The 119,230-nt window shown below is 41.7% G+C and overlaps 1 protein-coding gene across 2 annotated transcripts; it reads left to right on the forward strand.

Moving 5' to 3' along the window:
* The first annotated feature begins 39,967 nt into the window (after positions 1-39,967).
* LOC138851545 (zinc finger protein 271-like) lies at positions 39,968-111,114 on the forward strand. Of its 2 annotated transcripts, none has more exons than XM_070080774.1 (2): positions 39,968-40,096; positions 107,985-111,114. In XM_070080774.1, exon 2 carries the CDS (start codon positions 109,651-109,653, stop codon positions 110,836-110,838), a length of 1,188 nt encoding a protein of 395 aa, XP_069936875.1. In that variant the 5' UTR covers positions 39,968-40,096; positions 107,985-109,650; the 3' UTR covers positions 110,839-111,114. The 2 variants fall into 2 exon arrangements, with proteins under 2 accessions (XP_069936875.1, XP_069936874.1); XM_070080773.1 differs by having other exon boundaries at positions 39,975-40,166.
* Positions 111,115-119,230: the final 8,116 nt, after the last annotated feature.

Genomic DNA, 119,230 nt, shown 5'->3' on the forward strand with positions numbered 1-119,230 from the left:
TTATCATGATCTATCGCCTCAGATACCTTAGTGAAAAAAAATAATAAATTTATTAGGAAAGAATGCCGAATTTCTTCTGAAATAATTGGGCCCATCAGTTTTCCCAGAGTGGAAGTTAGGCTAGGTGATCAATATTCCAAGCTAACGACCTATTTCCACTTTGTAGGAGACAGGTTACAGTGGCCCGTGACCCGGTGGCAAAAGCTCTCGCTTCACACAGTGAGTGTCCGGGTTCGATTCTCGGCATAGGGTGAAAATATTGGGCGTGTTTTCTTACACTGGTTGTCTATGTTCATCCATCGGTAAATGAGTACCTGGGCGCTAGTTAACTGGTGTGGGTCGCATCCTGGGACAAAATTTACCTAATTTGCCCGAAATACTTTCTGTATAGTAGTGTGTCATTGATGTCAGCTAGAACTTTATACCTTGTACATGTACTTTTAGAAATAAAGATATTATATATTATTATTATTATTATTATTATTATTATTATTATTAGTAGTAGTAGTAGTAGTAGTAGTAGTAGTAGTAGTAGTAGTAGTAGTAGTAGTAGTAGTATTGTTGTAAATAGGTTTAACAATTGCATTTTTCCACACATCCGTTACGATGCCATTGGTTTTCTAAGTTCCTCCTTACATTCCTTTACACACGTAAAACCAGTTCGTTAAGCCTGGTGATTATCTTTGGCTCTGCTCTATCTAATTGTCTGATAATCATGCCACTCACAACTTACATAATTTATTTTCGTCCTAGCCTGAATAATTATTGAATTTTGAAATTCGGTTAGTATTCTTGCATAAAAAAAACAAAGTTAAAATAAGTTTTAAAGGATGTTACTGACAATAAACTAACCTTAGTAACTTTCAAGTTGGCCTATTTTTATCTCTGTTTAAATATATGTTGATTCTATAGTTGCTTTTTCTCGTTTGATTTGCCTATAATGCCTATTTAGATATGAGATGTTTCAATTTAGAGAAATTTTTGTTTGATCGACTTACCCTATTTTGAACATATGTTTCCTGTGCAGCTTGTACAATACTTTGAAAAATGTTATGTGGAAGCATTTTCACCTTATCCAAGTGATAGTCATTTATTAGGTCACCTCAATTGACTCTACCCAGATAATCTCTTAGCACCATATAATTGGTTGCACAGAAATAATGAAACTGAGTAATTTGTGATCGTTTTCTCCAGTTTCATCATTACCCTCAACATTATTACTTATGGATTATTGTTGGCAAGAACCAAGTCAAGCAGATTATTTCTTCTAGCTGGCACTGTCCTAAACTGTTTTAAAAAATAATCCATCAGTTACACAACCCAGGGCAACATGGGTTTAGAACAGGTCGCTCCTGTCTGTCTCAACTATTGGATCACTACGACAAGATCCTAAATGCACTAGAAGACAAAAAGAATGCAGATGTAATATATACAGACTTTGCAAAAGCCTTCGACAAGTGTGACCATGGCGTAATAGCGCACAAAATGCGTGCTAAAGGAATAACAGGAAAAGTCGGTCGATGGATCTATAATTTCCTCACTAACAGAACACAGAGAGTAGTCGTCAACAGAGTAAAGTCCGAGGCAGCTACGGTGAAAAGCTCTGTTCCACAAGGCACAGTACTCGCTCCCATCTTGTTCCTCATCCTCATATCCGACATAGACAAGGATGTCAGCCACAGCACCGTGTCTTCCTTTGCAGATGACACCCGAATCTGCATGACTGTCTTCCATTGCAGACACTGCAAAGCTCCAGGCGGACATCAACCAAATCTTTCAGTGGGCTGCAGAAAACAATATGAAGTTCAACGATGAGAAATTTCAATTACTCAGATATGGTAAACATGAGGAAATTAAATCTTCATCAGAGTACAAAACAAATTCTGGCCACAAAATAGAGCGAAACACGAACGTCAAAGACCTGGGAGTGATCATGTCGGAGGATCTCACCTTCAAGGACCATAACATTGTATCAATCGTATCTGCTAGAAAAATGACATGATGGATAATGAGAACCTTCAAAACTAGGGAGGCCAAGCCCATGATGACACTCTTCAGGTCACTTGTTCTATCTAGGCTGGAATATTGCTGCACACTAACAGCACCTTTCAAGGCAAGGATGGACCAAGGAAGTCGACCAGAGTAATTTATCTCATTGTCATTGTAACATTACCTAGTTTTTTTTTTTTTTTTTTTTTTTTTTTTTTTTTTTTTTTTTTTTTAATAATTCTGTTTACAATCTATGGTTGGGGTAAGAGGTTGTCTTCACCATTCATTGTGATGTCTGCTATATTATTATTTCAGTGAGGTACATTAGGTGGCAGTAGCCTGAACTAACTCAAGTGGAAGTTATCATTGAATTTGAACCTCATGTTTAATGTGATGTATGTCAGAATTCTAATTTTATGCTCAATATTACCTACTTTGTCTCTCTCTCTCTCTCTCTCTCTCTCTCTCTCTCTCTCTCTCTCTCTCTCTCTCTCTCTCTCTTTTCATCTTTGTAATTTGTGATAAGGTGTAAGACCTCGCCTGTTTACCTGGAGTTTACCTGGAGAGAGTTCCGGGGGTCGGCGCCCCCGCGGCCCGGTCTGTGACCAGGCCTCCTGTACCATCCATTATATCATTATATGTACCATATTATTACCACACATACAAGAGGTCTCTGAGTGTGTTTTTGGTGGGGTGTGTGTCGTATTGAGTGGTGGTGGTCTGGGTTGAGTATGGTTGGAGGTGTTCATTGAACTTGAGCACTTGTGTCTTGTGATCTATCTTGGACTTCTGACTTTGTAGTGAATATTTGCTCTTGCATAAGCTATAAGGGAAAGATAAGCGAGGAATTCTTGTGTTGTGAGTCTTACACCAGATATCATCACTGGCAAACATGGCAACTGTCATAGAGGAACCTATTTCTGCAGGTGATGGAAATGAAGATAGCTTCCAGACCTTTAAAAGTAAACAAAAGAGAAAAAGTGAGAAAGGGCTAGAGCGTCGACGTAGTCAGACTCACTTGACTCGTACACAATGTGATACTAAACGTCCTTGGTGCACAGAGGCTGCAAGAAGTCTTTCTTCAAAGGAAGAATGTGTTAAGCTGAACTTCCCTGACAACACCCCGCTGCCTGCTAAGTGTGCATGGCTAATGGAAGCTGTAAACAAGCATCCTAACTCAAGGATGCAATTTAGGAAAAACACACACAACTTTGTGTTTGTGGAACAGAATAAAGAGCTGATTAATGATCTACTTAGTACACCTTATGGAGATATTAAGCTGCTCCGACCTCCAATCAGACACTCACCACTTTAAAAAATGGGTCAGTATCATAATCTTTGGATACCCTCTCTGCATGGACCCATCCCATCTGACTCTAAGTGAGCATATCATCAAGCCTAAAAGACTTAAAGGAAAATCCCAAATTATTGCCAGTTGGGTAGGTCCTGTGCCCCTCCCCCGGAATATCTGGGTGCATGGTTTACGTTTCCTAAACATCGAAGTGTACCTAGAAACGTTTCGCCACACAGTGGCTTCATCAGTCCAATACAAAGAGGAAGGCGTAAGGAGAGGAGGAGTATGAGGTAATCAGTCCCTCAGCCTGGAGTCGATGTGTTCAGTCCATCAATCTTGTAGAATGTACAGCATAGGGCCGTAGACGTGGCTTATATACTGTAGTGAGGTGACTTGAAGCAGACGGAGGCGGGATCATAGTGGTACCATCCACTAGTCGAAGTAGGTCTTTGTCCAAAGGTTGAACAAGCGTTGAAGAATTCTTTGTAAGAAGATCCCATGATGCTGCAGTGTCTGACAGTTGTGATGAATGGTTTGAAAAACCGACAAGTTGAAGATTGAGACACTTATGCAGCATATGGGAATCTTTATTCAGGAAACGTTTCGCCACACAGTGGCTTCATCAGTCCAATACAAAGAGGAAGGCGTAAGGAGAGGAGGAGTATGAGGTAATCAGTCCCTCAGCCTGGAGTCGATGTGTTCAGTCCATCAATCTTGTAGAATGTACAGCATAGGGCCGTAGACGTGGCTTATATACTGTAGTGAGGTGACTTGAAGCAGACGGAGGCGGGATCATAGTGGTACCATCCACTAGTCGAAGTAGGTCTTTGTCCAAAGGTTGAACAAGCGTTGAAGAATTCTTTGTAAGAAGATCCCATGATGCTGCAGTGTCTGACAGTTGTGATGAATGGTTTGAAAAACCGACAAGTTGAAGATTGAGACACTTATGCAGCATATGGGAATCTTTATTCAGGAAACGTTTCGCCACACAGTGGCTTCATCAGTCCAATACAAAGAGGAAGGCGTAAGGAGAGGAGGAGTATGAGGTAATCAGTCCCTCAGCCTGGAGTCGATGTGTTCAGTCCATCAATCTTGTAGAATGTACAGCATAGGGCCGTAGACGTGGCTTATATACTGTAGTGAGGTGACTTGAAGCAGACGGAGGCGGGATCATAGTGGTACCATCCACTAGTCGAAGTAGGTCTTTGTCCAAAGGTTGAACAAGCGTTGAAGAATTCTTTGTAAGAAGATCCCATGATGCTGCAGTGTCTGACAGTTGTGATGAATGGTTTGAAAAACCGACAAGTTGAAGATTGAGACACTTATGCAGCATATGGGAATCTTTATTCAGGAAACGTTTCGCCACACAGTGGCTTCATCAGTCCAATACAAAGAGGAAGGCGTAAGGAGAGGAGGAGTATGAGGTAATCAGTCCCTCAGCCTGGAGTCGATGTGTTCAGTCCATCAATCTTGTAGAATGTACAGCATAGGGCCGTAGACGTGGCTTATATACTGTAGTGAGGTGACTTGAAGCAGACGGAGGCGGGATCATAGTGGTACCATCCACTAGTCGAAGTAGGTCTTTGTCCAAAGGTTGAACAAGCGTTGAAGAATTCTTTGTAAGAAGATCCCATGATGCTGCAGTGTCTGACAGTTGTGATGAATGGTTTGAAAAACCGACAAGTTGAAGATTGAGACACTTATGCAGCATATGGGAATCTTTATTCAGGAAACGTTTCGCCACACAGTGGCTTCATCAGTCCAATACAAAGAGGAAGGCGTAAGGAGAGGAGGAGTATGAGGTAATCAGTCCCTCAGCCTGGAGTCGATGTGTTCAGTCCATCAATCTTGTAGAATGTACAGCATAGGGCCGTAGACGTGGCTTATATACTGTAGTGAGGTGACTTGAAGCAGACGGAGGCGGGATCATAGTGGTACCATCCACTAGTCGAAGTAGGTCTTTGTCCAAAGGTTGAACAAGCGTTGAAGAATTCTTTGTAAGAAGATCCCATGATGCTGCAGTGTCTGACAGTTGTGATGAATGGTTTGAAAAACCGACAAGTTGAAGATTGAGACACTTATGCAGCATATGGGAATCTTTATTCAGGAAACGTTTCGCCACACAGTGGCTTCATCAGTCCAATACAAAGAGGAAGGCGTAAGGAGAGGAGGAGTATGAGGTAATCAGTCCCTCAGCCTGGAGTCGATGTGTTCAGTCCATCAATCTTGTAGAATGTACAGCATAGGGCCGTAGACGTGGCTTATATACTGTAGTGAGGTGACTTGAAGCAGACGGAGGCGGGATCATAGTGGTACCATCCACTAGTCGAAGTAGGTCTTTGTCCAAAGGTTGAACAAGCGTTGAAGAATTCTTTGTAAGAAGATCCCATGATGCTGCAGTGTCTGACAGTTGTGATGAATGGTTTGAAAAACCGACAAGTTGAAGATTGAGACACTTATGCAGCATATGGGAATCTTTATTCAGGAAACGTTTCGCCACACAGTGGCTTCATCAGTCCAATACAAAGAGGAAGGCGTAAGGAGAGGAGGAGTATGAGGTAATCAGTCCCTCAGCCTGGAGTCGATGTGTTCAGTCCATCAATCTTGTAGAATGTACAGCATAGGGCCGTAGACGTGGCTTATATACTGTAGTGAGGTGACTTGAAGCAGACGGAGGCGGGATCATAGTGGTACCATCCACTAGTCGAAGTAGGTCTTTGTCCAAAGGTTGAACAAGCGTTGAAGAATTCTTTGTAAGAAGATCCCATGATGCTGCAGTGTCTGACAGTTGTGATGAATGGTTTGAAAAACCGACAAGTTGAAGATTGAGACACTTATGCAGCATATGGGAATCTTTATTCAGGAAACGTTTCGCCACACAGTGGCTTCATCAGTCCAATACAAAGAGGAAGGCGTAAGGAGAGGAGGAGTATGAGGTAATCAGTCCCTCAGCCTGGAGTCGATGTGTTCAGTCCATCAATCTTGTAGAATGTACAGCATAGGGCCGTAGACGTGGCTTATATACTGTAGTGAGGTGACTTGAAGCAGACGGAGGCGGGATCATAGTGGTACCATCCACTAGTCGAAGTAGGTCTTTGTCCAAAGGTTGAACAAGCGTTGAAGAATTCTTTGTAAGAAGATCCCATGATGCTGCAGTGTCTGACAGTTGTGATGAATGGTTTGAAAAACCGACAAGTTGAAGATTGAGACACTTATGCAGCATATGGGAATCTTTATTCAGGAAACGTTTCGCCACACAGTGGCTTCATCAGTCCAATACAAAGAGGAAGGCGTAAGGAGAGGAGGAGTATGAGGTAATCAGTCCCTCAGCCTGGAGTCGATGTGTTCAGTCCATCAATCTTGTAGAATGTACAGCATAGGGCCGTAGACGTGGCTTATATACTGTAGTGAGGTGACTTGAAGCAGACGGAGGCGGGATCATAGTGGTACCATCCACTAGTCGAAGTAGGTCTTTGTCCAAAGGTTGAACAAGCGTTGAAGAATTCTTTGTAAGAAGATCCCATGATGCTGCAGTGTCTGACAGTTGTGATGAATGGTTTGAAAAACCGACAAGTTGAAGATTGAGACACTTATGCAGCATATGGGAATCTTTATTCAGGAAACGTTTCGCCACACAGTGGCTTCATCAGTCCAATACAAAGAGGAAGGCGTAAGGAGAGGAGGAGTATGAGGTAATCAGTCCCTCAGCCTGGAGTCGATGTGTTCAGTCCATCAATCTTGTAGAATGTACAGCATAGGGCCGTAGACGTGGCTTATATACTGTAGTGAGGTGACTTGAAGCAGACGGAGGCGGGATCATAGTGGTACCATCCACTAGTCGAAGTAGGTCTTTGTCCAAAGGTTGAACAAGCGTTGAAGAATTCTTTGTAAGAAGATCCCATGATGCTGCAGTGTCTGACAGTTGTGATGAATGGTTTGAAAAACCGACAAGTTGAAGATTGAGACACTTATGCAGCATATGGGAATCTTTATTCAGGAAACGTTTCGCCACACAGTGGCTTCATCAGTCCAATACAAAGAGGAAGGCGTAAGGAGAGGAGGAGTATGAGGTAATCAGTCCCTCAGCCTGGAGTCGATGTGTTCAGTCCATCAATCTTGTAGAATGTACAGCATAGGGCCGTAGACGTGGCTTATATACTGTAGTGAGGTGACTTGAAGCAGACGGAGGCGGGATCATAGTGGTACCATCCACTAGTCGAAGTAGGTCTTTGTCCAAAGGTTGAACAAGCGTTGAAGAATTCTTTGTAAGAAGATCCCATGATGCTGCAGTGTCTGACAGTTGTGATGAATGGTTTGAAAAACCGACAAGTTGAAGATTGAGACACTTATGCAGCATATGGGAATCTTTATTCAGGAAACGTTTCGCCACACAGTGGCTTCATCAGTCCAATACAAAGAGGAAGGCGTAAGGAGAGGAGGAGTATGAGGTAATCAGTCCCTCAGCCTGGAGTCGATGTGTTCAGTCCATCAATCTTGTAGAATGTACAGCATAGGGCCGTAGACGTGGCTTATATACTGTAGTGAGGTGACTTGAAGCAGACGGAGGCGGGATCATAGTGGTACCATCCACTAGTCGAAGTAGGTCTTTGTCCAAAGGTTGAACAAGCGTTGAAGAATTCTTTGTAAGAAGATCCCATGATGCTGCAGTGTCTGACAGTTGTGATGAATGGTTTGAAAAACCGACAAGTTGAAGATTGAGACACTTATGCAGCATATGGGAATCTTTATTCAGGAAACGTTTCGCCACACAGTGGCTTCATCAGTCCAATACAAAGAGGAAGGCGTAAGGAGAGGAGGAGTATGAGGTAATCAGTCCCTCAGCCTGGAGTCGATGTGTTCAGTCCATCAATCTTGTAGAATGTACAGCATAGGGCCGTAGACGTGGCTTATATACTGTAGTGAGGTGACTTGAAGCAGACGGAGGCGGGATCATAGTGGTACCATCCACTAGTCGAAGTAGGTCTTTGTCCAAAGGTTGAACAAGCGTTGAAGAATTCTTTGTAAGAAGATCCCATGATGCTGCAGTGTCTTGCCGCAGCGCCGTCCCGGCTTGCTGCTGCATTCTGCAAGACATTGGACTGTACATCGACTTTCAGGGCTGAGGATCCTGCTCTCGCCTTCTCTTGTTGGACTGATGGCTGACAGTGACAGCCTTTCTGTGGAGCTACATATGCTGCGTAAGTGTCTCGATCTTTCAGCTGATCGGTTTTTCAAGCCGTCGTATCACGGCTTTGTCGTTGCTACGCATCATGGATTCTTTGGAATTCTTCAACGCTTTGTTCAACCTTTGAACACGAACCTACTTCGACTGGTGAATGAGAGCACCACTATGATCGCCTCCGTCGTCACTTCACGTATATGGCTTGCGTCTACGGCTTGCATTCTACGGGTGGACTGTACATCGACTCAGGCTGGTGACTGTTGCCTCATACTCTCCTCTTCCCCGCGCTCTCTGTGACGGACTGATGGCTTACATTGATGACGGCGCATTTCTGAATAAGATTCCCCGCTGTCTCAATCTTCAACGTGAATATGCTGCATAAGTGTATTAACTGTAAAGAAGTTGGGGTTACAGTCTCCCACAAGGACTGCAGTCAGAACCCAAACAACCTTCGATGTAAACCTGATAACAGTCCTTTAATGGTAACTGAGGATGGGGCCATCCAGTCTACCACAGCCAGATCTGAGACTGAACCTCTGCAAAGTGTGCAAGAACCCCACCTCACTGCAAAGGATTCTGGTGATACCAGAATGCCATCACGCACACCAGCTGTGGAGGAGCTAGCCATCCCTGCTAGCACATATGGATCTACTGGTCTGCCACTACAGATATCTATGGCTACACCTGAATATGGGGATGAGTTTGTCATTTCTCCCAATACACACAACTACAACAGTGAGACGGACACCACACAGGTAACCTCCCTGGAAATTGGAGATGGGTCAGATGCACAGGACCTACCTGCAATGAATGATGAAACAGAGAACACTAATGTAGCCATGGTACCTGTTAAGGTGATAGGTGTTAAAGAAAGCACTAACCCAGAAGTGCCATCCTCCGGAGAGGCATTGGATTCGTTAGACCTTCCTCATATTATAACAACTTTCCAGAAAAAAATTGAGCATCTTGAACAGATCCTGACAAGTTTAATAAATATATGTAATCAGGATGATGCTCTTGAGAATGGTGATGATGTCCAAAGTGCAGCAATCTCCGTTCAGCTTCCAGCAATTTGTGAGAAAGAAGCCCATAACTCTTGCCTTCAAGACTTGCCTTATCACTGGCTGCCAAAATGCCGAAAAATGCTTAAAAATAAAGGTCCTGAAGATAAAGACGTACAAACTATGCTATTTGCTCTTAAGTATCTGCACACTGTAGTCAAAGCATAATAGTTTTACCATCTTATGAGCAAGAGATTGTAATAACTCACTACAATGGATACATTACAAATCTTTTCATGGAACATTGCTTCCATCAGGAAGCGGTTGCCTGACTTACATCATATTAGTGCAACCAAGAATATTGATGTCATCTGTTTGCAGGAATGTAGATTGAAAGATGGAGCACCTCCACCAAACTTGCCTGGATATGCAGCGTATAACCTAAGGTCAACCAACTGTTGTGTGATGTATGTCAGGAAGAGCTTGCCACATTCACTCCTTTCCTTGCAGAGTCGAGTTAACATGCAGTATCATGGTGTCAAAGTATATGCAGGCGATTTTTCCATAAACATTTTTAATCTCTATGCCCCAGCGAACCAGCTTCGACCTGATGCTTTACCAGATCGCATCAATAGTGAACCTACCATCATTCTTGGAGATTTTAATGCCAGACATAAGAATATTGGTGGGTCTATAACAAACACCAATGGAACTAAACTAGTGAGATTGCTAAATGAGCATGATAATGTTCGAATTGTGGGCACTACTGAGCCTACTCACATATATGGTGGCATACTAGATCTGTGTCTTGGATTTAATACATCATATACGATGCATGACTCTGTCATAGTTGATGATCTTCTATCTGATCACTTCCCAAGACTAACAACTGTCAATCTTGATCACATCTCCGGCAATCAAGGAGCTAAATACAGAAGGAGGAAACTTATTCTCAAACCAGAACACAGAGACAACTTTATTAACCACTTGGATCAATGGTATAAGAATTACGAGCCCATTGGCACACAAAAATTTAATGATGATTTAATTACCACTATTGAGAGTGTTCTCACAGATCAAGTGGGCAGGAATAGGAAACAAAAACCCTCCACTATAAATAACAATAAAAACCAATGTAAATACTATAATGATCCACAGCTACACAATCTAACACATGCAGCTAGGAGGATTGGTAAAGCATACCGTGAATGTAGAACCCCAGACCTGCTCAGAACGTTCCAAGCTGCACTAACAAATGCAAGGAATAGAAAGGAAGAACTTAGGCAACAGGAATGGGAACAGTTTGTTAGTGGATTAAATAGGTCCACCCCTTTGAGTTTGGCTTGGAAAGGTATAAATAAAATAACCAGGAAAAAGACTGGCAATGTTGCTCATCCCTTTCCTCTTGAAAAAGCAAATGACCTCATAAATGACTGGTCCAAAACATCCAGGCATGAAAGCCTTCCATCTCATATTAGAAAAAATTTAGAGAGTACTTCTGAAGAAATGTTGAAACTGATTAATTTTATGAGCCAAAATATTGATGAGAGTGATTGCCTCTTTACCGAGTATGAATTAGATAATGCATTAACCAAAGGTCGATCAACTGCTCCTGGAGAGGATGGTATAACCTATGATATTCTCAGAACTCTAAGGCACGTGCCTGATAACCCTTTGTTGGCACTGTATAATCTCAGTTACATTGAGGGCGTTCTTCCTACTTCCTGGACCAATAGTCTCATTGTGCCTATCCCTAAGCCCCAACAGCCTGATACATTTAGGCCGATCTCCTTAACTAGTTGTCTTTGTAAAACTTTTGAAAGAATGATGCTTAACAGACTGTACTACAGAATCAGACATCAACTTTCCCCCTACCTCTATGGGTTCATGAAAGGTAAAAGTGTGCAGAACTGTATTTCCACCTTTCTCACTGCACACACCTCTACTAGTTTTACCACTTTTCTTGATCTAAAATCTGCATTTGATATTGCGAACAGAACCGTTATACTACATGAACTAGCCAAAATGAATATTGGTGGTAGCTTACTCTGCTGGATAATAGGATACCTGTCAAATAGAGTATCCTCTGTCCTTTACCAAGGCTTCAGAAGTGATTCTAAAGAAATGTCTTTAGGTACACCGCAGGGAGGAGTTCTTAGTCCCATGCTATTTAATATTCTGATTAATGCTCTCCTAAATGCTCTACCTGCCTCACCTAAACATATAGCTATAAGCTATGCTGATGATATCATGATCCATACAACAGGGCATAAGAAGATGAATACCATTCTTAATGAAGTTCAAGCAATTTGTAATCGACTAGGCCTCATAATATCTTCCTCTAAAACTAAGATATTAACAAGCAAACGACATCCCCCACCCATCTATTTGCAGGGTGAAATCATTAGCTACGTTAAAACTTACAGATATCTTGGTGTAGATGTACCCTTTAACAAATCCACTATACCACAACTAGACAAGAAATGTAAAGCTAGGCTAAATGCTCTCAAAGCTGTTGCTGGCTACAATCCCAACTATGGTGCAAATGTGAGAATCGTGAGAATGATGTACATAGCCTATGTTAGGTCCTTAATTGATTATGCTGCTCCCATGTTGATATTAGCTAGAGAAAGTTCTCTCCGACCCTTGGAGTTAATGCAAAATGAAGCTCTCAGGATTATTCTTGGCTGTCCCAGATCTACAAAAGTTCTTAACATGAGGAAGGAGCTTGGTATTTCTAGTATCAGTGATAGGATTGTTGAAATTAACACTGTACTCGGTATTAGAATGTTGAGAAACGAACCAGACACTGTCACAGTGAATCTTACCAAGTGTCTAGAGGTAAATACACACAGATCTAAATGGATTGTGAAAACGTGCAATTGCATTAAGTTTTATAACCTGCATGAACTGTATCACTGTAGGCAACAAGAGCATTTCACCCCTCCATGGAAGATGTGTTCATTTAATATCACATACCTACAAGTTCCTCCCAAGAAGCTCATTGCTAGTAATCCCTTCCTTAAATCTCTTGTTAGAGCAACTGCTCAAGAAGAAATTTCTCACCTAGCTGGTAGTAACAAGTTATCACAAGTTATATACACTGATGGATCTAAACAGGAGTCTTCTGGCAGGGCTGCATCTGCTCTTGTTGCCACCTCCCTAGTTAAGAACGATAATAAATTTGTTGAGTTAGGCATAAGAATTAACAACTGGGCGTCTACACTGCAAACTAAATTGTTTGCAATCCTAATGGCGCTAAAGCTAACCTATGACACTGAGCTTGACTCTATCATCATTACTGATTCTATGTCATCATTGAAGGCTCTTGGCTCATATAATGACTCCAACAACATGCTCATTGGGGAAGCCAGGTATAGATACTCAAAAATTAGGGAAAAAGGAATTAATGTACAATTGCTATGGATCCCATCACACATTGGATTACTCCTTCATGATAAAGTTGATATGTTAGCCAAGAAGAGTATCGAGAAGGAGAATGTAGAATATAACTTTGGTATAACTGTGTCTAGCATTAGGAATAATATTAGGAGAGAAGTAAATAATGAAAATGATTGTTATAGGAATGCAGTTAGAAGCCTGAGTAGATCTATAACCCGCTATGATAACATGAACGTAGATAAGTATGTTTATGGAGCAACTTGCAATGTGAACAGACTGACTGATGTTGTAGTGGCCAGGCTTAGGCTTGGTTATAAGTACTTCTGGCAGTTTGGGAGACACACAGATGATGATCAAACTAAATGTAAATTATGTGATCAGGCATATGGTCATTCTCTTGAACACTATGTGCTTAATTGTCCACTTATTGAGGAATACAGAGACAGACAGTATAATAACCTATGTGACATGTCAAGATATCTTATTAATGAAAATAAGATACCAGATATACTAAGCAAATTTCCTAAATTTGCTTGTAACAGATAAGTGAACTATAGATATGTAGATATAAATCCATATGTATTCCTGTTAACCCTTTGGGGCCTAGTTCCTAGGCCTTTTGTGTATCCATATGCTCTCGCGCTACCGTCCACAGGATGGATATGGGGTGCACAATAAACTAGCCACTTCGGTGGCAAAATCTAATCTGTCATTTTTTTTCTTTTTCGTAATGTATCCAGGCAATTTTGCTTCTTTCATGCCTAGTGCTGCAACCCGTTTGTTCCTTACACACTCTCATACCTCTATCTTGTGTCAGTTTAAAGTTGGCTAACTCTACTACCACTGCTCAGAGAGAGACACACCATATCCCTTGCATATTTACTATGTTTGCCTTAAAGGTCATCGCGGTTGACAATAAAAGGGATTCAAGTTTTTCTTATAGTGTTGTCTGACCAACAATTTACCACTCACTCCCCATTCCTCTTGTAGGCAAAATGCTACATATGATCAGGATCTCTCCCTTGAACTAACTACAGCCATAGCTGGGTTATGCTAAACCAGCAGCTTCTCTTTCCTGCCCTTCCAAATATCCTTTACCCTAACACTGAGGTATAGAAGGGCTTGTTTACATTACCTGACATGATACTAACCAACCTGTTGACTCTCACCAGCACCACGGAAACACACCCTCTCACTCTCTTATTCTATTTCCTTTATTAGTAGAAGATTTAGCACATTTATCCTCGTTTTGGCCACTTAGGTACCTTCGTCCTGGAAAAAAAAAGATTTCCTTTCTTGAAAACTGCTGTTTTAGCCGTCCTCAAGTTGATGTTTCTCACTTTACCGGATACTCCTTCACATCTGTTACTGGTGCCAGCCTCCTCCTAGTTGTTACTGGTGTCAGCCTCCTCCTAGTTGTTACTGGTGTCAGCCTCCTCCTAGTTGTTACTGGTGCCAGCCTCCTCCTAGTTGTTACTGGTGCCAGCCTCCTCCTAGTTGTTACTGGTGTCAGCCTCCTCCTAGTTGTTACTGGTGCCAGCCTCCTCCTAGTTGTTACTGGTGCCAGCCTCCTCCTAGTTGTTACTGGTGCCAGCCTCCTCCTAGTTGTTACTGGTGTCAGCCTCCTCCTAGTTGTTACTGGTGCCAGCCTCCTCCTAGTTGTTACTGGTGCCAGCCTCCTCCTAGTTGTTACTGGTATCAGCCTCCTCCTAGTTGTTACTGGTGCCAGCCTCCTCCTAGTTGTTACTGGTGCCAGCCTCCTCCTAGTTGTTACTGGTGTCAGCCTCCTCCTAGTTGTTACTGGTGCCAGCCTCCTCCTAGTTGTTACTGGTGCCAGCCTCCTCCTAGTTGTTACTGGTGCCAGCCTCCTTCTAGTTGTTACTGGTGCCAGCCTCCTCCTAGTTGTTACTGGTGTCAGCCTCCTCCTAGTTGTTACTGGTGCCAGCCTCCTCCTAGTTGTTACTGGTGCCAGCCTCCTTCTAGTTGTTACTGGTGCCAGCCTCCTTCTAGTTGTTACTGGTGCCAGCCTCCTCCTAGTTGTTACTGGTGCCAGCCTCCTCCTAGTTGTTACTGGTGCCAGCCTCCCCCTAGTTGTTACTGGTGCCAGCCTCCTCCTAGTTGTTACTGGTGCCAGTCTCCTCCTAGTTGTTACTGGTGCCAGCCTCCTTCTAGTTGTTACTGGTGCCAGCCTCCTCCTAGTTGTTACTGGTGTCAGCCTCCTCCTAGTTGTTACTGGTGCCAGCCTCCTCCTAGTTGTTACTGGTGCCAGCCTCCTTCTAGTTGTTACTGGTGCCAGCCTCCTTCTAGTTGTTACTGGTGCCAGCCTCCTCCTAGTTGTTACTGGTGCCAGCCTCCTCCTAGTTGTTACTGGTGCCAGCCTCCTCCTAGTTGTTACTGGTGCCAGCCTCCTCCTAGTTGTTACTGGTGCCAGCCTCCTCCTAGTTGTTACTGGTGCCAGCCTCCTCCTAGTTGTTACTGGTGCCAGCCTCCTCCTAGTTGTTACTGGAGCCAGCCTCCTCCTAGTTGTTACTGGTGCCAGCCTCCTTCTAGTTGTTACTGGTGCCAGCCTCCTCCTAGTTGTTACTGGTGCCAGCCTCCTTCTAGTTGTTACTGGTGCCAGCCTCCTCCTAGTTGTTACTGGTGCCAGCCTCCTCCTAGTTGTTACTGGTGCCAGCCTCCTTCTAGTTGTTACTGGTGCCAGCCTCCTCCTAGTTGTTACTGGTGCCAGCCTCCTCCTAGTTGTTACTGGTGCCAGCCTTCTCCTAGTTGTTACTGGTGCCAGCCTCCTCCTAGTTGTTACTGGTGCCAGCCTTCTCCTAGTTGTTACTGGTGCCAGCCTCCTCCTAGTTGTTACTGATGCCAGCCTCCTCCTAGTTGTTACTGGTGCCAGCCTCCTTCTAGTTGTTACTGGTGCCAGCCTCCTCCTAGTTGTTACTGGTGCCAGCCTCCTCCTAGTTGTTACTGGTGCCAGCCTCCTTCTAGTTGTTACTGGTGCCAGCCTCCTCCTGGTTGTTACTGGTGCCAGCCTCCTAGTTGTTACTGGTGCCAGCCTCCTCCTAGTTGTTACTGGTGCCAGCCTCCTCCTAGTTGTTACTGGTGCCAGCTAGTTGTTACTGGTGCCAGCCTCCTCCTAGTTGTTACTGGTGCCAGCCTCCTCCTAGTTGGTACTGGTGCCAGCCTCCTCCTAGTTGTTACTGGTGCCAGCCTCCTCCTAGTTGTTACTGGTGCCAGCCTCCTCCTAGTTGTTACTGGTGCCAGCCTCCTCCTCGTTGTTACTGGTGCCAGCCTCCTAGTTGTTACTGGTGCCAGCCTCCTCCTAGTTGTTACTGGTGCCAGCCTCCTCCTAGTTGTTACTGGTGCCAGCCTCCTCCTAGTTGTTACTGGTGCCAGCCTCCTCCTAGTTGTTACTGGTGCCAGCCTCCTCCTAGTTGTTACTGGTGCCAGCCTCCTCCTAGTTGTTACTGGTGCCAGCCTCCTCCTAGTTGTTACTGGTGCCAGCCTCCTCCTAGTTGTTACTGGTGCCAGCCTCCTCCTAGTTGTTACTGGTGCCAGCCTCCTTCTAGTTGTTACTGGTGCCAGCCTCCTCCTAGTTCTTACTGGTGCCAGCCTCCTCCTAGTTGTTACTGGTGCCAGCCTTCTCATTGTTGTTACTGGTGCCAGCCTTCTCTTAGTTGTTACTGGTGCCAGCCTCCTCCTAGTTGTTACTGGTGCCAGCCTTCTCATAGTTGTTACTGGTGCCAGCCTCCTCCTAGTTGTTACTGGTGCCAGCCTCCTCCTAGTTGTTACTGGTGCCAGCCTTCTCCTAGTTGTTACTGGTGCCAGCCTCCTCCTAGTTGTTACTGGTGCCAGCCTCCTCCTAGTTGTTACTGGTGCCAGCCTCCTCCTAGTTGTTACTGGTGCCAGCCTCCTCCTAGTTGTTACTGGTGCCAGCCTCCTCCTAGTTGTTACTGGTGCCAGCCTCCTCCTAGTTGTTACTGGTGCCAGCCTCCTCCTAGTTGTTACTGGTGCCAGCCTCCTCCTAGTTGTTACTGGTGCCAGCCTCCTCCTAGTTGTTACTGGTGCCAGCCTCCTTCTAGTTGTTACTGGTGCCAGCCTCCTCCTAGTTGTTACTGGTGCCAGCCTCCTCCTAGTTGTTACTTACTACTGGTGCCAGCCTCCTCCTAGTTGTTACTGGTGCCAGCCTCCTCCTAGTTGTTACTGGTGCCAGCCTCCTCCTAGTTGTTACTGGTGCCAGCTAGTTGTTACTGGTCCTCTCCTAGTTGTTACTGGTGCCAGCCTCCTCCTAGTTGTTACTGGTGCCAGCCTCCTCCTAGTTGTTACTGGTGCCAGCCTCCTCCTAGTTGTTACTGGTGCCAGCCTCCTCCTAGTTGTTACTGGTGCCAGCCTCCTCCTAGTTGTTACTGGTGCCAGCCTCCTCCTAGTTGTTACTGGTGCCAGCCTCCTCCTAGTTGTTACTGGTGCCAGCCTCCTCCTAGTTGTTACTGGTGCCAGCCTCCTCCTAGTTGTTACTGGTGCCAGCCTCCTCCTAGTTGTTACTGGTGCCAGCCTCCTCCTAGTTGTTACTGGTGCCAGCCTCCTCCTAGTTGTTACTGGTGCCAGCCTCCTCCTAGTTGTTACTGGTGCCAGCCTCCTCCTAGTTGTTACTGGTGCCAGCCTCCTCCTAGTTGTTACTGGTGCCAGCCTCCTCCTAGTTGTTACTGGTGCCAGCCTCCTCCTAGTTGTTACTGGTGCCAGCCTCCTCCTAGTTGTACTGTTACTAGTTGTTACTGGTGCCAGCCTCCTCCTAGTTGTTACTGGTGCCAGCCTCCTCCTAGTTGTTACTGGTGCCAGCCTCCTCCTAGTTGTTACTGGTACCAGCCTCCTCCTAGTTGTTACTGGTGCCAGCCTCCTCCTAGTTGTTACTGGTGCCAGCTAGTTGTTACTGGTGCCAGCCTCCCTAGTTGTTACTGGTGCCAGCCTCCTCCTAGTTGTTACTGGTGCCAGCCTCCTCCTAGTTGTTACTGGTGCCAGCCTCCTCCTAGTTGTTACTGGTGCCAGCCTCCTCCTAGCCTAGTTGTTACTGGTGCCAGCCTCCTCCTAGTTGTTACTGGTGCCAGCCTCCTCCTAGTTGTTACTGGTGCCAGCCTCCTCCTAGTTGTTACTGGTAGCCTCCTCCTTGTTACTGGTGCCAGCCTCCTCCTAGTTGTTACTGGTGCCAGCCTCCTTCTAGTTGTTACTGGTGCCAGCCTCCTCCTAGTTCTTACTGGTGCCAGCCTCCTCCTAGTTGTTACTGGTGCCAGCCTTCTCATTGTTGTTACTGGTGCCAGCCTACTCTGTGTTGTTACTGGTAGCCTCCTCCTAGTTGTTACTGGTGCCAGCCTGGTGCCAGCCTCCTAGTTGTTACTGGTGCCTCCTCCAGCCTCCTCCTAGTTGTTACTGGTGCCAGCCTCCTCCTAGTTGTTACTGGTGCCAGCCTCCTCCTAGTTGTTACTGGTGCCAGCCTCCTCCTAGTTGTTACTGGTGCCAGCCTCCTCCTAGTTGTTACTGGTGCCAGCCTCCTCCTAGTTGTTACTGGTGCCAGCCTCCTCCTAGTTGTTACTGGTGCCAGCCTCCTCCTAGTTGTTACTGGTGCCAGCCTCCTCCTAGTTGTTACTGGTGCCAGCCTCCTCCTAGTTGTTACTGGTGCCAGCCTCCTCCTAGTTGTTACTGGTGCCAGCCTCCTCCTAGTTGTTACTGGTGCCAGCCTCCTCCTAGATGTTACTGGTGCCTCCTCCTAGTTGTTACTGGTGAAAGCCTCCTCCTAGTTGTTACTGGTGCCAGCCTCCTTCTAGTTGTTACTGGTGCCAGCCTCCTCCTAGTTGTTACTGGTGCCAGCCTCCTCCTAGTTGTTACTGGTGAAAGCCTCCTCCTAGTTGTTACTGGTGCCAGCCTCCTCCTAGTTGTTACTGGTGAAAGCCTCCTCCTAGTTGTTACTGGTGAAAGCCTCCTCCTAGTTGTTACTGGTGCCAGCCTCCTTCTAGTTGTTACTGGTGCCAGCCTCCTCCTAGTTGTTACTGGTGCCAGCCTCCTCCTAGATGTTACTGGTGCCAGCCTCCTCCTAGTTGTTACTGGTGAAAGCCTCCTCCTAGTTGTTACTGGTGCCAGCCTCCTCCTAGTTGTTACTGGTGAAAGCCTCCTCCTAGTTGTTACTGGTGCCACCCTCCTCCTAGTTGTTACTGGTGCCAGCCTCCTCCTACTTGTTACTAGTGCCAGCCTCTTCCTATTTGTTACTGGTGCCAGCCTCCTCCTAGTTGTTACTGGTGCCAGCCTCCTCCTAGTTGTTACTGGTGCCAGCCTCCTCCTAGTTGTTACTGGTGCCAGCCTCCTCCTAGTTGTTACTGGTGCCAGCCTTCTCCTAGTTGTTACTGGTGCCAGCCTCCTCCTAGTTGTTACTGGTGCCAGACTCCTCCTAGTTGTTACTGGTGCCAGCCTCCTCCTAGTTGTTACTGGTGCCAGCCTCCTCCTAGATGTTACTGGTGCCAGCCTCCTCCTAGTTGTTACTGGTGAAAGCCTCCTCCTAGTTGTTACTGGTGCCAGCCTCCTTCTAGTTGTTACTGGTGCCAGCCTCCTCCTAGTTGTTACTGGTGCCAGCCTCCTCCTAGTTGTTACTGGTGAAAGCCTCCTCCTAGTTGTTACTGGTGCCAGCCTCCTCCTAGTTGTTACTGGTGAAAGCCTCCTCCTAGTTGTTACTGGTGAAAGCCTCCTCCTAGTTGTTACTGGTGCCAGCCTCCTTCTAGTTGTTACTGGTGCCAGCCTCCTCCTAGTTGTTACTGGTGCCAGCCTCCTCCTAGTTGTTACTGGTGCCAGCCTCCTCCTAGATGTTACTGGTGCCAGCCTCCTCCTAGTTGTTACTGGTGAAAGCCTCCTCCTAGTTGTTACTGGTGCCAGCCTCCTCCTAGTTGTTACTGGTGAAAGCCTCCTCCTAGTTGTTACTGGTGCCACCCTCCTCCTAGTTGTTACTGGTGCCAGGCTCCTCCTACTTGTTACTAGTGCCAGCCTCCTCCTATTTGTTACTGGTGCCAGCCTCCTCCTAGTTGTTACTGGTGCCAGCCTCCTCCTAGTTGTTACTGGTGCCAGCCTCCTCCTAGTTGTTACTGGTGCCAGCCTCCTCCTAGTTGTTACTGGTGCCAGCCTTCTCCTAGTTGTTACTGGTGCCAGCCTCCTCCTAGTTGTTACTGGGGCCAGCCTCCTCATAGTTGTTACTGGTGCCAGCCTCCTCCTAGTTGTTACTGGTGCCAGCCTCCTCCTACTTGTTACTGGTGTCAGCCTCCTCCTGGTTGTTACTGGTGCCAGCCTCCTCATAGTTGTTACTGGTGCCAGCCTCCTCCTAGTTGTTACTGGTGTCAGCCTCCTCCTAGTTGTTACTGGTGCCAGCCTTCTCATAGTTGTTACTGGTGCCAGCCTCCTCCTAGTTGTTACTGGTGCCAGCCTCCTCCTAGTTGTTACTGGTGCCAGCCTCCTCCTAGTTGTTACTGGTGCCAGCCTCCTCCTAGTTGTTACTGGAGCCAGCCTCCTCCTAGTTGTTACTGGTGTCAGCCTCCTCCTAGTTGTTACTGGTGCCAGCCTCCTCCTAGTTGTTACTGGTGCCAGGCTCCTCCTAGTTGTTACTGGTGCCAGCCTCCTCCTAGTTGTTACTGGTGCCAGCCTCCTCCTAGTTGTTACTGGTGCCAGCCTCCTCCTAGTTGTTACTGGTGCCAGCCTCCTCCTAGTTGTTTCTGGTGCCAGCCTTCTCCTAGTTGTTACTGGTGCCAGCCTCCTCCTAGTTGTTACTGGTGCCAGCCTCCTCCTAGTTGTTACTGGTGCCAGCCTCCTCCTAGTTGTTATTGGTGCCAGCCTCCTCCTAGTTGTTACTGGTGCCAGCCTTCTCCTAGTTGTTACTGGTGCCAGCCTCCTCCTAGTTGTTACTGGTGCCAGCCTCCTCCTAGTTCTTACTGGTGCCAGCCTTCTCCTAGTTGTTACTGGTGCCAGCCTCCTCCTAGTTGTTACTGGTGCCAGCCTCCTCCTAGTTGTTACTGGTGCCAGCCTTCTCATAGTTGTTACTGGTGCCAGCCTCCTCCTAGTTGTTACTGGTGCCAGCCTCCTCCTAGTTGTTACTGGTGCCAGCCTCCTCCTAGTTGTTACTGGTGCCAGCCTCCTCCTAGTTGTTACTGGTGCCAGCCTCCTCCTAGTTGTTACTGGTGCCAGCCTCCTCCTAGTTGTTACTGGTGCCAGCCTTCTCCTAGTTGTTACTATATATATATATATATATATATATATATATATATATATATATATATATATATATATATATATATATATATATATATATATCAACAACATGTCTGATGAAAAAGCCTTGATCAAATTTGACTTTCTCAACGCTTTCAACTTAGAAGGGATGCTGCTCTCCAAGCAGTTTCTAGAAACTTCCTTTCCCTCTATCCCTTCATAGAATCGTGTTACAGTGTGACTTCCAACCTATTGTTTGGGGACCATGAAATTGACTCATGTGAGGGTGTGCAACAGGGGGACCATCTCGCCCCTTTTCTATTCTCTTTGGTCATCAAGGAAGTCACAGAAGCACTCTCCAGCGACCTCAATATCTGGTTCTTGGATGATGGTACCTTAGCTGGCACAACAGAATCTCTCCTAGAGGACATCAGTAAAATTAAAGACATGGGAGAAAGCCTGGTCCTTTCTTTAAACCCCCCCAAATGTGAAACAGCTTCTGCCAATCAACAGATGATCCAGAATATTAGCACCGTTTTACCAGGAGCACGAGCCATTGATCCAGCCAATAGCACTCTCCTTGGTGCTCCTCTTGGGTCCAATGCCATCGATCTGATCCTAGAAAAAAAAGTCTCAGACCTCCGGACGATGGAAAGCAGGATGAAAGACATTGACACACACGATGCCTTCTACCTACTCACCAGGTGCCTGTCAATCCCAAAACTTACCTACTTTCTGAGATGCTCCCCAGCCTTCAGCAGTCCAAAACTCAAGGAATATGACTCTCTCCTTAAGACCATGCTAGAGAGTGTAATGAATCTTTCCCTTGAAGATGGACAGTGGTTGCAAGCTTCACTTCCGGTAAGGCTTGAGGGGCTAGGAGTACGCAGATCGTCCCAGATTGCTCTACCAGCTTTCCTATACTCTTCCATAGCATCAAACGAGTTGATAAGAAAAATTCTTCCTGATAACCTCAGTGACTCAGCAGGAATACAGGACCCTAGCTATGCCAATGCCATCACTGAATGGGAGATTCTTGCTGCTCCAGCACCAAACCCTAGTGCAGCACTGGCTTACAAACAGTCAAGTTGGGATGGCTCAATCACCGAAAAGGTGCTTGCCAACATGCTTAGGGCTGCAACATCAGATAGGGAGATTGCCCGTCTCCAGTCTGTGAGCGCACCTCACTCCCGGGACTTCCTCCAAACAGTTTCTGTATTGGCAATGGGAACGCGACTCGACCCTAAGACCCTCCGTATTGCAGTGGCTCTGCGCCTTGCTGCCCCAATTCACACAGAATATACGTGTATTTGCGGCGAAGTGCAAGCAGACCAATATGGTCTACATGGTCTTAACTGTTCCAAAACCAAGGGCTGGCATGCAAGACACAATGAGGTCAACGACATCATTAAGAGAACCCTTGCTACAGCTGGATGCCCAGCCGAGAGGGAGCCCCGATCACTAGCAGCCAACAATACCCACAACCCAGCAAACCGCCCCGACGGGATCACCATCTATCCTTGGAAGAATGGCAAGCTCTTAGCATGGGACTATACCTGTGTGTCCACACTGGCTGACACCTATATCCATCACAGTGTCGGGCGACAGGGAGGAGCTGCTGACCACAGGGAGGAGTACAAGATCAGCAAGTACAGGGACATAAGCCAACAGTATCAATTTGTCCCAGTGGGATCAGAGACCTTGGGATCATGGGGAAAAAATGCCACACGTTTCCTTAAAGAATTGGGTTCCAGACTCATCGACACCACCAGGGACCCAAGGGCAGCCACTTTCATGTTCCAGCGCCTCAGCGTGGCCATCCAGAGGGGAAATGCTTGCTGCATACTTGGCTCGCGTCCAGCTTCGGAGGACCTGGAGGAAATTCATGATCTTTAATACATTGCACCATTGTATTCATGTTTGTGTTTTTCTGTAAATGTATTCTGTTTATTAATAAATGTTCACATAGAATAAAAAAATATAGGGGGTGGTAGGAGAAGAAAATATTCAAACAGCTCCGGGGAGAACCTTGAGTTTTCCCTGAGGTACGTTTATTGTCTTCTCTGAGGATGAGGGGCTATAGAGGTGGTACTTCCCTATATATATATATATATATATATATATATATATATATATATATATATATATATATATATATATATATATATATATATATATATATGTAAGGTTTTCCCATGAGGGTATACTGGAGTTGTCCCTATCTTCTTCTTCTGAAGTGGCCTGGTCACAGACCGGGCCGCGGGGGCGTTGACCCCTGGAACTCTCTCCAGGTAAACTCCAGGTAAACACTGGTGTTAGCAGGTGACTGAGGGTCGACAGGAGCAGTGGAGAGATGTAATAGTGGTGTAACAGCAGGTTGGTAGGCGTGAAAGACGGTGGTTGAGGCAGCATGAGCATCGTTGTCGGCGGTGGAAGTGGTTATAGAAGGTACAGGAGCACTTGCTTGGGCAGGAGACAGGTCTGCAGGTGCAGTAAAGTTCACGACGTTGGGAAGGATCTTGAGGATGTCGGCTGAAGGTGTGGAGTCCCGGAAATTGAAGGCAGGCATGTAGTTCAGACGGAATAGTTCGTTAATAATGGTGTTGACAGTGCCGGGGTATGCTGTGCTTGAAAGGTGTGCATACACCATGCAGTACAGCACCTTGGAGGGAGCACCGTCGGGGAGTGGAGAGAGGGAGTTGTTGGACGAAGGTGTCTGTAGAGTGGCGTGTAGAATCTTGGTGATGTTAGCTTGTAGTTTGGTTATTGCTGTGTATGTCAGTGAATTGGAGGTGTTCTTCTTTAGATCTTCTTTAGTTTTCTTTGATGTGATTTCATTCCTGGGTGGGCACTTAGCTGCAAGGGCATGATGATTACCCTTGCAGTTAAGACATGTTGGTGCTGTAGTAATGGTGCAGGATCTGAAATCATGTCCATCATTCCCACATTCTAAACAAAACTTCTTATCCTTGATGGGGTAGTCCTTGGTGGTGTGATTATAGGAGTAGCAGGTCCAGCAGTGGGAGATGTGCGTGAAACGTTTTGGTTCTATATGATTTGGGTGAATGTCGTGATATGAGATGGCCAGACCATCAAAGAGAGCTTGGGCAGCCATGGAGATTTCTGAGAATATGATCTTTAGCATAGATGAGGCGTTAGGGATCTTGGAGATGCTATCTACCGAGGCCCAGGAGTTTTATTCCTCAATAGATGTCTTCAGTGCTTCAGTTGAGAGAAAGGTGACGATCTTGTTCAGTCTTTTCACAAAGACCGAACGTTACCGACCTGTACGTTACCGACCTGTACGTTACCGACCTCCGTTGTTCAACGGACAAATCAAGTACAGTATCCATGCGTTGCGTTGATGTAAGTGATATTACAACTATTTGACTTTCTCTAGAAATTATGTCATCTATGTCTTGCAGCTCCTGCAGAATGGACGGTGTAATTTTCTGTGTTGAAACATTTCGCACTATCATCAACCAAGGGTCTTCAGTGCCGCTACGTTTCTCTGTTTACCTGGAGTTTACCTGGAGAGAGTTCTGTCGGTGATCTTTGCCCAGGGATTAAAACGCCTTTACTAGAATTAAAATTACAAATGATCCTGGTTCAAAATTTCCATTTCCACTGTATATTTTTCTTTTTCCTGCCGAGCCACACCACGGTTAACAATCCTTATCAGTAACAAGTCCAGCCATTGTATCTTCTCACTCCTTTGTCCACAGCACAGGACCATTATTGTGCCCTGTAGAAAACTTCGTCAAACTTTCCACACACTGAATTGTCTGATCACCATCGCTATTTTCTGGTCGGTGTTGTTGTGCTTGTATTTCGCCCACAATGGGGACGCTAGTAGTGTCTTGACCCCACGGATTATCTCATGAATGACGTCCAAGTGTAGTTTGCAAGTTACATTTAGGGAACTCGTTAGAAAAATGCTTCACGCTAGCACATATACCACAACATATGAAGGTATTGGATGTCGTAAAACCATCTTAATCACACCTGATCAGTACGCTGAGGTCAGTGGTCAAGAGAGGTCATTCTGTCCTAAGCTGTCTGGGGGGATTAGTGTGGAGGGTTATAGAGCACTAGGGCTTGCTCCAGCAGTGTTTTAGAATCTTAGGTGAAAGTGTTGAAGAAGGTTCTACTTCTCCATGAGGAAAATGGAAGGGTGAAAATTCACCTAGATGGATTTGGGAGTGAGTGTGAGATGGGTGGAGTTGGTGCGGGGGAAAAAGGTTACCAGCAGTGAGTTGTTAGGTAAGACACATATGCAACAGTTAGGTATCTTTATTTCGAAACGTTTCGCCTACACAGTAGGCTTCTTCAGTCGAGTACAGAAAAGTTGATAGAAGCAGAAGAGACTTGAAGACGATGTAATCAGTCCATCACCCTTAAAGTTTTGAGGTGGTCAGTCCCTCAGTCTGGAGAAGAGCATTGTTCCATAGTCTGCTTCTATCAACTTTTCTGTACTCGACTGAAGAAGCCTACTGTGTAGGCGAAACGTTTCGAAATAAAGATACCTAACTGTTGCATATGTGTCTTACCTAACAACCTGTCGGTATTTTATACCATTTTAATGTTCAGCAGTGAGTTGGAGAGTGGCAGCCGCTTCAAGTGGAAAGTGGTTCTTACTACAGGTAGAAGCATCAAGATAAGGAAGGTTAATAGAGAAGATCTGAAGGTTGGAAACCGATTCTCTGTTTTCCAGAATGAGTGTACCTTAGTACACTCGTCCTGGAGTGAGGTTAGTGAGAGTGAAGATACCACTAACTCCTCTGCTAATCAAAGTAAGAACATTCTGGTTGTGGGAGACTCACATGTGGTCCATGCTTTCTGTAATAGAGATAGAAAGGTGAGACAGAGGGTGTTTTTTCTAGGAGCTGTTGCTGATGACATAGTCAACAGGATGGATAATATCATGTCAAGCTGGTGTCAGTGCTGGTGGAAATGATATTGGGAAGGGTTTACCTGGAGTTTACCTGGAGAGGGTTTCGGGGGTCAACGCCCCCGCGGCCCGGTCTGAAACCAGGCCTCATGGTGGATCAGGGTCTGATCAACCAAGCTGCTACTGCTGGCCGCACGCAAGCTGACGTACGAACCACAGCCCTGTTGGTCAGGTACTGACTTTAGGTGTAGGAGAGAGGAGCTGCTAGATAAGTACAGGTCAGCTATAGATTTAATTAGGTCTAAGAGAGGGGCCCCAATCATATGTAGCATCCTGCCTAGAAGGGGAGTGGACAATGAATGGACGTCTAGGACAATTGGTGTAAATTGCTGGCTAGACAGGTACTAGAAGGAACTTGCAATCCCATTCATTTATATCTGGGACAAATTCTATGGCAAACATGATATGTATGCAAGGGATGGGGTACACTTCTCTGGGGTAGAGGTGGTAGCATTAGCCAACTCGATCGACTGGGCCATTGCTGACTTGTCCAGAACTTTAAACTGATAGAATATAGAGGTATGGGTGTTTGTGGGAAAGGGAAACAGGTTGCAGCATTAGGATTGAAAACAGCAGATATTACCAGGATACCTCAGGGATGTGTGTAAAAGATATTATTCATAATAAAGTTGCTAGTAAAGGCAAAGCAATTGACCAACACACAAAGAGAGACAGTAGAGAGCAGCGAGTGACCAGCTCTCTACAATATACCAATATATTGTAGGAGAGTAAGAAATAAGATAGATTATCTAAGATTGGTCACATGTGCAGGTAGCATATATATTATTGCTATAGCAGAGACCTGGTTCAACCTGAAAGATAGAGAAATGCCATCGGAATGTAACATACAAGGATACAATCTATTCCACACTGATAGGGTCAACAGAAAGGGTGGTGGAGTCGCGATGTATGTCAGAGATAATTTGAGTTGTTGTGTTAGACAAGATATAAAATTAGAAACATTGAACACAGAATCCGTTTAGCTACAATTTCTTGAGGGTTGTGAAAAATTAATTTTGGGTGTGATTTATATTATTAGTATTATTATTATAATCAAGGGGAAGCGCTAAACCCGATGGATTATACAGTGCCTGGGGGGATGTGGAAGGCATTCAGGCTTAATTCGGGGAACTGGAGCACAGATCCAATTCCCTAAATCAAGAGCCCCTCACCAACATCAAGGAACCTTCCCTGAGGGGTGTGTGATTTATAGCCTCCCAAACTTTGATAGGGAGCGCAATAAGCGTCTATGGGACGAAGTTCATAAGGTATGCAAACATGAAAATGTTGCATTAATAAGAGATATTAAGTTTAGGCAAATTGATTGGTGCAATGTGGCTGAAAATCATATCATTTTTCATGATATGATTACCTGGACAGGGTTTCGAAGGTCAACACCCCCGCGGCTCGTTCTGAGACCAGGCCTCGTGGTGGATCAGGGTCTGATCGATGAGGCTGTTACTGCTAGCCGCATGCAAACTGACGTACGAACCACAGCCCGGTTGGTCAGGTACTGACTTTAGGTGCCCATCCAGTGCCTTCTTGAAGACAGCCAGGTATCTTTTGGTAATTCCCCTAATGTATGCTGGGAGGCAGTTGAACAGTCTTGGTCCCCAGACACTTATTGTGTTGTCTCTCAGTGTACTTGTGGTGCCCCTGTTTTTCATTAGGGTAATGTTGCATCTCCTGCCTAGGGTTTTGCTTTCATAGGGAGTGATTTTCATGTGCAAGTTTTGTACTAATCCCTTTTTTATTTTCCAAATGTATATTTATCATGTACCTCTCTCGCCTGCGCTCCAAGGAATACAGATCAAGGGCTTTTAGCCGTTCCCAGTAATTTAGGTACCTTACTGTACTTATGTGTACTGTGAAAGTTCTTTGTACACTCTCCAGGTCAGCAATTTCGCCTGCCGTGAAGAGGGAAATTAGTGTACAGCAGTATTCCAGCCTAGAGAGAACAAGAAATTTGAAGAGAATCATCATGGGTTAGCATCCCTAGTTTTGAAGGTTCTCATTATCCATCCTATCATTTTCTTAGCAGATGCGGTAGATACAGTGTTGTGATCTTTGAAGGCGAGATCCTCTGACATTATCTCTCCCAGGACCTTCACATTACTTTATCGCTCTATTGTATGATTAGAATTTGTTATATACCGATGCAGTTTTAATTTCCTCAAGTTTTCCATATCTGAGTAGTTGAAATTTCTCTTCACTGAACTTCATATTATTTTGACTGGCCCATTTGAAGATTTGGTTTAAGTCCGCTTGGAGTCTCGCAGTGTCTTCGATGGAGGTCACTGCCATGGTAATCCGGGTGTCATCTGCAAAGGAAGACACTGAGCTATGGCTTACATCTCTGTCTATGTCATATATGAGGATGAGGAATAGAATGCGAGCGAGTACTGTGCCTTGTGGAACAGAGTTTTTCACCGTAGCTGTCTCAGACTTTATTCTGTTTGCTATTACTCTTTGTGTTCTATTTGTCAGGAAGTTATAGATCCATCTACCAACTTTTCCTATTATTCTTTTATCACGCATTTTGTGTGCTGTTACACCATGGTCACACTTGTCGAAAGTCTGTATTTTGTTTATCCTCTACAGCATCCAGGGCCTTGTCATAGTGGTCCAGTAGCTGGGACAGGCAGGAGCGACCAGCTCTAAACCCGTGTTGCCCCTGGTTGTGTAACTGATGGGTATCTAGGTGGTTGGCGATTGTGCTTCTTAGAATCCTTTCAAATATTTTTATCATATTGGATGTAAGTGCTATTGGTCTGTTGTTCTTAGCAATTAATTACTGCCACCTTTGTAGAGTGGGGCTATGTCTGTTGTTTTTAATGAGTGTGGGATGACCCCTGTCTCCATGCACTCTCTTCACAGGATGCTGAAGGCATGCGACAGGGGCTTCTTGTAGTTCTAGATGAACACGGAGTTCCATGAGTCTGGGCCTGGCGCAGTGTGAATGGGCATGTCATTTATTGCCTTTTCAAAGTCTTGTGGTGTTAGGATAATATCAGTGATTTTTGAGATGACCAAATTGAGATGACATTTAGATTGTCGACCTAAGTCTGGTTAACAGCTTGCAGAAAGCTGAGTCATGTTGGTATTTCATTTCTTTGCTGTCATCTGTGCAAGTCCAATCTCACCTAAGCAGGGGCTCAATACTGGATGTTGTTCTTCCCTTAGATTTGTCATATCTGACATAGACACAGATGTAAACCATAGCTCCGTGTCTTCCTTTGTGGATGACACCCGAATTGCCATGACAGTGACCTCCATCGAAGACACCGCAAGAGTCCAAGCGGACATCAACCAAATCTTCAAATGAGCCGCTGAAAACAATGTGAAGTTCATTGAAGAGAAATTTGAACCTTTCAGATAAGGAAATATTGGGGAAATTAAGAGTACATCCGGGTGTACAACAAATTCTAACCACACAACCGAGCGAAAAACTAATGTGAAGGACCTGGGAGTGATAATGTCAGAGGATTTCACCTTCAAAGACCACAACAATGTATCTACCTCATCTGATAAAAAAATGATAGGATGGATAATGAGAACCTTTGCTTGTTCTCTCTAGGCTGGAATACTGCTGTACACTAACTGCCCCCTTCAAGGCAGGCGAAATTACTGATCTGGAGAGTGTTCAGAGAACTTTCATGGCACACGTATGAATGATCAAGAGCCTAAATTACTGGGAACGGTTGAAGTCACTTGATTTGTATTTCCTGGAATGCAGGCGAGAAAAATACATGATAACATACACTTGGAAAATCCTGTTGGGATTAGTACCAAACTTGCACGCGAAAATCACTCCCTACGAAAACAAAAGACTCTTGAGGAGATGCAACATCCCCCCTTTGAAAAGTAGGGGCGCCATATGTACACTAAGAGACGATACAGTAAGTGTCAGGGGCCCAAGATTGTTCAACTGCCTCCTACACACCACACACATCGTGAATTATCCGTACAAGCAATGCTTCTGAACTGTGTTGCATGAGAGATCCTTGACTTAGATCCAATGCCACAGTCAGAATTTTTCTATTATAATTACCTTCCATTGTGGAACAAGGAGCTCTTCGATCCAAACAACGATGACATCACACCACCTTACTACTGGAGGTGTTGATGACGCGGCTGCCATGTAAGTTATCTGTGTATTGTTCCACTCACGGCATCGTGCCTTTTTGTTATTTAAGCAGTGAGTCACATGATATAGTGAAGTAACATGAATTATTACATGATATAGTGAAGTAACATGAATTATTACATGATATAGTGAAGTAACATGAATTATTACATGATATAGTGAAGTAACATGAATTATTAAATGATATAGTGAAGTAACATGAATTATTAAATGATATACCCAGAGTATACCAGGAGAGGGTTTTGGGGATCAATGCCCCCGCGGCCCAGTCTGTGACTAGGCCTCGTGGCGAATCAGGGCCTGATCAACCAGGCTGTTACTGCTGGCCACACGTACACTGGTGTACACACCACAGCCTGGCTGGTCAGGTACTGGCTTTAGGTGCCTGTCCAGTGCCTTCTTGAAGACAGCCAGGGGTCTATTGGGAATCCCCCTTATGCATACTGGGAGGCAGTTGAACAGTCTTGGGCCCCTGACCCTTATTGTTTTGTCTCTTATCCTACTCGTGGCGCATCTGCTTTTCATTGGGGGAATGTTTCACCGTCTGCCGAGTCTTTTGCTTTCGTATGGAGTGATTTTTGTGTGCGAATTTGCTACTAATTCCTCTAGGATTTTCCAGGTGTATATTATCATTTATTTTTCCTGCCTGCATTTCAGGAAGTACAAGTCGAGGAACTTCAACTGTTCCCAGTAATTTAGGTGTTTTATCATACTTATGTGTATCGTGAAGCTTCTCTGTACATTCTCCAGGTCAGCAATTTCACCTGCCTTGAAAGGCACTGTTAGTGTACAGCAATATTCCAGCCTAGAGAGAATAAGCAATTTGAAGAGAATCATATGGGACTTGGCATCTTTAGTTTTGATGGTTCTCATTATCCATCTTATCATTTTACTAGCAGATAAGGTTGATACATTGTTGTGGTCTTTGAAAGTGAGATCCTCCGACATTATCACTCTCAGGTCCTTCACATTAGTTTTCCGCTGTATTATGTGGTTGGAATTTGTTTTATACTCCTATATAGTTTTAATTTCCTATAGTTTTCCATAACGGAGTAATTGAAATTTCCCTTCAGTGAACTTCGTATTATTTTCAGCGGTCAATTTAAAGATTTTTTTTTGATGTCCACTTGGAGTCTTGCAGTGTCTTTGATGGAGGTCACTGTCAGGCAAACTCGGGTGTCATCCTCAGTGGAAGACACAGTGCTGTGGCTTACATCCCTGTCTATGTCGCGAGTGCTGTGCCTTGTCGAACACAACTTTTTACTGTAGCCTCCTCAGACTTTACTCTGTTTACTATTATAGTGAAGTATCGTGAATTATTGCATGATATAGTGAGGTAACAGGAATTATTACATGATATAGTGAGGTAACAGGAATTATTACATGATATAGTGAGGTAACAGGAATTATTACATGATATAGTGAGGTAACAGGAATTATTACATGATATAGTGAGGTAACAGGAATTATTACATGATATAGTGAGGTAACAGGAATTATTACATGATATAGTGAAGTAACAGGAATTATTACATGATATAGTGAAGTAACATGAATTTTTTATACATTTATATACATGTATGTAGATATATGTATCAATATGTATACTGAGAGTCGAAGATCAAAATGAATTTTTTATGAGAGAGCCACAAAATTTGATTAACACAAGCCTATCCGATGTTATCCTGACGCCAAATGACTTCGAACAGGCGATAAATGACATGCCCATGCACTCTGCCCCAGGGCCAGACTCATGGAACTCTGTGTTCATCAAGAACTGCAAGAAGCCCCTATCACGAGCCTTTTCCATCCTATGGAGAGGGAGCATGGACACGGGGGTCGTCCCTCAGTTACTAAAAACAACAGACATAGCCCCACTCCACAAAGGGGGCAGTAAAGCAACAGCAAAGAACTACAGACCAATAGCACTAACATCCCATATCATAAAAATCTTTGAAAGGGTCCTAAGAAGCAAGATCACCACCCATCTAGAAACCCATCAGTTACACAACCCAGGGCAACATGGGTTTAGAACAGGTCGCTCCTGTCTGTCTCAACTACTGGATCACTACGACAAGGTCCTAAATGCACTAGAAGACAAAAAGAATGCAGATGTAATATATACAGACTTTGCAAAAGCCTTCGACAAGTGTGACCATGGCGTAATAGCGCACAAAATGCGCGCTAAAGGAATAACAGGAAAAGTCGGTCGATGGATCTATAATTTCCTCACTAACAGAACACAGAGAGTAGTCGTCAACAGAGTAAAGTCCGAGGCAGCTACGGTGAAAAGCTCTGTTCCACAAGGCACAGTACTAGCTCCCATCTTGTTCCTCATCCTCATATCCGACATAGACAAGGATGTCAGCCACAGCACCGTGTCTTCCTTTGCAGATGACACCCGAATCTGCATGACAGTGTCTTCCATTGCAGACACTGCAAGGCTCCAGGCGGACATCAACCAAATCTTTCAGTGGGCTGCAGAAAACAATATGAAGTTCAACGATGAGAAATTTCAATTACTCAGATATGGTAAACATGAGGAAATTAAATCTTCATCAGAGTACAAAACAAATTCTGGCCACAAAATAGAGCGAAACACCAACGTCAAAGACCTGGGAGTGATTATGTCGGAGGATCTCACCTTCAAGGACCATAACATTGTATCAATCGCATCTGCTAGAAAAATGACAGGATGGATAATGAGAACCTTCAAAACTAGGGAGGCCAAGCCCATGATGACACTCTTCAGGTCACTTGTTCTATCTAGGCTGGAATATTGCTGCACTCTAACAGCACCTTTCAAGGCAGGTGAAATTGCCGACCTAGAAAATGTACAGAGAACTTTCACGGCGCGCATAACGGAGATAAAACACCTCAATTACTGGGAGCGCTTGAGGTTTCTAAACCTGTATTCCCTGGAACGCAGGAGGGAGAGATACATGATTATATACACCTGGAAAATCCTAGAGGGACTAGTACCGAACTTGCACACGAAAATCACTCACTACGAAAGCAAAAGACTTGGCAGACGATGCACCATCCCCCCAATGAAAAGCAGGGGTGTCACTAGCACGTTAAGAGACCATACAATAAGTGTCAGGGGCCCGAGACTGTTCAACTGCCTCCCAGCACACATAAGGGGGATTACCAACAGACCCCTGGCAGTCTTCAAGCTGGCACTGGACAAGCACCTAAAGTCAGTTCCTGATCAGCCGGGCTGTGGCTCGTACGTTGGTTTGCGTGCAGCCAGCAGCAACAGCCTGGTTGATCAGGCGCTGATCCACCAGGAGGCCTGGTCACAGACCGGGCCGCGGGGGCATTGACCCCCGAAACTCTCTCCAGGTAAACTCCAGTCGTAGAGTGTACCACTAGAACACCTAGCATGGCTAGGCATTAGCTATTAATAATAATAATAATAATAATAATAATAATAATAATAATAATAATAATAATAAAATAATAATAATAATAATAACAATAACAATAATAATAATAATAATAATTAAATCTAGTTGTACTAGAGCTCATTCTAGGTCAATACATAGACTATACCAAAGTCATTACATTAGACCCTAGTGCAATTACAAGTGAGAGTCTTGTGCTATTTTTAATTTGTATTTTTATATTATTAGTTTATACCTAGTTGTACTTTAGCTCATTCCAGTACAACACATAGACAACACCAACTCCATTATGTGTATTAGTGACTATACTCTACATGACCAAAATGCTATAGCTATATACTTGTCCAAACTTCCCACCACTACAGATATCAGTACTAGAACTCAACACACAACACAGGATATAAATAACCATAATTTAAACCTAGAAGATAATTGATCACGTTGACCCTGATCTAAACCTCCATAATCTGACACCCAATCAGAACCTATTGGAAAGTAACTGCCTTTATTACACAGCATCACAAGCCAGCACTATCCTAAAAAATGCTAAAAGTCTATCAGTACTTAACTACAACATCAGGTCCTTAAGCAAACACTATGATGACCTCCTGGCACTCCTTGAGTCACTAAAGACACCCTTCTCCTGCATCATTCTTACTGAGACCTGGCTTAATAAGCAGGACACAATAGATATCTACCCTCTACCAGGATACACAGCAATGAACAACTGCAGATCAAACCAAGTTGGGGGTGGTATTGCAATCTATTACTCTAACCAATTATCTTGTATTAGCACCACTTGCTTTAGTGATGAATATGGGGAATACATTTTTGCTAATTTTACTGTAAAAAACCTTAAGACGCCTGTAACAATCGGTGCCATTTACCGGATACCCCACACAAACATCCCAAATTTCAGTGAGAAATTAAAGGCACTAATAACAAACAGACAAATGAATAAGCACCACCTTCTCTTAGCTGGAGTCTTCAGTATCAACCTAGCCTACTAGATGATCAGCCTGTAACTGATTTCATCAACAATATGAACAACACACTTCTCATACCAACAATAACTAAACCAACCAGGCTCACTGAGACAAGTGCAACCATAATAGACCACATATGGACCAATATACTAGCCCCCCTTAAATCAGGGATAATCACAGATAGCACTACAGACCACTACCCTACCTTCCTCTTGACAAACATTAGTAAACCACCACTTGAATACAACAAAGTTTCATTTAGACTCCATGACGAGGCCTCAATAAGGAAGTTCACAGCTGACCTAGAGACTGTTGACTGGCCTACAGAATTCTCCAAGGCCAATGGTATTGATGACTGGACAGACATTTTTCTTAACAAATTACTTAGACTATACAACAAACATTGTCCTATAAAAACGAAACAGATCACAAACAAACGGCTTGGTTGCCCATGGCTAACCAGCACCATTCTGAAATCCATTGATAAGAAACACCAATATGAAAAGCAATATAGACAGGGCTTAATACACAAAGATATTCTTAAACACTATTCATCAGTTCTCACCAAAGTAATAAAGAAAGCCAAACAACTATACTACTCCAGCAGATTCACTGACACAAGAGGAGATATAAAAAAGACCTGGAAAACACTCTCTCAGATTCTAGGGACCCACAAACTGAAAAAAAACAAGAATATTGTCCTAACTAAACCTAATGAAACACCACTGCATCCCACTGACACAGCTAACAAGATAAACGACTTCTTCTCAACCATAGGATCTAATCTCGCCAATAAAATCCCACGTACCAATGCCCATGCCGGGGACTACCTAGATGGGAATTTCCCAAATTCCTTCTATCTTGCACCAACTGAGCCCACGGAAGTCACCGAGATTATAAAGTCACTTAAAAATAACTCAGGGAATCTGTCTCATGTCCCACCATTATTGTACAAGCGAGCGGCCCATGTCCTTTCGCATGCTATTTCATTACTTTTTAACAAGTCACTAGAAACTAGCACCTTCCCGAAACTACTCAAGACGGCAAGGGTTACACCAATACATAAAGGTGGTGACCCTACAGATTTAAACAACTATAGGCCAATATCAAACTTACCATTGCTATCCAAAATCTTTGAGAAACTCGTGCACAGGAGACTATATTCATTTATAACGGCACAAAACATACTCAACCCCTGCCAATTTGGATTCAGGAAAAATAAAAGCACTAATGATGCAATCATAAAAATGCTAGATCTGCTTTACACAGCATTGGAAAATAAGGAATATCCACTAGGAATTTTTATTGACCTAAGAAAAGCTTTTGACACAGTAGACCACGGCATCCTACTCCACAAACTTGACCATTATGGTATAAGAGGCCATGCGCTTGCATATTTCAAATCTTACCTTACTAATAGGTATCAGTATGTCACCATTAAAGACACAGCATCAACAACACGGCCACTTGATACTGGAGTTCCGCAGGGAAGTGTCCTTGGTCCCCTGCTCTTCCTCATATACATCAATGATCTTCCAAACGTATCCCAACACCTGAACCCCATTCTCTTTGCTGACGACACGACTTATGTCATCTCTCACCCTAATCTTGCCACCCTCAACACCATTGTTAACGAGGAGCTGATCAAAATATCGACTTGGATGACAGCCAATAAACTTATGCTTAACACTGACAAAACCTACTACATTATGTTTGGTAGCAGAGCAGGAGTTGCACAAATTAACATTAAGATCGACAACACTCTAATTGCCAGACATAATGAGGGCAAATTCCTAGGCCTATACCTCGACAACAACCTGAATTTCAGCACCCATATCCAACACATACCTGGAGTTTACCTGGAGAGAGTTTCGGGGGTCAACGCCCCCGCGGCCCGGTCTGTGACCAGGCCTCCTGGTGGATCAGCGCCTGATCAACCAGGCTGTTGCTGCTGGCTGCACGCAAACCAACGTACGAGCCACAGCCCGGCTGATCAGGAACTGACTTTAGGTGCTTGTCCAGTGCCAGCTTGAAGACTGCCAGGGGTCTGTTGGTAATCCCCCTTATGTGTGCTGGGAGGCAGTTGAACAGTCTCGGGCCCCTGGTATCCAAAACGGTTGGGATCCTCTCCAAGATACGATACTACGTGCCGCAAAATGCCCTTCTCACACTATACCACTCACGAATGTATTAATAATTTTCTAAAAAAGACTCAATACCTCTATAACAAGCACTGCCCTAAAAAAACTAAGCAGATGACAGCTAAGAGACTGAACAGTCCCTGGCTAACACCCAGCATTCTCAAATCCATAAATACAAAACACCAATATGAAAAACAGTACAGAATGGGTCACATAACCAGAGACCAAACAAAACGTTACTCGTCAATCCTAACCAGCCTGATAAGAAGGGCAAAAAAATTGTATTATGAGAACAGATTATCCAACTTACGAGGTGATATAAAAAAGACCTGGAAAACCCTATCAGAAATTCTGGGAACAAAAAAGATATCACGAAATAGCGAAATAAAATTAGCAAAATCAGATGAACCCCAACTCCCACCAACAGAAACAGCAAACAGACTCAATGATTTCTTCTCCACTATAGGACAAAACCTTGCCAATAAAATCCCAAGCTCAGATACCCCACCAAATGACTACCTCACCGGCAACTACCCGAACACACTGTTCCTGTACTCAAAATAGCAAGGGTCACCCCGATCCACAAAGGAGGAGACCAAACAGAGTTGAATAACTATAGGCCAATATCCAACTTACACCCTCTCTCAAAAATCTTCGAAAAATTAATTCATAAACGAATCTACTCCTACCTTATCTCCCAAAACATACTCAACCCCTGCCAATTTGGATTCAGGCCTAATAAAAATACTAATGATGCTATTATACACATGCTAGAACATATATACACTGCAATAGAGAAAAAAGAAGTCCCACTGGGGATCTTCATTGACTTACGTAAAGCTTTTGATACAGTTGACCATGACTTGCTCCACGTAAAATTGTCACACTATGGTATAAGAGGGCACTCCCTCAACTACCTCAAGTCATACCTCAGCAACAGAAGCCAATATGTGTACGCAAATGGGGCAAACTCTTCTGCACAACCAATTACAGTTGGTGTCCCACAGGGAAGTGTCCTTGGCCCTCTTCTCTTTCTCCTATACATAAATGACCTACCAAATGCTTCTCAATTACTCAAACCCACACTATTTGCTGATGACACAACATACGTCTTCTCCCACCCGAGCCCAGTCACGCTAGCCAATACTGTAAATACCGAATTACAGAAAATATCTACCTGGATGAGTACTAACAAACTTACACTAAACATTGACAAAACCTACTTCATTCAGTTTGGTAACAGAGCTACAGATGTCCCTCTTAACATAATGATAAACGGATCACCTATCACAAAGCTAACAGAGGGAAAATTCTTAGGAATCCACCTTGATAATAGACTCAAATTTCATACACATATACAACAAATTTCTAAGAAAATTTCCAAGACTGTAGGCATACTATCGAAGATACGGTACTATGCTCCACAGTCAGCCCTCCTGGCCCTATATCACTCTCTTATTTACCCCTATCTCACCTATGGAATTTGTGCATGGGGCTCAACAACAAGTAACCATCTCAGACCACTAATTACCCAACAAAAGGCTGCAGTTAGAATGATAACAAATTCTCACTACAGGCAGCACACTCCACCAATATTCAATACACTAAACCTACTCACCATACAAAACATCCATACTTATTACTGCACCTATTACATACATAGAACACTTAACTCTGATATTAACCCTCCCCTCAAACATCTCCTTGCCAACCTCAACAGAACACATGACCATAACACAAGGCACAGATCACTCTTTGATGTTCCTCGTGTCCATCTCACACTATGCAAAAACTCAATGCACATAAAAGGCCCTAAAATCTGGAATTCATTACCTGTAAATATAAAAGAAACACTACCTGTTTATAAATTCAAGTCTCTTCTCAAAGATCACTTACTCACCCAAAACCAAATAAATACTGAATAACTGAACCTTATAAATTGTATATCTTAAATGTTTCTCACAATTATATCACATAAATGTTAAACCTAAAACCCAATCTAACTTTATTATTTTTTAAATACACTACCTAACAGAATACTTCATACGACTGAATGTACAACAATGCAAGCAACCATATGACCTGTCTTTGTAATACTCATTTGTGCTTTATAGTTATCTGTTTACAATAATGTTTTATCACTGATTTCATCATTGCTTAGTTAATCTTAAGTTAATTTTAAGCCAGCCCGTAATGCTATGCATAGTATAAGTGGCTTTGGCATGCTGCTCTTATCTGTATTTTTTTTTGTACCTCTGTATGTGTGCTCAAATTGTAAATAAATAAATAAATAAATAAAAAAATAACACCAGACACAAATATCTCTACGACATTCCCCTGGTGGTCCGACTAAACCTTCACAAAAATTCAACTTAAAATAATGTATGTCAAAGGCCCTAAAATCTGGAACACCCAACCTGAAAACTCTAGAACTGCAGACACATTCATCACCTTCAAAACTACCATTAGATAACATCTTATCTCCCTGATACACCCCGTCAACTAACTACACGAATACCACCTGGTGGTTCACACTTACACTCACTCACCCATTTGACCATAAACAGAAATATCAATCTCAATCTTAAAATAATGAATCCTAACTAGTCATAAGTTGGCCTGTGATATTCCAATACTGAAACTATGTACTGTGCCAAAACAAAAGCATTCACATTGCTAAACTCACAAACTAGTATTTAGTCACTTAGCCATAATACCAACTTACCTCATAATTTAGCAATATTTTAAACTTAAGATTTAATTTAAGTCTGCCCGAATTGCCTAGCCATGCTAGGTGTTCTAGTGGTACACTCTGTAATCATTATTTTACTACATGTAAACCACACAATAACCAAATTCTGTAAACTCAGCATTGTAATCCTTATAGGGAATAAACTTTGAATTTGAATTTGATTATTATTATTATAAGAGCCCCTCACCAGCGTCAAGGAGCCTTCCTTGAGGGGATTACAATAATAATAATAAAAAAAAATCATCAAAGTTCTTGAAGAGTCAAGACAAATCCGGATTCACAGCTGGCGTCCCGAGTCAACACTTCCTCCGAAACTCTTTCTTAAATTAAACATTTTATTAATTACATTCCCCACACTACTATTGAATACATACACTAGCAAGTAAAAAGTACCAATAACGTATATAAAAGTTACCTATATTATAAGTAATGCATATAACACATCATAGAAGTTGTATATATGGTTTGAATAATTAAAAGCAGATGTTGGAACACAGTAAGGCCAACACCACACTTGTAAACAGCGAATAGTCTCGTTTATGTCTTATATTTGTGGCACTCTCTTGACTCCTGTCCCTGCGGGTTTACCACCGCTTGTGATACATATGATCCATCAAGGTGCGTTGATGACCCTGACGGATTTTGATCCAAGGAACTGAAGTCATCCTGCCGTATTTTGGATCCATATGTAAGAATGATGCATATTGGGTAGGGATACGTGGGTCTGTGGTGTGTGATACATATGTGGCAGTGATGTTTGATACATATGTGGCAGTGATGTGTGATACATATGTAGCAGTGATGTGTGATACATATGTGGCAGTGATGTGTGATACATATGTGGCAGTGATGTGTGATACATATGTGGCAGTGATGTGTGATACATATGTGGCAGTGATGTGTGATACATATGTAGCAGTGATGTGTGATACATATGTGGCAGTGATGTTTGATACATATGTGGCAGTGATGTGTGATACATATGTAGCAGTGATGTGTGATACATATGTGGCAGTGATGTGTGATACATATGTGGCAGTGATGTGTGATACATATGTGGCAGTGATGTGTGATACATATGTGGCAGTGATGTGTGATACATATGTAGCAGTGATGTGTGATACATATGTGGCAGTGATGTATGTGTGATACATATGTGACACTGATGTATGTGATACATGGGCCTGTGGTGTGTATGTGATACATACCTGATGCATGTGTGATACATACATAGTGTATGTGTGATACATTCCTGACAGTGATGTAAGTGGCAGTAATGTACGTGTGATACATATGTGGAAGTGATGTATATGTTGGTGTATGATACACATGGTCATGGTACTATGAAAAAATTGTGATACATTTGAGTGTGATATATATAAGTGGAAGTTATACATATATCGGAATAAGTAAGTTTATTTAGGTGCTGGTGAGCATAAATACAGTTACACAAATTATCTTATGTAGCTATAGTGAGGATATATTACCAAAAACAACTGGTGGGAGCTCCCCAGTACCAACAATACCACCAGTCCGATGACATTCTTCTTTGCAAATATACAGGGTCTAAAGCCAGCAACAAACAACAAAATACCTTTCATCCGTGGACTGCTTGCAGAGGCAAAGGCAATGTTCGCGGCTTTCACTGAGACCCACATAAAGGATCACTTGGACAACGAAATATGGATCCCAGGTTACAACCTATACAGATGTGACAGAGTGAACAGGCAAAAGGGGGGGGGGTTGGCCTGTACATTGCAGAGTCACTTGTTTGCACAGAACTGCTAAATGCCTCAAATGATGTAGTGGAAGTTTTAGCAGTAAAGGTCGAGAACCAAAACCTAGTCATTGTGGTAGTCTACAAGCCTCCGGATGCAACATCCCAGCAATTCCAGGAACAGCTGTTAAAAATTGACCACTGTCTGGAAAATCTTCCAGCTCCTGCACCCAACATCTTGCTCCTGGGGGATTTCAACTTAAGGCACCTAAAATGGAGGAATATAGCAAATAATATTGTTGCAGTAATAACACCAGGAGGCAGCTCTGATGAAAACTCACACTCACACGAGCTTTTAAATCTCTGCACAAAATTCAATTTAAACCAGCAAATAATAGAGCCTACTAGACTGGAGAATACACTAGACCTCATCTTCACTAACAATGATGATCTGATAAGAAATGTCACCATATCAAAAACAATATACTCAGATCACAACATAATTGAGGTTCAGACATGTATGCGTGGAGCCCCAGACCGACATAATGAGACTAGTCACGAGGGAGCATTCACCAAATTCAACTTCAATAACAAAAACATAAAGTGGGACCAAGTAAACCAAGTCCTAACCGATATAAGCTGGGAAGATATACTAAGCAACACAGACCCCAACTTATGCCTAGAACAGATTAACTTGGTGGCACTCGATGTATGCACAAGGCTTATTCCTCTAAGAAAAAGGAGGAGTAGATGTAAAATAGAAAGAGACAGGCGCTCCCTTTACAGGCGACGGAAAAGAATAACAGAGCGGCTAAAAGAGGTCAATATATCTGAAATGCGTAGGGAGACACTGGTCAGAGAAATAGCAAGCATCGAACTCAAGCTAAAGGAATCTTATAGGAGTCAGGAATCGCGGGAAGAACTAAAAGCCATAAATGAAATCGAAAGAAACCCAAAGTATTTCTTCTCCTATGCCAAATCAAAGTCGAGAACAACGTCCAGTATTGGGCCCCTACTTAAACAAGATGGGTCCTACACAGATGACAGCAAGGAAATGAGTGAGCTACTCAAGTCCCAATATGACTCAGTTTTTAGCAAGCCGCTAACCAGACTGAGAGTCGAAGATCAAAATGAATTTTTTATGAGAGAGCCACAAAATTTGGTTAACACAAGCCTATCCGATGTTATCCTGACGCCAAATGACTTCGAACAGGCGATAAATGACATGCCCATGCACTCTGCCCCAGGGCCAGACTCATGGAACTCCGTGTTCATCAAGAACTGCAAGAAGCCCCTATCACGAGCCTTTTCCATCCTATGGAGAGGGAGCATGGACACGGGGGTCGTCCCACAGTTACTAAAAACAACAGACATAGCCCCACTCCACAAAGGGGGCAGTAAAGCAACAGCAAAGAACTACAGACCGATAGCACTAACATCCCATATCATAAAAATCTTTGAAAGGGTCCTAAGAAGCAAGATCACCACCCATCTAGAAACCCATCAGTTACACAACCCAGGGCAACATGGGTTTAGAACAGGTCGCTCCTGTCTGTCTCAACTATTGGATCACTACGACAAGGTCCTAAATGCACTAGAAGATAAAAAGAATGCAGATGTAATATATACAGACTTTGCAAAAGCCTTCGACAAGTGTGACCATGGCGTAATAGCGCACAAAATGCGTGCTAAAGGAATAACAGGAAAAGTCGGTCGATGGATCTATAATTTCCTCACTAACAGAACACAGAGAGTAGTCGTCAACAGAGTAAAGTCCGAGGCAGCTACGGTGAAAAGCTCTGTTCCACAAGGCACAGTACTCGCTCCCATCTTGTTCCTCATCCTCATATCCGACATAGACAAGGATGTCAGCCACAGCACCGTGTCTTCCTTTGCAGATGACACCCGAATCTGCATGACAGTGTCTTCCATTGCAGACACTGCAAGGCTCCAGGCGGACATCAACCAAATCTTTCAGTGGGCTGCAGAAAACAATATGAAGTTCAACGATGAGAAATTTCAATTACTCAGATATGGTAAACACGAGGAAATTAAATCTTCATCAGAGTACAAAACAAATTCTGGCCACAAAATAGAGCGAAACACCAACGTCAAAGACCTGGGAGTGATCATGTCGGAGGATCTCACCTTCAAGGACCATAACATTGTATCAATCGCATCTGCTAGAAAAATGACAGGATGGATAATGAGAACCTTCAAAACTAGGGAGGCCAAGCCCATGATGACACTCTTCAGGTCACTTGTTCTATCTAGGCTGGAATATTGCTGCACACTAACAGCACCTTTCAAGGCAGGTGAAATTGCTGACCTAGAAAATGTACAGAGAACCTTCACGGCGCGCATAACGGAGATAAAACACCTCAATTACTGGGAGCGCTTGAGGTTCCTAAACCTGTATTCCCTGGAACGCAGGCGGGAGAGATACATGATTATATACACCTGGAAAATCCTAGAGGGACTAGTACCGAACTTGCACACGAAAATCACTCACTACGAAAGCAAAAGACTTGGCAGACGATGCAACATCCCCCCAATGAAAAGCAGGGGTGTCACTAGCACGTTAAGAGACCATACAATAAGTGTCAGGGGCCCGAGACTGTTCAACTGCCTCCCAGCATACATAAGGGGGATTACCAACAGACCCCTGGCAGTCTTCAAGCTGGCACTGGACAAGCACCTAAAGTCGGTTCCTGACCAGCCGGGCTGTGGCTCGTACGTTGGTTTGCGTGCAGCCAGCAGCAACAGCCTGGTTGATCAGGCTCTGATCCACCAGGAGGCCTGGTCACAGACCGGGCCGCGGGGGCGTTGACCCCCGGAACTCTCTCCAGGTAAACTCCAGGTAAAGAAAGGTTATAGCTACAATTTTTTTTTTTGTACATTGGATGACATTAAATTCATGAACTTGAATTTTGGAAGCAGTGACTATTGACAGTAATAATTTTATAATATAATTTCTACAAGTATTTGAGAATAAGAATGCATAGTTTTATAAATTTTGAGGGCAAGTGGGAGATACATATGTGTTAGTTTTACACAAGTGGGAGTGTGACATATATGTGGAAGTGATACTTATGTTGGAGTTTGACACATTTGTGGAGTGATACTTATCTGAGTGTGAGACATAAGTTTCAATATGATATATATGTTGAAGTGATATAAATGTTGAGTATGTGTGAGTGATACATATGTGGGAGTGTGATAGATTTGTGGAAGTGATACATGTCATAGTGTGATGCATATATGGATGTGTTATGCATGGTGATAGATACATGGGATTAATACATATGTTGGTGTGATGGATATGTGACGGTCTGATTGTTACGCTGACATGCGATTTCTCTAAATATCTTACAATTTTGTTCATCCTTCTAATATTACATTGCGATTATCGCCGTTATTAGCTAAATCAACAAAAATCAGCTTTATAATATTAAATATTCATTTTCATCTTTCTCATTTTTCATTTTATGTATATATATGCATTTTGCGCAGATGCATCATTTACCAATGATAATAATCATTTATGACTTCACCTCTGGTTACTACTCGCCTGACGCGAGCTTACGTCAGAGGTGAGTGGAGTAGAGCAGGCAGTATAGAGAAGGTCTCCACGGCTTACTCCTTTTAACCTAAACGGTGAAGCATTTGGTCTTGAGCTTTATTCATTTAAGTCACCAGAAATTGTGGAATTTTTATTATACAGAAGTTCTCGTGTGTAGAGACTTCAAGTTTTCTAAGTCAACAGCCAAATTTCCTTAGAAAATAGAGGATGATGTAACTTTTGTTCAACTGTATATTAAAGGTTCATTCAGCTAAGAATGAAGGTCTTCTTAATTTACAAGTGGTATATAAAGTCTGTTTATATATAATTAAGAAAAAGGTACAACAAAATACCTTAAGTCTATAATGATATCTACTTTATATTAAAGATACATTTTACAAAGTTTTTCGGTCTCCTTATAACCTTATTATGATATAACTGGAGAATAATTCTCCATAAAAACTCCCCTAGACTAACAACGCCTATGGTTTATCAAGTTTATCGTAATAGGAAAAATGCATATGCATCAGCATATGTGTCAGTATATGTGGGACCCCCCATGGGTTTACTGCATGTTTTTAGTAGTATATATAATGTGGGAAGTTAATACATGACACAGTGTTTCATACATAGTCATGATAATGTGTGATAGTTTTTTTTTAACTATTATTTACTACCATATTAACTACAGTATCATAAACAGAATACATATTATCTAATATGGTAGAATATTACTGTACTGAACCTTATGGGTTTAGTGTTTTTTTCTCAGTGTAATACTACTACTACTACTACTACTAATAATAATAATAATAATTCGCTTTCCAAAATTTATTTTATTCTTACAATGTAAGGTCACCATTTTTTTTTCATATAGATTGAAGAGTCTCACTTCTTAGGCAGAACACTTCAGAATTACTAAAAGTAAAACATAATTGACATTACAGTGGAACCTCAGTTTTCATTTGCCACAGTTTTTGTCAAATTCGGTTTTCAAGAACTTTTTTCATCAAAATAGTCCTAGTTTTCGTTCATCACTTTGGTTTTTGTTCACCGGACCGAACATGTCCGCCTGCCAGCGCCCACACAGAGCATCCTACGCAACCATTCTGAGTCAGTTTGGGTTTGTTTCTTGTAGTTTCTGGTAGTGATAGTGGTAGTGATGGTGGTAGATGGTGGTAGAGGGTGATAGTGATCATGGTAGAAGGTGGTAGTGATTGTGGTTGAGGGTAGTAGTGATAATGGTAGAGGGTGGTGGTGGTGGTTGTGATGGTGGTAGAGAGTGGTAGTGGTTGTGATTTTGGTATAGAGGGTAGTAGTGATTGTGGTACTGGGTGATAGTGATTGTGGTAGAGGGTGGTGGTGTGGTTGTGATGGTGATAGTGGTAATGATTGTGGCAGTGATGGTGGTAGAGGGTGGTAGTGATGGTGGTAGAGGGTGGTAGTGATGGTGGTAGAGGGTGGTAGTGATGGTGGTAGAGGGTGGTAGTGATGGTGGCAGAGGGTGGTTGTGATGGTGGTAAAGGGTGGTAGTGATTGTGGTAGAGGGTGGTAGTGATGATGGTAGAGGGTGGTTGTGATTGTGGTAGATGGTGATGGTGGTTGTGATGGTGGTAGAGGGTGGTAATGATTGTGGTAGAGGGTGGTTTTGATGGTGGTAGGGGGTAATAGTGGTAGAGGGTGGTAGTGATGGTGGTAGAGGGTGGTAGTGGTTGTGATGGTGGTAGTGATTGTGGTAGAGGGTGGTAGTGGTTGTGATGGTGGTAGAGGGTGGTGGGGATTGTGGTAGTGAGTGGTAGTGATTGTGGTAGAGGGTGATTGTGATGGTGGTAGGATGGTAGTAGTTGTGATGGTGGTAGTGGTTGTGATGATGGTAGAGGGTGGTAGTGATTGTGGTAGCAGGTGGTAGTGATTGTGATGGTGGTAGAGGGTGATAATGATTGTGGTAGAGGGTGGTAGTGATGGTGGTAGAGGGTGTTAGTGGTTGTGATGGTGGTAGAGGGTGGTAGTGGTTGTGATGGTGGTATAGGGTGGTAGTGATGGTGGTAGAGGGTGATAGTGATAGTGGTAGAGGGTGGTAGTGGTTGTGATGGTGGTAGAGGGTGATAATGATTGTGGTAGAGGGTGGTAGTGATGGTGGTAGAGAGTGGTAGTGGTTGTGGTAGAGGGTGGTTGTGATGGTGATAGGGTGGTAGAGAGGGTGAAAGTGATGGTGGTAGAGGGTGGTAGTGGTTGTGATGGTGGTATAGGGTGGTAGTGATGGTGGTAGAGGGTGATAGTGATGGTGGTAGAGTGTAATAAAGTTGGTAGAATTACCGACAATATGTAAAGTAAAAGGACACAAGTGCAACTAATGGAGAGCGAAACGTTGCCACAATAAATGTCACATTAGTTGCACTTGTGTCCTTTTACTTTACATGGTGGTAGAGGGTGATAGTGGTTGTGATGGTGGTGGAGAATGGTAGTGATTGTGGTAGAGGGTGGTAGTGGTTGTGATGGTGGTAGAAGGTAGTAGTGACTGTGGTAGAGGGTGATAGTGATGGTGGTAGAGGGTGGTTGTGATGGTGGTAGGGTGGTAGTGATGGTGGTAGAGGGTGATAGTGATGGTGGTAGAGGGTGGTAGTGGTTGTGATGGTGGTAGTGATTGTGGTAGAGGGTGGTAGTGGTTGTGATGGTGGTGGAGAGTGGTAGTGATTGTGGTAGAGGTTGATAGTGATGGTGGTAGAGGGTGGTAGTGGTTGTGATGGTGGTAGAGGGTGATAGTGATTGTGGCAGAGGGTGGTAGTGATGGTGGTAGAGGGTGGTAGTGGTTGTGATGGTGGTAGAGGGTGGTAGTGATGGTGGTAGAAGGTAGTAGTGGGTGGTAATGATGGTGGTAGAGGGTGGTAGTGATAGTACAGTGGAACTTCAAATATCGAACTTTCTTCGTTCCAGAAGGCTGTTCGAGTGCCTTTACTGAATGAATTTATTCCCATCAGGAATAATGTAAATTAGATTAGTCCATTTCAGACCCTCAAAAATACACTTATAAAAGCACTTACAAAAATACACTTACATAATTGGTCGTGTTGGGAGCAGTTTGATTTTTGAGGTCCCACTGTATTGTTGTATTGTATTGATTCGCCAGTACTTCCAGCCCGGGTCTTCTCCAGATGGCAACCCGGCCTTGGCTCCCAGGAATGGGAGTGTCTTGAGGGGTGGTGTTGTCTTGAGGGGTGACTCCCAGGGATGAGTGTGTCTCAAGGGGCACGTCAGCTGTGAGCAGCTGACAATGCAGGGACGGCTTGATGGGGCTTCAACAGCAGACAAGTCAGGAAGGGCGAAGAAGGCAGCCATTACAGGGTCCAGTTAGAGCCACATCCCAGCTTTAGTGAATAGTAAAGTGCTGGGGAAACTTGTCTTCACAGTGATTGGTCGATGATAAACTTGCTTAGATGAGTGAACAGTCTTTGAGAGACCCATTCTGGATTGCTTTGAATTTTTTCTTTGAGATGTATGTATATTTGAGTTCAAGGGGGCGTGTACTTTTGGAGAGATGTTGAATCAAGGAGTCGGTGGTGAATGGTTGGGTTGTGTCGCAGGTGAATTTAACAGTCCCATCCTGGAGTGTCTGAATGATGTCTTGAGTGAACATTGTGTCCTTGTATTGGTTGGTTGTGTAGAAATAGACACCAGTCATAGCACAGGGTTTTTGTTGTTGGAAGGAAGCTGAAGCAGTGGAGGGTGAAGGAGTGGCTTAGGCATGGAGAGATGCATCCCAAGGTTCCTGTGTTTTATCTTTCTTGGCTGGTGGCTGAGGTGGGCAAGGCAAGGTCTCTGATTGGTCCATTGCAGTGGTGGTCTCTCATTGGTGGGATGTGGCGATGTCTCGCTGGTGTCTGATTGGTCCATCTCTGTGTTGTGGGGAGGCAGTGGTTGTGGTGGAGCAGTGGCGATGTTGACAATATTTGTAGTGGACTTCATGATGTCAGACAAAGTTGAAGAATCAGGGAATGTGAAGCTGGGTATGTTGTTGAGTCTGAAGAGTTCATTGATGGTCGTGTTGAATGTTCCAAGTGCAGCTACATTATGTACATGGGCATACATGATGCAGTAAACAACTTTGGTGGATTCGCCAACAGGAACTGGCGATGATGTAGTGCTAGTGGCGGAGGCAGCTTGTGTGGCCTTGAGAATCTTGGTAGTATCTGCTTAGAGGTTTGTAATAGCAGCATATGTAGTAGCTTAGGCAGTGGGTTTCTTTTGTTTGTCTTGTTGTTTCTTAGGTACAGTGGACCCCCAGTTTTCATAATTAATCTGTTCCAGAGAGAGTGACCAAACCCAAATCTGACGAATTCTGAATTAATTTTCCCCATAAGAAATAATGGAAATCCAATTAATCCGTTTCAAACACCCAAAAGTATTAAAAAACGTTTTCTACATGAAATATACATTTACCTACACAGAAAACAGTGGTACATGAAGAATAAAACAATAATAACATCACTCTTACCTTTATTGAAGACATGGTGATGTATGGAAGACGGAAGGAGAGGAGAGAATAGAGGATTTTACAACTGTTTGGAAGGGGAATCCCCTTCCATAAAGACTTCAGGTACCAAGTCCTTATCCTGGGTTACTTCCCTTTTTTGTTTTTTAATGCCACTAGGACCAGCTTGAGAGTCACTGGACCCCTGTTTCTCAAAAGAGTGTTCCAGAGAGGTCTGTTTCTGTCGTATGTTAGGAATTGTGTTGGGAGACAGGACAAGATAGTCCTTCAATATGACACTGATATCAGCTCTATGGCTTATTTATATAGTACAGTTCATCTAATATGACATAACAAACATTATTAATGATATATACTCTAGAATGAATAAAATTTGACATTAAGAGTGTCACAAGTGATGGTGTGTTGTTTGTTGTTGGGTGTATAAGGACCACTGGAAGATAAGCCTTACATGGTGAAGGCGGCAGCAAGACGCAGCAGAGGCGGCGGTGTTAGTAGCCCAGTAGCCCTATATACCACCAACAATAATGGAGGAGTCAGTTTCGTGCTGTCCTTTTTCTATCAATTAATCGCTTAACTTGCTTGCTCTTGCTACACTGTTAATGCTACACTTTATCACTGGCTGGCACTATAGACTTTATCGACTCTATTGCAGAATCACTGAAAAAAGGCACATTCTCCACTCTCTCTCAGCCTTTTACCAAAGGGCTGGTTGGCACAAGGAACTTTCTTTGGGCCCATGGTGGCTTATTTAGCAGTTGCAAGCACTAAAAAGAATGGAATATAATACGAATTATATCGTATGAATGCGTGGGATTGTCCTCACTGGCTGATAAACAATGGCACACTGGCTGTAAATGGTGTGTCAGACTGCTCGGGCTGCGCAGATACGTTCAGGACGAAAGATTAATACCGAGTTCAATGATGATCACCGAGCCGATACAGTGGACCCTCGACCAACGCTGGCATCGTCTAATGATAAAATCGCCTGACGATGTGTTTCTGCGTAAAAATATTGGCTCGACCAATGGTGAAAAACTCAGGTAACAACATTCATCCTGAATGCGTTGTCCTGTCCATCCAGCCTGAGCACCTCAGCTGCCCTGCCTTCAGCTAGTGTGCCATTGTTTACAAGCCAGGGCGGACGGTTCCACGCATATATGCGATACATTTTGTATTATTCCATTGTTTTTAGTGCTTTTAACTGCTAAATAAACCACCATGGGCCCAAAGAAAGCTTCTAGTGCCAACACTGGTAAAAAGGGTGAGAAATACTATCGAAATACTATCGTACCATGGTCAGCTGCTGCTGTACCATAGTCAGCTGCTACTGCTGCTGCACCACCATCAGCTTTTGCTGCACCACCATCAGCTGCTGCTGTACCACAGTCAACTGCTGCTGCTGCTGCACCACCGTCAGCTGTACTACTCAAAGATGTGGAGAGAGTGTTGTTGTTGTGGCTTAACAAGAAACAATTATAGAGAAACAATTAACCCCATAGGGTTAGCCACCCAGGATAACCCAAGAAAGTCAGTGTGTCATCGAGGACTGTCTAACTTATTTCCATTGGGGTCCTTAATCTTGTCCCCCAGGATGCGACCCACAACAGTTGACTAACTCCCAGATGAACAGGAAAAAATGCCTGGAACTAGTGCTCATATTGGTGAATTTAACTCCAGCAAAGGTAGGTTTGAGAGATTTAAGAATCTTAGTGGCATACACAGTGTGATAAGGCTTGGCGAAGCTGAAAAATTCCAACCCCAACAAGTGTTCAATTGTGACGAAACAGGCCTGTTCTGGAAGAAAATGCCAAAGAGGACCTACATTACTCAGTAGGAAAAAGCACTGCCAGGACACAAGCCTATGAAAGACAGGCTAACTCTCATGTTTTGTTGTAATGCTAGTGGGGATTGTAAAGTGAAGCCTTTACTCATGTATCACTCTGAAAATCCCAAAGCGTTCAAGAAAAACAGTGTCTCATCACTCATCAGTACTCTTCAATAAAGGTAAGTGTCATTTTAACATTTATTTATGTAGTTATTGTGCATGTCTCATAGTTTTCTTTGTAGGGAAATGTATATTTCATGAAATTTTTTTTTCACGAAACGGATTAATTGGATTTCCATTATTTCTTATGGGGAAAATTAATTCAGCTAACGATAAATTCGGCTAAGAACAAGCTCTCTGGAATGAATTAATATTGGTGGTCGAGGGTCCACTGTATTTTGACGAAAAAACATTACTTATTCCGAATATTACGAATTCTGATGATGACGTAATCTGGGGGTCCACTGTACTTCCCTCTGGTTGGGCACCTGGTAGCAAGGGCATGGTGGTCCTTTTTTTTGCACTTTAGGCATCTAACTGGAGTGGGGGTGGTGCAGATCTTAAGTCATGACCTTCATTGCCACATGAAGAGCAGAACTTCTTGTTCTTGTTGGGGCAGTCTTTGGTGGTTTGCAGGTATGAATAACAGTTATAGCACTGTGGGATATGATGGAATTTCTCTGCTTTGATGTAGGCTGGATTGATATGGATGTAGTGTATAGCGAGTCCCTCACTGAGAGCTGTGGCCACCATGCTGACGTCACTAAAGGTGACCTTCGGCATGGAGAAGCATTAGGTATACAGTGGACCCCCACATAATGATCACCTCCGAATGCGACCAATTATGTAAGTGTATTTATGTAAGTGCGTTTGTACGTGTATGTTTGGGGGTCTGAAATGGACTAATCTACTTCACAATATTCCTTATGGGAACAAATTCGGTCAGTACTGGCACCTGAACATACTTCTGGAGTGAAAAAATATCGTTAACCGGGGGTCCACTGTATTTGTAATAAATTCCACCTTGGCCCAAGGGTTCTGGGCTTCAATGGATGCCTTGATTTCTTCAGAAGCCTGGGTAGTGATGAGCCTGTCCAGTCGCTTGAGGAACACAGTTCACCTGGCCCTCAAAGCTGGGGAAATCATAACAATAAATCCTCGGTTTTGAAGAGTAACAGTGGACCCTCTGTTTTCGTTGATCTACATTATCGCCAATTTCGGTTTTGGCCTACTTTTTTTCGCTGATTTTTTGGCTCCGTTTTCGTCGATCGTACAGAACTTGTCCAGTGCCGAGCGTGCAGACAAAGCCGCCTCCCACGCCATTCTCAGCCAGTGTAGCATTGTTTGAGTGAACATATCCTGCCTGGTCATATGAAACATTTTGTAATAATCCATTGTTTTTGCCACTTGTTTAATGTGTGTGACTGCTAAATAAGTGACCATGGCCCCAAAGAAAGCTCCTAGTGCCAGTGCTTTGGTAAAGAAAGTTAGGAACATGGTAGAAATGAAAAAAGAAATCCTAAGAAAATATGATAATGGCATACACATTGCTGAACTCAGCAGGATGTACGGGAAGACGCCATCAACAATCAGCTCCATTCATTGTGGGAAAAAGAAAAAAAATCATGGAAGCTGATGTTGCAAAAGGGGTAAATGCGATAACCAAACAGAGATCCCAAACAATTGAAGAAGTGGAGAAATTGTTGTTGGTGTGGATCAGAGAGAAAGAGTTAGCAGGAGATCGTGTTGTACAGTCTATTATTTGTGAAAAGGCAAGACAGTTGCATGATGACCTCAAAGAAACTGCCTGAAACAAGTGCTGATGTAGGTGAATTTAAGGCCAGCAAAGGCTGGTTTGAAAAATCAAGAAGCAAAGTGGCATACACAGTGTCGTAAGGCAATGCGAGGGTGCCTGTTCAGATAAACAAGCGGCTGAAAAATTTGTACAGGAATTCAAATGTTATGTAGAGGCTGAAAAGTTCCAACCCCAACAAGTGTTCAACTGTGATGAAACAGGCAAGTTTTGGAAGAAAATGCTAAAGAGGACCTACATTACGCAGGAGGAAAAGGCACTCCCAGGACACAAGCCTATGAAAGACAGGCTAACTCTCTTGGTGTGTGGTAATGCTAGTGGGGATTTGAAAGTGAAGCCTTTACTGGTGTATCACTCTAAAAATCCCTGTGTGTTTAAGAAAAACAGTGCTGTCAAGAGTAAATTGTGTGTGATGCAGAAGGCAAACAGTAGGGCATGGGTCACAAGGGAAAATTTCCTGGAATGATTTAATGAAGTGTTTGGCCCCAGTGTGAAAAAATACCTCCTGGATAATAAACTGCCACTCCAGTGCCTCCTGTTAATGGACAATGCTCGTGCTCATCCTCCAGACTTGGAAGACCAATTGTCTAAGGAATTCAGTTTTGTAACGGTGAAGTTTTTGCCTCCTAACACCACCCCTCTCTTCCAGCCCATGGACCAGCAGATCATTGCAAACTTCAAAAAACTGTACACCAAAGCAATGTTTCAAAGGTTCTTTGACAAAACCTCGGACTCTGAATTGACCCTAAGAGAGTTCTGGAAGAATCACTTCAATATCTTCCACTGCATAGGCCTTATAGATAAGGCTTGGCAGGGAGTGACTTCCAGGACGATGAACTCTGCTTGGAGAAAATTGAGGCCAGATTGTGTCCAAAAGAAGGATTTTGAAGGGTTTGAGACTGACCTTGTTGACCCTACACCTGTTGTGTAATCAATTGTGGCATTGGGGAATTCTATGGAGTTGGATTTGAGTGGCCAGGAAGTAGAAGAGTTGGTGGAGGACCACAATGAGCTGATGAGCTGCAAGAGCTTCATCTGCAACTACAACAGACCACAGCTGAGGAAACTGCTTCAGAGGAGGAGGAAAAGAGATGGAAGAAGGTGCCTTCTTCAAAAATTAAGGAGATCTGTGCAATGTGGACAAAAGTGCATTCATTTGTGGAGGAACTCACCCTGAGAAAGCTGTTGCAATCCGTGCTGGTGACTTTTACAATAATAATGCTATGTCCTATTTTTGGCAAATCTTAAAGAGACGCCAGAAACAGACCTATCTGGACAGATATTTTGTGCGACAGGGGTCCAGTGACTCTCAAGCTGGTCCTAGTGGCAGTAAAAAACAAAGGAGGGAAGTGACCCCAGATAAGGACTTGGTACCTAGAGCCCTTACGGAGGGGGATACCCCTTCCAAACAATAACCTATCTTCCCTCTCCCCTCCTCCGTCTTCCATCCAGCAGCAACAGCCTTCAGTAAAGGTAAGTGTCATGTGTAATGCTCATTCTTTTGTGCCTGTAACTATCTTTAAGGTAAAAAAATTTTTTTTTTTTTTTGATACTTCTGGATGTCTGGAACGGATTAATTCCATTTACATTATTTCTTGTGGGGAAAATGGTTTCGGTTTTGGCCGATTAACCCTTTCAGGGTTTCGGCCGTACTAGTACGGCTTACGCACCAGGGTTTTTGACGTACTAGTAAGCCTAAATTCTAGCGCTCTCAAATCTAGTGAGAGAAAGCTGGTAGGCCTACATATGAAAGAATGGGTCTATGTGGTCAGTGTGCGCAGTATAAAAAAAATCCTGCAGCACACAGTGCGTAATGAGAAAAACAAACTTTCACCGTGTTTTTGGTTTAAAACTGACTTTGCACTGTATTTTCTTACGGTATTTATGGCTGTATTCTAGTTTTCCTGGTCTCATTTTATAGAATGGAAGACATATTACAGAAATTGAGATGATTTTGATTGGTTTTACAATGAAAAGTACCTTGAAATTGAGCTCAAAGTAGCAGAAATGTTCGATTTTTACCAAAGTTCAAAAGTAAACAAATCATGCCATGCGTCCAATACACGTCAACTGGTGAATCTAATATTCTTTCACAAGTGCGCTGATATTATTTATACCATTTCTACACTAATACAGTAGTCTGCATAACAGTAAATCTTCTATTTTTTGTGAGAATAAAAATTCAAAGTGGAAAGCAAAAGAAATGTAAGAGGGGCGTGGGGATGTGACTAATGAACAGAGAAAATCTTATTTTAGTGCCAGGAATGTCTTTCTTGTTTATTCTGGACCCTATTTTGAAATTTGTGTGAAATTGGCAAAATTGCTAAATTCTGAGCACTTTATTGGATAGTTGAAATCGGTAAATGGGTGGTTTCTTGTACTCATTCGATAGAAAAAAATGGAGTTCTAGGGAAATAGTTATGATTTTTGTCGACTAGTACACTGGAATTTGCCGAAAATAGGGGCCAAAGTGGGCAAAATCGCCGTTGCGTAATCGTCGTCGAGACCGCTAACTTCACGAGAGCATAATTCCGTAAGTTTTCCATCAAATTTCAAACTTTTGGTGTCATTAGTGTTTCAGTTAAATTTTCATTTAGTATTTATTTTTACAGTTTGTGTGTGGTGTATAATTTTATACAGTGGACCCCCGGTATTCGATATTAATCCGTTCCTGAGAGCTCATCGAATACCGATAATATCGAAAACCGAATCAATTTTCCTCATAAGAAATAATGAAAATCAAATTAATCCGTGCAAGACACCCAAAAGTATGAAAAAAAAAATTTTACTACATGAAATATTAAGTTTAATGCAATAGAATAATTACAATAACAATAAAATAATTGAAACTTACCTTTAATGAAGATCTGGTGATGATTGATGGGATGGAAGGAGGGGAGAGGTGTTAGTGTTTAGAAGGGGAATCCCCTTCCATTAGGACTTGAGGTAGCAAGTCCTTTTCCAGGGTTACTTCCCTTCTTCTTTTAATGCCACTAGGACCAGCTTGAGAGTCACTGGACCTCTGTCGCACAACAAATCTGTCCATAGAGCTCTGTACCTCCCGTTCCTTTACGATTTGTCTAAAATGGGCCACAACATTGTCATTGTAATAGCTGTGTTAGGGTGATTTTCATCCATAAAGGTTTGCACTTCAACCCACTGTGCACACATTTCATTAATTTTTGAAGTAGGCACAATGTATTCCACAACTGGTATAGGCTTCTCAGGGTTAGCCCCAAACCCTTCAAAATCTTTCTTAATTTCCATACTAATTCTCACCCTTTTTACCACAGGGTTGGCACTAGAAGCTTTCTTGGGGCCCATGGTGACTTATTTTGCAGAAACAAGCACCAAACACAGTGATAATATGGAATGTACCGAATGTATCCTTAGATGCGCGCACACTGGCTGGCTTGTAAACACTGGCACACGAGGGGCAGTTCAGGCCACATGTGGACAGGTCTCGTACGAATCGTATCGAATACCGGGTTTTCAATCGAATACCGAGGAAATTTTTTTGCGATATAATGCATCGAATACCGGATTTATCGAATACCGATGCCATCGAATACCGGGGGTCCACTGTACATTGTTTTGTGTAGTAGTTAGTATATTATTATTAATTAATTATTATATTGTCATTATTCTTGGTAGATAAGACACATAGGCAACATTTAGGCAACTTTATTCCGAAACATTTCGCCTACACAGTAGGCTTCTTCTGTCCAGTACAGAAAGTAGGCAGGAGCAGTAGAGATGTGAAGACGATGTAATCAATCCATCACCCTTGAAGTCGTAGATTTGAGGTTATCAGTCCCTCAGCCTGGAGAAGTTCTGTTCCAAAGCCTGGAACTAACTGAAGATCAAGCGACAGTGTTGAGACTTAAATACTGTTGGAAGGAGAGGTGTAGAGTAGTAGTGAGAATGTAGCCACAGAGAGGTCACGTCCCTCTCAGATCAAACAATTCTCATTTGAAAAAGTTGTCCAAGATGTTTTCTCTTCTGTACCAAGATGCCATTGTGTTACAGTGGTGTCTGACAGAGTGAATATTTCTCTATAAGGATTACAATGCTGAGTTTACAGAAATTTGGTTATTGTTTGGTTTACATGTAGTAAAATTGTGATTACAGAGTGTACCACTAGAACGCTTAGCATGGCTAGGCATTTCGGGCATACTTAGTTTTATTCTTAATTGTAAAATATTACAAATTATGAGGTAAGTTGGTATTATGGCTAAGTGACTAAATACTAGTTTGTGAGTTTAGCAATGTGAATGCTTTTGTTTTGGCACAGTATATAGTTTCAGTATTGGAGTATCACAGGATTCATTATTTTAAGACTGAGATTAATATTTCTGTTTATGGTCAAATGAGTGAGCGAGTGTAAGTGTGAACCACCAGGTGGTATTCGTGTAGTTAGTTGACGGGGTGTATCAGGGAGATAAGATGTTTTCTAATGGTAGTTTTGAAGGTGATGAATGTGTCTGCAGTTCTAGAGTTCTCAGGTAGGGTATTCCAGATTTTAGGGCCTTTGACATACATTGAATTTTTGTAAAGGTTTAGTCGGACACGGGGAATGTCGTAGAGATGTTTGTTTCTGGTGTTATGCCTGTGGGTTCTGTCACAACTATCAAGAAAGCGTTTTAGGTCAAGGTTGATATTAGAGTTTAAGGCCCTGTAGATATAGATTGCACAGTAGTAAGTGTGGATGTACTGAACTGGGAGTAAGTTTAGATCTTTGAAGAGTGGGGGGGTGTGCTGCCAGGGATGGGATTTAGTGATTATTCTTACTGCAGCTTTTTGTTGGGTTATTATTGGCTTTAGGTGTGTTGCTGCAGTTGATCCCCAAGCACAAATAGCATAGGTGAGGTATGGATAAATAAGTGAGTGGTATAGTGTGAGAAGGGCATTTTGCGGCACGTAGTATCGTATCTTGGAGAGGATCCCAACCGTTTTGGATACTTTTTTGGCTATATGCTGGATATGGGTGCTGAAATTCAGGTTGTTGTCAAGGTATAAGCCTAGGAATTTTCCCCCATTATTTCTGGTAATTAGAGTGTTGTCAATCTTAATGTTAATTTGTGCATCTCCTGCTCTGCTACCAAACATAATATAGTAAGTTTTGTCAGTGTTAAGCGTAAGTTTATTGGCTGTCATCCAAGTCGATATTTTAATCAGCTCCTCATTCACAATGGTGTTGAGGGTGGCAAGATTAGGGTGAGAGATGACATAAGTCGTGTCATCAGCAAAGAGAATGGGTTTCAGGTGTTGGGATACGTTTGGAAGGTCATTGATGTATATGAGGAAGAGCAGGGGACCAAGGACACTTCCCTGCGGAACTCCAGTATCAAGTGGCCGTGTTGCTGATGCTGTGTCTTTAATGGTGACGTACTGATACCTATTAGTAATGTAAGATTTGAAATAAGCAAGCGCATGGCCTCTTATACCGTAGTGGTCAAGTTTGTGGAGTAGGATTTCGTGGTACTGTGTACTGTGTCAAAAGCTTTTCTTAGGTCAATAAAAATTCCTAGTGGATATTCCTTATTTTCCAATGCTGTGTAAAGCAGATCTAGCATTTTTATGATTGCATCATTAGTGCTTTTATTTTTCCTGAATCCAAACTGGCAGGGGTTGAGTATGTTTTGAGCCGTTATAAATGAATACAGTCTCCTGTGCACGAGTTTCTCAAAGATTTTGGATAGCAATGGTAAGTTAGATATTGGCCTATAGTTGTTTAAGTCTGTAGGGTCACCACCTTTATGTATTGGTGTAACCCTTGCCATCTTGAGTAGTTTCGGGAAGGTGCTAGTCTCTATTGACTTGTTAAAAAGTAATGAAATAGCATGCGAAAGGACATGGGCCGCTCGCTTGTACAGTAATGGTGGGACATGAGACAGATTCCCCGAGTTATTTTTAAGTGACTTTATAATCTCAATGACTTCCGTGGGCTCAGTTGGTGCAAGATAGAAGGAATTAGGGAAATTCCCATCTAGGTAGTCCCCGGCATGGGCATTGGTATGTGGGATTTTATTGGCGAGATTAGATCCTATGGTTGAGAAGAAGTCGTTTATCTTGTTAGCTGTGTCAGTGGGATGCAGTGGTGTTTCATTAGGTTTAGTTAGGACAATATTCTTGTTTTTTTCTCAGTTTGTGGGTCCCTAGAATCTGAGAGAGTGTTTTCCAGGTCTTTTTTATATCTCCTCTAGTGTCTGTGAATCTACTGGAGTAGTATAGTTGTTTGGCTTTTTTTATTACTTTGGTGAGAACTGATGAATAGTGTTTAAGAATATCTTTGTGTATTAAGCCCTGTCTATATTGCTTTTCATATTGGTGTTTCTTGTCAATGGATTTCAGAATGGTGCTGGTTAGCCATGGGCAACCAAGCCGTTTGTTTGTGATCTGTTTCGTTTTTATAGGACAATGTTTGTTGTATAGTCTAAGTAATTTGTTAAGAAAAATGTCTGTCCAGTCATCAATACCATTGGCCTTGGAGAATTCTGTAGGCCAGTCAACAGTCTCTAGGTCAGCTGTGAACTTCCTTATTGAGGCCTCGTCATGGAGTCTAAATGAGACTTTGTTGTATTCAAGTGGTGGTTTACTAATGTTTGTCAGGAGGAAGGTAGGGTAGTGGTCTGTAGTGCTATCTGTGATTATCCCTGATTTAAGGGGGGCTAGTATATTGGTCCATATGTGGTCTATTATGGTTGCACTTGTCTCAGTGAGCCTGGTTGGTTTAGTTATTGTTGGTATGAGAAGTGTGTTGTTCATATTGTTGATGAAATCAGTTACAGGCTGATCATCTAGTAAGCCAAGGTTGATGTTGAAGTCTCCAGCTAAGAGAAGGTGGTGCTTATTCATTTGTCTGTTTGTTATTAGTGACTTTAATTTCTCACTGAAATTTGGGATGTTTGTGTGAGGTATCCGGTAAATGGCACCGATTGTTATAGGTGTCTTAAGGTTTTTTACAGTAAAATTAGCAAAAATGTATTCCCCATATTCATCACTAAAGCAAGTGGTGCTAATACAAGATAATTGGTTAGAGTAATAGATTGCAATACCACCCCCAACTTGGTTTGGTCTGCAGTTGTGAATTGCTGTGTATCCTGGTAGAGGGTAGATATCTATTGTGTCCTGCTTAAGCCAGGTCTCAGTAAGAATAATGCAGGAGAAGGGTGTCTTTAGTGATTCAAGGAGTGCCAGGAGGTCATCATAGTGTTTGCTTAAGGACCTGATGTTGTAGTTAAGTACTGATAGACTTTTAGCATTGTTTAGGATAGTGCTGGCTTGTGATGCTGTGTAATAAAGGCAGTTACTTTCCAATAGGTTTTGATTGGGTGTCAGATTATGGAGGTTTAGATCAGGGTCAACGTGATCAATCATCTTCTAGGTTTAAATTATGGTTATTTATATCCTGAGTTGTGTGTTGAGTTCTAGTACTGATATCTGTAGTGGTGGGAAGTTTGGACAAGTATATAGCTAGAGTATTTTGGTCATATAGAGTATAGTCACTACTACACATAATGAAGTTGATGTTGTCTATGTGTTGTGCTGGAATGAACTAAAGTACAACTAGGTATAAACTAGTAATATAAAAATACAAATTAAAAATAGAACAAGACTCTCACTTGTAATTGCACTAAGGTCTAATATAATGACTTTTGTGGAGTCTATGTTTTGAGCTAGAATGAGCTATAGTACAATAGTTTAATCTAATAATATAAAAATACAAATTAAAAATAGCACCAGTCTCTCACTAGTAATTGCACTATGGTCTAATATGTGAAATTGCACTAAGGTCTAATATAATGACTTTTGTGCACTAGTCTATGTTTTGAGCTAGAATGAGCTATAGTACAACTAGGTTTAATCTAATAATATAAAAATACAAATTAAAAATAGCACCAGTCTCTCACTAGTAATTGCACTATGGTCTAATATAGTGAATTTGGTATTGACTATGTATTGAGCTAGAATGAGCTATAGTACAACTGAGTTTAATCTAATAATATAAAAAAGGCACAAGACTCTCAATTGTAATTGCACTAAGGTCTTATATAAGTTGTTTACAAGAATTAGAGTATAACTAGATTTAAATTGACAGGATAAAATACACAAGTTAAGGTAGCAAAAGAATAATAAAAAAAAAATGATAAAAATAAAAATGGCAATGACTTGGTTATAATATGCTAGTAAGATGGTAGACAGGATAATATAAAAGTTGTAGTTGAAAATACTAGTTTAAAAAAGTATAGAATAAAAATGGTCAATAAAAGAAGTTTACAATAAGTTTGATCAATATAGTTTAAAGCAAAATTGGGCAATAATAGGGATTTTAGAATAAAATTGGGCAATTGAGTATTTCTTAAAGTGAGGTAGAATTATTGAGGACAAGTTATGGTTAGTTTATAATAAAATAAGATAGAACAGTGATGTGGTAAGTTGTAAAAAAGGAGATAGATTCTGTAGATATTAAACACAATTAAGACTATGAGGTAGAATGGTCGTTGAATACAACAATGACAATCAAAAGTAGTTGGGGTATTAGAATTTTAGGGGGGCACAAATTTATGACAATATTCCACCCTGTCATACGCCTTTTCCAAATCCATAAATGCCACAAAGACCTCTTTAGCTTTATCTAAATACTGTTCACTTATATGTTTCACTGTAAACACCTGGTCCACACACCCCCTACCTTTCCTAAAGCCTCCTTGTTCATCTGCTATCCTATTCTCCGTCTTACTCTTAATTCTTTCAATAATAACTCAACCATACACTTTACCAGGTATACTCAACAGACTTATCCCCCTATAATTTTTGCACTCTCTTTTGTCCAGTTTGCCTTTATACAAAGGTACTATGCATGCTCTCTGCCAATCCCTAGGTACCTTACCCTCTTCCATACATTTATTAAATAATTGCACCAACCACTCCAAAACTATATCCCCACCTGCTTTTAACATTTCTATCTTACCATACCCCCGGCCGGGATTGAACCCGCGGTCATAGAGTCTCAAAACTCCAGCCCGTCGCGTTAGCCACTAGACCAGCTAGCCACAATAAGATTCATCCAACTAGGTGTATTTCTACACCATAGGAAGGTTAGCACAGGCACCTCTGTGACCACAAATGCAAGTTTTTACAGACGAATCTCCAGCTAGCGTGGCCGTGACGAACTCTAGCTCAAGTCCCTTCACTGACCGCGGGTTCAATCCCGGCCGGGGGTATGGTTTGTTTGCAATTGTGTCATTACGATTTCTTGAGTCATTTCTATCTTTATCCCATCAATCCCGGCTGCCTTACCCCCTTTCATTTTACCTACTGCCTCACGAACTTTCCCCACACTCACAACTGGCTCTTCCTCACTCCTACAAGCTGTTATTCCTCCTTGCCCTATACACGAAATCACAGCTTCCCTATCTTCATCAACATTTAACAATTCCTCAAAATATTCCTTCCATCTACCAATGCATAATCCAACAAACTACTGTCATTTTGCCCTACATCATATCTTGTATACTTATTTATCCTCTTTTTCTTAAAATATGTATTACCTATAACTAAACCCCTTTCTATACAAAGTTCAATCAAAGGGCTCCCATTATCATTTACACCTTGCACCCCAAACTTACCTACCACACCCTCTCTAAAAGTTTCTCCTACTTTAGCATTCAGGTCCCCTACCACAATTACTCTCTCACTTGGTTCAAAGGCTCCTATACATTCACTTAACATCTCCCAAAATCTCTCTCTCTCCTCTGCATTCCTCTCTTCTCCAGGTGCATACACGCTTATTATGACCCACTTCTCGCATCCAACCTTTACTTTAATCCACATAATTCTTGAATTTACTCATTCATATTCTCTTTTCTCCTTCCATAACTGATCATTCAACATTACAGCTACCGCTTCCTTTGCTCTAACTCTCTCAGATACTCCAGATTTAATCCCATTTATTTCCCCCCACCGAAACTCCCCTACCCCCTTCAGCTTTGTTTCGCTTAGGGCCAGGACATCCAACTTCTTTTCATTCATAACTTCAGCAATCATCTGTTTCTTGTCATCCGCACTACATCCACGCACATTCAAGCATCCCAGTTTTATAAAGTTTTTCTTCTTCTCTTTTTTAGTAAATGTCTACAGGAGAAGGGGTTACTAGCCCATTGCTCCCGGCATTTTAGTCGCCTCATACGACACGCATGGCTTACGGAGGAAAGATTCTTTTCCACTTCCCCATGGACAATAGAAGAAATAAAGAAGAACAAGAGCTATTTAGAAAAAGGAGAAAAACCTAGATGTATGTATATATATATGCATGTGCGTGTCTGTGAAGTGTGACCAAAGTGTAAGTAGGAGTAGCAAGATATCCCTGTTATCTAGCGTGTTTATGAGACAGAAAAAGAAACCAGCAATCCTACCATCATGCAAAACAGTTACAGGTTTCTGTTTCTCAGTCATCTGGCAGGACGGTAGTACTTCCCTGGGTGGTTGCTGTCTACCAACCTACTACCTACAACCTACTATAACACAAATGTTAATATAAATAGATAATTATACAAAAATTGTATTGACAGTTTTAATTATGAGTATTAAGGTGGTGCAGATATAGAAGTGATAATAAGTGTATGAGTTTGAATGATGAGTGAAGTCAGGGTAAACAGGTTGCAGTAGATAAACTAGACATATTTGACATTTATATTTGATCTTCATAAGTTTTCATCAAAGTTAGTTGGTTTTTGTTGTTATTGAGCAACATTTTTGAAGCAGTTGGGGGAGAGTGAACTTGTAGAATTTTCTGATAAACAGTTCCATATTCTTGGGCCATTTATTTGGTTGGAGTTTCTTCTGAGGTTGAATCAAACATTTGATATATCATATCATCGAGCTATTTGTTTCTTGTATAGTGTCTGTGCATTCTGCTGCATCTCTCTAGGAAGGGTTTTAGAGGCTGTTTTATATTGATATTGTTCTATGTATATATATAGTATACACAGAAGTATCAGTGTTTTATATTTTGAGTAGCGTGGCCTGGTACATGACCAGGCATTGCAGTGGATCAGGGTCTGATCAACCAAGCTGTTACTGCTGGCCACACACAATTCAGCATATGAACCACAGTCCAGCTGGTTAGGTACTGCCTTTAGGTATCTGTTCAGCTCCCTCATCAAGCCATGTAGGGATCTATTGGTAATCTCCTTTATGTATGCTGGGAGGCAGTTGAATAGTCGTGGGCCCCTGACAGTTATTGTGTTATCTCGTAGTTTACTCTCGGCAGCCCTGCTTTTCATTTGGGGGCATGTTGCACTGCCTGCTGAGTCATTTGCTTTCATAGGAGGTGATTTGTGTGTGCAGATTTTGTGCTGGTCCCTTGAGGATTTTCTAGGTGTAAATTATGATGTAGCTTACACAGGAGAAAGGAAATTATGATGACATTGTGGTCTGACTTGGACTATTAACCATTTCGGTGTGGGTCCTTTTGTTCTACGGCTTTGAAGCCAGTGTTGGTCCCATAGTACTCAGCTCACTCAGATAAGCTGTGAGTGGTAATTTTGGGCCCAGATATGAGAGAATGGGTCTGGTATAAAAAAAATCCTGTAGTGCAAAATGAGAAAACAAAAAACTGCGATTGTGTTTTTGGTTTAAAACAGCTATTTTGCGGTGTATTTTGTATGGTTTTTATGGTAGTATTCTCAGTTTATTGGTCTCATTTGATAGAATTTAAGATATATTACAGAAATAAAGATGATCTTGATTGGTTTCAGGAGTGAAAGTAACTTGAAATTGAGCTCAAAGTACTTAGTAAAAATGTTAGATTTTTTGCCGATATTCCATTGTACACGGATGATGTCACTTGTCCAATATACATCCAACTGGCCACTCTAATATGCATTTATGAATGCACTGACATTATTTATTCAATTACAACCTCTCCTCACTTAGTGACATACTCGTTTACCGGCAACTCGGACTTACAATGGGCTCTCTGACCAGTATACATACCTAAATAATGTATACAGTGGACCCTCGACCAACGATATTAATCCCTTCCAGAGAGCTTGTCATTAGTCAGATTTATCCTCCCTTCCCAGCCAGTGTGCCATTGTTTACCAGTGAGCGACGGTCCCCTCACGTGTTCATACGAAATATTTCATAATATTCCATTCATTTTAGTGCTTGCAAGTGCTAAATAAGCTACCATGGCTCCAAAGAAAGCTCCTAGTGCCAAGCCTTTGGTAAAGAAGGTGAGAAATACGATTGAATTTAAGAAAAACATCATTGAACAATATGAAAGTGGCGTACGTGTGGGCGAACTGGCCAGGATGTATAACAAATCCCGTACAACCATATCTTCCATCATAGCCAAGAAAAAGGAAATCAAGGAAGCTGTTGTTGCAAAGGGGGTAAATATGCTGACAAAAATGAGATCACCAGTACTCGAAGATGTTGAGAAGTTATTATTGGTGTGGATAAACGAGAAACAATTAGCAGGAGATAGTCTTATGACGTCGATTATTTGTGAAAAGGCTAGGCAGTTGCATGACGATTTGGTAAAGAAATTGCCTGCAACTAGTGGTGATGTGAGTGAATTTAAGGCCAGCAAAGGCTGGTTTGAGAGATTTAAGAAGCGTACTGGCATATACAGTGTGATAAGGCATGGTGAGGCTGCCAGTTCAGACCATAAAGTGGCTGAAAAATATGTGCATAAATTCAAGGAGTACATAGAGGCTGAAGGACTGAAACCTGAACAAGTGTTCAATTGTGACGAAACAAGCCTCTTTTGGAAGAAAATGCCAAAGACGACCTACATTACTCAGGAGGAAAAGGCACTGCCAGGACACAAGCCTATGAAAGACAGGCTGACGCTCATGTTCTGTGCTAATGCTAGTGGGGATTTCAAAGTGAAGCCGTTACTAGTGTACCATTCTGAAAATCCCAGAGTGTTCAGGAAAAACAATGTTATGAAGAGTAAATTGTGTGTGTTTTGGAGATCTAATAATAAGGCATGGGTCACGAGGGAAATTTTCGTCGAGTGGTTCAATGAAGTGTTTGGCCCTAGTGTGAAGAATTACCTCCTGGAAAAGAAATTGGATCTCAAGTGCCTCCTAGTAATGGACAATGCACCTGCTCATCCTCCAAACTTGGATGACCTAATTCTGAAGGAGTTTGGGTTCATCACAGTAAAGTTCTTGCCCCCGAATACCACTCCTCTCCTCCAGCCCATGGACCAGCAGGTCATTTCAAACTTTAAAAAACTCTACACCAAAGCAATGTTTGAAAGGTGCTTTAATGTGACCTCAGACACTCACTTGACCCTAAGAGATTTTTGGAAAGAACACTTCAGTATTCTCCATTGCATAAGCCTTATAGGTAAGGCTTGGGAGGGAGTGACTACCAGGACTTTGAACTGCTTGGAGAAACTTGTGGCCAGATTGTGTCCACAAGAGGGATTTTGAAGGGTATGAGGCGGCCCCTGATGAGCCTATGTCAGTTGTGAACTCTATTGTGGCATTGGGGAGTTCCATGGGGTTGGATGTGAGTTTGGAGGATGTGGAAGAGTTGGTGGAGGACCACAACGAAGAGCTAACCACTGAGGAGCTGCAAGAGCTTCAGCAGGAACAGCAACAGATCGCAGCTCAGAATCTTGCTGCAGAGGAGGAGGAAGAGAGATGGAAGAAGGTGCCTTCTTCAGAAATTAAGGAGATTTTTGAAATGTGGGGTAGGATGGAAAGATTTATGGAGAAACATCACCCTGAGAAGGATGTTGCAAGCCATATCGGCAACTTGTACAGTGACAGAGTCTTGGCCCATTTTAGGGAAGTTTTAAAGAGACGCCAGAAACAGAGCTCTCTGGACAGTTTTTTTGCGAGACAGGACTCCAGTGACTCTCAAGCTGGTCCTAGTGGCATTAAGAAACAGAGAAGAGAAGTAACCCCAGAAAAGCACTTGGTACCTGAGGTGTTGATGGAAGGGGATTCCCCTTCCAAACAGTAACTAATCCAATCTCTCTCCTCCTCCAGTCTTCCATACACTAAGAAGAATCGCCAATAAAGGTAAGTGTTATGCTGTTAATGTTTCATTCATCATGTCCCATTGTATTGTTTATGTACTACATCTATATTTCATGTAAAAAATTTTTTTGTTTTAATACTTCTGGGTGTCAGGAACGGATTAATTGAATTTACATTATTTGTTATGGGGAAACTTGATTCGTAAATCCTCTTTCGATAATAGTCCCACTTCCAGGAACGGATTAAGGACGATAATAATACCAGGATGTGTACTGATACAGTATTACCCCCTATATATTCGATTTTGAGAGCTCATTGTTATGCGAAATAATCGTTAGCGAAGTGAATTTTCCCCATAAGAAATAATGGAAATCATAAGAAATTAATCCGTGCAAGACACCCAAAAGTATGAAAAAAAAATTTTTTTTTACCACATGAAATATTAATTTTAATACACACAAACTGAAAAGGCATGCACAATTACATGACACTTACCTTTATTGAAGATCTGGTGATGATTGATGGGATGGGAGGAGGGGAGAGAGAGTCTTAGTGTTTAGAAGGGGAATCCCCTTCCATTAAGACTTGAGGTGTCAAGTCCTTTTCTGGGGTTACTTCCCTTCTTCTTTTAATGCCACTAGGACCAGCTTCAGAGTCACTGGACTTCTGTCGCACAACATATCTGTCCATAGTGGCCTGTACCTCTCATTCCTTTATGACTTCCCTAAAGTGTTTCACAACATTGTCAGTGTAATAGTCACCAGCACGGCTTGCAATAGCTGTCTGAGGGTGATTTTCATCCATGAAGGTTTGCACTTCAAGCCACTTTGCATACATTTCCTTAATCTTTGAAGTAGGCAACTTCTTCAATTTCTCTCTCCCCTCCTCTGAACCAGTTTCCTCAGGTCTGGCCTCTTGCTGTTGAAGTTGATCTAGCAGCTCATCAGTGGTTAGTTCTTCATTGTCCTCCTCCACCAACTCTTCCACATCCTCCCCACTAACCTCCAACCCCAAGGACTTCCCCAATGCCACAATTGATTCCTCAACTGGCATAGGATTCTCAGGGTTAGCCTCAAATCCTTCAAAATCTTTTTGGTCTACACATTCTGGCCACAGTTTCTTCCAAGCAGAGTTCAAGGTCCTCTTAGTCACTCCCTCCCAAGCCTTACCTATAAGGTTTACACAATTGAGGATATTAAAGTGATCTCTCCAAAACTCTCTTAGAGTCAGTTGAGTTTCTGAGGTCACTACAAAGCACCTTTCAAACAGAGCTTTTGTGTACAGTTTCTTGAAGTTGGAAATAACCTGCTGGTCCATGGGCTGCAGGAGAGGAGTGGTATTAGGAGGCAAAAACTTCACCTTAATGAAGCTCATGTCCCCATAAAGTCGCTCTGCCACGTCTGTAGGATGACCAGGGGCATTGTCTAACACCAGGAGGCACTTAAGGTCTAATTTCTTTTCAGTTAGGTAATCTTTCACATTGGGGGCAAATGCATGGTGTAACCAGTCATAGAAAAAGTCCCTAGTGACCCATGCCTTACTGTTTGCCCTCCACAGCACACACAAATTAGCCTTGAGGACATTCTTTTGCCTGAACGCTCTGGGAGTTTCAGAGTGATACACTAATAAAGGCTTCACTTTGCAATCACCACTAGCATTGGCACACATCAACAGAGTAAGCCTGTCTTTCATAGGCTTATGTCCTGGGAGTGCCTTTTCCTCCTGAGTAATGTAGGTCCTGCTTGGCATTTTCTTCCAAAACAGGCCTGTTTCATCACAATTAAACACTTGTTCAGGTTTCAGTCCTTCACTGTCTATGTACTCCTTGAATTCCTGCACATATTTTTCAGCCGCTTTGTGGTCCGAACTGGCAGCCTCACCATGCCTTATCACACTATGTATGCCACTACGCTTCTTAAATCTCTCAAACCAACCTTTGCTGGCCTTAAATTCACTCACATCATCACTAGTTGCAGGCATTTTTTTAATTAAATCCTCATGCAACTTCCTAGCCTTTTCACTTATGATCGCTTGAGAGATGCTATCTCCTGCTAGCTGTTTTTCATTTATCCACACCAATAAGAGTCTCTCAACATCTTCCATCACTTGCGATCTTTGTTTCGAAAACACAGTTAAACCTTTGGCAAGAACAGCTTCCTTGATTGCCTTTTTGTTGCCCACAATAGTAGCGATGGTTGATTGGGGTTTCTTGTACAACCTGACCAGGTCGGCGATACGCACTCCACTTTCATACTTATCAATGATCTCTTTCTTCATCTCTATAGTAATTCTCACCCTTATTGGTGTAGGGTTGGCACTAGAAGCTTTCTTGGGGCCCATGGTCACTTATTTTCCAGAAACAGCACCGAAAACACTGTAATAATACGAAATATTCCGATTGTATGCTTGGATGTTACCGCGGAGGCTGGCTGGTAAACAATGGCACGGGCGGCACATGTGAGGCTGGCTGAGGGCGCACATTGGACGCGTCTCGGACGAAAATCGGTGAGCGGGTTTTCAAGCGGTATGCGAGGCAAAATTTTTGCGATAAAAGTATCGGTATGCGGATTTAACGTTATGTGATGCCATCGGTATGCGGGGGTCCACTGTATTGATAGATAAATAAGCCGTAGAGTTGATATTAGTAAAATATTGAAAGAGTATTTTGTCCTGTCTTCAAACTCTCATCCGCCACCGGCATCACTACGTAGCCACATACGTAATGACATATTTTATTCATTCCAGAGTATATATAGTAGGACCCCATTATACGGCGGGTTAGGTTCCAGGCTATCACCGGAAAGCAGACATCGCTGGAAAGCAGAACGCCATTTTTTCCATTTATAAATGCATATAAATGCCAGACAACAAGTTTACACTAAATTATATTAAGTTAGTAATAGAACTAGGCATTAAAAACACACAAAGTAAAATACATTCACAGTACATTCATTACTTATCTTAAAGTATTTGTAATTTTAATGTAGGGAGAGAGGTGAGTAGTACTTATTTGTAGGAATTCAGATGTAGGTAGCCCTGTCTCCCCGTCTCATACTTAATATACGATATTTAAAACAGCCCAGAGAGTTAAAATACACATACAGTACACTCATTATTTACCTTAAAATATATGTTGTCTTAATATAGGAAGAGAGGTGAGTAGTATTTATTTATAGGAAGTCATTGTAGGTAGCCGGTAGGTAGCCAGGCGGCTACACCTACAGTCTACCTACACTGTGGCATCGACATACCTTGTTCACTGAATTTAATCGTTTCTAACAACTACCTTTAGATGCCATCATAAACGAAAGGAAAAGTAATGAATAATTCATGCTGAAAATTGTATACGAGTGGAGTGGGGGAGTGGCTGGGCCAAATGCAGATTCACACACGTTTTCTCTGGTGCCTGACCAGAGAAAACGTAATGTTGTCCCTCCACCTGGCTACCACACAGGTCCACAAGTATTATTATCAGAGCACATATAAAATATGCAATAAATGCCAGACAACAAGTTTACACTAACTTATACAGTGGACCCCCGCATAGCGAACTTAATCCGTGCAAGAGGGCTGGTCGTTATGCGAAATGTTCGCTATGCGAATTAATTTTCCCCATAAGAAATAATGGAAATAAAATTAATCCGTGCAAGACACCCAAAAGTATGAAAAAAAAATTTTTTTACCACAAAAAAATGTTAATTTTAGTACACACAAACTGAAAAAGGCATGCACAATTACATGACACTTACTTTTATTGAAGATCTGGTGATGATTGATGGGATGGGAGGAGGGGAGAGAGAGTGTTAGTGTTTAGAAGGGGAATCCCCTTCCATTAACACTTGAGGAGGCAAGTCCTTTTCCGGGGTTACTTCCCTTCTTCTTTTAATGCCACTAGGACCAGCTTCAGAGTCACTGGACTTCTTTCTGTCCATAGAGCTCTGTACCTCCCGTTCCTTTACGATTTGTCTAAAATGGGCCATAACATTGTCATTGAAATAGTCACCAGCACGCCTTGCAACAGCTGTGTCAGGGTGATTTTCATCCATAAAGGTTTGCAGTTCAACCCACTGTGCACACATTTCCTTAATTTTTGAAGTAGGCACAATGGATTCCACAACTGGCATAGGCTTCTCAGGGTTAGCCCCAAACCCTTCAAAATCTTTCTTAATTTCCATACTAATTCTCACCCTTTTTACCACAGGGTTGGCACTAGAAGCTTTCTTGGGGCCCATGGTCACTTATTTTCAACAAACAGAACCGAAAACACTGTAATAATACGAAATATTCCGAGTGTATGCTTGAATGTTACCGCGGAGGCTAGCTGGTAAACAATGGGACAGGCGGCACATGTGAGGCTGGCTGAGGCCGCACATTGGACGCGTCTCGGACGAAGTTCGCTGAGCGGGTTTTTGTCTACTATGCGGGGCAAAATTTTAGCGATCAAAGCGTTCGCTATGCGGAATGTTCGCTATGCAAGGCGTTCGCTATGCGGGGGTCCACTGTATTAAGTTAGCAATAGAAATATGCATTAAAAACAATAAAAGGTAAGATACGCACAGAGTACACTTATTACTTGCCTTAAAATATTAATATTAATGTGTGAGAGGTGAATGGCAGGGTGTTTATTGAATAAAATCAGAATGGCACACCATCATCCTCTAACTTGGCACTTAAAGCAAGACGCTTACTACTCCTCTTTTTATAACAGCTAAGCTTAGACGCCATCGTCTGCCAGATGACTGTGAAACAGAAACCTGTAACTGTTTTGCATGATGGTAGGATTGCTGGTTTCTTTTTCTGTCTCATAAACACGCTAGATAACAGGGATATCTTGCTACTCCTACTTACACTTTGGTCACACTTCACAGACACGCACATGCATATATATATACATACATCTAGGTTTTTCTCCTTTTTCTAAATAGCTCTTGTTCTTCTTTATTTCTTCTATTGTCCATGGGGAAGTGGAAAAGAATCTTTCCTCCGTAAGCCATGCGTGTCGTATGAGGCGACTAAAATGCCGGGAGCAATGGGCTAGTAACCCCTTCTCCTGTAGACATTTACTAAAAAAGAGAAGAAGAAAAACTTTATAAAACTGGGATGCTTAAATGTGCGTGGATGTAGTGCGGATGACAAGAAACAGATGATTGCTGATGTTATGAATGAAAAGAAGTTGGATGTCCTGGCCCTAAGCGAAACAAAGCTGAAGGGGGTAGGGGAGTTTCGGTGGGGGGAAATAAATGGGATTAAATCTGGAGTATCTGAGAGAGTTAGAGCAAAGGAAGGGGTAGCAGTAATGTTGAATGATCAGTTATGGAAGGAGAAAAGAGAATATGAATGTGTAAATTCAAGAATTATGTGGATTAAAGTAAAGGTTGGATGCGAAAAGTGGGTCATAATAAGCGTGTATGCACCTGGAGAAGAGAGGAATGCAGAGGAGAGAGAGAGATTTTGGGAGATGTTAAGTGAATGTATAGGAGCCTTTGAACCAAGTGAGAGAGTAATTGTGGTAGGGGACCTGAATGCTAAAGTAGGAGAAACTTTTAGAGAGGGTGTGGTAGGTAAGTTTGGGGTGCCAGGTGTAAATGATAATGGGAGCCCTTTGATTGAACTTTGTATAGAAAGGGGTTTAGTTATAGGTAATACATATTTTAAGAAAAAGAGGATAAATAAGTATACAAGATATGATGTAGGGCGAAATGACAGTAGTTTGTTGGATTATGTATTGGTAGATAAAAGACTGTTGAGTAGACTTCAGGATGTACATGTTTATAGAGGGGCCACAGATATATCAGATCACTTTCTAGTTGTAGCTACACTGAGAGTAAAAGGTAGATGGGATACAAGGAGAATAGAAGCATCAGGGAAGAGAGAGGTGAAGGTTTATAAACTAAAAGAGGAGGCAGTTAGGGTAAGATATAAACAGCTATTGGAGGATAGATGGGCTAATGAGAGCATAGGCAATGGGGTCGAAGAGGTATGGGGTAGGTTTAAAAATGTAGTGTTAGAGTGTTCAGCAGAAGTTTGTGGTTACAGGAAAGTGGGTGCGGGAGGGAAGAGGAGCGATTGGTGGAATGATGATGTAAAGAGAGTAGTAAGGGAGAAAAAGTTAGCATATGAGAAGTTTTTACAAAGTAGAAGTGATGCAAGGAGGGAAGAGTATATGGAGAAAAAGAGAGAGGTTAAGAGAGTGGTGAAGCAATGTAAAAAGAGAGCAAATGAGAGAGTGGGTGAGATGTTATCAACAAATTTTGTTGAAAATAAGAAAAAGTTTTGGAGTGAGATTAACAAGTTAAGGAAGCCTAGAGAACAAATGGATTTGTCAGTTAAAAATAGGAGAGGAGAGTTATTAAATGGAGAGTTAGAGGTATTGGGAAGATGGAGGGAATATTTTGAGGAATTGTTAAATGTTGATGAAGATAGGGAAGCTGTGATTTCGTGTATAGGGCAAGGAGGAATAACATCTTGTAGGAGTGAGGAAGAGCCAGTTGTGAGTGTGGGGGAAGTTCGTGAGGCAGTAGGTAAAATGAAAGGGGGTAAGGCAGCCGGGATTGATGGGATAAAGATAGAAATGTTAAAAGCAGGTGGGGATATAGTTTTGGAGTGGTTGGTGCAATTATTTAATAAATGTATGGAAGAGGGTAAGGTACCTAGGGATTGGCAGAGAGCATGCATAGTTCCTTTGTATAAAGGCAAAGGGGACAAAAGAGAGTGCAAAAATTATAGGGGGATAAGTCTGTTGAGTATACCTGGTAAAGTGTATGGTAGAGTTATTATTGAAAGAATTAAGAGTAAGACGGAGAATAGGATAGCAGATGAACAAGGAGGCTTTAGGAAAGGTAGGGGGTGTGTGGACCAGGTGTTTACAGTGAAACATATAAGTGAACAGTATTTAGATAAGGCTAAAGAGGTCTTTGTGGCATTTATGGATTTGGAAAAGGCGTATGACAGGGTGGATAGGGGGGCAATGTGGCAGATGTTGCAGGTGTATGGTGTAGGAGGTAGGTTACTGAAAGCAGTGAAGAGTTTTTACGAGGATAGTGAGGCTCAAGTTAGAGTATGTAGGAAAGAGGGAAATTATTTCCCAGTAAAAGTAGGCCTTAGACAAGGATGTGTGATGTCACCGTGGTTGTTTAATATATTTATAGATGGGGTTGTAAGAGAAGTAAATGCGAGGGTCTTGGCAAGAGGCGTGGAGTTAAAAGATAAAGAATCACACATAAAGTGGGAGTTGTCACAGTTGCTCTTTGCTGATGACACTGTGCTCTTGGGAGATTCTGAAGAGAAGTTGCAGAGATTGGTGGATGAATTTGGTAGGGTGTGCAAAAGAAGAAAATTAAAAGTGAATACAGGAAAGAGTAAGGTTATGAGGATAACAAAAAGATTAGGTGATGAAAGATTGGATATCAGATTGGAGGGAGAGAGTATGGAGGAGGTGAATGTATTCAGATATTTGGGAGTGGACGTGTCAGCGGATGGGTCTATGAAAGATGAGGTGAATCATAGAATTGATGAGGGGAAAAGGGTGAGTGGTGCACTTAGGAGTCTGTGGAGACAAAGAACTTTGTCCTTGGAGGCAAAGAGGGGAATGTATGAGAGTATAGTTTTACCAACGCTCTTATATGGGTGTGAAGCATGGGTGATGAATGTTGCAGCGAGGAGAAGGCTGGAGGCAGTGGAGATGTCATGTCTGAGGGCAATGTGTGGTGTGAATATAATGCAGAGAATTCGTAGTTTGGAAGTTAGGAGGAGGTGCGGGATTACCAAAACTGTTGTCCAGAGGGCTGAGGAAGGGTTGTTGAGGTGGTTCGGACATGTAGAGAGAATGGAGCGAAACAGAATGACTTCAAGAGTGTATCAGTCTGTAGTGGAAGGAAGGCGGGGTAGGGGTCGGCCTAGGAAAGGTTGGAGGGAGGGGGTAAAGGAGGTTTTGTGTGCGAGGGGCTTGGACTTCCAGCAGGCATGCGTGAGCGTGTTTGATAGGAGTGAATGGAGACAAATGGTTTTTAATACTTGACGTGCTGTTGGAGTGTGAGCAAAGTAACATTTATGAAGGGGTTCAGGGAAACCGGCAGGCCGGACTTGAGTCCTGGAGAATTCAAAATCAAATTCAAAGTTTATTCTCTATAAGGATTACAATGCTATAAGGATTACAATGCTGAGTTTACAGAATTTGGTTATTGTGTGGTTTACATGTAGTAAAATAATAATTACAGAGTGTACCACTAGAACACCTAGCATGGCTAGGCATTTCGGGCAGACTTAGATTAATTCTTAAGTTTAAAATATTACAAATTATGAGGTAAGTTGGTATTATGGCTAAGTGACTAAATACTAGTTTGTGAGTTTAGCAATGTGAATGCTTTTGTTTTGGCACAATACATAGTTTCAGTATTGGAGTATCACAGGCCAACTTATGACTAGTTAGGATTCATTATTTTAAGATTGAGATTGATATTTCTGTTTATGGTCAAATGGGTGAGTGAGTGTAAGTGTGAACCACCAGGTGGTATTCGTGTAATTAGTTGACGGGGTGTATCAGGGAGATAAGATGTTTTCTAATGGTAGTTTTGAAGGTGATGAATGTGTCTGCAGTTCTAGAGTTTTCAGGTAGGGTGTTCCAGATTTTAGGGCCTTTGACATACATTGAATTTTTGTAAAGGTTTAGTCGGACACGGGGAATGTCATAGAGATGTTTGTGTCTGGTGTTATGCCTGTGGGTTCTGTCACAACTATCAAGAAAGCGTTTTAGGTCAAGGTTAATATTGGAATTTAAGGTCCTGTAGATGTAGATTGCACAGTAGTAAGTGTGGATGTACTGAACAGGGAGTAAGTTTAGATCTATGAAGAGTGGGGGGGGGGGGTGTTGCCAGGGATGGGATTTAGTGATTATTCTTACTGCGGCTTTTTGTTGGGTTATTATTGGCTTTAGGTGTGTTGCTGCAGTTGATCCCCAAGCACAAATAGCATAGGTGAGGTATGGATATATAAGTGAATGGTATAGTGTGAGAAGGGCATTTTGCGGCACGTAGTATCGTATCTTGGAGAGGATCCCAACCGTTTTGGATACTTTTTTGGTTATGTGTTGGATATGGGTGCTGAAATTCAGGTTGTTGTCGAGGTATAGGCCTAGGAATTTGCCCTCATTATGTCTGGCAATTAGAGTGTTGTCGATCTTAATGTTAATTTGCGCATCTCCTGCTCTGCTACCAAACATAATATAGTAGGTTTTGTCAGTGTTAAGCGTAAGTTTATTGGCTGTCATCCAAGTCGATATTTTGATCAGCTCCTCGTTAACAATGGTGTTGAGGGTGGCAAGATTAGGGTGAGAGATGACATAAGTCGTGTCGTCAGCAAAGAGAATGGGGTTCAGGTGTTGGGATACGTTTGGAAGATCATTGATGTATATGAGGAAGAGCAGGGGACCAAGGACACTTCCCTGCGGAACTCCAGTATCAAGTGGCCGTGTTGTTGATGCTGTGTCTTTAATGGTGACATACTGATACCTATTAGTAAGGTAAGATTTGAAATATGCAAGCGCATGGCCTCTTATACCATAATGGTCAAGTTTGTGGAGTAGGATGCCGTGGTCTACTGTGTCAAAAGCTTTTCTTAGGTCAATAAAAATTCCTAGTGGATATTCCTTATTTTCCAATGCTGTGTAAAGCAGATCTAGCATTTTTATGATTGCATCATTAGTGCTTTTATTTTTCCTGAATCCAAATTGGCAGGGGTTGAGTATGTTTTGTGCCGTTATAAATGAATATAGTCTCCTGTGCACGAGTTTCTCAAAGATTTTGGATAGCAATGGTAAGTTTGATATTGGCCTATAGTTGTTTAAATCTGTAGGGTCACCACCTTTATGTATTGGTGTAACCCTTGCCGTCTTGAGTAGTTTCGGGAAGGTGCTAGTTTCTAGTGACTTGTTAAAAAGTAATGAAATAGCATGCGAAAGGACATGGGCCGCTCGCTTGTACAATAATGGTGGGACATGAGACAGATTCCCTGAGTTATTTTTAAGTGACTTTATAATCTCGGTGACTTCCGTGGGCTCAGTTGGTGCAAGATAGAAGGAATTTGGGAAATTCCCATCTAGGTAGTCCCCGGCATGGGCATTGGTACGTGGGATTTTATTGGCGAGATTAGATCCTATGGTTGAGAAGAAGTCGTTTATCTTGTTAGCTGTGTCAGTGGGATGCAGTGGTGTTTCATTAGGTTTAGTTAGGACAATATTCTTGTTTTTTTTTTCAGTTTGTGGGTCCCTAGAATCTGAGCATACTGTGCTGGCATGCAGGTACACATTAAAATCAGTAAGAGTGTCTTATGTCTCCAGACGTCATATTAGTAATGATAATAATAATCATCGTCTCATTTAAATGTCGTATATTACGTTAAATACACATTTTCATTAATCCATCTATGATATTTTTTCAAAATTATATAATAAACACGATACATAACATAAAAAGATGATAAATACACCCCACAATAGAATAAATAAACATAAATATGAGATGTGGTAGCAGACGACTTGCACAAGTGACGCCATATTAGAAATGATAATAATAATAATAATAATAATCACCGAGTCTCATTAAATGTTGTATATTACGTTAATATACACATTTTCATTAATCCATCCATGATATTTTTTTCAAAATTATATAATAAACACGATACATAACATAAAAAGATGATAAATACACCCCACAATAGAATAAATAAACATAAATATGAGATGTGGTAGCCAGATAACTTGTACAAGTGATGCCAAGAATAACATTTTCTCTAATCTAACATAAGAGAAAATGTGTTACTGGGGGTAACTGTAGAAAATTATTCCTTTCGTATGTATGTAAGTAAGTTTATTCAGGTATACACAAATACAGTTACATAGATTATCATACATAACAACATATGTGTAGAGAACCTAGGATAACCCAAAAAAGTCAGAGTGACTTATTTCCATTGCCTTCACTCAGAGCATCATTTCTTCTCAAAATGATGTTACATGAGAATGGGAGTGTTCTTCTTTATTTATTCTACCGTATCAATGTAGAGACAACCTGTACACAATGTAACTTGTACACAAACCAGACGTGTACACTTTGTTTACAAAACTTACGTTCGCCTGGTTTGTTTACATAACTCTGCGCCTGTCCTCTCTCATGCACTCATTCTTTCTCTCTCTCATTTATTCGTTTTATCTCATTTACTTACTCCTGACCCTACATTAAGACTACAAATATTTTAAGGTAAGTAATGAGTGAACTGTATATACATTTTATCGCTCTGGGATGCTTAAATATCATAGAATATATGTGTGGGTGGGTTGGCCTGGTATGGTAGCCCGGCTGACTACCATACATACCACACTTGATTTTTTACAATAAATACTACTCATCTCACCCTATATTTTAAGGTAAGTAATGAGTGAACTGTATATACATTTTATCGCTCTGGGATGCTTAAATATCATAGAATTGTATGTGTGGGTGGGGTGGCCTGGTATGGTAGCCTGGCTGACTACCATACATACCACACTTGATTTCTTACAATAAATACTACTTGTCTCACCCTAGATTAAGACTATAAATATTTTAAGGTAAGTAATGAGTGCACTATGTGTGTATTGTACTTTTTTATTGTTTTTTGATGCCTGGTTCTATTGCTAACTTAATATATGTTAGTGTAAACTTGTTATCTAGTGTTTGTATGCATTTGTAAGTGGAAAAAAAGGGTGTTCCACTTTACGGCGGTAGCCTGGAACCTATACAGTGGTCCCTCAATAATCGTCCATAATCCGTTCCTGGAAGTGGGACTATTATAGAAATGGACGATTTACGAATCAATTTTCCCCATAAGAAATAATGTAAATACAATTAATCCGTTCCTGACACCCAGAAGTATTAAAACAAAAATTTTTTTTACATGAAATATAGATGTAGTACATAAACAATACAATGGGACATGATGAATTAAACATTAACAGAATAACACTTACCTTTATTGGAGATTCTTCTTTGTGTATGGAAGACTGGAGAAGGAGACAGATTGGATTATTTACTGTTTGGAAGGGGAATCCCCTTCCATCAACACCTCAGGTACCAATTGCTTTTCTGGGGTTACTTCTCTTCTCTGTTTCTTAATGCCACTAGGACCACCTTGAGAGTCACTGGAGTCCTGTCTCGCAAAAAAACTGTCCAGAGAGCTCTGTTTCTGGCGTCTCTTTAAAACTTCCCTAAAATGGGCCAAGACTCTGTCACTGTACAAGTTGCCGATATGGCTTGCAACATCCTTCTCAGGGTGATGTTTCTCCATAAATCTTTCCATCCTACCCCACATTTCAAAAATCTCCTTAATTTCTGAAGAAGGCACCTTCTTCCATCTCTCTTCCTCCTCCTCTGCAGCAAGATTCTGAGCTGCGATCTGTTGCTGTTCCTGCTGAAGCTCTTGCAGCTCCTCAGTGGATAGCTCTTCGTTGTGGTCCTCCACCAACTCTTCCACATCCTCCAAACTCACATCCAACCCCATGGAACTCTCCAGTGCCACAATAGAGCTCACAACTGACAGGCTCATCAGGGTCAGCCACAAACCCTTCAAAATCCCTCTTGTGGACACAGTCTGGCCACAATTTTCTCCAAGCAGAGTTCAAAGTCCTGGTAGTCACTCCCTCCCAAGCCTTACCTATAAGGCTTACGCAATGGAGAATACTGAAGTGTTCTTTCCAAAAATCTCGTAGGGTCAAGTGAGTGTCTGAGGTCACATTCAAGCACCTTTCAGACATTGCTTTGGTGTAGTGTTTTTTAAAGTTTGCAATGACCTACTGGTCCATGGGCTGGAGGAGAGGAGTGGTATTCGGGGGCAAGAACTTTACTGTGATAAACCCAAACTCCTTCAGAATTAGGTCATCCAAGTTTGGAGGATGAGCAGGTGCATTGTCCATTACTAGGAGGCACATGAGATCCAATTTCTTTTCCAGGAGGTAATTCTTCACACTAGGGCCAAACACTTCATTGAACCACTCGACAAAAATTTCCCTCGTGACCCATGCCTTACTATTAGATTTCCAAAACACACACAATTTGCTCTTCATAATATTTTTTTCTTGAACACTCTGGGATTTTCAGAATGGTACACTAGTAACAGCTTCACTTGGAAATCCCCACTAGCATTAGCACGGAACATTAGCGTCAGCCTGTCTTTCATAGGCTTGTGTCTTGGTAGCGCCTTTTCTTCCTGAGTAATGTATGTCCTCTTTGACATTTTCTTCCAAAAGAGGCCTGTTTCGTCACAATTGAACACTTGTTCAGGTTTCAGTCCTTCAGCCTCTATGTACTCCTTGAATTCATGCACATATTTTTCAGCCGCCTTGTGGTCCGAACTGGCAGCCTCACCATGCCTTACCACACTGTGTATGCCAGTACGCTTCTTAAATCTCTCAAACCAGCCTTTGCTGGCCTTAAATTCACTCACATCATCACTAGTTGCAGGCAATTTCTTTACCAAATCGTCATGCAACTGCCTAGCCTTTTCACAAATAAGCGACGTCATAAGACTATCTCCTGCTAATTGTTTCTCATTTATCCACACCAATAATAACTTCTCAACATCTTCGAGTACTGGTGATCTCATTTTTGTCAGCATATTTACCCCCTTTGCAACAACAGCGTCCTTGATTTCCTTTTTCTTGGCTATGATGGAAGATATGGTTGTACGGGATTTGTTATACATCCTGGCCAGTTCGCCCACACGTACGCCACTATCATATTGTTCAATGATGTTTTTCTTAAATTCAATCGTATTTCTCACCTTCTTTACCAAAGGCTTGGCACTAGGAGCTTTCTTTGGAGCCATGGTAGCTTATTTAGCACTTAAATAACTTGCAAGCACTAAAATAAATGGAATATTATGAAATATTTCGCTGGAGCACGTGAGGGGACCGTCGCTCACTGGTAAACAATGGCACACTGGCTGGGAAGGAAAGGCCGAGGCGGCTCAGAGCGTGAGTACGCGTCCGGGACGAAGGACTATTAGCGAGTTACCGGACCATTTGCGAGCCAATATTTTGACGAAAAAACAGGACTATTTCCGAAATGGACGACTTTCAGGCCGGACGATTATTGAGGGACCACTGTAAAATTGTACTCATATTGTCACAAATACACTGACAGGTGGACATTTACACCTGCCTTGGTCGTTTACTATTGTCTTGGAATATGTATACAGTGGACCCTTGACTAACGATATTAATCCGTTCCTGAGAGCTCATCGTTAGTCAAAATAATCGTTAGTCAGCGAATTAATTTTCCCCATAAGAAATAATGGAAATCAAATTAATCCGTGCAAGACACCCAAAAGTATGAAAAAATTTTTTTTTACTACATGAAATATTAATTTTAATACACACAAACTGAAGAAGACATGCACAGTTACATGACACTTACCTTTATTGAAGATCTGGTGATGATTGATGGGATGGGAGGAGGGGAGTGTTGATGTTCTTAGTGTTTAGAAGGGGAATCCCCTTCCATTAGGACTTGAGGTGTCAAGTCCTTTTCCGGGGTTACTTCTTCTTCTTTTAATGCCACTAGGACCAGCTTGAGAGTCACTGGACTTCTGTCGCACAACATATCTGTCCATAGAGGTCTGTACCTCTCGTTCCTTTATGACATTCCTAAAGTGTTTCACAACATTGTCAGTGTCACAATTAAACACTTGTTCAGGTTTCAATTCTTCACCGTCTATGTACGCCTTGAATTCCTGCACATATTTTTCAGCTGCTTTGTGGTCCAAACTGGCAGCCTCACCATGCCTTATCACACTATGTATGCCACCACGATTCTTAAATCTCTCAAACCAACCTTTGCTGGCCTTAAATTCACTCACATCACCACTAGTTGCAGGCATTTTTCTAATTAAATCGTCATGCAACTTCCTAGCCTTTTCACATATGATCGCTTGAGAGATGCTATCTCCTGCTATCTGTTTTTCGTTTATCCACACCAATAACAGTCTCTCAACATCTTCTATCACTTGTGATCTCTGTTTTGAAAACAAAGTTGCACCTTTGGCAAGAACAGCTTCCTTGATTGCCGTTTTCTTGGCCACAATAGTAGCGATGGTTGATTGGGGTTTACTATACAACCTGGGCAGCTCAGAGACATGCACTCCACTTTCACACTTAGCAATGATCTCTTTCTTCAAATCCATAGTAATTCTCACCCTTATTCCTGTAGGGTTGGCACTAGAAGCTTTCTTGGGGCCCATGGTCACTTATTTTGCAGGTGCAATCACTAAAAAGGCTGTGATAATATGAAATGTTCTGATTGTATGCTTGCTGCTGCTTTAGTATCATACATATTGTAGAATTACTGAATCACTGCAGAAGGCACATTCTCCTCTCTCTCTTCCTCCTCTACTTTAGTAATTTGCTATGAGTTTTTTCTTGAATTCTATCATGTTTCTCACCTTCTTTACCAAAGGGCTGGCACTAGGAGCTTTCTTTGGACCCATGGTGGCTTATTTAGCAGTTGCAAGCACAAAAAACAATGAATTATTATGAAATATGTTGTATGAACCCGTGGGGTGATGATCACATGCTGGTAAACAATGGCACACTGTGTGTGAATAGTGCGGGAGACTGGCTTTGTGTGCGTACTGATGGGCAGACGTGTACCAGAAGGTCGCCGAATCACGAGTTCAATCACGAACCATGAAGCTAAATTTTGCCGAAAAAACTTGCCAAAAGTCAGATTTCACGAAAGTCGTGGCCGCCGAATGGCAGGGGTCCACTGTACAGGTCTCCCTCAACATTTGCATTTTCAACTTTCACGGGCTTCACACATTCACGAATTTCCAGCTGCCAAATCATATTTTAGTTTCCCGCCACCTGTGCGTCCCTACTACCCTCCCTCCAACCCCCGCAACTGACAGCCAGCCCTCACGCCAATCACTCAGTCATTCTCCAGCCACTGTGCGTGTTGGTCTGTGTTGCTTGTGTGTCCTATCGTGTTTCTGTGGTGGTGAAAGTTTGGCCCCCAAGTGAGCAGCAACCACTATTGATGAGCCAACCCCTAAGCACTCAAAGAAAGTCATGAATCTGGATCAGAAGGTGAAATTGCTAGACAAGTGTAGGACAGGTAATTAGAGAAGTTTTGTCATTGGAAAATTATTCAATATAAATGAAAGCATAGTGCGCTGTATCAAGAAAAATGAGGCGAAGATAAGGGCAGCATTAGCATTTACTGCTCCTCCCTCAGCCAAGCAAGTGTCACAAGTAAGAAACAGTGCGATGTCTAAGATGGAATCAGCATTATTTGTGTGGATTTCAGACCAAAATAGAAAAGGAAATCCCATAGACAGCAATACAATTCGTGTAAAGGGAAAGACTTCGTATGATATGTTAGCTAGTGACGAGGCTACCACCAGTGCAGAACCTAGCCATCCTGACTTCCTAGCAAGTAAAGGATGGTTTGAAAAATTTAAGAGACGGTTCTCCCTGCACAACCTGAAGATGAGTGGTGAATCAAGTTCGGCAGATCACGTTTTGGCAGCTGCATTCCCTGGCGCTTTGAAATGAATCATCGATGAGAAGGGATACCCACCTGAGCAGGTGTGGAATAGGGATGAAACAACCCTGTATTGGAAGAAGATGCCTGCCAGGACCTTCATCACCAAGGAGGAGAAGATTGCGCCAGGGTTCAAGGCTGCAAAAGACCGATGCACATTAATGCTATGTGCTAATGCTGCTGGGCACATGATAAAACTAGGCTTTCTTTATAAATGCCCCAACCCCAGAGCACTGAAGGGGCACAGCAAGAATCTCCTTCCAGTATTCTGAATGAACAATCTGAAAGCATGGACCACCAACATCAACTGTATGGACTAGTTTCACCACTGCTTCCTGATGGAGGTATGGGCGTATCTACAAGAGAAGTGCCTCCCAAAGAAAATCCCCCTGCTTCTTGATAATGCTCCAGGTCACCCACCATCACTGGAGGGAATGTGTAATGATGTTGAGGTTATGTTTATGCCATCAAACACAACCTCCCTGATACAACCTCTTCATCAAGGTGTGATAGCTACATTTAAAGCCTAATGCAAAGGCTCCATGCTGTGTTGGATGCAGATCCAGATACGTGTGTCACTCAATACTGGAAGAAATTCACCATCACTGACTGCCTCTCAATAGTGCATGATAGTGTCTCATCAGATAGTGTATAAACACAAATGCAGTATAATGTGATCTTTATTGAAGGAGTGGGCTTTTTCAAGCAGAACTGTTCTGTTTGTGACAGACTGTGTGGGCGAAACGTAGTCAATAAAGGATCACATTATACTGCATTTGTGTTTATATTGCCATTGTGTCGGTATTTTATACCATTTATTTCCAGGGTGAATGGTTGTTGGAGGGCTTTGTGGCCAGAGTGTGTGTGTGATTTTGTTGGATTTGCTTCTCAAGATGAGGCTAACAAAGCGGTGAGGAAGACTGTGGAGTTAGCAAGGCTAGTTGGTGGTGAAGGGTTTGAGGACATGCAGGAGGGTGAGGTCAGGGAACTGGTTGAAGAACATGCATTGGGCCTAAATGATGAAGAGTTGTTGGAGATTGTGCAGGCAGAGAATGAGGATGAAGAAGAGGAGTGTTACTGAGGCCAGTCAACCTCAAGCTCTCACCCTTGAAAAACTAGGGCAAGTGATGAGAATGACAGCACAGCTCAAACAGTTTATGTATGGCACAGACCCATCGATGTTGAGGGCTTTCAAGGTGATGAACGACATTGATAGGAGCATTATCCCTACCAAACTCCATTTATAGACATGAAGAGGAAACAGTCTCAGTTGCTCATTACAATGTTCTTCACAAGGAAGCCTGCCACTACCCTTCCGCTACCCCAACTGCCTCACCTGAACCTCAATCCATCGGCAGTGACGCTTGCAGTGAAGACTTAGAATCTTCACACTAGTCTGATCATGCCATGCAGTTACACTCCATATAATCACCTCCATTCAACTGTCATCAGTAACTGCATGGCTAGCTATCATCATTATCATCATTGTCATTGTCATCACTCCTGAAATGCCTAGACATACCTAGGCATACTAGTGGCCTTCTTTGTAATAAGTATAAGTATAATATGCAATGATATTTTATAATATGTAAACCCCACATTGTAATATCAATAGAGAAATAAAGAATTTTAATTTTAATTTTAATTTTTTTAATCACAAGTCATCAGAGTTTGTCGTCTTTACGAGTGGTGAGTGTTTTGTTTGTTCATTATTTGTCATTAAACTACAGTATAAATATCAACCCATTCATGACTGCTAATGAAAATAATAATAATAATAATACGAGAGAAAGAAGGAAATTGTACAAAAATATGAGGGTTGAAGCAGTGGTAGAGGCATCGTGAGTCAGTTTGACTTTGTTTATGCTGGAGTGAGCATTAGCCTCCGCGCTCTTCCAAACATTTCGCAATAATTCATTGTGTTTAGTGCTTGTTGATCGAGTGCGACTGCTACACAATTAACCATGGGCCCAAAGGAACTTGCTAGTGCTAGCCCTTTGGTAAAGAAATTGAGAAACACAATAGAATTGAAGAAAGAAATTGTACAAAAATACGAGGCAGTGCGCCGTAGTGGTTGAGGCAGCGGTAGAGGCAGTGGTGGAGGCAGTGGTGGAGGCAGGGTTGAGGCAGTGGTTGAGGCAGTGGTTGAGGCAGTGGTGGAGGCAGGGTTGAGGCAGTGGTGGAGGCAGTGGTATTTAATAAAATACATATTAAACCATAACATGTATGTATATAGTACAATACTTTATAATGTTTTCATGTATTTTATGATTGTTCATAAACATAAGAGAGGAGGAACACTGCAGTAGGCCTGTTGGCCCATACTAGGCAGGCCCTTCACAAATCCAACCCACTAACAGAATAAATGCTACTCAAGCAATAAACTGGTGGCCTGGTGGTTAACGCTCTCGCTTCACACGGTGAGGGCCTGGGTTCGATTCCCAGCCAGAGTAGAAACATTGGACGTGTTTCTTTCAACCTGTTGTCTATGTTCCCCATCAGTAAAATGGGTACCTGGGTGTTAGTCGACTGGTGTGGGTCGCATCCTGGGACACTGACCTAAGGAGGCCTGGTCACAGACCGGGCCGCGGGGGCGTTGACCCCCGGAACTCTCTCCAGGTAATTTTATTATATTTCCCTACTATATATATTGGGGCACCAAACATTCATGATTTTTCAACATTCGTGAGGCTCTTGATCCCCTAACCCTTGCGAATGTTGAGGGAGACCTGTATCAGGTTTCTGTGTTACTTATATTGTTTATGTCACATTATATGAATTGTGATAGATAAATAAGCTGTAGAGTTGATATTAGCGAAATATTGAAGTACAGATCGGCCATCACTAATCCGGCATCATTGGGACCTGTAGTGTGCCGGATTAGGGAGTTTGCCAGATTACTGAGTGATTAGGTTAGAATACGCTTAATTAACCTATCAATAAAGATTCTTTCTGCTACATCTTCCTCATTTTCATCACTACTTTCTCCTCCACTGGCTTGCTGCTGTGGATTTACAACCATCTGCACAATTTCTGAGTCAGTATAATGATGAAATTTGAAATTAAGCTAGCTGAAATTAGTGCCAGATTACTGATGGAACCGGATAACTGATTGCCGGATTAGTGATGGCCAACCTGTAGTTTGTCATGCCTCCTGAGAGCCGGAACGGATTAATTGCATTTCGGTTAATGTAAATGAGGAAATTTGACTCGGCATATGAGCAAATCAGGATACGAGCAAGGCCATAGAATGGATTAAACTCATAAGTAGAGGTTCCCCTGTATTGGTATTCCATTCTCAAGGTTATTTTGCTGTAATTGCTAGTTACCTTCACAACTGTTGGTAACAACTTTAGTCTAAGATGATTAATAACAAATTATATTCTCTCAAACCGTATTTAGGTTTCTCATCGTCTTATCATCAATGTCGTGTTTGGGAGACTACACTCTCCTGTCTTCATAATGGGCACATACATCTCACTAACTGGTATCTCATAGAGAGGCACCCAGTGCCACTGTGTGAGATTTGTCAAGTTTCAATTTCAGTTTGCCATATTCTGTTAGACCACCCTATCTACCAGGGGGCGTGGAGAATTTACTTCCGACATTGTTACCACTCTAACACCCTTACTTTATCTTACCTCCTCACTGATGGCCCCACCTTTGACACAGACTCTCTCTCCAACTTTTTGTCAGACACAACTTTATTACACCAACTTGAAGCATACTTCATCTAACACTCCTCACCACACTTATTAACTCTACCTTTTATATTCTTCACCCTTGTTGGTCTCAGATCAAGCATATTTCACCTTTAGCACACACTACCCTGCAGTGCTGTATGATCCTTTTGGGTTTAGTGCTTAGTTATGATTGCAGTAATAATAACCTTAAGCCAATAATTACAAAAAATATGGCAGTATGAATGGTCGCCCAGTCTATTGCAAGAAAACACACTCCCTTGCTCTTCAAAAGTAAACCTAATGTACTTTAAATGCATTCATAGTACTGTGCATACTACAGATGTAGGACAATCAATTCTAATATCATTCCTGCCCTGATACTCTTTCTTGATAGTTGCAACAGAAATCATAAGCATAGTACTAGACACAAAAGTCTCTATGCTATTCCCTGTGTTCAACTCAACCTGTCTGCTAGTTACTTGAAAACTGTTTAAAAACACCTTACCTTAATATGATCCTGACAATATTTTATTTTCCTGTCAATTTAATTAATAGGCTGGTAATGACACCAAAAATACAAAATATGATGGAAAACTTGTGGATTTATGCAGGTGCAAAGTTGGCAGGCTGGGTGTAGTTAATTACATATTGATGATTTTTGCCTAATTTGATTCCTGACTTAAGCAAATTTGCTTCTTAGCTATTTTGCCTTTCATTCTGTTGACTGAGTACAAGAAACCATCTGTTCAGTTATTAGAACTACCCTGTAAAATGCACAGAAGTCGGTAATTTGCCCAGTTTTACACAGAATCAACAAATTCCGTTTTAAAAACAGAATTCAAAATAAGCATTATGTATTCCAGCCATTAACCCTTTGACTCTTTACGTCGTACATATGCGTCTTACGTGCCACTGTTTCTGACGTATTAATAAGCGTAAATTCTAGTGGCTTCAAATCAAGTGGGAGAAAGCTGGTAGGCCCACATGTGATAGAATGGGTCTGTGTGGTCAGTGTGCACCACATAAAAAGAAATCCTGCAGCACGCAGTGCGTAATGAGAAAAAAAAAACTGATCGTTTTTTTGGATTAAAACGCCGACTTTGAGGTGTATTTCCGTATAGTATTTATCATTGTATTCTCGTTTTCATGGTCTCAGGTGATAAAATGGAAAACATATTACAGAAATATAGATGATTTTGATTACTTTCACTCTTGTCCAGACCAGAGCTTTGGTGAGATGGGTAAGGAAGAAGGATGGGTAAGGATAGAAATTTTGGAAAAGGGTGGGAGGGGGGAGAGAGGTAGGATATAAAAGGTAAGTGGCCCAACCACTTTGGTGTAATTTAAAAAGTGTACGTGAAATGATAAGATATTCTTTAAGGGGTATAAGACTAACCCATCAGAGTCACATAGATATAACAGATATATAAGTACATGACTCTGAATTGGTAGTAATTATACAAGTTGCAATTGCTTGTTTTTTTTTCTTTTGCTTTTTTTTTTCTTTTTTTTGCGATTGCACAACGGATATTTATGCGACAATGAAGGCAATAATTTTCTGGCCAGTTTATAGAATTACGTGACAATGGCTTCTTACAGGTGGTGTCCAGCCATAGTAAATAGCATAATTTTTACATTAGATTGTTATATAAGATTTCTCCCTAATTGGGGGCGATGATGTTCTCAGTATACATAGAAGGGTTCTGGTGTTACCCAATCTTCTTCATCAGGGAGGTTGCTCAATATCATGGGTCGATGGTAATCATCTTTATGTATAAAACGACGGACCCTCTGTGGGAGAGTCATTCTTTGAGTCCTGTGAGGAGGAGTATTGATGATATAATCCGTGGTATTTACCACTTGTATAGGATGTTCTCTATCTGGCATGTATAGTTCTTGCATTGTATAGAGTTGTTTCTTTTTTAGGGTGTCAAGGCGTACATTTATGGCAGTAATATCTTGTTGTATGTGTAAATCTGCCATTTTAACTCTGTCTCTCCTCCTGGTATCGGTAATGAAGCGAAGAGCTCTATTCTGGACCCTTTGTAACCGTAGCATATTGGTCTTTGTTGTTAATGACATTGGGACACAAGGGTATTCGAGTATAGGTCTTATTAACATTTTATACAGATGTTTTTTGACATGTTGAGGGGCTTGATTGAATCGAAAGAGACTGCTAAGACCGGCTTTGGCTATGTTGATCTTTTTAGTTACATGAGATGTTGAGTGGAGCAGCCTGTCTATTTCATATCCCAAAATCTTGTTAGGGTTTCTAATGGCTACAGGTGTACCTCTGATGGAGATACCCCCTTTATCTTCAATTGTTGATGCAAAACATCCTATCGTGCTAACAAGGACCTTGTCAGGATTAGTCGTAATTCTCCATTTCTTTTCCCAATTAGATGTTCGACGAAGTTCAATATTCATTTTTTCTATGACTCTCTCATACTTGTATTTTCCTGTTACCGGAGTTGATGAGACGACATGAATAACATCATCTGCAAACTGTGTCACAATTGTATCATTAAACTCTGGTTGAGGAAGGTCATTCACATAAATGTTGAACAGAAGTGGACTGAGACAAGAACCTTGTGGGACACCAGCTGTCGGTATAAAAGGCTCTGTCGACCTGCCATGAAAGGTGGGAATGATTTTTCTTTGAGTTAAGAAATTATATATTACTCTGAGAAAAGTCCAGTTATGGTCTGGTAGGTCAATGAGTTTGTATATAAGGCCATCATGCCATAAGCTATCAAAAGCTTTATGAACATCTCTGGTGGCAATTAAGGCAAGATTGCCCTGATGTTTTAGACTTGCTACAGTATCGAAAATAACATTTATTGCATGATTGGTACCTCTATGTGTTCTAAAGCCAAATTGTTTTTCAGTAAAAAAGTGATTAAACTCCATATAGTAGTTCAATCTGTTGGAAATGACCTTCTCAAGAACTTTTCCAGTGACTTCAAGTAAAGATATAGGTCTATAGTTCCCAGGTTGGTGGATGTCTTTATTGGGCTTACCAAGAAAGATCATCCTAGCAGTCTTAAAAACCACTGGAAAATGTCCTGAGGCCAAGATGGCATTAAAGATATTTACCAAAGACTGTTTACAATTTCTGGGTAGGAACTTTATTTGTTTCATTGTTATTCCAGAGAGGCCAGGGGCTCTATTTCGCATTCTTCCAATAACCTGACTCATCTCTAGTAATGTAATAGGTCTAGTAAGCGGGTGGGTATCTTCAAGAGTTGAAGTATCGATGGAAGGTAGTGGTTGTAGATCATCCAAGTTCTCATCTCTCCATTCATTTACCAACTGATAATGATTATTGTTAAATTGACGACTGTTATTGTGGGAGAGAATTTTCTCCCATACATCACCCATCAAATTAGCCTGGTCCTGTGGATCGTCAAGTTTAATTTCAACATCTTCATCATCCTCATCAGTGAAGGTATGAACTAGGTAGTTAGGAGCCTTGTGCTTTGCCCCTAAAAGTTGTCGGATCTTACTCCAAAATTTTGCTGGTTCACGTTTATACTGATTAGCTTGAAGAACTAGCAATTTCCATAAGTCCCGTTTGTGATGACTAATCATGTTAATTAATTCTTGCCTTAATCGGTGCAGTGTAGCTACTGGTGGTTGTCGCGTTTGAAGATGCCTTCGACATTCTGCTTGATAATTTCTTAAATTGTCTCTAATTTCCCTAGTAGGTTTATATTGTTGGTATATCTTTGTGGAAGCTAATTGACAAGTTGCATTAGTAGCTTCAATTATTCGATTATGCAGGGACCTGATTGCATCATCAATTGCAGTGGAAGGTAGATTTTCCAATGACACAATTTCATCGTCACCCAGAAATGCCCTGAAGGGGTCAAATCCTAGGGTGTTAAGATTGGGTTTAGGAGGTACAGGTATTCTAAATGGAGAAGTTTGTAGTTGTATTATAACAGGGATATGGTCAGATCCTACGTTTCCACCAGGAGATATACGACAGTGAAAGATGTCACAGTCTCTGTTTGTCAGTACTATATCTGGTGTCCCTGGATGAGGTCCAATGTACGATTTAAAGAATGGGCCTTGAAATGACAAGTTTCTAGCTGTCATGATATTAAATAGTTGTTTTCCTTTTAAGTCACCCAGTGGAATACCAGCTCCACAGTTGAAGAGGGCAGGGTGATGAGCATTAAAATCTCCCGCTAGAATTGTTGGAATATTTCTGCTTAATATCCTATGTAGAGGAATTGACTCTATATATTGTTGTCTCGGGGGAAAATATCCAGTTACTATCACTAGTTGTCCATGAGACGTTGTCATTTCTATTGCAAGAATGTTATCTTCATCAACATGAATATTTTTAAATGTATAGCCTAATTTAACTAAGATGGCTACACCACTAAAGGGTCCTCTCGATTTCTCCACAGTAGAGTAACCACGTAATTTAATATGTTGATCAACTCTTGCAGCTGTCTCGTTCAAGAGTATAACATCGGGATTGTAATTATGTAGTTCAACCTCAAGGAGGTAACGGTTATTAAAGAAATGTTGAACATTAAGTTGGAAAATTGTAATCCCCATTATTTCTTGCACTTCGCTCGTGTACTGCGGTCTGAACGCCTGCAAGTAATGTCATGTTTGGTATCCACACTATCCCTGCTGGACTCGTCAAGGGGAGGAGGGAACTTCTGCGTAGTTGCTTGTGTATTAAAAATGCCATCATCTTCACTAGAGGTGGTAATATTAACAGACTCATTAGAATCGTTAGAGTCATCATCAGAAAACTGAGGTATGATATTCCCAGTTACAGGAAGCAGAGGCTCGTGAGAGTTAATGGGAGACTGTGGAGGCTCCAAGGGAAAATTAGGTAGGCAAGGTGAGTTACCCTGGGAAAGTTCCTGTTCAACAGGATCAGCTTCAATAGCGGGAGAGTAGGCACCAATTTCTGGGGCATTGTTATGTTCAGGTGTTGACTTATCGGGTTGAGGGGAGTTGACAACCTGGGTATGCGAGGTGGGCGATCCCTGGGCCAGGGATGACTTAGGCTTATTTTTAGATGTAGAGTAGGGTACATACTTCTTGTTATGAGAAGGCTGGGTCATAATAGCCTTCACATTTTCTGGGATAGTGATGGGAGTGATCCCATTAGCCATTAACAGATCATTTAAAACCTGAGAGCAGAGTTGAATGTCACCACCTGCTATGTCTTTGGCCATCATATACATTAGTTGTGCTCTCGTCATATCCCCGGCTGTGGATACCTGAGACATAGGAGATGAGACTGAACCTTGTTGTTGCGTTTGTGTATGTTGTAGGTGAGGGTTAGATTGGGGCGCTCCAAGAGGGGCAGAATTCCAAACATTGGAACCATTGGTAGAGACCTGAGGAGTCCCACTTGATCCAGGCAGAGCTGGGAAGGAAGTTTGGGACATCGTTGGCGGTGCCTGGGGAGTGGTCTTCTTAGAAGTGGACAGTTTCTTGGCTTCAATAATTTTCTGCATTTCCTTTTTCCTTTCAGGACAAATAGCAGAAACAGCATGATGTTTTCCGTTGCAGAGGACACATTTGGGTGTATTTTTATTATTACAATCTCGATAAGAATGTTGGCCAGAGCAAATGCTACAAATCTGCCCTTGAGTACTGCATTTGTTGGTGTTATGACCAAAGGCATAACACTTAAAACATTGTGTCACACTGACAAATCGTTCAAGAGAGATTTGGTCAGGTGTACATCTGGTGCCAAAACATTTGAAGCCATTTTGACACACAAGTTTGGCCTCCTCAGGTGTCTCAAGTATTAACTTTAAGGTTACCTTGTTGTTGTTAGGTTTAGAGAATTTATGTGCTTCTACAGCCCTAAATTCAGAATTCTCTGTATTAAAGTCCTCAACAATTTCATTCGCTGTGCTATGTTTCATGAAACTGTTGATTCTTGCAACAAACACAGTCCTCTGAGCTTGATAGCTCTCAGGTGCAACTGGGGTAACACCAGAAGTCTTCAGTTTTTCAAGGACATCATGCTTCAGCAGTTGAAGTAACTCTTCTTCCGAAGAGAGGAGAAGTACTGCTCCAGCGTGGGTTTGAAAAACATCCACTGGAGCAACAGTTGAGTTCGAGCAAATACATGCTAGAATTTCTTTCATCGACATTTGATTTCCATCAATACGTAATCTTACTCGTATCCTCGCCATGATGTCTAGGAAGGAACATCTGGCAGAGGAGTTTCTTAACAAAAAGGGAACTTTCCTTAATGTTATACTAGCATCCTATTTCAGCTGACTTATGAAGGTCAGCCCCTAAGATAGCCTACCCTCGAGTAGTGAGGGGAAAGGGCCCAAGGCAAAGATCGGCCGGATTTTAAAAAACCACACGGGCTACCGGATGGTCAAAATGCCTTGTGTTAACTCGCCAAAGCGAAGTTGCCGAAAAAGAAGAAGATAGGAAAGTCAGAAGGATAGCAATGTATGTAGTGTGTTAGTGTGTGGGCCAGTGTTGATGTTTGGGTGAGGGGAGGATGGGGAAGGATGGGGGGATGGGGATGAGAGGGGTGAACAAGCAAGCAAGTCACCGCCTTACCCTCTTGATGGGATGGGGCTCGAAGTGACTGCAAGCAAGTTTCCTCTCAGCTCTGGTGAAGAACTACTCAGGATAACCCAAGAAAAATCTCGAGCAACAGTGTTCAGAGTTGCTCAGCTGAAGAGCAGGAACGACGACGTCTCTCCACGGTGGCTGGGCTGCTCATGTGATATATACACATCAGCGATTTTGCTGACTTTGAGCCCTGTTTTTGGCCAATTCTGTTTTTCCAGTTGACCAAACTCATAGTTATTTCTTTAGAACTCCATTTTGTTTATCAGTTGAGCACAAGAAACCCCCCATTTACCAATTTGAACTGCCCAATAAAGTGGTCAGATATTGGCAATTTGGCCAATTTCACGCAAATTAAAAAAGATGCCAATTTCAAAATAGGGTCTAGAATAAACAATGTAGACATTCTTGGCACTAAAATAACATATCCTCTGTTCATTAGTCACATGTCTAGGCCCCTCTTATATTACTGTTGCTTTCTGTTTTGATTTTTTACTCATACAAAAAAATACAAAATTTACTGTTATGCAGACTACTGCATTATTGTAAAAATGGTATAGATAATATCAGTGCACTAGTGAAAGAATATTAGACTCCCTAGTTGAAGTGTATTGAACGTGTGGTGTGATTTGCTTACTCCTGAACATTAGTGAAAATCGAACATTTCCACTACTTTAATTTCAAGGTCGTTTTCATTGTGAAAATAATCAAAATCATCTCTATTTCTGTAATATGTTTTCCATTTTATCACCTGAGACCATGAAAACTAGAATACAATGATAAATACTATATGAAAATACACCTCAAATTCGGCGTTTTAATCCAAAAAAACGATCATTTTTTTTTCTCATTACGCACTGCGTGCTGCAGGATTTTTTTGTGGTGCACACTGACCACACAGACCCATTCTCTCACATGTGGGCCTACCAGCTTTCTCCGGCTTGATTTGAAGCCACTAGAATTTACGTGTATAAATACATCAGAAACAGTGGCACGTAAGACGTATATATACGACCAAAACAGTCAAAGGGTTAATCACATCCTCAAGCCTGTGCTACATTACACTTGCCTTCCATTTTAAGTTCATCATCATGCAAAAAATTTAGTTATGCTATTTCTCGGATAATAAAATATAACCAAGAATGGTTGGTCATGGATTACGGCATCCCAATAATTGAAGTTAGCTTAGCAAAAGCCCATAAAACAGACTAGAGGTGGAGGAGGGCTTACCCTTCTTCAGGGAAAATTGGCAAAAATTTATTATTAATGCTGCTTTGAGTCCAATTTCAAGCTACTTCAGGTTTTTAAACATACCAAAATCTCCCTCTATTTCAGTAGTGTCTTCCATTCTGTCAATTGTTACTAAGAAACAGCCAATGAAAACCATAAAAATGAAAAAGCTCACCTCAGATTCACTTTTAATCCAAATAAAAGATCTTTTCCCATAATGCACTGCATACGGGTAGGATTTTTTTTTTTTTGTGCTCTGCATACTCACCACACAGACCCATTCTCTCATGTCTAGGCCAAAATTTGCAGCTCAGAATATTTGAAGGCACTGTACTTAAAACAGATACATGTGAATGACACTGGAGTCAGTAACGTAGATCTACATAAGAGACTGTGAAAGAGGTAATGTAAAGTTTTTATACACAGTAGACCGTGATTTAACAAGGTAGTTACATTCCTGAAAACGCTGTGTTAGGTAAAAAATCGTGTTAGATGAACTGAAGAACTTATGGGTAAAATAGGGTTACGTTCCTGGGAGTACCCAAAAAGCCAAAAAACTTTTTTTTAGACCAACATATCTTATAAAAATAAAAGTGAATATGTAGTTGTGATATATTACTGCTTAAGACTACAAATGCAGTAGAAATAATAGTATTTCTTACCTTAAATTGTGGGTAATAGTGTTTGTGGATAATTGTGAACTGAGTGGATAGGCATGGTGTGGCCCTACTGGGCTGAGGTGAATGGTTGTTTGTTGTTGGCAGAAGTGGATGGTAGAGGTTGTGGTGCTGAAGTCGATGGTTGTATTGGAGTGTGCATAAATTCTGTAATGGATCTCTCAGCTCTTTTACCCTGCAGTACATTATACAACTGACAGTAAGGCATCAGCTGCTCTAGACACCGTTTCAGGGTCCTCTTCAGTAAAAAAGTCTAGCTTTAAGTCAGTCAATAAATCAGTGAAGTCAGTAAGTCAGTCAGTAAATCAGTCAGTCATTAAGTCAGTTAGTAAATCAGTCAAGTCAGTCAGTCAAGTCAGTCAGTCAAGTCAGTCAGTCAAGTCAGTAAGTCAAGTCAGTAAGTCAGTCAGTCAAGTCAGTCAGTCAAGTCAGTAAGTCAGTCAGTAAGTCAGCCAGTCAGTAAATCAGTCAAGTCAGTCAGTAAATCAGTCATCACACAAACTCATATTTATCTCATTCTTTTCATGTGCATAAAGTGATGCTTCATTACGGCCACAGGCTATCTCTTGTCTAATATCTCTATTTTCTTCATTAATTCTAAGACTTAAACGCTTAAACTTTTTCTTGCCACTTTCAGCAACACTTGTATGCCTACTGGGTACCATGATTGCTTGGCAGATTTAAGATATGGCAATTAAAAGATCTAAACTCAATCCACAAACAAAAACAAACACATCTAGCTCTTAGTAGAGAGTACAGTTCTACACACGTATGAACCGAAGGGTGGTGAGGGGTGGCAGAGAGTCAGGGGGTGGCGGAGGGTCATCAGGGTGGCGGGGTATGGTGGTAGGTCTCCCCCATTGACTCAGTGGTTTAACTCGCAGCCAGAAGTATAAGTATCCCATGACCGATGCTCCAAATTTTTTCCCCTCCGGCAAACTGAACCGTGTTAAATTAATTTTACAAAGTGTTGTATAAAATTGTGCCGCAATTCTTCAGTTGTGCTATAACTGGATTGTGCCAAATAAACTCGTGTTAAATGACAGTCTACTGTATACAGTAGGACCCCAATATCTGTATGGGATGTGTTCCAAGGATAGTAGTGTGAAGGCTTACTCAGCCCTGTAACAACTTCAGACAGTATTACTCAAGTTGACTCCTCCTCAGGAAAATTAATGAATAGAAAAAGAAATAATAATTCACAAAGATAAACACTTTATTATTTATTAAATCAAACATAAAACAATAAAACATGAAAGGTATATCCTATTTGAAAGAAAAATGAAAAATGAAATGAATAAAATAACATTTGAACTCAACGCTAATATCTACAGGGGTGTCTGGTGTTGGTGACACTGTTGTTGAAATCGTAGCCGTTGCTGATGATGGGGGAGGGGGGGGGTCACAGGTGTTGGTGACCATCCACTGGCTAGTTCTTCACAGTATACCAGTGAGTAGTATCCCGATGACAGGAAAGCAGGTTCTTTACCGCTGCAATGATGTGGGGTTACGTCCTGCAATTTCATACAGGTGCACAGGTACTTAAATGCAAAATGGGGAAGTCTCTGGACGTTAGTCCTTCTCCTGTTCTTCTCGTTGATTGACAGGTGACCCTCACTGTCATCCAAGCTGAAAAGATAGACAGGTTACCCACTGCTTAAATAATCACTCTCCATGGCAGTGTACATTACTCAAAAGACGTGGTGATTATTACAACAGTCAACCTAGAGCAAGACTGAAAGGACTAAGTTTATTATTGGTCAAAAGTGAAGCTTTTAACCAATAAATCCACTAGAATACAAGGCAGGCATGTACTTACAGTAGTGTTGGGAGCTGTGAGTCGAGTGATTTACTGTTTGACCAGAGCCCCACACGTCACCTTTCGAGGGGGGGGGGTGGAAGAGGGAGGGGAAGGGATAGCGGGAGCTAGACTGACCCTACGTTAACAAGCAGCCGGCAATCAAACTATCACTTTAGGGGTGGGGGAGAAAAGGCGGGAAAAACGAGAGCGTGACTTACCCTACCTTAACTAGTAGCCGGCAATGAACCTATCATTACTATATCTCTACTCCTATCTATTGAACTTTTCCCTCACAAGTAGCAAACTCTATATATGCCATTTTTCGTTTACATACATGCCTATTATAAAGCTGAATTGATAAATTATGCACAATAAGTGGAGAATTATCAGTTTCTTTTAGGCTTTGAGGAACTTCCATCACTACTTTGCACTTTGAGGCCATTATTAAGCCAAATTAAGAGTTATTTTCGGGCCATCCTAAACCGCGTATACCAGACCTGCAGATATGGGGGTCCTATTATACAGTGGAACCTCGGCTTACGAATTTAATCCATTCTGTGACCTCGTTTGTATCCTGATTTGTTCATATGCTGAGTCAATTTTCCTTATTTAAATTAATTGAAATGCAATTAATCCATTCCAGCCTCTCAGGAGGCATGACAGTGTAATGCTAATATGAACTCTACGGCTTAGTTATCTATCACAATTCATCTAATATGACATAACAAACAATATTAATAACATAGAACCATGATAAATAGTACTCTAGAATGAATAAAATAGGCCATAATATGGCAAATGATGGCGACGCTGGCAGCGGCAGAAAGCATCCGCCGTTTACTCTCCCACTCTAGTATCTTCCCAGTCTATAATCCCACACATAGCTTGTGTTTATCTATGATTAGTGGTGAGGTTGTCACATATGTAACCACAGGTGTGGTCAAGACAGCTGTATGTATATATAGGTGAAGGCATGATCACTGTGGCCATAGTGGTGGTGGTGGTGGTGGCGGCGGCGGCCACAGTGGTGGTGGTGGTGGTGGCGGCGGCGGCCACAGTGGTGGTGGTGGTGGTGGCGGCGGCGGCCACAGTGGTGGTGGCGGCGGCCACAGTGGTGGTGGTGGTGGCGGCAGCCACAGTGGCAGTGGTGGTGGCCATAGTGGTGGTGGTGGCAGTGGCGGCCACAGTGGTAGTGGCAGCCAGCTGCCTCACTCTATGCTGCTGCCTTCTTTGTTTCTCTAGCTTTTTTCATAGTTTCTAATCACTTCCTGAGCATCTTGCTGATTGTACGAGAATACTGTCTCTTTGGGCGAGGCACTGTGTAAGAAATTTGTACAGTGTAAGACAAAATTACGCATCCCAAGGGTCTGCTGCGGTCACTCAGAGCAGCACACCTCCTCTTCCTTTTAACCAATGGATGGCACTGAGATAGCAGTGGTCTAGCAGTACCTACAGCCACCCAGAGGGTTACCAATTTGTATTTTGAAGCATTTGACACAAAAATATTTAAAAAATTATGAAAAATGTCTAAAAATGACAACATATTATTACTATTATATTGTATTATTATTATTATTATTATTATTATTATTATTATTATTATTATTATTATTATTATTATTATTATTATTATTATTATTAATTTAGGGAACTGGAGCACAGATCCAATTCTCTAGATCAAAAGCCCATCACCACGTACATACTAATAATAATAATAATAATTATTATAAAAGTAATAACAATAATAATAACACATAATAGTAATAATAATAATAATACTGTCATAATAATAATAATAATAATAATAATAATAATAAGTAGTTTGTTGGATTATGTATTGGTAGATAAAAGACTGTTGAGTAGACTTCAGGATGTACATGTTTATAGAGGGGCCACAGATATATCAGATCACTTTCTAGTTGTAGCTACACTGAGAGTAAAAGGTAGATGGGATACAAGGAGAATAGAAGCATCAGGGAAGAGAGAGGTGAAGGTTTATAAACTAAAAGAGGAGGCAGTTAGGGTAAGATATAAACAGCTATTGGAGGATAGATGGGCTAATGAGAGCATAGGCAATGGGGTCGAAGAGGTATGGGGTAGGTTTAAAAATGTAGTGTTAGAGTGTTCAGCAGAAGTTTGTTGTTACAGGAAAGTGGGTGCAGGAGGGAAGAGGAGTGATTGGTGGAATGATGATGTAAAGAGAGTAGTAAGGGAGAAAAAGTTAGCATATGAGAAGTTTTTACAAAGTAGAAGTGATGCAAGGAGGGAAGAGTATATGGAGAAAAAGAGAGAGGTTAAGAGAGTGGTGAAGCAATGTAAAAAGAGAGCAAATGAGAGAGTGGGTGAGATGTTATCAACAAATTTTGTTGAAAATAAGAAAAAGTTTTGGAGTGAGATTAACAAGTTAAGAAAGCCTAGAGAACAAATGGATTTGTCAGTTAAAAATAGGAGAGGAGAGTTATTAAATGGAGAGTTAGAGGTATTGGGAAGATGGAGGGAATATTTTGAGGAATTGTTAAATGTTGATGAAGATAGGGAAGCTGTGATTTCGTGTATAGGGCAAGGAGGAATAACATCTTGTAGGAGTGAGGAAGAGCCAGTTGTGAGTGTGGGGGAAGTTCGTGAGGCAGTAGGTAAAATGAAAGGGGGTAAGGCAGCTGGGATTGATGGGATAAAGATAGAAATGTTAAAAGCAGGTGGGGATATAGTTTTGGAGTGGTTGGTGCAATTATTTAATAAATGTATGGAAGAGGGTAAGGTACCTAGGGATTGGCAGAGAGCATGCATAGTTCCTTTGTATAAAGGCAAAGGGGATAAAAGAGAGTGCAAAAATTATAGGGGGATAAGTCTGTTGAGTGTACCTGGTAAAGTGTATGGTAGAGTTATAATTGAAAGAATTAAGAGTAAGACGGAGAATAGGATAGCAGATGAACAAGGAGGCTTTAGGAAAGGTAGGGGGTGTGTGGACCAGGTGTTTACAGTGAAACATATAAGTGAACAGTATTTAGATAAGGCTAAAGAGGTCTTTGTGGCATTTATGGATTTGGAAAAGGCGTATGACAGGGTGGATAGGGGGGCAATGTGGCAGATGTTGCAAGTGTATGGTGTAGGAGGTAGGTTACTGAAAGCAGTGAAGAGTTTTTACGAGGATAGTGAGGCTCAAGTTAGAGTATGTAGGAAAGAGGGAAATTTTTTCCCAGTAAAAGTAGGCCTTAGACAAGGATGTGTGATGTCACCGTGGTTGTTTAATATATTTATAGATGGGGTTGTAAGAGAAGTAAATGCGAGGGTCTTGGCAAGAGGCGTGGAGTTAAAAGATAAAGAATCACACACAAAGTGGGAGTTGTCACAGCTGCTCTTTGCTGATGACACTGTGCTCTTGGGAGATTCTGAAGAGAAGCTGCAGAGATTGGTGGATGAATTTGTAGGGTGTGCAAAAGAAGAAAATTAAAGGTGAATACAGGAAAGAGTAAGGTTATGAGGATAACAAAAAGATTAGGTGATGAAAGATTGAATATCAGATTGGAGGGAGAGAGTATGGAGGAGGTGAACGTATTCAGATATTTGGGAGTGGACGTGTCAGCGGATGGGTCTATGAAAGATGAGGTGAATCATAGAATTGATGAGGGAAAAAGAGTGAGTGGTGCACTTAGGAGTCTGTGGAGACAAAGAACTTTGTCCTTGGAGGCAAAGAGGGGAATGTATGAGAGTATAGTTTTACCAACGCTCTTATATGGGTGTGAAGCGTGGGTGATGAATGTTGCAGCGAGGAGAAGGCTGGAGGCAGTGGAGATGTCATGTCTGAGGGCAATGTGTGGTGTGAATATAATGCAGAGAATTCGTAGTTTGGAAGTTAGGAGGAGGTGCGGGATTACCAAAACTGTTGTCCAGAGGGCTGAGGAAGGGTTGTTGAGGTGGTTCGGACATGTAGAGAGAATGGAGCGAAACAGAATGACTTCAAGAGTGTATCAGTCTGTAGTGGAAGGAAGGCGGGGTAGGGGTCGGCCTAGGAAGGGTTGGAGGGAGGGGGTAAAGGAGGTTTTGTGTGCGAGGGGCTTGGACTTCCAGCAGGCATGCGTGAGCGTGTTTGATAGGAGTGAATGGAGACAAATGGTTTTTAATACTTGACGTGCTGTTGGAGTGTGAGCAAAGTAACATTTATGAAGGGATTCAGGGAAACCGGCAGGCCGGACTTGAGTCCTGGAGATGGGAAGTACAGTGCCTGCACTCTGAAGGAGGGGTGTTAATGTTGCAGTTTAAAAACTGTAGTGTAAAGCACCCTTCTGGCAAGACAGTGATGGAGTGAATGATGGTGAAAGTTTTTCTTTTTCGGGCCACCCTGCCTTGGTGGGAATCGGTCAGTGTGATAATAAAAAAAAAAAATAATTATTATTATTATAACAGTAAGGAGAAATTTCAAAAGGCTGCCAGTAATTGGCACCACCATCAGCAAAACATTGGTAACCACTACTAGTACACTTCACCTGTCTAGGCTTACTAGTCTATTATTAGGTTAAATCTGCCCGAAATGCTTCGGCATGATATTGGCTTTCTTTGCTCCAATCACCTACAAAAACGTCTTACAGTGATAAACACCTACAGAGTACCACAGTCAAACATTAGCCATTTTAGTGAAAACCTAGGAAGTATAACTGATGCACACATGAATAAAGATCAGTTACTACTCCCAGGTGACTTCAATATAAATCTCCTGCAAGACCAGGACCCACACGTTACTGAATTCACAAACACTATGAGTAACTGCTTGTTGCTACCAACAGTAACAAAACCTACAAGAATTACAAAGACTAGTGTTTCCCCATTGGACCACATTTGGACCAACACAATATCCCCTTTAAAAATCAGGCATAATCACAGATAATACCACACCTTCTCTTTCATAATCTCTCTCATAACCAATCTAGGTAAATTACCCCAAGACACTACTAAAGTAACCTTCAGACTTCATAATGAGGCAGCCATTAATAACTTCACAACAGCAATGACAAACATCGACTGGCTAACTGAGCTAGAAATCTATACAGATATTGACGAATGTATTAATAATTTTCTAAAAAAAAACCAATACCTCTATAACAAGCACTGCCCTAAAAAACCAAACAGATTACAGGTAAGAGACTAAACAGTCCCTGGCTAACACCCACCATCCTCAAATCCATAAATATAAAGCACCTATACGAAAAACAATACAGAATGGGTCACATAACCAGAGACCAAACAAAACGTTACTCATCAATCCTAACCAGCCTGATAAGAAGGACAAAAAAATTGTATTATGAGAACAGATTATCCAACTTAAAAGGTGATATAAAAAAGACCTGGAAATCCCTATCTGATATTCTAGGAACAAAAAAGATATCAGGAAACAGAGCAATCAAACTAACAAAACCAGATGAACCCCAACTCCCACCAACTGAAGCAGCAAACAGACTCAATGTTTTCTTCTCCACTATAGGAAAAAACCTTGCTGATAAAATCCCAAGCTCAAATACCCTACCCAATGACTATCTCACTGGCAACTACCCGAACACAATGTTCCTAGCTCCGACTAACCCAACAGAAGTCTCCCTTATTATCAACACACAAACAAGACAGATTTAAATACCTTACCACCCTTTATATACAAAAAAGTGCTGTCACCAATCATTGCAACACTCTTTAATAAATCCATCGAATCCTCTACCTTCCCCTCAGTTCTCAAAATAGCGAGAGTCACCCCGATACATAAAGGAGGAGATCAAACAGACTTGAATAACTATGGGCCAATATCCAACTTACACCCTCTCTCTAAAATCTTTGAAAAATTAATTCATAAGTGAATCTATTCCTACCTCATCTCCCACAACATACTCAACCCCTGTCAGTTTGGGTTCAGGCCTAATAAAAATATGAATGATGCTATTATACACATGCTAGAACAAATATACACTGAACTCGAGAAAAAAGAAGTCCCATTGGGGATCTTCATTGATTTACGTAAAGCTTTTGATACAGTTGACCATGATTTGCTGCACATAAAATTGTCACACTATGGTATAAGAGGGCACTCCCTCAACTACCTAAAGTCATACCTTAGCAACAGAAGCCAATATGTGTACTCAAATGGAGCAAACTCTTCCACACAGCCAATTACAGTTGATATCCCACAGGGAAGTGTCCTTGGCCCTCTTTTCTTTCTCATTTACATAAACGACCTATCAAATGCATCGCAAGTACTCAAACCCACACTATTTGCAGATGACACTACATACATCTTCTCTCACCCAAGCCCAGTCATGCTGGCCAATACTGTAAATATCAAATTACAGAAAATATCTACCTGGACGATAATTAACCCTTTCAGGGTTTCTGACGTACTAGTACGGCTTACGCACCAGGGTTATTGACGTACTAAAATGCCTAGATTCTAGTGCCTTCAAATCTAGTGAGAGAAAGCTGGTAGGCCTACATATGAAAGAATGGGCCTATGTGGTAAGTGTGCACAGTACAAAAAAAGTCCTGCAGCACACAGTGCATAATGAGAAAAAAAACTCCTACCATGTTTTTGGTTTAAAACAGCGACTTTGCAGTGTATTTTCGTATGGTATTTATGGTTGTATTCTACTTTTCCTTGTCTCATTTTATAGAATGGAAGACATGTTACAGAAATTGAGATGAATTTGATTGGTTTCATAATGAAAAGTACTTTGAAATTGAGCTCAAATTAGCAGAAATGTTCAATTTTTACCAAATTTCAAAAGTAAGCAAATCATGCCAAGCATCCAATACACTTGAACTGGTGAGTCTAATATTCTTTCACAGGTGCACTGATATTATTTATACCATTTCTACACTATTTCTACACTAATACAGTAGTCTACATAACAGTAAATCATCTATTTTTTGTGAGAATAAAAATTCAAAGTGGATGTAAGAGGGGCCTGGGGACGTGACTAATGAACAGAGAAAATGTTATTTTAGTGCCAGGAATGTCTGTCTTGGTTATTCTGGGTCCTATTTGGAAATTGGCATCTTCTGAAATTTGTGTGAAATTAGCAAAATTGCCAATTTCTGACCACTTTATTGGATACTTGAAATAAGTAAATGGGTGGTTTCTTGTACTCATTCAATAGAAAAAAATGGAGTTCTAGCAAAATAGATGTGGTTTTTGTCGACTAGCACACTGAAATTGGCCGAAAATAGGGCTCAAAATGGGCGAAATTGCCGATGCGTAAACATTGTCGAGACCGCTAACTTTGCGAGAGCATAATTTCGTAAGTTTTCCTTCAGATTTCATACTTTTGGTGTCATTATGATCGGGAAACGATTCTCAGTCATTTCAATAATAAAATAATTTTTTTGTTTTTCCAAAAAATTTTTGACCCTGAGAACGAGTTTAGGAGAGGGTCTCTCGACCCTGAAAGGGTTAACAAACTTACTCTCAATATTGACAAAACCTACTTCATACAGTTTCGAAACAGAACTACAGATGCCCCTCTTAACATAATGATTAACGGATCACCTATCACAAAGTTCACAGAGGGAAAATTCTTAGGAATCCACCTTGATAATAGACTCAAATTTCAAATGCATGTACAACAAATTTCCAAGAAAATCTCCAAGACTGTAAGCATACTATTGAAGATACAGTACTATGTTCCACAGTCAGCCCTCCTGGCCCTATATCACTCACTCATTTACCCCTATCTCACCTATGGAATTTGTGCATGGGGCTTAGCAATAATAAACCATATGAGGTCATTAATTACCAAACAAAAGGCTGCAGTCAGAATGATGATAAATTCCCACTACAGGCAGCATACTCCACCAATATTCAAAACTCAACTTACTCACCGTACAAAACATCCATACTTATTATTGTATCTACTACATACATAAAACACTTAACTCGGATATAAACCCTCCCCTCAAACTTCTCCTTACCAACCTCAGCAGAACACATGACCATAACACAAGGCACAGATCACTCTTTGATGTTCCTTGTGTCCATCTCACACTATGTAAAAATGCAATGCACATTAAAGGCCCAAAAATCTGGAATTCATTACCTGTGAATATAAAATAAATATTGTCTGTTAATCAATTCAAAACTCTTCTTAAAAACCACTTACTCACCTACAACTAAATAAATACTGAATAACTGTGTCTCATAAATGTATAACCTGTGACCCTATCAAACTATGTTTTTTGTAATTACATTACTTAATAGAATACTCCATTCTCTTGAATGCACAGTAACTCATCAAATGACCATATAACCTGTTTCTGCACTACAAATCATTGATTTTATTCGATTTGACTGAATTATATTATAAATTGTGCTACAAATTTGTACAACTATAAAGCTTCTTATTTGAAATACTCATTTGTACTTCATGTTGTAATTTGTTTACTATAACTTTTACCACTGAATATATCATTGCTTAGTTAATCTTAAGTTAATCGATATTAATCTGTTCCTGAGAGCTCATCGTAAACCAAAATTATCGAAAAGCGAATCAATTTTCCCCATAAGAAATAATGGAAATCAAATTAATCCGTGCAAGACACCCAAAAGTATGAAAAAAAAAAATTTTACCACATGAAATATTAAGTTTAATGCAATAGAATAATTACAATGAAGAAGACATGCACAATAGAATAATTGACACTTACCTTTAATGAAGATCTGGTGATGATTGATGGGATGGGAGGAGGGGAGAGGTGTTAGTGTTTAGAAGGGGAATCCCCTTCCATAAAGACTTTAGGTAGCAAGTTCTTTTCCAGGGTTACTTCCCTTTTTCTTTTAACCTTTTGAGGGTTTCGGCCGTACTAGTACGGCTTACGACCCAGGGTTTTTGACGTACTAGTAAGCCTAAATTCTAGCGCCCTCAAATCTAGTGGGAGAAAGCTGGTAGGCCTACATATGAAAGAATGGGTCTATGTGGTCAGTGCGCACAGTATAAAAAAAAATCCTGCAGCACACAGTGCATAATGAGAAAAAAAAAAGTTTGACCATTTTTTTGGAATAAAAGAGAGACTTTGCACTGTATTTTCGTATGGTATATATTGTTGTATTCTAGTTTTCTTGGTCTCGTTTTATAGAATGGAAGACATATTACAGAAATTGAGATGATTTTGAGTGGTTTTACAATGAAAAGTACCTTGAAATTGAGCTCAAAATAGCAGAAATGTTTGATTTTTACCAAAGTTCAAAAGTAAACAAATCATGCCAAGCGTCCAATACACGTCAACTGGTGAGTCTAATATTCTTTCGTCGCATGTGTGCCAATATTATTTATACCATTTTTTACACTAATGCAGTAGTCTGCATAACAGTAAATCTTCTATTTTTTGTGAGAATAAAAATTCAAAGTGGAAAGCAAAAGAATGTAAGAGGGGCCTTGAGACGTGACTAATGAACAGAGGAAATGTCATTTTAGTGCCAGGAATGTCTTTCTTGTTTATTCTGGACCCTATTCGGAAATTGGCATCTTTTGAAATTTGTGTGAAATTGGCAAAATTGCTAAATTCTGACCACTGTACTGGATAGTTGAAATTGGTAAATGGGTGGTTTCTTGCACTCATTCGATAGAAAAAATGGAGTTCTAGCGAAATATTCATGTTTTTTGTCGACTAGTACAGTGGAATTGGCCGAAAATGGGGCACAAAGCGGGCAAAATCGCCGATGCGTGAACATCGCCGAGACCGCTAACTTCGCGAGAGCATAATTCCATAAGTTTTCCATCAAATTTCATACTTTTGGTGTCATTATGATTGGGAAAGGATTCTCTATCTTTTCATAAGAAAAATTTTTTTTTTTTTTAAATTTGGCCGACCCTGAGAACGAGTCTCAGAGAGGGCCTGTCGACCCTCAAATGGTTAATGCCACTAGGACCAGCTTGAGAGTCACTGGACCTCTGTCGCACAACAAATCTGTCCATAGAGCTCTGTACCTCCCGTTCCTTTATGATTTGTCTAAAATGGTTCACAACATTGTCATTGTAATAGTCACTAGCACGGCTTGCAATAGCTATGTTAGGGTGATTTTCATCCATAAAGGTTTGCAGTTCAACCCACTGTGCACACATTTCCTTAATTTTTGAAGTAGGCACAATGGATTCCACAACTGGCATAGGCTTCTCAGGGTTAGCCCCAAACCCTTCAAAATCTTTCTTAATTTCCATACTAATTCTCACCCTTTTTACCACAGGGTTGGCACTAGAAGCTTTCTTGGGGCCCATGGTGACTTATTTTGCAGAAACAAGCACCAAAAACAGTGATAATATGGATAATATGGAATGTACCGAATGTATCCTTAGATGTGCGCACACTGGCTGGCTTGTAAACACTGGCACACACGGGGCAGTTCAGGCCACACGTGGACACGTCTCGAACGAATCGTATCGCATTCCGGGTTTTGTAACGGGAACCGAGGCAAATTTTTTGCGATATAATCCTTCGGATACCAGATTTATCGGATACCGATGACTTCGCGAACCGGGGGTCCACTGTATAAAAGATCTCATTCAACTTTTCTTTTACAGTTGGTGTTTATACTGTCAGTGCAGTAGTAAACATACCATGCTGACACCCACTGTCATCAAACTGAAGAAAATGCCAAAATTCTGAGATCAACTACTGTCAGCACCAAGGTTAATGAAGCATACTACACAGTCTGAAGCACTGAGTACACCTACTGTCAGCACCAAGTTTAATGAAGCATACTACACAATCTGAAGTACCGAGTACAGCTACTATCAGCACCAAGTTTAATGAAGCATACACAGTATGAAGTACTGAGTACAGCTACAGTCAGCACCATTTCACTGCTACATATGCACGCTCCAGTTGTCAGTATTTGACTGTAGTGGTCGAGAACTCTCATTATTTTTAACTTTTCCACGGACTTAAAATAACAGAAAATGTGGTAGTGCACACATTATATCTCACGTTTAATACTGTAAAAAACATTTAAAAGAATCCTAATTCCTGACTGTCTATTTTAAGTAACTATTTCTATATTCTTTCCTTACATTAAACTATTATGGTAGTCATAGTTTTACCCATTCTGTGAAAATATTTTTCATAGTCATACCCCTACCAAAAATAATTGTCATAATCTTTCCAGTAACTGCTTTCAAAAGCATGAGTATTTGTCATTTTTTCTTATATACGTGAAATATTCCTCACACATCCTCATTTTGACATCATGATTTTTTTCACTGCAGTGAAGACACTGCATGAATCAAGTTAATTAATTATATCAGTAATCATGAAAAAGAGAACTTTAACAAGAAACAGTTCATTGGTAAAAAAAATTTATCAACTGCAGTGCATTTAGCAGTTTGTTCATTATAAAAGTTTAATTATTGTAGGATTATATATATAATATAGAAAGTAAATGAGTATAAATACACTGAATGTATGATGAAATAAGATTTGAGTTTTGTTAAAGTAATATTTAATTAAATGACCTGCCCCAGCACCCACTTAAACAACATACACGACCTGCCCCAGCACCCACTTAAACAACATACACGACCTGCCCCAGCACCCACTAAGACAACATATATGACTTGCCCCAGCACCCACTTACACAGCATACACGACCTGCCCCAGCACCCCCTTACACAACATACACGATCTGCCCCGGCATTCACTTATACAACATAGAGAACCTGCCGCAGCACCCACTTACACAGCTTACACGACCTACACTAGCACTCACTTAAACAACTTAATGACCTGCCCCAGCACCAATTTAACCACATTCCTCTATCAGAACATTTCACACAATTTAAAACACGTTCTTATTTATTTTAGTTTTTGTACTGAGTAATTTTAAAACTGTTTTAGTTAAGGAGAGGAAAGCTTACATAATACTTAACCTTAATACAGTAATTAATTTACAAACACAAAAATTACATTGTAATATTTGATAAGCGATACCAACTTCATTGTAAATGTTTTGTGATTTAATATTTTTGTCTCAAATTTGTATTGGTTACAGAAGTTCTTACGAAAGCATATTAAATGTGAGACAGTAGAAAGAGAGGGTACGAAATGTGAGTGTAGTAAGTCTTTTATTATATGGAGTATAGTATTTTTTGTGAAGTACATTAAATCTATTGTTATGCAAAGTGAAGCATAGTATTCAAGGAAATACTGATTGATTTTGTGTTAAAAACTTGAAACATAATAAAAGGCAACATGAAGGTAGTAAAGAAACTCCATCCATGTCCTGTTTGTGGAAAAGTTTTTCCAACTAATTACAAACTGATGAGACATAACAGTACTCATACAGGAGAGAAGCCATATCATTGTTCAGTGTGTTTGAAGGACTTCAGTGATAAATCCTCACTAAATAAACATAAGAGAGTTCATACAGGAGAAAGACCATATCATTGTTCAATATGTCTGAAAGACTTTACTAGTAAATCCTCACTAAGTAGTCATGAGGGAATTCATACAGGAGAGAAGCCATATCATTGCTCAGTGTGTCTGAAGGATTTCCGTTATAAATCCTCATTAATTAGTCATGAGAGAGTTCATACAGGAGAGAAGCCATACCGGTGTTCAGTGTGTCACAAGGATTTTAGACAGAATCGTCACCTGAACTCACACATGAGACTTCATACTGGAGAAAAGCCATATCAGTGCTCAGTGTGTACTAAATTATTTTCAGAAAAATGTTCTCTGGTTAAACATATGCGCTATCATACAGGGGAGAAGCCATATAAGTGTTCAGTGTGTCACAAAGACTTTAGACAAAGTGGTCACCTGAATTCACACATAAAACTTCATACCGGAGAGAAGCTATATCAGTGCTCAGTGTGTCTGAAAGACTTTATTAATAGATCCTCATTAAAGCATCATCAGATAGTTCATACAGGAGAGAAGTCATATCAGTGCTCAGTATGTCCAAAACAATTTTTGGTAAAATGTTCTCTAGTGAAACACATGAGGACTCATGCAGAAGAAAAAACACATGAGTTTACAGATCGTCAGAAAATATTTTCAAGCGACTCCTTTTTAGTTAAACACATGACACTGCATAAAGAACATAAACAGTATAAGTGTTCAAAGTGTCAGAAAAGCTTTTCAGAAGAAGAAAGTTTAGTAAAACATTTAAAAATTCATACAGGAGAAACACCATACAAGTGTTCAGAGTGTCAGAAAGCCTTTTCAACACAAGAAAGTTTAACATTACATCAAAAAATTCATGAGAGGGAGAAACCATATAGCTGCTCACTGTGCTCACGAAGCTTTTCACAAAAATTAATGTTTGAAAATCACATGAGGGGTCACAACACTGAACAACCATATCAGTGTTCAAGGTGCCTGGAAAGTTTTTCCCATAAAACTAACCTAGTAAATCATATGATAATTCATATATGAGAGAGAGAATATATAAGAATATGAAGTGTTTAAAGACTTTTTCTTTTTTTTTTAATCTCTTCTTTTAAAATCTCTTATGATTCTGGTCACTTCAGCAGGAAAATCCAAGCAAAATTGATGCTCTTTATTAGAAGTTCCTTGTGGGTTTAGCACTTAAGTTATGATTATAATAATAATCTTTATTAGAAATATATGTGGGATATATTTAACATGTGGTAAAATAACACAAATCTAAAATAACAGTAAGGCAAGAATAAAATAAACTTAAAAATACAAGTGTTTTTCCTACCCTTCCTCTTCAAAGGGGGGGCTCCTTGCCACGGCAAAGAGGCTCTTGGTCTGAGGAATTACACCCTTCAGTCTTCTTCCACCAACCGAACCTAATTACTCCCATCCTCCCCTTTCTTGTCCCATCCTCCCCATCCCTCCTTCTCTTTCCTCTTTTCAGCCTTTGGGGTCCTTCCCTCAGGCATTCTAGTTCATAGGTTGGGGAAAGGGTACAGTGGTCCATCTCAATCTGTTGAGGTCCTTGATGGTAGTGTAGTTTGCCGTGGAATCTGAATCGTCTAGAGATCCCGATCCCTCTCCAGTGTACTGGGGGGAAGCTTCGGGTGTCTTTCAGGTGATGGATGCATCTCTGGAGGCTGCCTGTCTGATTCCAGGAGGTGATGACCAAAAGAGGTATGCTTTGTGGTGGGTATCTGGCTGCCCTCTCTTTTGTCTGCTGAGGTGGCTTGGTAGATGTGAGGTTGCTATCCCAGATTGCTGGTTTACTTGCATGAAGGGTAGGGTATGGCACAAGATCCATGCCGCATCTGCACTATTAGTTGCATTGAGGTCCTCTTGGGCACGGAGAGGGATTTATGACCCTTTCATTCCTCCTAGGAGCTACCCCTCCATGTTCCCCCCCATTTTTTTTTTTTAAACAAAAAAGAGGGACCTAACCATAGAGTCCCAAATCCATGAAACTGCTCCTCCTGGGGCCCCTTTCTGTAGCAGCACCCTCTTATGACCTTGCCTTGTTACCAGACCATCCTTCAGACCTTTCTAATGCCACTCCCCTCAAGGAAGGCTCCTTGACGCTGGTGAGGGGCTCTTGATCTAGGGAATTGGATCTGTGCTCCAGTTCCCTGAATTAAGCCTGAATGCCTTCCATCCCCCCATAGGCGCTGTATAATCCTACGGGTTTAGTGCTTCCCCCTTGATTATAATAATAATAATAATAATAATCTAATGCCACTGTATTTTCTGCAGGTGACATTTTGTAACACGCTTCTGATACCGAGGCTCTGCCTGACTCCTCTGATACTTCCATAGGCACATCTTTGACTATGCTTCCAGCTTCTCCCCATACGGTGCGACGGTTTTCAGATCACCCCACCCATCTCAAAATGGACCACCTCCAGTCCCGCATATAAACAACCACAGCCTTTCTCTGATGACACTGCTTTGAATGTCTCTTAAGTCTACTCAGAAAAGACTCCCTTTACATACTACACATCATAGTACACAGTGGACTAAGGTTTTCACTCGACAACTGACATCTTCCACTGACTATCTTTCTGATCACAGTATCAGCAAGGCACTTCTATGCCATGTTGGTCCAAGTATTTTTTATTATTAACACAGTGGCCGATTCCCACCAAGGCAGGGTGGCCCGAAAAAGAAAAATTTTCACCATCATTCACTCCATCACTGTCTTTCCAGAAGGGTGCTTTACACTACAGTTTTTAAACTGCAACATTAACACCCCTCCTTCAGAGTGCAGGCACTGTACTTCCCATCTCCAGGACTCAAGTCCGGCCTGCCGGTTTCCCTGAATCCCTTCATAAATGTTACTTTGCTCACACTCCAACAGCACGTCAAGTATTAAAAACCATTTGTCTCCATTCACTCCTATCAAACACGCTCATGCATGCCTGCTGGAAGTCCAAGCCCCTCGCACACAAAACCTCCTTTACCCCCTCCCTCCAACCTTTCCTAGGCCGACCCCTACCCCGCCTTCCTTCCACTACAGACTGATACACTCTTGAAGTCATTCTGTTTCGCTCCATTCTCTCTACATGTCCGAACCACCTCAACAACCCTTCCTCAGCCCTCTGGACAACAGTTTTGGCAATCCCGCACCTCCTCCTAACTTCCAAACTACGAATTCTCTGCATTATATTCACACCACACATTGCCCTCAGACATGACATCTCCACTGCCTCCAGCCTTCTCCTCGCTGCAACATTCATCACCCATGCTTCACACCCATATAAGAGCGTTGGTAAAACTATACTCTCATACATTCCCCTCTTTGCTTCCAAGGACAAAGTTCTTTGTCTCCACAGACTCCTAAGTGCACCGCTCACCCTTTTCCCCTCATCAATTCTATGATTCACCTCATCTTTCATAGACCCATCCGCTGACACGTCCACTCCCAAATATCTGAATACATTCACCTCCTCCATACTCTCTCCCTCCAATCTGATATCCAATCTTTCATCACCTAATCTTTTTGTTATCCTCATAACCTTACTCTTTCCTGTATTCACTTTTAATTTTCTTCTTTTACATACCCTACCAAATTCATCCACCAACCTCTGCAACTTCTCTTCAGAATCTCCCAAGAGCACAGTGTCATCAGCAAAGAGCAACTGTGACAACTCCCACTTTATGTGTGATTCTTTATCTTTTAACTCCACGCCTCTTGCCAAGACCCTCGCATTTACTTCTCTTACAACCCCATCTATAAATATATTAAACAACCACGGTGACATCACACATCCTTGTCTAAGGCCTACTTTTACTGGGAAATAATCTCCCTCTTTCCTACATACTCTAACTTGAGCCTCACTATCCTCGTATCTGCAAATCTGCCACTCTTCACTGCTTTCCTAAAGTAACCTATTCTCCGTCTTACTCTTTCAATAATAACTGTACCATACACTTTACCAGGTATACTCAACAGACTTATCCCCCTATAATTTTTGCACTCTCTTCTGTCCTCTTTGCCTTTATACAAAGGAACTATGCATGCTCTCTGCCAATCCCTAGGTACCTTATACTCTTCCATACATTTATTAAATAATAGCACTAACCACTCCAGAACTAGATCCCCACCTGCTTTTAACATTTCTATCTTTATCCCATCAATCCCGGCTGCCTTACCCCCTTTCATTTTACCTACTGCCTCACGAACTTCCCCCACACTCACAACTGGCTCTTCCTCACTCCTACAAGATGTTATTCCTCCTTGCCCTATACACGAAATAACAGCTTCCCTATCTTCATCAACATTTAACAATTCCTCAAAATATTCCCTCCATCTTCCCAATACCTCTAAACTCTCCATTTAATAACTCTCCTCTCCTATTTTTAACTGACAAATCCATTTGTTCTCTAGGCTTCCTTAACTTGTTAATCTCACTCCAAAACTTTTTCTTATTTTCAACAAAATTTGTTGATAACATCTCACCCACTCTCTCATTTGCTCTCTTTTTACATTGCTTCACCACTCTCTTAACCTCTTTCTTTTTCTCCATATACTCTTCCCTCCTTGCATCACTTCTACTTTGTAAAAACTTCTCATATACTAACTTTTTCTCTCCTACTACTCTCTTTACATTATCATTCCACCAATCGCTCCTCTTCCCTCCCGCACCCACTTTCCTGTAACCACAAACTTCTGCTGAGCCCTCTAACACCATTTTTAAAGCTACCCCATACCTCTTCGGCCCCATTGCCTATGCTCTCATTAGCCCATCTATCCTCCAATAGTTGTTTATATCTTACCCTAACTGCCTCCTCTTCAGTTTATAAACCTTCACCTCTCTCTTCCCTGATGCTTCTATTCTCCTTGTATCCCATCTACCTTTTACTCTCAGTGTAGCTACAACTAAAAAGTGATCTGATATATCTGTGGCCCCTCTATAAACATGCACATCCTGAAGTCTACTCAACAGTCTTTTATCTACCAATACATAATCCAACAAACTACTGTCATTTCGCCCTACATCATATCTTATATACTTATTTATCCTCTTTTTCTTAAAATATATATTACCTATAACTAAATCCCCTTTCTATACGAAGTTCAATCAAAGGGCTCCCATTATCATTTACACCTGCCCTCTTTATGTGTTCATCTAGCATCTAACTTTTCTCTTTTCCCTTAGGAGATTCTAACAGTTCGTGTCTGTTCTTCCCCACTACCACGCATGAAAGCCCAAGTACCTACAGTTGCTTCTTGCTCTCTTTTTCTTAATCACTTCCGGTCTCATTCTCCTGGCATCACAGTGAACACTGTTAGTTCTAAATCCTCGGACAGTATTGGGTTTGCAGCAGTGTTTCTGGACAGCATGGTGCAAAGCATTTATTAGACTCGGCTAACATTTTTACAGCTGAATTGTATCCAATTCTCGTAGCACTTCTCTGTATTGCATCTATGCTTGTGTCATCATTTGTAGTAGTCTCAGACTCCCTTAGTGCTTTGCAAGCTATTAAAAGATTTGATTCACTTTATCCCCTGGTTCTTCGTACACAACTTTGATTATGACCCATTTCTGTCAAAAGTAAGGGGTCCCTAGTCATGTTGATGTTCAGGGCAATGAACAGGCAGACACTGCTATGCAGTCAGCAGTGCATGACTTCCCAGTTTCATACAGAGGTGTTCTATTCACAGACTATTTTGCTTTAATCTCTAACCACCTTTGCAGCCGCTGGGAACAATGTTGGTCTGATATGACACAACAAATCACATTCTATCAAACCAAGTTTAGGTTTCTGGCCATCTTGTCATCGGTGTTGAGGTTGGGAGACTATGTTCTCCCATGTTCCCATTGGACACACGGCTTACTCATGGATATCTCATGGAGAGGCACCCTGTTCCACTCTGTGACAATTGTCAGGTTACAATTTCAGCTAGCCATATTCTAGTGGATTGTCCAGGCTATCAACGAGCACACAGAATTTACTTCCAATGTTGTCACTGCTGTATTGCCCTTACTTTATCTTCCATCCTTGCTGATGGACCCGCCTTGGAACCAGACTGCCTTGTTGACTTTTTGACAGCAACTGATTTACTGCACAAACTTTGATGATACTTCCTTTAGCACTCCTCACAGCTCTCTCTACTCTTGCTACTCTATGATCTTGCACTATAATCTGCTCTGCTGTATGATTCTTGTAGGTTTAATTTTCCTTCCTGTCTAGTTCACTTAAAATAGAGGTTCTTGTATTTCTAATTGTCTTGTTCATCATATCATAAATCAAATTCCTCTTCAAGGGGGGTTCCTTGGCATGATGAAGAGGCTTTTGGTCTGAAGAACTGGACCTTTTAGTCTTCTTTCTCAGACCGAACCTAATTAACCCTCAATCCCTTCTTCCCTATCTCATCCTCCCCATCTCTCCTTTCCCATTCCTCATTTTCCCATCCCTCCTCTCTCCCTTTCCTGTTTTCAGCCTTTGGGGCCCTCTCCTCAGTCGTTCTAGTCCCTAGGAAGGGGAAAGAGTATCATGGTCCATCCCATTCTGTTGAGGTCCTTTGTAGTGGTGTAGCTTGCCATGGAATCTGGATCATCTTGGAATGTCCCGATCCCTCTCCAGTCTCCTGGAGGAAAGCTTTGGGTGTCTTTCTGGTGATGGTTGTATTTTTGGAGGCTGCTTGTGTGGGAGGTGGTGGCTGAAGGAGATATGTTTTGTGGCGGGTATCCGATCACCCTCTCTTTTGTCCACTGAGGTGGCATGGTAGATGTGAGGTTGCTATCCGGGATTGCTGGTTTACTGACATGATTGGTAGGGTATGGCACAGGTTCCATGGTCCACCTGCGCTACTGGCAGCACTGAGATCCTCTTGGGTATGGAGGGGGATTTATGGCCTTTTCATTCCTCTTAGGAGCTAGTCCTCCCCATTCCTGCCCCCTTTTTTTCCTCTTTTTTCTAAAGTAAACAAAAAGAAAAAAAAGTGACAAAACCATGGATTCCCAGTTCTATGAAACTGCTCTTCCCAGGCTCCTTTCTACTACTGCACCGTTACAAGACCTCACACAACTACACCTTCCCATCACCCCTCTAGGTCGCCAAAGTTCAAATCTCCTTTAACCCCTCCTTCACCTAATCCCTCATTCATTTTCCTTTCCAGTCTATCTACCTATTTCTTTCCCTCTTACTAGCTCTATTACGAGTGTGAAGGTTCTTCCTTCCTCTTGTACAGTCCCCTGCCAAGTTTCTTCCCAAGTTACCTCTACCCTCTCATCCCCCCTTTTCTTTGGTAAATTCCATCACCTCTCTGATCTTTACTCACCTTACCCCTTCTATCGCTAATGTCCTACTACATGCATCTTCCTTGTCATCTGAAACACTTGAAGTTATCTCCAAATATACTGAGGAGACAAAACCAATGATGGACACTGATCCACCTTCCACCGCTCCTACTTACTCGTCTAAACCATCTGCACAACTGTTTTCTTTGCAGTGCTCCAGTCCTTCGCTGCTTACTCGTTTAACACTACTTCCACATGTAGATTTTAATAACCCTATTAATCCATAGACACCTACTGCTTCATGTTGCCTGTATACTAATCATAAATCATGACTTACTTATAGTGAAATATTCGAGGCCTCAGAAGGTAATCAGGGTAAGCTTCAGGTATTGCTCTCCCAGTTTCCTCCATTTGTGTCTGTTTACAAGAACCTCAGTCATGCTCTGCTGTTATCCATCCCATCTCGGGCTGTGTTTTATTACGTTCATCAGATCTTTTTTTCCCGATGGAATTTTTAATGAAAGTGCACTTCTTGTATGCACCGATTTACTATACCATACTACAGATCTTTGTTCATACATTGCTGCATTATACTGCAGCCTGCATCTACTTGACCAAATCGTATACAGTCTGTTCTTTGTATATCTCCTTCTCAAGCATTGTCTATCCCAGATGTTGCATTTCTGGTTTCTTCCTTACTGCCACCTATTCTTTTATTGGGTTATTTTAATTCTCATCATTTCCTCTCTGGGGTCTCACTGACTCTTGCAGCAATCAGAGACATTTTTTTCATTTTTCTTCTCCATGTTTTAAATGCTGGTACTCCCACCCATTTTGGCCTTTGCACTCAATCTCTCTCTTGCACTGATCTCTGTTTGCTCCTTGTCAGCTGCACTTTACCTGATCTGTGCTCCCAGATTTACATTACAGCAATCATTTTCCTATCCTCCTTACTTCTCATTCGTATTCTCACCCTTCTTGAAGCCCTCACTGGCAGTATGAACGAGCAAATTGGAGCCTGTACTCTCGCCAATCTGCTTTTAGTGAGGACCCTTCTTCATCCTCTACTGATAAGCTGTTTACCTGGAGTTTACCTGGAGAGAGTTCCGGGGGTCAACGCCCCCGCGGCCCGGTCTGTGACCAGGCCTCCTGGTGGATCAGAGCCTGATCAACCAGGCTGTTACTGCTGGCTGCACGCAAACCAACGTACGAGCCACAGCCCGGCTGGTCAGGAACCGACTTTAGGTGCTTGTCCAGTGCCAGCTTGAAGACTGCCAGGGGTCTGTTGGTAATCCCCCTTATGTATGCTGGGAGGCAGTTGAACAGTCTCGGGCCCCTGACACTTATTGTATGGTCTCTTAACGTGCTAGTGACACCCCTGCTTTTCATTGGGGGGATGTTGCATCGTCTGCCAAGTCTTTTGCTTTCGTAGTGAGTGATTTTCGTGTGCAAGTTCAGTACTAGTCCCTCTAGGATTTTCCAGGTGTATATAATCATGTATCTCTCCCGCCTGCGTTCCAGGGAATACAGGTTTAGGAACCTCAAGCGCTCCCAGTAATTGAGGTGTTTTATCTCCGTTATGCGCGCCGTGAAGGTTCTCTGTACATTTTCTAGGTCAGCAATTTCACCTGCCTTGAAAGGTGCTGTTAGTGTGCAGCAATATTCCAGCCTAGATAGAACAAGTGACCTGAAGAGTGTCATCATGGGCTTGGCCTCCCTAGTTTTGAAGGTTCTCATTATCCATCCTGTCATTTTTCTAGCAGATGTGATTGATACAATGTTATGGTCCTTGAAGGTGAGATCCTCCGACATGATCACTCCCAGGTCTTTGACGTTGGTGTTTCGCTCTATTTTGTGGCCAGAATTTGTTTTGTACTCTGATGAAGATTTAATTTCCTCGTGTTTACCATATCTGAGTAATTGAAATTTCTCATCGTTGAACTTCATATTGTTTTCTGCAGCCCACTGAAAGATTTGGTTGATGTCCGCCTGGAGCCTTGCAGTGTCTGCAATGGAAGACACTGTCATGCAGATTCGGGTGTCATCTGCAAAGGAAGACACGGTGCTGTGGCTGACATCCTTGTCTATGTCAGATATGAGGATGAGGAACAAGATGGGAGCGAGTACTGTGCCTTGTGGAACAGAGC

This window comes from Cherax quadricarinatus, unplaced genomic scaffold, assembly GCF_038502225.1.
Source record: "Cherax quadricarinatus isolate ZL_2023a unplaced genomic scaffold, ASM3850222v1 Contig946, whole genome shotgun sequence".
Lineage (NCBI taxonomy): Eukaryota > Metazoa > Arthropoda > Malacostraca > Decapoda > Parastacidae > Cherax > Cherax quadricarinatus.

What these genes read in the sequence shown, in the direction of transcription:
- LOC138851545 (XM_070080774.1), top strand. Translation starts at nt 109,651, where the DNA reads ATGAAGGTAGTAAAGAAACTCCATCCATGTCCTGTTTGTGGAAAAGTT.